Consider the following 144179-nt stretch of genomic DNA (forward strand, 5'->3'; position numbering starts at 1 on the left):
ATTATTTTCTGTGTTTCTGTTTGAAATCTGTGATATTGTGAATTGACTCTAAATCTAAATAGTTAATGTGAACATCTGTGTTTGCAGACAAAAACAGATTGTAGGTAATTATTACCTTAACCTGGTCAAATTACAGACTGACTCAGTCTTACTGCCCTTTTATGTTAGTTGATCTAACCGACAGTGAGTGGTTGCACACCTGCTCCCCATCTTTAAAGCAACCAATTCAAAGCCCACAAGATTACAAGTTCATTGCACATGCTAACAATAATTTTGCTCTATAGCCACTGTTTTTATTTTATTTTATTGTGACTATAGTATCAAACAGAGTATGAACTGATGGGCAGCAAAAGTTCCCAAACAAGATAAAAAAGGATTATTTTGATCCGTGAATTAGGTAAAGCTAGTCTGTGGAGCTGGATTTGAAAATAAAAATTATGAGCAAATGGCAAAAATTGTGTATGCATGACCAGATACAGCCGATCGATCCTTCCACCCCATTGGCCCATATTTATCATCTGTGTGACAATTTTCAAGATTATCTCAACCTGTTCAAAATATTTTGATATTAATGATGATTCAGTTTTAGTCACTTCAGTGTTTCTCACAATTCACTCATTTTTTTAAAGGCTCAGAAATTGAAGTCTTTAAGTTTAAGCTTGGACCACTTTTTTTTTAGTGATTTTTGATGGCCCCCAGTGGCAAAATGAAACAGCAAATTTCTTTCAGAAGCAGCCCTTTTTTCTTATTTTTGAAAATGTTGCCAAAATAAGTGGCAGAATGCCCCCAGCCCTTTACCTGATTTCAGTCACCTTTAGAGGTAGATGGTAGTTTGACCTCTGACCTCAGTTGTCAGCCTTTAAAATTACAACTTCACTCGCCTCTGTGATGCCTTGTGATCCACACGTAGCGACCATTGGGAACACGCTACACCAGCAGCTTTAAAGTTTTGTTACAAGATAAAATTTCTATTTTTTTCTGGATAAATATAAAAACTACTTTAATCTTTCTGTCAGTGCTGTTGTAGTTTCTATGTGTTTAGGGCAGAGCCTTTACTCGCTTTCAGATAGCTAACAAGCATTCAGACAGAGAAGCCATCTGATAAAAATCTGATATAGTCGGTTTAATCTTTCTAATGTTTTTCTCCTACAGGACGAATCAGAGTAAATCCAGTCATCAATATAACAGCAGAAAATATGACAACTGGCAGGAGAGAAGAAGAATAATTTAAAAAACAAAACAAAACACTAATCTGTCTTTTCTTGGTGGTATAATTGTAAAGCTGTGCTTCTAAACTTATTTGATCATTGAGTGGTGGGATTTTTTCAGTAGGCCAACCATGCACTAACATGAACTTGTGTTAACTTTTAATTGATTGATAGAAGAACATTTTATGGGATAGGACAGTTTGGGTCACTCTGTCAGTGAAGAAGTCGATGAGAGTGACAGTGATGACCCCAAAATCTGATCTGAGCAGCAGTTAGGGGGTCAGGGGTCAGTTAAGGGTCAGACATATGTGCTGTGTGTGGAAAAGCAATAGCTGTTTATTGTTAATGTGAATGATAGCGTATATGTGCGTGTGTGTGTCAAGAGCTCGGAGAGGACTTCATGATAACCTCATGTAAAGTATCAGCATGCAAAGGTCCTTCGAGAATCAAATGACAGAAATGTAGCATCCACTTCTGATTCAATGTCAGACATACAGAGACATACAATCTCACACGCAGACTCACCTATGTATGTATGAGCACACACATTTGTTTGGTTGTTGGATTAAAAGCTTATATGAAGATTAAATTGGTGTTTTTTCCAATTAAAATAAAATGTTTCAAATAATTTGTTCGCCTAAATCTCCATGAGCATTCACACTGGAAAATGTTGTATTCCCTGACTGGTTGACAAGTGGTTGCTGATAGTTGCTGGCTGGAATTGGGCTAAACTGGTCATGAAGAAAATGCTACACCAACAATTCCATGTAATTGCTTTGATTACTAGCAGACTGCTGCGGTCAGCTCTCGTTTGCATGGATCATTGTGACTTGTCTGCAGACACTCGCTCTGTAGTTTTCACTCTGTAGTGAAACCTGAAGTGTTTGCAGACAGGTTACAGTCTTCCACACAAACGCCTGGCAACCTGCTAGCAATCCAAGCAATCAGGAGGACTTCAGTGCAATCAGAAGTGCTGGTCTGTTACCATTTTATACTACTAACTAACTGCCAGGAACTTGCCCCAACAAATTACCAAATGGTCTTGGAATACCAGTTGGAATTTTCCTAGCAAGTGGTCACTGACCAGGTGACTGGCTTTAGCAACTGATTTCACAGCAACTGGCACAAGATGAAATTGGTCACAAAATTACTATGCACCAAAAACATTCCTAGCACTGCTTTGATGGCTAGCAGATTTCTACAGCTGCCCAGAATTTGTGTGGAAGTCACCCACTTGTACCCAAATACTTACCTGCTTACCAAGTAGCAGTGAAACTTGCCGCAACCATACACAAAATACATATTTTTCCATGGCAAACGGCGAGTTTCTCGTACAAAAAGAAAAAGACCCTCAGAGATTGGGTGAAATTCTCTTAAATAAACATTAACAAAAGGAAAGATCAGACATGTTTCTGCTAAAAGCAAACTATGGCACAAAATTCTGCCCATAGCAAACCACCAGCTCTGAAACCAAAGGAAAGTTCACGACCCTGATCACAGATGTACTGAGTGTGCCCGTTCAGGCTGCTCAACAGTCTGTAAAGGAGCATCCACACAGTGAGCAATTCACTCATATCTTAGGCTCCAGTTGCCTAGGTAACCCTTTAACGTATTTGCCACCCAGTCATATGTCGATCAACTGTATCTATTTTTCTTATTGGTGAGTCAGGACCTGGTTATTTTGTGTCACCAGCAGTTATTCCAACCAAGGTAGCTGTTATAGTCCCTAGTTGACAAGTTGACAAACCACTTCCTTCTGGATGCCCCCTAAGTGTTCAGATGTACGTACATTAATACAGTTGTATAGCGGCCAAAAGACATTCCTGAGGCACCAATTATAGGCCACCTTTACACATGTTAATATGACAAAAACAGAGGAGGATTGCATGATGGAGGTTGATGACAAAGACAATAGTTTGATCCACAACCTCTGATTACAGGAAGCTCCTTACAACAGATGTTCGCCCTCTTGGTCAGCGTAGAGAAACAGATCTTTCTCCTCAATTTAAATTTAAAAGGTCGAACACACCATTTTCCATAAGCATTTACCACAGTAATAGTGCAAATAGTATAGTATATAAAGGATGAGCTAAATTGTATGTGTATGCGTATCGGCACTAAAATGTACAGATGAGGAGGAGGAGAAGAATAAAAGGTGTCTGGAGATGAAGTTAAAGATCAGAAGAGCGATATGAGAGATGTTAAGGAAAAGGGCAGAAAGAAAGAAATGAGGGAGCCAACAATAGACTATGTTTCATGCCTACATGGCATTGCTTTAAAAGACCAATCATTTTACATTTTATTGTACACAGGCCCATTGGAACACATGCTTTAATGATCATAGTCATAATTCAGTTTAATAAAAGCATGGAGTTACTGGCCTACAGTGATGATTGCACTCTCCTTACAGAAAATAATTAAATAAAACAAATAAATACATCCCACTCGAAAGAAACCACTAAATGTGACTTTTAAGAAAAGAAAGTGTTTAAATATAACAATCAAATGGTAAAAAAAAGGGGGAAAAAATCCCACTTCCACCCAAAAAAGGTAGTAAGTGTTGTGTTTTTTTTATGTACAAATTTCACATCGATGTACATGAAAGGGTGCAGGGTGTTCAGTGCCACACAGGATTGGGTGGACGGAGGGGTGAGATCATGCATGTCAGGTGAGAAATAGAAACACCCCCCCTCCGCACTCACGTGTCTGCTTTTCCTTTAAAAAGGCGGCAACAATAACAAAGTATTCACATTTTCACTGGTGACAAAAATGTTATGTTTTCCCAAATAAAGAAGGTCAATGCACATGATGGAAAGAGTTGCTCTAAATACAAGTTTCTATGGCCATTAGTCCATTTTGTCACTCAGACCTGTGAGCTTTGTTTACACTAGCACCTCAGCTGGGTCTGTCTACGGTGCAAACAGGCACATTTCTGAGATTTCGTTTGACAGATACCTAAACCATCACTGAGAAAACCTTTTAATTTATTATACTGGAAAATAACCAATACCTGAAACACAATCTCTCAATCAGCTCAGGTTAAATTAGGTTAAATTAAAAAAACAAACAAACAGCTATAATAACCCTGAAATATTATGTAAATGTTAAAGGAACATTAGAAAACAAAAAACCCTCAAATTTACTTATTAAATCTTTATCTGCTCTCTTTTCAAAAGTTGGTTACAGGGCAGATAAACTGTTATTTGAATCAAAAAGTCAATGCTAGCAAGCTAGGCTAATTTCCTTCCATAGTAAAGCAGGCTAACTAGTTTTTACTTAAAAAGTTGACATTAGTTAGCCTATCATGCTAACATCAATGATAATTCCCGCCATGTTTTTATTAGTGTCGTTATTTGTAATCGAGCTTTTACTTTCTTAACACTATTGTATCAGTAAATAATGACTACAGCTATGTGAGAACTGGAATAAACAAATTCTTTTTAAATTATTCATATTTAAGAAACTAAAAATGTAACATTGGCATTAATTTCTGCCACTCTTCAGTTATGTTACCTCCATTATCATACAGCTATTAAATGAAAATAAATGATTATTTTATCTGATAACATTAGTTTTCTTGATCCTGTTTCAATTATGGTAAATGAGTTGTCTAACAAATGAAATTTAATTTATGTTCACTTTTATGGCATAACAAACAAAAAAATTCAGCTATTCTGTCATTGACCATCCTCTGCCAAGTTCTACACAAAGGTAAATGGTAGAGTGAAAAAGAAATCTGTTTTACACGTGAAACTGATCTCTTAGAGAATAAGTTCAGGACACAAAATGAGCAAGATTTATATTTTCCAGCACTGAGAATCCGCAAAATCAGATCTTCTGAGGTGCCAGTGTAAATAAAACCACATTTATCCACACATCTGTGAAAACAACAAGCTCACCTCTAAAAAGTCTTTTAACCCTGCTTTTTGTAGCTCCCTGGCTACCACCCCTCACTGAATTTTTTTTTTTCCACTTTTAATGCAAGAAGAAGCCACTGGTGGGATATCTGCCAGTAACCGCTCTCCTGATGCTAAACTTTACAGTCCAAGGAGGGGCAAGGCACCCGTTTAAACAGATTCCCTGGCCTTCAGAGCAGTTGGCCGCTTGAAGTAGTGTGTCGTCCAGCACCAAGGGTGGCAAAGGGTTTTCCCCTCTTTAAATGTGACAGTTACGAAATCTTTCCTCATTTCAAAGAGGATGTATGTAGTCCGGATGGCACAGAGAGCAAATAGAGTATCTCAGTTTGCTGTGAAGGGTCATTACCTCCCCTTAAAGACAATGTTGACTGGACCTTTAATTCGACTTCCACTTGCTTCTGTAACATCAGTGGTAGAAACTATTAACAACGAATCTTCATTATTTTTGTTAGAACCTGAGGAGGGTTTGCACTGAAGCTCCAATCCCTGGTTTGAGTTGAGATGGTGGCAGACAGGTTGGGGATGAGTCCAGCAGGTTGTTTTGGGCTTCCACATCAATCTTTAAAATTGTAGCTGCGGTTTTTGTGATGTTAAGTACATGCATGCATTTGTGCGTTTGGACGATGAAAAGAGGTCAGCTAACCTCGGCACCACACTGGTGGCTCCAGCAAGAGGTTTATAATCCAAAATTTATTTAGGGAAACAGTCAAATGTGTTTGCATTTCAGGTAAATCCAGCCCTACATATTTTTTCCATCCTCTTAGGTGTGTAATGGTTTGTTCTAGCACAGGTGTGATTATAGAGACGTACATCTCTCTGGGTAAGTGGTATGTTCAGGCATCTGGGAGGTTCTGGAGTGGTTAGACCCGTAGCGAAGGTCCTGCTGCTCCAGTGAGTGGCGTTGTGGATCCACAGTCATAGCCCATCTCCACTACGGCATGGGAGCCCCCGACTAGCCGGCCTGGAAAGGGCTGTGCCTGTACCTGCCGATCTCTAAAACTCTGGATGTAGCTCTAGAAAGAACAAAAAGTTTATAAAGTTAGTCTGGTTCCTTCTTTTTATTGCCAGTCTTAGCAAATGGCAGGATAACTTCAAAATCACTACTTGCCCAATTGGTTGTCTCTAAGCTATTGAAATGTGTTGGAAATTTGATCATCTGGTTAAAACAATGTTTGACTGTGGTCACATAACCTACTGTTACCTATTTATTCTACACAATGCCTGGTTTCAGGGTCCTTGGCTGAAAAACAATCAAAATCATCTCCCTGCTTCACTATTGGTATGAGTTGTTTGCACTGATGGTGCTGTGCATTATGGCCAAAAATCTTCACTTTAGTCTGTCTAACGGACATAATACAGAAATCTTTTGGTTTGTTCAGATACTGGATCAGATTATTATTATCATGATATGTAAAGCCTCAGAATTCAAAGAGACTTTCTTTTCAGCAAAGGGTGAGCCGAGTGGAAATTCTAGTTTGCTAGCTTGCTATATTGGTTCACTAGGTAATACATGACACTTGTGTATATTTTAAAACAGAATAAATTTTAGCCATCAGTAAATCATGTAATGGACCAACAAAAAAATATATATACAACTGATGTTTACGTTTTTCAGTGACAGCTCACAAGGGGACAGTTCGCCAGCTAGCTATAAAGTAACTTAATTAAATGGTAGATATCTGACAATGGTACTTGATCAGTCTTGTTTTTAGGATATTGATAAGCATTTAGTATATATGAATTAGGACAGTCTTGTCTACATCTTATTATTGTATAATGACCTTGAGTATAGTTATATAAGGTTTCACACTGATTTCTATTTTTTTCTAGAATTCAGTGACAGACTATTTCCTTTAAATAACTGTGCTATTTGTTTCAAGGCCAAAAATTTTCATTCAACAGTATGATTACTGGTCCTCACAGGAGAGAGGACGTCGGTATCGTAGCGGCGGATAGGGTTGGGTTTGCGGCGGTAGGCGGGCTCCGTGTGCAGTTGTTTGGATTGGTGTTGATGGTGTGAAGAGGAGCCATGTTGCTGCTTCTTCTTCTTCTTGTTGCGGTAGCGGTCATCCCGCTGGCGAATGCGCATCACCTGCATCCTCCGCTGCTGGCGGCTGATGATTACTGAGGAGAACAAAGGGAGGCTAATAAGGAAAGATGATTTTTTGTTTTTCAAAGCTAAAAACAGAGGCAATGTTGATATCTATCTATATTCTATATACTTTTCTATGTGAAAATTAGGTTCATCTTATTAAAAACTTAGGGGACCTTTACGGGTGCTCTTGAGGAACTCAGATCAGATCAGATTTGAGTTTTGAAGAGATTCTCACTTAGATGTACGACAACTTAAAAATATTCAACCCTCAAATAATTTTTTTTAAATTAATGCATTTTGTCAGAAGTGAATATAACATATACTTCTGCTGAAAACTGCTGAAGTCTAGTCAGGACATTACAAGCTGATACAGGAGTTCCATTAAAGAGCAACAAAAATCAGGCTTTTATTGTATTTGTAAATGCTGCATTTAGAACCAAATCACTGCAGAAAAGCTCCAGAGCTGCTCTAATATTTTGTGTGTAACCAGCGGATATCCAGGTTAAGACTTCCTGTTGTGTTCACCTGTCTTGGTTTATCAATTTTAAAAAGCTAAGAAAAAGTGTAACCATCCTCAGATCATTGATGTTTAAATTTCAGCATGCGTTTTCCTTTTTCCCTCTTAATAAGAGAGTTTTTACAAGCAAACAAGCAAAGCCTGCTTAAACTTGATTGGTCAGTAATACTTGGCCAGGGTTAAAGTAAAATTTGACAGGTGGGGAAATCCCAAACTCTGGCATAGCTGTCATGGACCTCGAAATAACTTATTGTTGGTTTAGCTAATTAAATTCTATATTTTACATGTCCCAAACACATTTAGTTTAGACTTCAGATGTAATAAATGAACATTAAATCATTTGTTTTGGTGTGAGATAATTCTCACATTTTAGAGTTAGCTTTATCTAATGTACAGGGTGGGCCATTTATATGAATACACCGTAATAACATGGGAATGGTTGGTGATATTAAAGTCCTGTTTGTAGCACATTAGTATATGTGAGGGGGCAAACTCCTCAAGATGGGTGGTAGGGCTGGGCCATATCATACCGTTCACCGTAATACCGGTATAATGTTGGGCAACGACAAGAAAATGAAATATGGCGATAGAATATGGGTAAAACGCGCATGCACAGTGCCTTTGTTTTCATACACACATGGCGGAAAAAGCATGGCAGCGAATGAGAAGAGCGAAAGTGGATCGTTGAATGAAACGGATGAACCAGAACTGGTTTGTAAAAATGCTGCAACTTCAGTGGTGTGGAACTGGTTTAGCTTTCATCCGTCAGATACACAACAAAGCACTATTTTTGTTAGAGCATGCTAGCAGGCCGTCGTTATTACCGTGTTGTTTGGAAAAAAATACGGCACACTTAAAATCAATCCTTTGATTTTTCTGAAAATCGACAGTGCCCCTTATAATCCCATGTGTATATATATATATATATTAGGGGTGCAACGATATTCGTATCGATATTGAACCGTTCGATACAGTACTTTCGGTTCGGTACGCATATGTATCGAACAATACAACATTTGTAATTTATTTTATCAACTTTCCTTCTGACGATGCTGTCTGTGTTGAGCGCTCAGTGAATCTGCGTTCGACTACTCCGCCTAGGCTGCACTGTCGAGCGCAGATCCACTGAGCGCTCAACACAGACAGCATCGTCAGAAGGAAGAGCGCAGGGCACCGCCCCCACCCTCATTCAGATCTGGCGTTTGGAATTATTTTGGTTTTCATGTGACGTATGACCCTGAAGGTAAGCGAGTCATGGACTAAAGTAAAACAGTATGTTGGATGTGCCGTGCAATGCTCAATTACATTGGTGTGAACTAGTGTGTTAGCGCAGTTAGCTCGTTAACGTGTTGGCCGTCTAGCCCCATGCACGGGGCGATCGGCGGTAGCTCGTTAACGGAGATTTGCCGTGTTGTGGCGTTAAGGTCATTTCAACGAGATTAACCTGAAAGCACTAGTGGGAACACAACGAATATGACTGCACATTTACGCCGACATCATCCTAGTGCAAAGACAAAAACAACAAGCATGCTACTAACTTTAGCCGAGTCATTTAGACAGCTGTTAGCACATGATTCTCCTTATGCTGCTGAGAATATAGCCCAGAAGAAGCGGATAGTATAGCTTTTATTTTGGAAAGAGCCATTTCTCTGTAATAAACTCTCTTTTCCAAAGATGAGTGATTCCTCAATCAGATACAGGGCTTGCAATATCGCTAGCCCGACGTCCCGGAGCTAGCGATTTTTTCAGTCGGGCTACCAAAATCTATCTCTTCCCTGCCCGTCGGGCTATTGTAGGAAGGAAAAATATATGTCAATGCTTTTGCATTCTTTCAGAAATGTAGCTGGGTAATTATGTCATTGGCATCGGTGAGCCACTGTCAATATGTGACATATTGAAATCGCGTTTGAATTTGTGCTTGTTTTTTTGCTTTCACTTTGCAATCATGCGAACTGTGTATAGAGAGCGACAGCACTGATCTGTGAGTGATGATAATTTGTGCACCAATTCCTCTGACATCGTCTTATTAATCGTTAGCTTACTATGCAAACATGACAAGTGAAATCTCCCGCAGCTTAAACATATGAGAGGTTGATCGCGCAGAGAATCGCTGAGCTTATGTGAGTGCGTGTGTAAAAGCATTTCAGTTCTGCTGAGCCAAATAAGACAGGTCGGGGTGAAGAAGTGACAGCCAAAGAAAAGCTTACCACAAAACGGAGAAGTTATGACAAATCAGACTATAAGGCAAAAAGAAAGTGCAGCTTTATGGTTTCATGGACAAAATAATTTCTGTGGCTGCAATATGACGAGCTAAATAACCAGGGCTGCACATAAGTGGTCCGCAGGTGCGCATTCACTGTCAAAATAAAAAACACGCACAAGGGTTAGGGTTAAATTTAAAAACTGTACTTTTGAGTTAAAATATATATTTATAATTTTAATAAATGACAAATTAAAAAGGCATGAACATTTTTTTTGTATCGAAAAAATATCGAACCGTGACACCAAAGTATCAAACCGAACCGAACCGTGAATTTTGTGTATCGTTGCACCCCTAATATATATATATATATATATATATATATATATATAAAACACCCAGCACGCCCCTGCGGGCGGTTTATCCTTCAAGCTCGGGTCCTCTACCAGAGGCCTGGGAGCTTGAGGGTCCTGTGCAGTATCTTAGCTGTTCCCAGGACTGCGCTCTTCTGGACAGAGATCTCCGATGTTGTTCCCGGGATCTGCTGGAGCCACTCGCCTAGCTTGGGAGTCACCGCACCTAGTGCTCCGATTACCACGGGGACCACCGTTACCTTCACCCTCCACATCCTCTCGAGCTCTTCTCTGAGCCCTTGGTATTTCTCCAGCTTCTCGTGTTCCTTCTTCCTGATATTGCTGTCATTCGGAACCGCTACATCGATCACTACGGCCGTCTTCTTCTGTTTGTCTACCACCACTATGTCCGGTTGGTTAGCCACCACCATTTTGTCCGTCTGTATCTGGAAGTCCCACAGGATCTTAGCTCGGTCATTCTCCACCACCCTTGGGGGCATCTCCCATTTTGACCTCGGGACTTCCAGGTTATACTCGGCACAGATGTTCCTGTACACTATGCCGGCCACTTGGTTATGGCGTTCCATGTATGCCTTGCCTGCTAGCATCTTGCACCCTGCTGTTATGTGCTGGATTGTCTCTGGGGCATCTTTACACAGCCTGCACCTGGGGTCTTGCCTGGTGTGATAGACCCCAGCCTCTATGGATCTTGTGCTCAGAGCTTGTTCTTGTGCTGCCATGATTAGTGCTTCTGTGCTGTCTTTCAGTCCAGCTTTGTCCAGCCACTGGTAGGATTTCTGGATATCAGCCACCTCCCCTATCTGCCGGTGGTACATACCGTGCAGGGGCCTGTCCTTCCATGATGGTTCCTCGTCTCCCTCCTCTTTCTTGGGTTTCTGCTGCCTGAGGTATTCACTGAGCACTCGGTCAGTTGGGGCCATCTTCCCAATGTATTCTTGGATGTTCGTTGTCTCATCCTGGACTGTGGTGCTGACACTCACCAGTCCCCGGCCCCCTTCCTTCCGCTTAGCGTACAGCCTCAGGGTGCTGGATTTGGGGTGAAACCCTCCATGCATGGTAAGGAGCTTTCTTGTCTTTATGTCAGTGGCTTCTATCTCCTCCTTTGGCCAGCCTATTACCCCAGCAGGGTACCTGATCACGGCAGGGCGTACGTGTTGATGGCCCGGATCTTGTTCTTACCATTCAGCTGACTCCTCAGGACTTGCCTGACCCTCTGCAGGTACTTGGTGGTTGCAGCTTTTCTAGCGGCCTCTTCATGGTTCCCATTCGCCTGTGGGATCCCCAAGTACTTGTAACTGTCCTCTATGTCTGCAATGTTGCCTTCTGGTAGTTCAATCCCCTCAGTTCTGACTACCTTCCCTCTCTTTGTTACCATCCGACTACACTTCTTCCAGTCCGAACGACATTCCAATGTCATTGCTGTATAGCCTGGTAGTGTGGATCAGTGAATCGATGTCTCGTTCACTCTTGGCATACAGCTTGATGTCATCCATGTACAGGAGGTGGCTGACAACTGCTCCGTTCCGTAGTCGGTATCCGTAGCCAGTCTTGTTAATGATCTCACTGAGGGGGTTCAGGCCTATGCAGAACAGCAGTGGGGACAGAGCATCTCCTTGGTAGATCCCGCACTTGATGGTGACTTGTGCTATGGGCTTGGAGTTGGCCTCTAGTGTTGTACGCCACATCCCCATTGAGTTCCTGATGAAGGCTCTTAGGGTCCCATTGATCTTGTACAATTCTAGGCATTCCAGTATCCAGCTGTGGGGCATTGAGTCATAGGCCTTCTTGTAATCAATCCAGGCAGTGCACAGGTTGGTCAGTCTGGTCTTGCATATATATATATATATATATATATATATATATATATATATATATATATATATATATATATATAATGTATAATATACATTGCAAACCCACAACAAAAGATACATTATTGTATTTATTGCCACCATAATCTATAAGATTATATCATAATTTAAAGGTAAGATTTATATTTTGCTTTATAAATCTATATGTGCTAAATAATTAGTATATAAATCTTTTAAATAAATATACTGGAATGAACCCCCTGCTCTCCTTTAGACTCATTCCTACAGGTATGTCTTCTAGGAAGAAAAATGGTGAACTGCTACAGTCAGCAGCAAACCAGAGCCAAGCACCACAAATATACACTGGAACCAGCTTTCCTCACCCTTGGTATGGGAGTATCCTTCAGCGGTCACCTTCCACTGGACCACGACACCCAGCAGGGTGAGGGCAGGCCACACTCCGAGGACCACCCATGTCATCCAGCACACAGGCTTTCCAGACTCTGCTTTAATCCGTTCATACATGTACAGCACAAGGGCAAAGAGCTCCACGAAGTAGTCCAAAGCCACCGTGATGACGGCTGCCCCGAACACCGCTGTAGACAGCGTTGTAAACAGACGCTGCCACTGCAGGGTGAGCACAGCAAACAGCATGCCCAGGCCAAGCAGCACGCCCAGGGGCACCCAGACAGAGCGCGGCGGGCTGTCAGAAAGCTCCTCCATGCCGACCAGGGTAGCCACGGCCACCAGCAGGCCAAGCAGCAGGCCCACCATGAAGAGGCCCACGCTCCGAACCAGCATGGTGACCAGGCCGCAGAGCGTCCCGATGCCCAGGCCAATGCCCACTGAGGCCTCCACGCTCAGCTGGGTGTCCAGCACGCGCTCCTTGTAGCAGAGCATAAAGATAACGACGGAGCCGAACATCAGGCCCGTAAGGAACATAACCGCCTTGAAGCAGCGATATCCTGAAAAAAAAAGAGCCAGAAACACATGACCTCAACAACAGGTCTTAAATAGAACAAAGAACAACTGCTGCTGCTGCATTAACATCACCTGTTCAACTCACCAAAGAAACAGTAAATGATGCCAAAGAGACAACACATCGAGCAGACAACGGAGGGAACCACTTTGTAATGCCCACGAGCGGCCTCGCAGCCGTCCATCCGATCAGGGCCCAGCTCCAGGTCAGGCTGTGCCAGCATCGTCTCCAGTGTGGTTGTCATCGTGAACAGGTAGTAGAGAAAAGGAAGGGGAAGGAGGACAAATTGAGGAGGAGAAAAGGTGATCAGGAGGGAGGTGAGGGGCAAGCGAGGTTATGGAGCACTGTCCAGGTCCATGGTTTTACCTGCGGATAGAGAAGAAGAAAAGGGATAAGGCAACAATATAAGAGTTGAAGTTAAGCACTGTAGAGCCCACCAAATGGAGGTCTGCACTAGCTGTGAAACCACCCTTAAAGGTTTTAAAACTGATATGATGCATAAATGCATTATTGAAAACAGTAATACAAACCCAAGAGGGTATGAAGATGCACAATATGCTGTGAAACTTAGCCAACACGTTTTTTTAATGGTTGTTTTCCAGCGAGTCAGTCTCAAATAGTCCTATTTTTAACAGCGTGATTTCCCAGTCTGACATATAAGTTCCATTTCTAATAGGTGTTCAAAACCCACATTGTTCACCCGAATGTCTACAACTCTGTGCTCTGTGTTGATGGCCGCTAATTCTGCATGACCCAAATCTTTCATCTGTTGGTTTACGCGTTTTGTTACCTGGAATTTTGAGTATCCTTACTTGACTTCAATCCATTTGATGTTTGTTCTGTTTCCTTTTACGACAGCCTTTTACAATCTGCTGTAGCAGGCTGCCAACTTAACTGAACAAGCTATATTTATTTATTCATGCAGCACTCTTCAGAGGCACCACAGTCTCTAAGACAGACAAAAATGTAAGCAAAGAACAGGACAGGAGATCCCTTCAGTTGAGCAAGTAACGCTGTGAGCTTGTGTTTGACAAATTTGTCATTAACCTACTTCTCTTGCAATTTCTAGTAGCTGTTTAAAGAAACTGGTTCACTGGCATGGCAAGAATTAAAAAAAAAAAAAAAAAGCTGTGTGATATAAACACTCACCAGCTTCTTCACCGGGCAGACCTATTTAAATAGCTAATCAGCTTCCAGCTCAGATCATCTCAAACTCAAATGGCCTCCACGGTCACTAGATCTCAGTCCAAGACAGGATTTTAGGATGTGGGGGAGAGGGAGATTATCATCTTGAATGAGCACCAACTATATGATGCCATCATTTCAACATGGAGCAAAATCTCTGAGCAATGGTTCCAGCACCTTGTTGAATCCATCCGATGAAGAATTAGAGAATCTCTGAAGATAAAAGGGAGTCCAAACCCAGAACTACTGATGTTTTCTGCCCAAACTACTTGAATTGACTGAGCTGATACAATATACATGTGCTGCAAGCAGGCTGGATCTAAGCATTCTTATCCATTCAAGCGACCTCAGCTCTGCCTGTACAACCTCTATAAGCATCCTCATACATTATCGGTTTATATTTGTTTATCTGTAACAATGCAGTGATTCATTGCGTTTCATTAAGTGATCAATCTTCCCAAAGGCTTCACCAGCCACTGCTTTGTTTACTTTCCTCGTCTGCATTCCAGTGCAGGCCTCTGTTTGAAGCTCAGGTAAATAAATTCGCCTTGCCTTTGTCCTTCTTCGCACCCGTCCTCGTTTGTTCTTTATTGTTTTCCTCTGCGTCTGACTGTGCACACCTGTCAGCAACCACCAGCCTCGACTTCCTTCTAAATCACTCTCACCTCGTCTTTCACCTCATTTCCTGCTGCCTCCATTATTCAAATCTCTGTCTGTCCTTGCCTGCTCCCTCCACGTCCCGTCTAACCTTTCATTCATGTGTTTTAGTCAATATAACTCTCACGCTAATAAAATGCTTCATAGTAGTGTTGCTAATCTAAAAGCATGCACCTATGCACAAGTCACAAACTATTTAATTCACAATACACATACAGCTGCTGTAAAAGGATGTACACATCCGTTAAACAAATCCCCTCCTCTTTCACCTCCTTCCCACGCCTCCTCTCTCCTCCGGCTGTTTTCGTCCTCTCCATCTCAGGGCAAGTTCAGTCCGGTTGTGGAAGGTTTCTGGGTCAGAGGTGCTTATGTAACTCCTGTCTGGGGAACTTTACTCTCCTATTCATGAGCTCTCCTCTCCTTTTCCTCTTGCCTGCTTTGTTTCCCTTCTCGCCTTCAGTACCTCTAGCTCCCGTCCGCTCCCTCTCGATCACCTGGTTTGGGTGCCACTCCTTTTCCCAGCCTTCCCCCACTTGCGTCATTCACTTTCCTCCCTCAGGATTTGATTAATTACCTCCCTGAGGTTATGAAGGGGTTGATAAAAAAATAAAAATAAAAAAAACATAACTGGAAGTGAAAACTGCTTTGGCATGGAGCCAAGTACTAAAACATTATTATCTCTGGCTCCTGTTGCTCTGCATTTGACCTTTGATCTCTCTCCTCAAACGGCAAAGTAATTTTGTAAAGTGTCAGAACTTTTCTGCATAACGTGGAAGCACTTTCACATTTAAGGAAATTAACTCTTGTCCTAAAAGTTTTTGCTGCAGTGCTTGGATTAGAATAAAGTTAACAAGTACAAAAAGTACAACGTATTTACAATGCAAGATGGGGAAATTACCATGAAACTGAACAAGTTACTTCAAAGTACTCACATTATAATTTATGTTCCCATTCTTGTAAAATACAAGAAGTTGTGCAATACCTAAATTTAATTACACAGGTTGTTGATCAATGGTCATGACAATTTGCATATTAATGATCAAGGAACTGACCTCACAGCCCATTGTTCATTCAGTGGGCAAGGTTTAGTTATTGTGCAAATGTACTGTTTCTGAGGTCGGAGAAACCTGCAGTCAGCTGAGACTGAAGAAGTCACTTGGATGAGTGATGAAACGTTTCTCCCACTGAAAACGTTACGTCCAAATGAACAGAATCAACTTTTGGGGTTAATTACACAGTACTTTAATATATTTACAGTATAATTATTTCTTCGTTTCTTGTCAAATAAAACTGGATTTGTTATCATCATAATTTAGTGCGAGTCACCTACACAATATTTGTATGTAAATACAATTACATTGTGATTTTAAAATAAAGTTGAATTCTATTGAATTACAAGAAAATTATACCCTTAGCCTAATTATATAGTGTCACCTACAATTATTAATTATATACTACAGTATACCCCCGTGAAGTCGCGGTTCAAAGTTCACTGCCTCAGTCTCTTGTGGATTGTTCTTGTTTGTAGAAACGCTCGCAAATTTGCAGAAACCGCAAATATCCTCCATAAATTTTTTATGGCAATATCTATTTTTCCATGCATTTTAATGCTAAATTATTGAGAATTAATTTACTAAATAAATAATACATTTAAATCAAGTAAATTCGGTTAAATGTTCTGTTCTGTCAAAAACACAGCTTGGAAAAAATGCCTTTGAGAGGCGGTAGGTTTCAAAGTAGCCTATCCTATTGCATCAGATGCAGTCCACCATTCCCACATCATAAAAGTTTACCGCGTGTAGCTATCTTGAGTGTTTCGCTTTATGTTTTCATGTTTTTTATATGCATTTAAAGCCCTGAGATGCCACATATTTAGGGTTTAAACTATAACAATAGTTCACTCTGGGATTTTTTTACTCTTTGCTTTATTAAGATGTTTTATGTTTGAGATTTGGTTCTTCTAATGTTGTTGAGTTTAAGGTTTCCCCAGTTATGTCTGCATTTGCTTTCCCTCTGTGTGTCTTGCTCCCCCTCCCTCTGTGTCTTGTCTTAGCCGTGTGTTAGTTGTTTCCATGTTTTCCTCCTTGTGTCTCATCCTTGGCTCCCCTGTCTGTCATGTGCATCCATGTGTGTTCTCACCAGCCCGTGACGTCTCTCGTCCTCTCTGTGTCGCTTGCTATCACCCCAGTTTCTCCCCAGGTCCCAGTGTCAAGCCCATGTGTCTTAGTCTGCGTCTGAGTGTGTTTCCTGTTTTATTTTGACAGTCTCTCATCTCATCGGTTCAGTGTGTTCAGTTTCGCTTCACCTGTAATATCAATTCTATTTTCCCCATGTTCACAATTGCATGTGTTCAGTATCTTAGTTTTCCCAGTTTAATTCTAGGCTACGTCCATACGTACCCGGGTATTTTTGAAAATGCAGGTTTTTCTATGCGTTTGCGCTTTTCGTCCACACGTAAACGGCGTTTTCGATCACTGAAAAATGAGATTTTTAAAAACTCCTGCCAGGGTGAATATTTTCAAAAACTCAGTTTTTGCGTTTACGCGTGGACGAGGTAAACGGAGAAAACGCAGTGTCAAAGGTGTGCGCATTTTTTGACGTCACACTGTGCGCCACGTTACTGTTTCGGTGAAATGAATTTCTACAATGGCGAACTTAGACAAAATACTGTTAATTTTACTCTCTGCAGTGTTTAAATGCTTACATATACACACACAGTTACTGTCCCTCCACACATGCGACTCAGTTCTGCTTCTATGCGCCATCTTTGTTTACGCTTTCCCACCCAGACTTATTGACTTCTGATTGGCCAACATTTCTACACAGATAGTAATATAGCGCCACCTGCTGCTTTGGCATGTTCCTAGCAGCGTTTTCCTTCGTTTTTGGCTTTTATGTGTGGACGGGATTTTTTTTTCTAAACGAAAACGGAAAATCTTCGTTTTCAAAAATACCCGTGTACGTGTGGACGTAGCCCTAGTCAGTTTCCTCTGAGTTGCCTTCTGTTTTTCATTCTTCTTCGGCCTCAAATAAACTGCAAATTTTTCTTTAAGAATCCGGTTTGACTTCCTGCTTCTGCTTTGGTGTTCTCACTATTCCGAACTCCACTCCAATTTATAGGAACACATACATAAAAACCAACAACCAGAACTCCTCCTAGTCCATCACATTGCAGTGCTTTAAGTGATTCTGCCTTCAAACGCTGAGCAGGTAAACATGCTGTCCTACTCACTTTCCCGCAGGGAAGGTGTTTAAAAAAAAAAAAATGATAAAAGAAAAGGAATGGAAAGGCTGGACAAACACAGTCCACAACGCTCTCTCACCGAGCAGCTCACAGCAAAAAGCTGTAAATTAGGAGGCAGAAAAGGACAAAAAGCAAATTAGAAGAAGTAAAAAAAAACATGAGAACTGTTCCCACCTGACCACCTTATAGTCACCTGATTTTTTTATGCACAATAACTTTAGTAGGGGAGACCGGGGATAGTTGTAACGTGGATCAGTTGTAACACTTCCAATTTCTCCAATCAGGGCTAAGTTTAAAATGATGTGACTCATCCTGTGCATGCCCAATTCAGTTCTGCTATCAAATGTGAAAAATCAGCACATTTTGTCAAAAACAGACAATTTAACACCAAAAAAAGTCATTTGTATGCCAAAAAGTAAGTTTTTCTACTTTATTTCAATTTCTAATAGCGTTATTTGCTTTGCAGTTAAACTCATCAAACTTAAATTATGTTATTTGTATGTCTATGGGGATATATTCTGTGTAGGTCTTTAGTGCTAATGTTTTAGCCGTTGGCTGTAATGTTAGCTAGTTCATGGCTATAGGAGTCTGGGTCAGTTGTAACAGCAACAGTCTGGGTTAGTTGTAACAATAATGCAGATGTTACAACTTGCCACACTATTACTTTAACTTATATTAAACAAGTTGGGGCAATGACATCAGCAAAGAGAGGTTCACTGGTCACATTTGTATATGCGGTTAATGCCATTGGCAACACAATTCCTCCACTGTTTGTGTTCCCACACATACATTATGCAGACCTCTGTGTCAGAGATGGACCAGTAGGAAATACTGGTAGTGGAAATAAATCAGGATGGGTGCAAGAAACAGATTTCCTCATCTTTCTGAAGCACTTTGCAAACCACACCAAGGTAAGCCATGATAAAAAGTAATGGAATTGCGATGCTGGTGAACAACTACATTTTTTCAGCTTCATTGTTATGTTCAAAATTGGTGCAAGAGTTGTAGGTTCTAATGCCCACTGAGCCAATGAGGCCAAACTCAAGGAAGACCAACCAAAATTAATGAAATATTCAGTTGCAGAAAATTCCATAATTTGTCTTTTTTGGGGGGTTGGAATATGTTCAAAAGCTAGATTTCTGCATTCTGTCACACACACACAAAGCTACATAAATGGATGTAAGTGCATTCATGTGTTGAATAAACAAAGATTACATGTTAATATTTTGTTAGTACCCTTATTTCATTGTGTTACATTTCACCCCAGGATATGTTACAACTAACCCAGACTATGGGGTTAATTGTAACATTTCACTCTTTGTGTTTGAGGCCATACCATGCAATGGGTAATTGTGCTGCAGAGAAAATAGCTGCACTATTTAATAGCAGAGACATGTAAATACTTTGCATTACATTTTGAATCCACTACCTTAAAAGAGCTTCAATTTACAGACAGAAATGTCAAAAATGTTACAACTATCCCCGGTCTCCCCTACATTTAATGAAGCCATGCAAACTTTAACCTTCATACTATCAATATATTCAGACTTACTTCTTTCCTATCATTCTCAAGTCCTTATACCTTCATACGAAATTATCAGGGCAACCGCATCATCAATTTTACATCCAGTCCAAGCATCAAAACCTAAAGCCAAAATCTCATAAACTCTCAGAGCTCTTCATGTGGGAGAGGAGGCCATATCTGCCCCCCAGGCTGACCGTCTTTTCTCTCTCATTACTCACTAATATGAAAATATCGTATCAATTTTCAAAGCACAGTCTAAGGCCAGCAAACTGAGTAGCACTGCCTCATGACAGCATTAAACCCTTAATTTTATAGCAGGCATAATAATGACAGTATGTTTTCAGGTTAATGAATGATAGATGGCTAAATAAACAAGTTCAGCCTTGCTAAAAGCGAATGCTGTTTTATTTTTGTTTTTTTGGGGGGGGATTCCAGATGGGCATTTGCATTTTAATAGAACCGTAATGAAGCAGTTGCAAGGAAGAAGATGATGAATAAATGTGCAGTACAGTCCCACAAAAAAAGGGGGGAAAAAAAGGATTTCAGGCACTCATACACGCTCACGCACACACACTCCCTATGATTTTATTTTATCCCCTATTCATCCAAGCATGTCATATTAATAATAATCTTTTGGCAGAGGATTAGGGGGTCATTGCCCAGTGACCCTGCAGCCTGTGTGTGTGTGTGTGTGTGTGTGTGTGTGTGTGTGTGTGTGTGTGTGTGTGTGTGTGTGTGTGTGGAAACAGATAAAGAAAATGTTTCTTTTTTTTTTTTAATGTGCATCATTAAATGTGATCCTCCTCTAGGAAATGGAAGAAACAAAAGGCACAACAGACCACAGACAGAGGAATTCTTCTGCTTTTGCGGGATTCAACAAAAACAACAACAACCACACCGTTCTCCTCCTCCCACCCTGCTTCCTGTGTGTCGCTATGACAATGGTGGGATGCTGACAGACAGCCGACACGGGTCCTGGTCCGAAGCCTGACCAATAGAAGAGCAGCTTAAACTGCCATAGCAACAGCAAGAGAGCCAATCAATGGCCTAGTCTATTCCCCCGAATGTGTTGCTACACATTAGTGTGTGTGTGTGTCTCCTTGTTGTGAGGATATAAATCCATTCATGCAACTACTATGAGGATTGGACTTCTGTGCTCATAATGTAAATAATTAATAGCTCTCTTAATGAGATCTGAGTATAATCTGAGTATTCGGGATATAAGTGTGCATCAGTGTAACATCCTCTGAATTATAAATAATTATAAATACAATACTCCAGGATGAGCAGCCTCAGTGAACCCAAATGGATTTTTTTGTGTTTTGTCTGTGAAAAATACACAGACAGGTGAAATTGTAGGATTAAAAATGGATGCATCTCGCCAATCTTCAGATATTAGTTTACTTGGGCCCTTGGTGGACAACACAGCCTCAGTTGCCTCAGTTAAAGTCAGAGTTCATGATTCGGGTGCCAAAAAAAATAATGTAAAATAATAATAATAATAATAATAATTTATCAACAGTAAGAAGGAGACTGGGCAAAAGTGTCCTCCATGGGAGAGTTCAACGCTGTTGTTTCTGTCTTGGATGCAGGTTGCCCTCGTGCTCCTTTCCTTTCATGCAATGAAAGTAAAGGTGAGCCATCTCAGTAGGACATTACATTACCGTGTTACCAAAAAATGTAATGTGATTACACTAATATGTTACTCTGGAACACGTCACATCTAACACTGGTGCTAGGTGAAGAGTGAAGTGCTTTATAAACTCCAATGTATTTACCTTGGCCTAAAGTAGGAGAGGGTAGGAACAGCAGACTAACCTTAAACTTCATCGTGTAGTTTTGGTTAGTTGCATGAGTTACCCGGCATAACAAACATATTTTTAGATAATAAATGTGACTTACATGTAGTCAAAATCAAAACCTGAAAGAAAACTGCCGTTTCTTAAGATTAAAAAAAAATGAAAATTGTGAAATTTAGAGAGATCTAACAGTTACTGGGAGTAACAAATGTGCAAACGTTGGCGCTCGTATCCACTTTTAGAAAGACTGTTTCAGTTATCTGCTGCACTAAATATGCGCATAGGTGATGCCTACAGTCTCATAGTTCGTGATGTTTTCAAACCTAGATTTTTCTGGGTATGTGATGTGAGTGTGCATGTTTTTTTTTTGTTTTGTTTTTTAAACATAAGTAAAAATAATTATATAACACCCTCCACACTGCACCGGTCCCCGTGCTTCTCCATTGTTTTTTAAATGCGGCTCAAGTAGGGCTGATGTTATTCTCTCGCTCTCTGAAGCCTGATGTGAATTCACTGTTCACTTTTCAGTGAATTCACACTGAACATATGGCCTGCTCAGGCCCTACTCGTCTGCATTTAATGAAAAACTTCTGTAACCTTTTGTTGCGCAGCGAGCGGGTCGATCCATTAGCCGTGTTAGGAGGACAAAAAGAAACACGTAAAAGTCCCCAAACAGAGAAATCAATCCCTGCTTTAAACAAGCTGGGTTATTTTTTTTTTTAAAAACAACCAAACAAAAAAAATAACAAAGCTGTTTGTTAATCAGTGAGTTAGAGGCTCGATTCGTTCCCTACGCTGACATCATCAGTCTGAACTCGAAGCCTCCTCATGAATAAAGAAACCATGGCTATTAATAAACAGCCTGGCTGAGAAATGCTTGCTGCAAGCACTTATGCTACAGCTCAGCTTCTTTTCTTTCTACATTTAAAAGAAAGAAAAAAAAAAGATTCTGGGTCATTACCTGCCGCTTTTCCTGCAAGAATAATGTGACCAAACTGATGTTTTTCAGTGTTTTAGACACGGCACACTGACCGTTTCACAGCAGGCTTATGCAAAAGCCATCAGGTGAAATTCTATAAAGCGCGAGACATCGTTTTGGTCTTGGTGGAGGATGAATGCTTCTGGGTGCGCATACAGTCAGGTCTCAAGTATTTGGACGATGACACGTGTTTATAGTTTTACTTCTGATCACCACCACAGAGGATTTTAAACCAGACGATCAAGAACGATTGCTGGGACAGTTTCACTGCACTGAGAGCTCCTTAAATGAAAATAACTAAAAGGTAGCCATGATCTGCAAATATCTGAGCTTTGTTTGAGAGAATTATATTAATAACTACAAGTTTCTTCCCAGCACTTGGTACTGAGACTGAAATGCAAAAACTGGTTGTTTGTTGGTAACGCGCCTCCAAACTGTTTGCTGTAGAAAATAGGCCTGTACTACAAAGCAGGACTTTGGCTTATCCAGGTAAGTACAAGGTTAACTCTGGGCTTTCTGTACTACAAAGGTGCATCACTTCTCACTGCTGTACAAAGCCATGGTAATCTAACCTGCTCCTGAGCAGATCATGCTTGAGATTAGAGATCAGCAGGTATAAAATCACCACCTACTGACCAATCAGCTCTCTGGAAAATAATGGCACCATTCCTGAAAGGTCCCTCAGACTCCTGTGTTTGGATACTAGGAGGGTTTAAAGTTTTCGTCTTTCCTGGTCTCTCTGTTGCACCATCCTTTTTCCCTGCTGCTACTCCTTTGCTCATCTTTCTAACTGCTAGCTTAATTTCCTTCATGCTATTAACTTAAGAAGGGACGTTCTGTGTACTGTAGCCAATTGAGCTGCTAGCCTAGTCTCTTTCACATTTCTGGTGCTTTGTCTATTTTGTTTAAGTTTGTTTAGAATGAAGGTTAGCAACTTCAAACTCAGGTGTGGCATCCTCTTTAGATGTTGCAGTTATCAAGATTATCTATTGCCTGTTTAGGTAACTTCCTTGACCTCACCAATCCTTTAATATCCCAGCTGGAGAAGAAGAGTCAGATGAAGAGTCAAAGCTTTATTACCAATGCGCATTGAGAGATCTCATTACATGCAGCTACAGCAAGCATCAGGTGGCTCTATGTCAGCCTATGTTTGAAGGACATTGCAGCTGAGAATAAAGAATCAAAACTAAAACTGTCTTTTAAACATTAATTTAATTACATACTGAATTATAGACCATCAGACTCTCTCTAGTCTTAATGATGGAACTGTGATATTGATCGTCTGTCAACTCACGCAGATGGCAATTATTCCGGATTTCTTTCCTGACTACAAATCGGGTAAACTTTATTAACATAGCAACTCTTTCAGTCCTACTGAAAAAGCTCACACTTTTAATAATGCATTACTCTACAGTCCTTTTCCTCTCACACACAGGGCAGTGTTGCTTTCAGTCTATATAGCATGTTCAACATTTTTATATATTTTTCTCACATTATAATTTCACCTTCTTTTTCAGTTTAAAAAAAGGGGGGGGGGGGGGGGGGGTTGGTGAGGATCCTAAATGCAGGACGCAAAGGCAGAGTTCAAAAGCAACCACTAAAAGTTCACACATGAATACAAATCAGAGGAAAAACAGAGTCCAATATATCAAGAAACAAAATCCAGGCAGCACAGGAAAAATGGCTATGATGTAACAAGGAGCAACAAGAGACCGAGGAAATGCATATACAGCGAGACACGCAAGGCAATCAGGGGGAAGTGGAAACACCTGGGGAACCAGACACAGCTGAAGAAATCAAAGACACAGGAAGTAAAGCTCAAAGCAAGGACTCAAAAAAATAAGACAGAGAGACTCCTAACACAGAGGCCTCGACATAACCGCAAGATACGAGAAGACACCAGGGAGGCTAGGCCAAACCAAAGAATCAAATATTAATAACCAATTTACCATCCAGAATACCACGTAACAAGATCACCAGCTGAGGATCTTAAAGAGTAACAAGGAAACTCAAAGTAAAATTCAGAAAACTTCAAACATAACAAGACCCACAGACAGTAAAAGCGGCACGCCGAGATTAGATGCTACCGCACCAACGGGAGAAACGTCGCGCGCCTGGTCGGACCTGTTGTTATTGATGCCTGCTCTGTTCTGTGAGGGGATGTCCTGCGACAGAGCCTTCACAAATATAAACGTCTGCAGATGGAAATAAAAATGCTCTTGATTGGAACATTTAAGCAGGAGATGTTATTTATGACGCCAAAACCTCAACCTCAGATCCAGTTAGCAGGCTGCACGCTATTGTGACACTGACTAAAGTTAAACTAGCCTAACCTGGATTCACTGACCTAAGTTCAGCTGTTTACAGATTTTTCTTTTATTTTATTTTTAAAGGGAGTCTGTTGTCAGAAGATTAAAGAGGAGGAGACGGGATTCATGCTGTACTCATGCATCTTAATGAACTCTGAGACAGAAAAGTCTGCAGGGATGAACCTTAAGAAGAAATAAAGCTTTTTAGCTTTTAGCCGATTGATTCATTAGAACCATTTGGTTGTAAGTGGGGGGAAAAAAAACATCCAGTACTTTGTCTGACATTGAAGGATTTCAAAGAATCTAACACACTTGACATTGATTTTATGTGATTTTCTGTCTTCCTCGCCTCATTTTCCTGTCGGTTTTCTCTCACTACCTCAGTACACAGAGGGTTGTGTAGGTTTCATAACTCTGACTCATAAAATCTGCTCATGTTGTGCTGATTTAAAAATATTTCTGTTGTTTTCCCACCTCTGACTATCTGTGCCCGCTTCATTGTTACTGGTTCATACCTGGATGTCAGCAGCGCGTTCACGTACGTGTGTTTGTTTGCACTCATTGACACACTCGGCTTTGTTAATCCCCTCGGGCGAGGTCTCCAAGCCTGTCAGAAGGCTGGGCTTCACCCAATAAGAAACCAGAAACCCAGATGACCTCAGCAGTGCCTGCTTAGCCATATGTTTACAGCGTGCAGCTATAGTGGCCTTACTGCATTAATCCAGTGTTTTAAAGAGCTGGACTGCTGGAGTGAGAGATCACTATGCTTTCAGTGACAGTGAGATACAGATAAGTCCTGATAATGAGGCTTTTTCTTTTAAATCTCACATTATTAGCTGCGGTTTTCAGCTGGATGAACTAAGTATTTATTTGTTTATTTTAAACAGAAACTCACTTCATCACTTGATCCAGACTAGAAAGACTTAAGGGCCTAAAGTTTAATATATTAATGTTATCATTAAAAATTAGATGTTTTATTTTTTACTGAGGCTTCACACGTGACGCCATGCTAACAAATTATTTTGGTTGCCTGTAGTTTTCATGTTTGTCTGCAAATACTCACTAACTACTAGCCAAGTGGTGGCAAAACTCATTATAGTGCAATGAAAACTGAAAATGGAGATGGTTCACCTCCAAAATAAAAGTTGTGCCCCCGCACTGCGAGTTTCAAAAGGCGCAACTTTTATTCTGAAGGTGAACCGTCTCAATTTCCAGTTTGTTTTTCACAGTTTCACTACAGCTCAGAAAGTAGCTGGGCAGTATTTACAGTTAAGTCCACCACTTCTAGTCAAACTACAGCTACAAAATTATGCTAGCAACCAATGGAGTCGCCCTACAACTGCCATCAAGGCCCTAGAGTCTGGTCTGTAACCATCACTTCATCACCATGACCTCGCCTGATTCTATAGTGTCACATTAATTCAGTTCAATTCAGTTAAGTTCTACTTAAATAGCACCAAATCATAGCAACAGTCGCCTCAATAATACAGAGAAAACCGAAACTATAAGACAACCCTCTTATGGGGCAAGCACTTGGCAAGAGTGGGAAAGAAAAACTCAGTTTAAAAAGGAAGAAACCTCCTGTACAACCAGGCTCAGGGTAGGGAGGCCATCTGCTACGACTGGTTGGAGGGCAGAGAGACAGGAGGAAAAGACACGCTGTGGAAGGCAGTCAGAGATGATTAATAGCTAATGATTAACCGCAGATTGGTGTATAAACACTAAGTTAACATCATGTTTTCATCATCACCCTCTATGCACTTCCCGTGATTTGCTGCTAGAGGTCAGCATGTGGCTCAAACTATGTTTTGTTTTGTTTTTTTAATCCATTTACTAATATGGTTTGCCTATGATCCATAATTAGCAGCTGGAGAACATGAGATTGAACTGAGCTTATCGTTGCTTCCCTCGTGATCAGAGTCAGGGCTTTTCAGAGCAGACAGTTTAGTGCCCAGGGGGAGAGGGTCTGATATTTTCAACTTTAAAGTTTCTTAAAGAGATTTTCACTCGATATCCGAGAGTGTTCTGGCTCGCCGTGGGAGAAAAATGCAGAGTATTCAAGTTCTTCTAGGGACTAAATAAGTCCTTGAAATCTTGGAGAATCCAGATGGGGATGTTTTGGAAGTCATCTTTGTCCACAAGTATTTTTCCTGTGTGAAGTTGTAAAGACTAATCTCACTTCCCTGGTTTCATTTCAGTTGGAAATTACAACTAAAAGCAGCTCAAAGTGGTCTGTGCAACAAGACTAAAACGTCTAAAACAAAGATTTCATGTGTTTTTAACAACGTGCTTTAGTAGGAGAGGACGTTTAGAGGGTGTAAATGTCTACAAGCTCAAACAGCCGAGGTCAAACATCTAGCTTCTGTGATTTGTTTCTCAAACTTATGTCTAGAAATAGAAAGTTTCAAATGAATGTTACAAATTTTCCACTAATTTGGTGCAAAGTGGCATCAGCAGAAGAAAATGGCCTCGACATGCAAACCTTAAATGACTCCACTACATACAAATCGAATGCTTTCTTACCGCTTTATGACACAGTAAAAATCAAAGAAAAGGAACTTTTTTGTCATGTTTTCCTTCGCATTTAAGATTTTCCAATTTTCCTCCACTACTCAGATTGATCTTTAACTCCACGGGTTCATGATGACATGAGATCCTTTATTCTTTTAAATATTTTAACCTTAAATATCTGGATATGAGGGAGAGAAAATTGGAATATTTTGGTGATTAGGGTCACAATAAAGGGAAATATTTACAGAGAATATCCTGGAAGATTTTGAATAACAGCAGTGTTATGTACCCATGAGACTACTGTACCTACTGGACTTGAAAATTTTCATTGTAATTCACACTCAGGTGCTCTAATGTGGCTCCAGACAAGCTAAAGAAGCTAAAAATCATTGATTCTCTGGGATAACTCTAGTGAGATGTCGCTTACAGCACGAAGACTTTCCACTGTGAACATACGGCTGCGTTAAAGTGCGACAGCAATTTTCGCACTTGAGGAACTTTACACACAAACTGCGAAAAATGACAAAATAAAAAATCTGAGTTGTTGCTGTGTCACCCAACAGCTTCCACCAACACAAAAATGACAACACACAACGTGACCGCCTGTGTCACGGTCGTGACTGACGCCAAAGCTTCAGCAATGGTGAGAAATATCACAACAACTGTTCATAGATCTGCTGCACCGGCTGGGCTTAAAATACCACGATCCAACTTCCTGTTAGCAGGAAGTGAACACACTAATGTCCAAGACAAAAGATGTTAATGTTAAAGAGAAAAGATGTTAATGTTAAAGAGAAAAGATGGTTTCTATAGCCACCATTAACCATCGACATCATAGTTTCAATAAAAGTGTGCCAGCTGTGACGTAAAGGGATGGACACAGGTGTTAATGCTCTGGATGTTTGATCCATTTCCAGATTATTCAGTGAAGAAACCTTCAAAAAGGTAAATTTTGAAGTGTCATATCACCATGTGCGGTCAGTATCTGCTCAAAATAAGTTATAGCTTATGAAATGTCTCATTTTTACCTACATTTTGACACCAGGATCCTCATCAACCCATGGTTCCTTCTGGATCAAAAAACAATTGTCTATTACAGTCAGAATGTAGCTTACGGCTGTAAAAATGGAGAAACAACATTGGTATTTCACATGTTCTATTCAACAGTTGGGACCCAAGATTTTCGACCCACCACTCTCTACCTCAATGCCTTCAACTCTGAAAATATTTATAATATCAAGTGAAGTCATGTCCTCAACTTTTTGTTTCAGTGGGTGTTTGTGTTTGTTGGTGAAGAGGGCTCCGAGAAGAGTGAGGAACCATGTGCAGAAACAGACTGAACAAGTGGAATTGCATAACACTGAATAACTAATAAAATATAATGTTTAAAGACAGTTTAAAACCCTCTAAAAGTCCACAAAATAGCTTACAGAAGTTGAAGAAATTACTTTAAAGACGTCCATGTGTTGTGTGGGTGAGATATCAACTCATGTTGAACTAGATATAAGCTGTACCTTCATGCAGTATCAATTGCTACCACAAGATGGTGCAGTAAAGTTTTTCTAACCCATATTAACCCGGGCACTACAAATAATAATAATAATAATAATAATAATAAAGAAAACACTGAACCTGGAGGTGAACATTTAAATTTATAGAGGGAAATTACAAAAAGTATAGAAAACTATAAATATTGTTTGAAAAACATGGATTTTTATGGTAGCAATTTATTATGAATGCAACATCAAAATGTGATTGTTTTTGTCACATTTCAGACTTGAAAAGATTTATCACCTCTAGTTATTAATCAACAATTGACTTGGATAAGAGATTTTAAAGGTCTTGGATGTGGTGATTTGTTTAAGGTCTGAAAGGAAAACACTAAAATGGGAGAGTGAAAACAAAAAGAAAGGAGAAAGAGTATAAAAGGGGGGGAAGAAAAAAAAACACAGCCGTTGCCTTCCCACCATGCTGTGTTACATAAGAGCTTCATAATGTATTACTCACTGCACTCCAACTCGTTTTAAGATCTCTTTGCATTGGTAACCATTCCTATGATTCAAAACAAGAAAACACACACACACACGTACACACACACACACACACACGTACATACACATGTACATACATATATATATGTATGTACATGTGTATGTACGTGTGTGTGTGTGTGTGTACATGTGTGTGTCTTTTCTCCTTCATATTGCTTACCCTGTTTCCTGTTTCTTTTTTAGTCTATTTATATATTCATTCATAAATTTTGTTAGTTTTTTAATATTTAAAATATGGAAGACCAAAACAGATAAACTCAGACATAAAGAAATAAAGGACTCCATAGAAATTTTATATATCATGAAATACACCAAAACTGATATTAAAAATGTATATATTATAGGCATGAATCTGTTTCTAGTATTTTCTATTTATATTTCTCCTGTATTAATTTTCCTTTTTATTTAGTTTTCAATTCATTTAGTTTAGTTAGTTACTCAGTGGTGGACCAAAACACCCAACATTTTACACTCTCAGCCTTTTGTAATAAGCACATCATCACATGACAACAGAAATTAAAGCACTGTTCATATTCAATACATCCTAAGTTTAACAACATCACTGACCTGAGGAAAATTGTCCCATCTCACGCTCTCTAGAAAACTTCTCTTCCCTCTTCGTCTGAATGCCGGTGGTTTATTGAGAAAATGAGCCTATGAAGCAGACAGACCTCTCTCTGTCTCTCGGTGTTATTCATCAGCCATCCAAGGTAACAGGCTGATGGGTGAGCTGCCAAGAACAGGCCTGTTCATGATGAGCTCAGAACGAGCTGCCAGCTTCCCGCCGCTCACAGCGGAGGACCGAGTGTGTCACCGGTTTACATGTCAGCTTCCGGGAGAGACAGAAGAGACGGAAAAGAGAGGGCGCCACTGTCAATCGTCCCACTGATAACCTAGCACTGCAGCTGCCATCCCTCTGCACATGTTAATCAATACCGGCTGGGGTTTGCTGTGGAAATGTGACCGTGCGCAGAGGAGGATGTGGCCATGGGTGACAGGCAGGTCAGATTATTAGGACCAAACAGTGCCAAGAGCAGCAGGGTGGCAAAACTCTACTTTCCAAGGGATGCCAGTCATTCCTGAGAAAAAAGCTGGAATACTAAAAATTAAAAAAAAAACAAAAAACGAGAAAAATCTAAATTAAGTTTTAATCTGGGCTATCCCAAAATAGACAACATGGACAGGACTTATAACAACATTTTACTGTAACTCTCATAACTGTAAATACTGCTCATGGGAACCAATCTTACTTTTTGAGCATTCAATTTAAGATTGAAATGTTCTCAGGATGTAGTCTAACTCCATCTTCTACTCCAAAAGATCAAACCTAAAGAAGACAGGCCTAGATTAATTTCACCATGATAATAGTTCACCATAAGCTAACTGGCAAACTCTATTTACCAGTTACTCAACCTCTTTAAGCTTTTACTTGAGCCAGCATTCATGCCAGCATTTCAATGAGAGAATAGAAGCTAGCAAGCTAGGATAAACATCTTTTTTTAAAAAGATATGTTAGATAGCTTACACCAAGAATGAATGCGCTAGTTAGCCTAGCAAGCTAACATTAGAGCCGATTACCACCACTTTTAATTTTTGTTTCACCCGTTGTCATAAAGTCACTTTAACCCAGTTGAATAGATCAAGTGTCAGGTTCACAATATATCAATGTGTGCTCGACATACACTTATCCAATTTAAGATAGTTCATCGGGGGCATTGGTCCAGGGATAGACTGGCACACAAATCAAATCAAATCACTTTTATTGTCACATCACATGTGCAGGTACATTGGTACAGCACATGTGAGTGAAATTCTTGTGTGCGAGCTTCACAAGCAACAGAGTTGTGCAAAATACAATAATGTAAACAAGCAAAATACAAGAATGGCTACATCTGAAACTAATAAATATATGTACAATATATAATAGTATATGCATATATAATAGTATACATATACCCAGGGGTGGACCCAGCCTGTATAAGGTGTGGGGGTGCTCCTGGTACATTGTTTCATATGTACTGGTCCTGCCCTTCTCTGTACACCTTTTGGAAATCTCTTTACCATACCATGTCTGAAGTCCTGCGAACATTAAACTTTTCATTACTGCTGGCCAGGCGAGCTATACTGCTGAAGTGGAAAGACTCTCTTCCCCCCCCTCCTCCCTCACACACACAATGGCTAAAAGATATAATGTCTTGTATGGATTTAGAAAAAATTAGATATACAGTTCGTGGGTCTAAAAATACATTTTATAAACTGTGGACCCCCTTTCTGGACTTCTTTGAAAGGCCCAAAACTACTGTTTCTGAGTAGTCCATGGAACCCCCCCCCCCCTCTTGTTTTTTTCTTTTCTTTTATGAGTCTGTTTGTTGTTTTTTGCTTTTGTTTTTTGTTTATTTCTGTTTGTTTTTTGGTTTAGTTGGGAATCAGGCTGCCAATTATTTGTTGTTTTAAGGTTTAGGGTGGGAACAAGATTGAAATTTTGGAATATTCTGAAGCATTTTGTGTTATTGTATACATTGTATTAGAACCTTTGTCTAATAAAAAGACCTTTGAAAGAAAATGAATAGATCAAGTGTTTGAGATCAGGTTGTGAAATACAAAAACAAAAAATTGTCTTTTGGTAAAAAAAGGAGGAAAAAGGGAAGAAGAAAGCTATTACTCTCTCAGACTTAAAGACATGCAGGTAATGGTGTTAGGTTAATGGGTCATTCTGAATTGCCCATAGGTGTGAATCTGAGTGTGAACGGTTGTTGTTTCTATGTGTTAGCCCTACGACAGACTGGCAACCTGGTATGGTAGCTAGGATAGGCTCCAGCCCCCCTGAAAAGAATAAGCAGAGGAGAATGGATAGATTTAAAAAACAAAACAAAAAACTACTTGATAATCAAGGTTTTAGACAACTAAATATACTTTGAACTACTAGATACAAATTGGCATTTTCCTTCTGATCTTCACTTTGAACTGTTTTTACATCCAGAGTGCCACCTTTAAAGTGGCATTGTATCGTTATCTCAGCAGGTTAAAATCAAAATTCAAAAATGCCCATCTAATGTCTGCTGTGCTCTGAATGATACTGAGACAGGACATAAAGCTCACTTAAACTTCACTGGTGGAGGTGACTCACATTCCACATGACAACATTACGTGACTCGGTCAGATGAATATTATTTTCAGATTGCACATCGGCTCTCGCCCACAAACACCGGCACGACTCTGCGAGGATGAGGCACGACCGACGGCGCCAAGAGGCCGAGGCGTTCTCACACCTCCTCAGACACACACTGAGCGGGTTACATAAGGCTGAGACTGAATGGGCTGATCCACTTATAAAAAGCACGTGTCGCTCCTGTCATTTCCTCTGATTGGGCAAAATGGGGAGAATCTGCTGATAAGGGATCAGTAAAGAAGGAGGAGTTTTTTCCTAACACACTGCTGAGAGTCATTTTAGTCATAGATAGACAGACAAATAGATGTTGTTCATAAATAAAATGAAAAAAAAAACAATAATAATAATAATAATAATAATGAGAAGGATTAAGAATGGTCCAAATTACCATCTTTAATTCAGGTTCAACATGTTGCGCCTTCAGTGATGCTTGTCTGCATACCTCGTTGTAACAAGTGTTTATTTGCATTAGCAGTTCCTTCCTAGCAGGTCAAAACAGTCCGGTCATTCTCCATTAACATTAACAAGATGTTTTCTCCCAGCGCACTGCTGCTCACTGGATATATTCTAATTTTTTGGACCAGTCTCTATAAACCCCAGAGATGGATGGAAAATCCCAGTGTAAAAGAACCACGGCAGACCTAACAACATGTACAGGCTTTTCAGCATATTGTTTTCAACACTGTTCTCTGTTGCCGTACACACACAGGCGGCTGCAAAAAAATGTGTATATGTTTATCTCAAGATGACTAAACCTCTTTTTTTTTTTCAAATTAAAGATTAAAAATCTTGTCAAACACCAGATTAATGTCAGTTGTTAGACTGGTCCCACGGTGAGTGATCAATTAGTCTGAAAATTGTTTTCAGCTGCAATTGATGAGAAATAACAAGTTCAAGTGAGGTGAGGAATATGAAAAACTTGTTTTTAACATCTTTAAACTTTTAAAGCGATTTACACTGAACTAAAGCCTGTCACTAATTTAATCCTGTAAAATAATCTAAAGCAAGTTCAGTTTTACATCGAAAAACTCAAATTACTGGAGAAACTGGCAGCATAAAACCTAAAGACATTTGGGATTAAGACGCCTCTCAGGTACTCTCAGATCTACAGCAGCACGTGTTGAAGAAATACCCCCGTTATCTTTCTTATGCAAGTGCCACCCTCCCACAACAAAGGCTTCCTCTCTTTTTCACACTGTCCTAATCCTGCTGCACAGCATGTCTGAACACCCCCCTCCCCAGCTGATCCAGTTGCCTCACTGTTTCGCATCCAACAGTGCACTGAGGGAGACGACCAGAAACACCACTGATCTGTTCCCAAGGAGGAGAAACTAAACATAGAGGCACAGCCACACTGGGGATACTAGTATCAGCAGATCAACAGAGAAAGAAGAAAAAGCGCTGGAACAAATAACTTTTGTTATGAGGGTGTAACGTCAACAAATCTGTGAAGTATAACACAAAACTTACAATAGAGGAAGGCTGACAGTAGTTGTGAACATGGCTGTATGTTCCATGAGTGGAAAGTAAACCTGTGAGGGAGCTGTTCTTCAACTCGAGTTGTCATTATTAAATTTTAAGTTGTTGGCTGCATGAACACAACTTTGAGATAACCTTTGGTCAATTAAAAGTTTCTCATTTCAATTTGATTTAGCTGGACGGAAACTTTGCTGTTATCTTAGAAAATATTTATGATAATATTTATTCGGTTCTTAAATATGTCCTGTATGTTCATATACTTATAATTAAAATGTTGGTATTCAGTTTAATCAATACCTCATGTAAAACAATAAAGAAAAATACTATAAATGATCACGGTAATCACATGGACATTTCCTTTAAAAATAAGCAAAAAATAAAAAATATTCAAATAAAAAAAGTTTATTATCCTACGTAAACGAAATGCTCACGTATTACTCCTCACATCTGGTGTGAGCGTTAAGCTGTCACTGACGGCTGTGACTGGACACAAACACTCGTCTGATATAATTACAGTGAAATCAAATTTGACATTTGTAAGAGTGCCATCTGTTGGCCAGAAAGTGGCATTGCAGATAAGCTAGCTGTTAGCCAGCTAGCTGTTACGCTGGGTATCAAGCAATTCTCCACATTAGACAAAAAATTTAACTTCAGATTACCCAGAAAAAAAGACAGTTTCATCTCATGAAGCCTGCTTGATCAAACTGTGAATTAACCTTCAGGGTAAAACTACAGTCAACAGGACATTTCTTGGAAGGATAGTTGTGTGTTTAGGATCAATCCTGACACACACACGCGCACATTCACAATATAGCATAAGCATAGCATTTGTCATGACATGTCAAGGTTATGCAAAGATTCTTTAAACCTTAGGAAAATCAACTAATCTACTATGAAAACCATAAATTACCTACAAGGATCCAACACTGTTCTGATAATCGCTTTGTATGTACAATGATTGTAGCTCTGACTTTGGATGCCCATGTAAAATCTTTGGTTCACTCCTGTTTTTATCATTTGAGAAACATTGCTAAGCTGAGTCCCATTGTATCGCGCTCCGAATTAGAAATTGTCATTCATGCATTTGTTTCATCTCGTCTGGACTACTGTAATTCTTTGTTTACTTGTTTATGTAAAGCCTCTTTGGATCGTCTGCAAGTTGTTCAGAACGCCGCTGCAAAGCTTCTGACCAAGTCCTCCAAGTTTTCCCATGTCACACCCCTGCTGATTCAGCTGCACTGGCTCCCCGTTAAATTCAGAATCCAGTTTAAGGTTTTGACCTTGACTTTCAGGGCTCTGCATGGACAAGCACCAACATATATAAGTGAACTTTTGCATCCATACATTCCCAGCAGGTCCCTGAGGTCATGTGACCAGGGCTTGCTTGCTGTCCAGCACACGAGGCTGAAAACAAAAGGCGACAAAGCTTTTGGAACTGTGGCCCCCAGATTGTGGAACTCTCTCCCTTTGAGCCTGAGATCTGTGGACTCAGTGGTCGCTTTTAAAAAACAGCTAAAAACCCATCTTTTTAAACTTGCTTTTAGTTGATTTTTATTTTTAGGTTTTAGCTTCTGTGAAGCACTTTGTGATTTTTATCTTGAAAGGTGCTATATAAATAAAGTTTTACTTACTTACTTACTTACTCGAGTCAGTGTCTCCAACAACTTTAATTAGACATAGAATAACTAAATAAGAACTTGGCGTACTTGCTATTTAGCAACAGCCACGTTCTTGTTCACGTGCAGAAATAGTCCATGCTCTTCTTTGCTCACCCGAGCTTCAATAACACTGGGATCGTGGCACAGATCAATAGGAGGGTTGATTGCGTTTTGCAGGGTTTGAAACGAGATGGACCGTGGCCATCAGCTATGATCAACGCAATTATTCCAGCTCCACTGCTTCACATAGTGGGATGAATCAGAACTGTGTTGTTCATTTTTCCAGTTAAAGCTGTGTTTTCCCAACCTGCTGATGCTGTAAGGAGAACTAGAGCGCCATTAACAAGCTTGCATAATTTCGGAAACCTGATGGACCGATACTGAAACACAGTCAGTTCGTCACAAGTATTGATCTCTAAGAGCCAAGGTTGTTTAGATGATGGAGCGCGTTCCAGCAGCTGAACAATCCTGACTGGAGGGACGAGACAGATTTGAAAATGCTGTTTCGGTCATCGATAACAAGGTCGACATCGGCTTGGAGTCTCACATATGTAGGATTGATGATTGTGTTTGACTTTGGCTACACAGAGTAAAGGATTATGGGTATCTGTCCTCTACATAGGATCAAGGCACTACCATACTGGAAACCTTAACTGCCTTACAAAAACTAGAGGACTATGTTGCATTAATTATTTGTTATTCGAATGGGTTTAAACAATCACCTAGACTGAAGGGCAGCAGTGAATTATTATTATTCCATATTCTGAACAATTAAAGTTAAATCAAGTTAATTTTTACAAATTAATTTTAATTAAATAATTGTTTGATTAATGAAAGACTCCTCCTCCAGATGTCATCCAACCCAGTGGGAAGTTTTTTTTTAATTCTTTGTGAATGTTAGGACTATCAAGATCATCTTCTTCATCCTCATCTAGCTTCCACATGCACTGTGCTTTCTGTGGACTTCAAACTTACAGAGAGCAAACATCCTTTTTCAAAGTTACCCGAATGCCATGTGGAGGATATTCGCTGGTGATCAGAGCTGGTACTCCGGCTACAAATTAGCAGTTTAATCAGTTGAGGAGTCCAAAGGCAAAGCGTCAAGTGAGGACGCTCTGGGTTGCACAGCTTGAAATCGTTCCTGAGCAGAAGAGAGTCAACGTGGACTCCTGCTTTAACCTTCTGAAACATCCAATGAAGAATTGTTGTGCCAAATGAAAACACAGTTCAAGTTCAAAACCAGCTGGACTATCACTCCCTATGACATCCCACTTTGTAAAAATGAAAGTCGAGTTGAAGGATGACTGTTTTACCTTTGCCTTTAATCCACATAAACATCAGTGTAAATGTGCTTTGCTTGGTTTACCCAACAGTCAAAAATAATTATTACAAAAAATATTCACATTAACAGCAACAAGACAGAGGTTTCATGTTGCTGTTTGCTAGTTTTGCTTGATTATGATTTAGATTACAGCTGACTGACTTGGGCACGAATCTCAGGTTTGAGTGCAAGCAGGGGGCTTTTCTCTACATATTTCTTGTCTTTAACCTTAAACAATAAGGCAGTAAAAACAAATAGTACTTTTTTTTTTTTTTAAATGTTCAGTTGAATTAATTCCCAGTTGAGAGTTGCTTGTTTTAAGCTCAAAGGAGCAGGAACGAGCTGTAGCCTTTACTCAGACTGCCCAGCCGCACCTGTCAGCTCCAACAACAAGCCGCAGCCTTCTGAACAAACATCTGGCTCTCAGCACCCCGCAGGTCTCAGCTCTCTGTTTGAGTCTGTACACTAATTAGTTTGACTTGGTGCGCTTATCATCTCTGCTGGACCCTGAAACACTGCACAGGAAGCTCTGACACAAACACCACAATTCCCACAGCTCCTTGGACGTCTGCTCCTCGAGCAGGTACAAAAAGCAGCAAATAGAACAGGAGAGCTCAACATGATGAACCTGTTTGTGAAGAGAACCCAATGACCTCCAAACAACACCAAACTAAGACTACAGTGGACCTTAAAGAGATGAACATGGCCTAAAACCCTGAAGTTACTATGAAGAGAGTCAAAATGTGTAAATTTTCCTAGTTTTTTGTTTTGTTTTTTAAAGATAAAACTGTAGGATTAAAGTGCATCCTATAACGAATAATAACCCTTTCCTGTAGGGACTGTTTTCCAGGTCTGCACAAAAGATGCTTAACTTGCATCTCCTCAACTAGTAGGCACATAGATGTCTCTATAAAGTCTCACGCTCACAGAGAGATGACGAGATTTAAATTACTCATATCTAAGCTGTGCTGCAAATAATTGCAGAAAAACAGCAGGAAGTACTTGAGCACTTGTAGATTTTTTTTCTCTTGATACAGATTTGTAGTATGGTGGCCCTGAGGTCCAAAACACACCAACAACAAGCACTGACTTGACTTTGAATGAAGTTCTGAACCTGATAAAGAAAAGACACGCATAGAGATATCACTCAGATCAACCACAGACAAAGGCAGCTGTAGACGGCAGTTAAAAGTTCTTCCAAAAGCGCACCTACAGAAACCTCGAGAGATTGACTTGTTCTGGTCTTCTCCTTTAGTCGTCCTGACCCGAGGTGAACTACACACAGAGTGAATTTACATTTTAGGGAAGGGAGAAAACATGTCAGTGTAGGACAAAGGGGTGCAACTAAGAAAAGGTCATTGTTTGATCCTGGTGATGTTGCTTCTTTGATCAAACTCGACTGTGTATCACTATGCACATAATGCTTCTTTCACTGCTTGTGCTGCCACTTCTAAAGCATTTTTGTTCTTTCAAAGTACCAATGTTTTCTTAATGTCCTTGTGTTTATCAGTTTAGGTTTTCTTCCAGGACCTGCATCGCTGCTTGTGACTCGATGCTCCAGACAAGAACAAACTCAGCTACATCAGACAGACAGGAGGGGAGGGTGGGGGCCAGGAGGACGTGAGCAGCACCATGCCGGAGACGTTGACCCACTAGTGAATCTGTAGTGACGTGTTGTGGCATTTTCATTCCCCTGGCGGGCTGCAGAGCTCGAGTCGTGCCGCCTGACTGCACCGATAAGACGGCGGCCTGACACACAGTGAATACACAAAGAGCCGGCTCGAGGTCTGCAGGGTTTTTATCAGGCAGCTGCTCTGAGTGGCTCGCATCCTCACACTGTTTCATAACTCAAGTCTGGAAAACTCAAAACATATCAGGAGTTATTTTCATCACAAAATGCTGCCTTTTACTTTCTGTTAACCTGCTTCAGTTAGAAAAAACCTTCACTGCCCAGAATGGCTTTCAAAGGACCCTAAAGGTTTCACGAGCCAATTGTAAGTGAAGGTGAACTGAGCTTTTCAGTCAGGTATGATGATGAAGGATGAGCTCCACTCATTAAAACCCAACTTGACTTGGAGCCTGCAATGCATTCTGGGTCATTCTTTGCTCCTGTGGGTGCAGAAAAGGCTCATTTTGCTCTCCTCTGGTGGATTTATCTCTGTACCAATGCTGAGAGCAATTTCCAAATGGCTTCTCGTGAAAGAAAGCAGGTCTGTCTGAGGGGCTAATGCTACCTTTAAAACGAGCAAGCAAAACTTGATTGATATGGTAGATTTAATTTTTCTTTAATGGCAAAGACAAAACATAAAAAGAAGACAACAGCTAAGGTTAAATCCATAAAATAAACAGAAATTCAATATGATAATAATAGAACCCAACAACAGACCAGTAACCTGAAATTGATAAAGCAGCTAGAAATGAGGTAACATGATTACTGGGACCAGGAAGTAGACTACTGAAAGGCTACTGTTTTTATTTTTAAACACTAATAATATTGCAGCAAATGAAAAATTGTTGGTAGACACAGGCCGCAGACAGCATGTCACAGAGGTACTAAGGTACCAAACCCTTCAAGGTCTTAAATCAACTCCCAAGCTAACCACAAACCAATGCAATGACTTCAGTAACTAAACCTTTTGATATTTCTGTGAGCAGATGACTAGATATAAAAAGCATGGGCAACTTTTCCAACTTCCTCCTGGGATTAATGGCTATGTAAATTCTCAGTCATCCAGATAGTCTTAAGAGCTTGAAAAAGAAAAGTGACTGGAAGATGTTTCATTTCTCAAGTGGCTTCTACAATTCTTAAACCAAGAGGTGGAAAGTTTCATGTTTTTAAACTCTAGTGAAGACTGACCGTCAGGGGGACAATCAGATGTCAACCACCAACAATGGAGGGCTGAGTAAAAAAAGTACTTGCCCCATTGGTAAATCATGAACAAACTGTCAGCTGAGGGACTGACAAGGTGAATCACGTTAAAAGCTTTCAAAAAGCAACACAACAAAAAAATTCTTGATGATCCCAAAGACTTTTGGGGAAATATTCTGTGGCCTGATGAGACAAAAATGGAACTTTATGGAAGGTTTGAGTCCCGTTACATCTCACATAGAAAAAACACAGTACTTCATAAAAAGAACATCACACCATGGTGGTGGCAGTGTGACGGCCTGGGGCTGCTTTGCTGCTTTAGGATGACTTGCTGTAACTGATGGAACCATGAATTCTGCTTTCTACAAGAGCCTGATATCCACTTACGAGGATATTATGCTGCCACTGGATCTCATTTTTCTCAGAAACAGAAATCAGGTTTAAAAGAAAATCATGTAATTCTTTGTTTTTACATTCATCAGGTCCCAATCAGCCCAAATAGCAAAGAGAAATGAAAAATGCATGCCGTGAAAGAGTTCTTAGGAGGTTAAAGCAATTCTACAAAGAAGAATGTCCCAAAATTCAGAGATGTGAAAGACTCATCGCCAGTTATCACAAATACTTGATTGCAGTTCTTGGTGCGAAGCCTTTCATCTCCACTGCTGCAATAAATGGTTAAAGTTTGATACATGAAAAGGCAGAATTATCCAGAGTTTCAGCTTGATGTGTGGGGAGGACAGCTGGGTGTCTCCAGCTTCTGCAGCTTCTTACACAGCTACACGAGCCTAAAATAGAAACACATTAAAAGCCTTCAACGCTCACCCACTGCCTCCAGTAACGAGTGCAGCTACAGACTAGGTGCCTTCTTGATTAATGTTTGTTTAATATTTTAGACTTAAAGTGTTCATTAAGTGCTGAAAATTATCTAGCAGCCAGCTTGAGCTGATTGTTTTTAGCTGCAGCAATTAGTTAGGCAACTATTATGTTGCTTGAATAACCACTTCGTTTTTCCCCCAAACAAAACTGGCAAACATGTGCTTGTTACAGATTCTCTAAGGTGAGAACTTGCTGCTTTACTTTATCATATTCTGACAATATGAATATTTTAAACACATCCTTTAAAGATAACACCTTTGTTGTAGGCAATATATGTGTTATGAAGTAAGTTATGGAATAAAAATAGATGTAGCAGCTATGTTTGCCTTGCAATTGTCAAATTGTTAGTACACAAGTACACCCTGGGAAGCCCTATTTTCTGATTCATCATCATCATCATCATCATCATCATCACCTTTATTTATAAAGCATTTTAAAACAACCACAGCTGACACAAAGTGCTGTACATTGGAACTGTAAAATAAAATTACCTGAGATATAAATAAAAACCAAATAAAAGAAGAGTGAAATCATTAATTAACTACTTCATTAAAAGAGAAACTAAGTCTCACTGAGGTCATTCTAATAGTGACCAAAATCTACAAAAATAACTACATGTTTTGTTTTTTCAGTGAGACTTGAGAATAGTGATGGGGCCATAAACACACCAGGGGCGATCGTGGCTCAAGAGTTGGGAGTTTGCCTTGTAATCGGAAGGTTGCCGGTTCGAGCCCCGGCTTGGACAGTCTCGGTCGTTGTGTCCTTGGGCAAGACACTTCACCCGTTGCCTACTGGTGGTGGTCAGAGGGCCCGGTGGCGCCAGTGTCCGGCAGCCTCGCCTCTGTCAGTGCGCCCCAGGGTGGCTGTGGCTACAATGTAGCTGCCATCACCAGTGTGTGAATGGGTGGATGACTGGATATGTAAAGCGCTTTGGGGTCCTTAGGGACTAGTAAGGCGCTATATAAATACAGGCCATTTACCAGAAAGCCATCTGCTGAGCTCATAGAGAACCAGTTTCTCCATAGACTTCTATTAAACCAGAGGAGCCGCCCCCTGCTGGCCATTAAAAAGAACACACATCGACATTAGGTTCATTTTTATGACCTGGAAGCTACATCCATCTTTTCTACAGTCTATGGTTTCACCTATGTGTATGAGGTTTGTCAGCTTCATGTAACATGCCAAGATGTACAAAAAAAAAAAAAAAAAAAGCTTCTTGGAGCCATACCCTAAACCCAACAGGAAGTCCGCCATTTTAACATCAGTATGAAATGTTTGACACAGCTAGCCATTTCCAGGTTTTATGCAGTGGTGTACTCCACCAAGACAATTAGTCAAATCTGCTTCACCCTTGGTTAGTTCAATCTAAAGATGTTTGCAGTGCTAATTTATAAAGCATTTGGATTTTCGTGCAACATCTTGGCGAATTTCGATGTTTCGCCACAGCACAAGAAGCAGCTAAACTCATAAATTGTTCAATCTTCCCCAAACTTTGTGGTGTTTGAAGCTTGTGGCAGAAAACATCTATAACCTAATATTAAGTCACGGTCATTGTACAAAAGGCCAGCCAGTTCGCAGAACTCACGAACGGAGCCACATCTGCTGAGTAAGATATCATTTGTTGATACTGCCTTATTTGGTTGAATGATCCACTATCCAGTATTGTTTGTATTGTTGTATTACACATTTAATACACTCTGTTCACATAATTATAGAAGACTTTTATGTTCTTTCCACCAGAAACCACACCATCACTCACCACACGGCATATAGCATTTTACAGCCTGTTAAATCCCCTCACTCACATTATGGATGTGTGCTTCGGATTCTTGTTAATTAAATGAGTGAACAACAGATACCTGAGTGGCAGTGGATTTTGTGGATACGCCATCTGTTCTTATCGGACAACCCTGTTGAGATTGTGGATTCATAGAGTCAGCACCTTATCATCTACATCATTCATAGTCAGGAGGTCAAGTCCATCCCTCTTAAAGTGACCTCCTCCATTACAGTCATAGCACACAGTGTGCCACAGTCATAGCAGCAACAGGAAGTCTAAATTACTGTGTGATTAAAAAAAATGTTTAAAAATCATACGTAAGTGATATTTGTAAGGTTCGTTCTGAAGGTTCGTTCTGAAAAATATTGACTTCAGAGATCAATCAGTTGTTTGTGTCACACTTCTCTGCAACCCATGCTTTGCACTGCAGTACTGACGTGTAGCCTGGATTTAATTTCCGATTGTCTACACCTGACCAGGTGTGTATAAATTATAAAACTTTCCCCTCAGAACTTGGATGTCAGAGCTCAGAGTGACAACACAGCCACGTTTCCATTGGCAGTCGCCAGAAAAACAGGCTTTGTTTTGCTCTCTAGCGAGGTAGGGCCACTCAATGATCAACAGCAATACCTGAGCCCTGTACTAAAAAACGGAACTTTATCTTATCCAGGTATCTTTAAGGTTGGCTCTGAGTTTACTGTACTCCTAAGGTCTTTCACTTCCAACGAAAGATTTATTGAACCTCTGCAGGGAGAACAGTTTTTCAGTGTCTTTGTGTTTCTCTGATGGGGATCAGTAATAAATATAATTCTTAAATGCAACTTTATTCCTTTTTTGTGTTGGCAGAAAATAATTTTGCACAGTTTTATGGGTACATGTCTTAAGTTCTTTATTAATTTTTATTTGGCAACCATTTGATAATGTCTCAAAAAAATATTATGTTAATAAAAGCACTCCTAAAGTAGGTGATGCTCATAGGTATAATTTTCTGTGGAATAAAAGTCAAATGCTCTGCAAAACGCCCCTTTTAGATTGGTCAGATGCTGGAAACACCGCGTATTTCATGTGAATAATCAGCATAAATGCTGCGTTAACTTAGCAAGTTTATAACTAGCTTTGTGTGACCATTTATCCTGATTGCAAGCATTTGGGTAAGTGAAACCAGATACGTGAAAGATACACTACGCTGAACCCTTTATAGTATATAGTATTTGTTTTTTGGGGGGAGGGGCTTATATCTACAAAAATGTTCATGTGCACAGTCTGGTCTGTATACAGCTTAGTTAGCAAAACACAAATACTCAAAAACGGTGGTTCAGATTACAGGTTCTACGGTTTACAACACTCTGCTGCCATCTTGAATCACAAAGTCTGACTTTACGGAGGTCGTCACAGCTGAAAACTCCAACTGAGAACTTTGGATTTACTGCTTCCCACTGCAGACATAGGCATGCCTGAGGTTGGATTGGGAGAGACAAGACTTCTTTCTCTCTTGACTGCAGTTGTGAACTCTGTTAAATTTAACTTGGATTACTTAGTGCTACTTTCAACTTCTTCTGTAGGTATTTCTTCATATCTAATTTGACAGATTTTTGACAGATTTTTATGCTGGACGCCCTTCCTGATCCAACTCTAAGGGATTTATGTATCCTCCTGTTCTCAAATCAATGGACCTCTACACTATGGAACCACAACTGATAAAACCCATTGTCCTAAAAAAAATGACAGAAAATTAATCACTCTATATGACAAATTGATCACCTAAATCTTTTTTTAAAGCTGAATTTCAACCTTTCTCTGCTTCCAGCCTCTCAAACACAATGATACTTGGGTTTCTCTTAATGCCATGATTGTACACCAAAGATCTGGACTAAAAATAGTATTTAGGAGGATTTCCAGGATAGTGTGATGCAGTTTTTCCAACATTTCCCAACATTTTACGGACTAGATGATTACTCTTCTAATTGCAAACGTAATTCTGGGATGGTGTTAAACCTTTAAATAACTGTTATTGGCAAAGATCTACGTTAAACACCTGAGAGGTGGAACCAAAACATGCTGCTAGTTAGCTTTATATATCAATGAATCCACTCACGTTTCAGTACCAAAGAATCTGAATGCCAATTTTAGCTCCAATTTCCCAAATTTAACCCCAGCTTATGAGTGAAACTAGCGACTGCTTTAACTATGATGTTTATTTTCTAAAATTAATCATCCTAGTCCTAAAATTCTAAATCAGGAGGTTAAACCAGGCTTAAAACCAATCCGGAGTTTGTTTCAGATCACTTCAGGGACCTCTGGGAATGCTCAAACTCAGACAGACATGCTCTCAGCCCTCTCTAAAAATACTCCATCCATCCATTATCCATCCATCCATCTGCTATAATGAGAAGCAACTGACTCCAACCAAAGATCGACCCCGATGCGGCCATCCGGGTCAGACATCACCGGAGCTCAGCATCCATCACAGGAAGCCAGCTGGCCTCAGTTAAATCCCAAAGAGTCTGCATTTTAGTGCGTAAAAACACGTCCTCTCCAGCTAAAAGCATCAGTTAAAATAAAGATGCGCTCCTTCCTGATGTTTGACAGCAAGTGTTTGAGACAAATAAAGCGCGCCGTGCGCGTTAATCTGCCACTCACCATCATCCCCGACAGGTTGACGCGCCTCGTCCGCGTTCGCATCACAGCCAAAGGAGCCTCCCGAGCCCGAAACACCGACCATTTCCACCGTTTTGACCCCGGACGGCGTGCTCAGTGTTCCCCGGCAGCCTGCAGGGCGGTGGATCCCCGGCCGCTCGGACTAGTCATCCATCGGGGAGAAAGTCTTACAGCAAACGATTAGTAAAATAACCGTTACATGCCGGATATAAAGCAGAGCTGTGTGTGAGCAAACAAAAAGAGCTGCTGGATGATCCGGGTTGTGGGCTGGTTGGATGGCCGGCTGGATGGATAGTTGGAGGATACTGAGCCGCTCGCATTAAGCGGGTAGAGGATGGCCTCTGCAAAAAATAAAAAATAAAAAATAAATGACGAGGGCTCACTTGTCAGAGCCTGCACGGCTTTACTGATTATGAAGGAGGGACATTTAAATTCTAGCAGCGGCTCCTAGAGGCTGAGCTCTTAAATGCAACCACAGGATGAAGCTTCCTTTTATACTGTTTATTTAATATTAATTCAGTATTGCTCTGATATCGAAGGCTACAGGCACTACCTGCTGGTAAAGGCCTTGGAGCACACTCCCCGAGTATTTCAAATGGAATTACAAGTCATGGGGTCCCTTAAATAGAGGGATCTTCTAAATACCAGTTAAACAGAACCAGAAGGAACTTTTAGCATTTGACAACAAGAGTGAAGAAGTCACAGAAGTACAGCAGCAGCGTTTAAAGGCCGAGAGGTCATATTTACACCTGTCACTAATTATAGGAGTATTTTACTGACTGATTTCTGCCTCCAGTCTTATGTACCTGCTGAGATTTCTCCTCCCACATTTAATCAGAAATAAACCCCAATGACCTTCAGTAACACTTGGTCTGTCATCGGTTGGCCAGAACATTGACCACATGATCATACCCCCCCCCCCCCCCCATTTGTGTCTGTGTGTGTCTTTGTAGCTTTATCTAAACTACACAGAAAAATCTCCCCCACATGTCATAAAACTCAGATCATCTCAAACTGGAATGTTGCCATCACATTTTTCAAGGAAAAAGGTGGTCCAACCTGGTACTAGCAAGGTGTACCTAATAAAGGGGCCAAAGAGTGTAGGTAATTGTTCAATATGTTATGAAAGTTTCTCTCTTATTGCATGTCAGATTCAGTTACTTGTGATATTTGATTGTGCGTACTGTCACTCGTAAAAAAAAAAAAAAAAAAAGATAAAATTGCTCTGGAAAAACTCATCTCAAATCTCACTTATCTGTCCTTAGAAAGAGACTTTGTCCTCCTGTCTCCTTAAATAAAAATCAGACTGTTGTGTGTAATCTCTTTAATATCACATCAGTGCATCGTTCAAACTGAGAAACCTCACAGGACTCACGCAACACTGTGTAGATGTCCCTGATTTTTCCTCGTGCATGTACAGTCATGCTTTCTCTTTGTATTCTTTAACAATGGCTTAAAGAGCCAAAACTGATGTTTGGATAGAGACATCTTGTTTTGTTTTGAGTTTATAAACACACTCTCAAATACCAGCGGCATAAACAAAAACATACCTGAATTTAAAAAACAAACAAACACACACAACACAGTGGAGCACTATTACTCATGGATCGGCCTCCCCAGAGCTCGGACCTCAGCATTACTGAAGCAGTGTGGGATCATGTGGACAGAGAACAGAACAAAAGGCAGAAACATCCAAAGAAGAGCTTTGAATGTCCTTCAAGAAGCCTGGAAAACTATTCCTGAAGACGACTTAAAGACATGACAAGAAAGCTGCCTAAGAGAGTTCAGACTGTGGTGAAGAATAAAGGTGGTCACAACAAATATTGACTTTCAAGCTTGTTAGAGTTGTGCAAAACACTGTTTTTTACCTTATGTATCTTATTTTCATGCATGCTTCATGTTTCAGTAGCTGCACCTATTTCTCATTTTAATAGGAAGATATAAAGAACTGAGGGGTGACTTAAGACTTTTGCACAATACTGTACACTTACCTACATCTGTTAAGCTACCTGTTAACACAAATATCCAGTGAGTCAAGCCAAAGCCTTGTGATGTCAGAGGTTAAAGGGGAATGGCCAGACTGCAGTGAATGTGAATTAAAAAGTCAAAAATAAAGAAAATACTTGATTTATTTAGAAAAAAACACAAACATTTCATCTTTACTGGGATCACAATCACCACGTCTACATGTGATATTGTAATTGTTCAAAAATTCCTTTTCCTTCAGTAAATTCACACACTCTCTCCAACTTTATTCCTCTGTGTGGTTGATGCTGAGCTTACAGCAAAACAAACAGCGATCGGTGTAAAATATTTTATTAACCTCAACTTTAAATATGTATACAGCCTGCCGTTCCTCCTTATTGTCACAAGGGGGCAGTGTGCACTACCCATCTGCATAAGTATTTTCACACTTCCAACATCTGAGCTTTGAGCCCCACCTGCTCCAGCTTTACATGCACCAAAGAGATTAATAAAAACAGGTATGCAAAGCAAAGTGCTTGGAGTTAGACTGGCATTTTCTAACACACACACACACACACACACACACACACACACACACACACACACACACACTGTGATATTAGGACTCATTGTTATACAATTACAGTGATTATATAATGCAGAAGGCAAGATTTGGGCATTAGGTTCAATTTTGTGTGAACATCTAAACTCTGCAGAGAAGTCCTTTTTCTCTCTTTCTGGCTTCTCTGAAAGAGGAAGAAAAATATGAAATTACTTCCTGCACAAATATGTTTATGAAAGATAAAACAGCTCTTTTGTGTGTAAATACATGCACAAATAAAATCTTTAAAAACTTTAAAGGGAGAATTTCACTTCACTGGTTCATCATCAAAGACTTCAGAGATTCACTTTAGCCAAAGTCAATGTCAAACTCAAAGTCAGTGTAAAAGTTAATGAAAGTAAATAAAGTAATGTGTTTAAACGGCTTTAACAGCCAGTGTACTCTCAGATCTGACAGTGCAAAGAAGTTATACTTGAGTAGTAACTAAAAACTAATAACATCTGTTTTGCAAATTCTGTTATGGGTTAATAAATTGAGGAGCCACATGCACAAACCTAAAGGAGGTTTAAAAAACAAAAAACATGCCTTTACTTGCTGAAAAATCCAGAACTATACCAGAGGGCTAAAACTAAACAGAATGACAACAACTATGAAATAATAAAGGAAGACCATAACAGACGTTAGCTAAGGAAATATAAAGAAATACATATAAAGATAAATGTGTAGATAAATTATGAGCTTATTTCTTTAAAATGATAAATGTGCCCATTAAATGTGTTCCTAAAGAGAAATCCCTGCATGTGTCAACCTGGCTTGAGGATTTACTCACTACCATCATTGCTGAAATTTGTTAAATGCAGCTGCTGACAGGAATCTGCACCATTAAGGCTCAGATGCGTAACTGCACCACACCCAGACTGGCAAACACCAGAAATGGCCTTAAATTTTTATCTAATTACTCATTTGTACCTCTGTGCAGTTTTAGCCTGTTGCTCAAACTAAAGTTACACTGAGAAAGAAACTTCTGGGAGCACTTTTATTGTGAATGTACGAGCTGCTTGCCATCACTGGCACCATCTTCAGACTCTGGGGAGGAAGCGCAGATTGATGGGCTTAGCGGGAATGAGCAGCGTCCGAGTTTTGGCCTCCACTGTCGGTGCACCATCTTCAGGCTGGATCTCGTAATGCTGCATCAGCTGCAGAGCAATAGCAGGACTGTGTTAAAAAAATTTACCCATAAATCGGCTGCTTCCGATTGTAGCTAAATGTTTGATTACCTAAGTTATTTACTCTGTTGATTTGCAGAACATAACATATATACTAAAAGTGCATTAAACTGCACTTCTCCTTTCTTTATAAATTCACTTTGTAAACAATTGAACCTATTGGGTTAAAACTGTTTTTAACATGAAAACAGAACAACGCTGACCACAGCCACCAAGACTGATGTTTGCATTAAAACGCTAATTAGGCAACCTGGCTTTTGAAAATGTCAAAACACACAAACCACAGGGAGACTCATCTCTGAAAGCAGCCCAAACATTCTTCAGCATATCTGTTTTCATATGCTCATATCTATGACATGACTTGAATACAGATATAACAGGTCATAGTTGTAGAAATTCCAACAAGCTGAGACAGATTATTTAAGATTAGGCAATCTGTCGATGAAAAGAATAATGCCCTAAAACGCAACAAGGTTGCATCAGTGTGTAGAAAGGAAGGAAGAACTCCCTTTTAAAAGGAAGAAACATCCAGCAGAACCCAGCTCAGGGAGGGGCAGCCATCTGCCGTGACCGTCCGCCATTTAAATATGAACGAAAAGGTTAAAAATATAAAATCTGTGGCGCTCTAAAGGCGCTGACCTTTAACAGCAGCCTGAAATGCCACTTTAAGCCAGCCGGCTTCTTCAGAAGTATTCAACAGCCTGTACACGTCCTTAGTGATAAAGATGAGACAGAGGAAGTGATACATGTCTCAGTGCATTCAAGTGCTGGAGCGCCAAAAGAAGGAGCTTTTCTATTTTGTTTGGCATTTTTGCAGAAATTCCTTCTTTCTTCTGTTTATTTCCCTCTAAGGACTCGCTAATCATTTTATTACTGTTTTTATTTCCAGTTTATCAGTTTCTTGCTGCTCAGCCAGCATCTGTAGACTGCAGGAAGATAAAGTACTGCAGCTGTCTTCACTTGGAGAGAACATCTAGTGTCATTTTCAGCATTTAGTCCTGGGTTTAAAAATATTTATAAATATTTCAGTTCAATTCAATTCAGATGCTTTATATTGTAAGTTAAAACCTACAATAATGAGTGAGTATAGGGGTGGGATTTAATAAGTTTTCTTCGTCCCACTCCTTTTTCAGGCAAGTTTTGTTTTTTGTTTTGTGTATTTTATGTTCAATATAGGTATTTGTTGTGCCTGAAAATGAATAAATAAATGAAATGAAATAAATGAAATAATACAAAAAAAACCCAGAGAAAAAGCCAACAATCTTTCAAAATTACCTAATACTATCAACAGAAAGTGAAGAAACTACAACAGTGTTCTGGGTTAAAGGGATGTTAACTCAAGTCAAACTAGCTGGGCTGTACTTTCATGCAATGCCAGTTTCTACCACATGGTGCTTTCTATAAGCAGGCGAGGGAGGCTGGAAAAGGGCAATCCTCACAAGGAACGCAGCTGCCCCCCCGTGTGCACAGATTGTGCAGAGGGTACAAAAGGTACCCTTAAAAAAGCACTAGCTCTGCATCACTCACCCTGGACAGAGCAAAGTGCATCTCCATCTCTGCCACCCTCTTCCCCACACAGGCTCGCACCCCGACGCCGAACGGGATGAAGCTGTAAGGGTTATGCTGGTAGAAGCCGGGCCTGGCTCTGTCACTGCGGCTATTCGGCGTGTCACTGCGAAACCACCGCTCTGGGAGGAAGTGCTCAGCATTTGTGAACTCGGACTCATCGTGGCAGGCTTCATAATGGCACAGATGGAACTGAGTCTGGAAAAAGACGGCTTATTTTAGAGAGATGCTTAAAGACATACGAGTGTATGTGTGTAACCGTGTCTTCCTACCTTCTTCGGGAACCAGTAGTTATCCAGAATCACCTCGTTCTCCGAAACAAAGCGTCCGTTTCCAGGAACCACTGGATACAGGCTGGTTGAGGAAGAAAGAAACAAATCAGCCTCCAATAAGACATGAGAGATGTTTCCAGCTTTGTAATCGATCGCAGCTGACATGTTGGTTTTTGCGTAAACTGCATCAGAAGACAGAGAAAATACGTGAGGCCAAAAAGGGCAGATGTTTACTGAAAGACGGCTGATTCAGCTCACTTCCAACTAGGTGTTTTCATTCTTGCTCTACTATAGGAGCTTTGCATGACTTTGATTCTTCTGATTGGCTGCCCCTCATGGTTGGGGGTTCTGCTTCTTCTTCTGCTCTTTATTGTTAAATAGAGACAGTCTTAGAAACCATTAACTATTTCAGAATTCACAAAAACCTGGAAGAAACATTCAACTGAGGAAGTTCTTTAGACCATCACGGTGTATTCAGAGCAGTGACAGCATCCCTTTAAAAAAAGAATTCCCCCAGAACCAAACAATCAGTGTTTCTTATGTACAAGAGCTCTAAAAAATGAGACTTGGCAGTTAAATTCTAACATATGTGGTAATTTAAGTGTACTCCACAGACCCTGGACAGACCCTGGACAGACCCTCGGTACACTTTGCTCTGCTATGGAGCGTCATCAAAGTCTAATCAGACTCAAACTCTTTATTTCAGTAAATGAATTAATCAGGAAGTCACTTCCTTGAAATGATCTCTTCTTATTGCTTTCTTTTAACTGAAATAACTTTTTTTATAAAGCACCTTCTAAAGTGCTTTGACCGACAAAAAAAATATAAAATAAATTCAAACAGAAGGCAAGAGAGAAATAAGGAGGAACCAAATGCAAGGAGAGTGGAAAAAATACTGTGTAGACCAGTCTGAATGCATTTACCCTGACCTGAGAGTACAACTGTTTAATGCTAGGGCCAAATGTATTAGTGTTCCAAGGACATAAATATGAAGAACCCACATGAATAACAAATTACAAACAACTCTGACACCAACTGACGATCAGTTCAGGATGTACCCCAGCTCTCACCCCGTGCCAACTTGAATGGGCTCCAACATGCCTGCAACCCTAAAATGGATACGTGTAAGAGGACAGATGGATAAATTATAAGCATCTCAGAGAAAAGCATGGACACAGGAGTCATATGATCCATTTTGTTTGTAACAGTTAGAAGTGTAGGAGCTGTAAATAGAAAGTGTGGAAGTGGAAAACTATTCTCATAATCACATGCAGTCCAGCATTACTGCTTCCACTGGGACCTGTTTCCACAGAAGAGGGGCCTGAAAGCTGAAGGCTCTGCCTCCCATTCTACTTTTAAATGCTCTATAAACCACAAGTGAATATTAAAATATTAATAGTAACAACAACAATATTGATACCTTTTGCTTGTGACCATAGGTGAGAGTGAAAATGGAGATATACTCAGCTCTTTCTGCTGCACTCTATTATTGAATTTTCTACAGTCGTCAGACTTTTTTCTTCCTCTTACAACGTTGTCACTGCTTTCTCCATACATGGCACAATACGTGGAGGTACATGGTTCATTATATAGCCTTTTATCAGGTACCAGAATGTATGATCATTTTACTCTTTTACTCACTTATAAAATTTTAAATAATACGGCACCTAGCTGTTTAATAGGACTTCTCCATTTGTATAACCCCCCCCCAAAAAAAGCACTAAGATCTTCTAACCAGATGCTCTCAATGCAGCCCAGGTCTAGGCTTAAAACCAGAGGCGCTCGTGCCTTTGCCATCGCAGCACCTAGAGTATGGAACAATCTCCCTATTACCATTCACACTTCCGAGTCTATTCAGTCTTTTAAATCTCGCTTAAAGACTCACCTTTTTACTTTGGCTTTGACTTAAGTTAGTTGACTAAATTTTGGCTGGTTTCTATAGGTTGTTTTGTGTTGCTGTTGGTAATTATTATTTTCACAGCACGATGGTGGAGGGGTGATGATTTAGGTTTGTTTTACAGTAAATGAGTCAACCATGAAGTCCTCTGTATACCAAAATATTCTAGAGTCAAACCTGAGGAAATCTGTCTGACACTTCAAGCTTGGCTGAAACTGGGTCACGCAACAGGACAATGATCCCAAGCACAGCAGTGGTCCTGTCAAACTCCAGACCCGAATCTGACTGATGCTGTTGACCTTAAGAGAACTGTGCATAAGCAAATGACCTCAAATCTCAATGAACTAAAGAAGACTGGGCCTCCACAACGATGTGAGAGACTGATAAAGTCATAAAGAAAACCATTAATGCAAGTTATTGCTCCTAAAAGCTACTGAATGATGGCAGGTACTTCGCTTTCCACATGGCTGCACAGAGTCCTGTGAAAACATTGCGTATGCATGGAGGTATTGTGTTACAGATGGGAGAACTGGATGGGTCAGAGCAGACTACTGGAACAGTTTGTCCTTTACAGATAAAACCAGCTTTAATTTACCGATGGTTCTCACTGAGCCTGTCCTTCATAACACTACCAATCTGGCTGGAACAGCTTAACTATAAACACAGAAAATAAAGAAAACACCACCACCACCACACAACTGCTTTTAAACTAGAAGGGCAGTCAGACTGAGCTCCACCGAGGCCAAAAAAAACTGTATGCAACTAAGTACACAGGTAGCTTTCCGGGCAGATTTGGACTCGTTTTTTTCTGAACGCTCGAGCCACGGCTGCTTCTCCACAGAGCAGTTCATCAAGTGTGGAACATGAAGTTGTTGGGGATGGGTCACAAGAGGTCATTCGCAATAAATCAATTAGTACAAGACCTTCAAAGTGCAAAAACACTGAAATATGTAACTTTAACCTTGTGAACCTTTACCCCTCCTAGTGATACAGGCTGAATCAAATCACCGCCCCTGTGGGATAAAACCTGTTGGGATGGGTGCAAAATGCAAATAATCCCGAAGGATTTTTTGACTCTGGCATTGTCACTGTCATGATTGATTTAAATTTTTAAAAAAGGAAAGAAATAATGACACAGGTATGTGGCTTAAGAATTGCTTACTTAGTATTATTCTTCATTTTCTGACCCATGTTTGACCCTGAACTCACTGTTAGTTAGAAAGAACTTAATCCACTGATTGAGAATAAAGTTCAACTTAAGGACAAAGTTAATCAGTGAAAACTCAAAAGAAAAGCTTCATTTTCCTGTTGTGTCATGATCAGAGTCGCCAGTAAATGTTTGAGGTCACAGTTTGACCAAATCGTGTTGAAAATGCACCCTTACTCCACCACAGATTACTATTACTGCCACAGAGGATGTGAGGATTTCTCAGGAACTCGAGCACACATTTTCTTGTAATATGCTACCAGAGGTGGACTTGGTCCAAGTTAGAAGTGACTGGAGAAACTGGATCCGTCACCAGGGGTTTGTGGCAGAAGTCTTGCAAGGCAGAACAGAATTAAATGTGCTGTGTCGTGGCTCAAGAGTTAGGAGTTCGCCTTGTAATCGGAAGGTTGCCGATTCGAGCCCTGGCTTGGACAGTCTCGGTTGTTGTGTCCTTGGGCAAGACACTTCACCCGTTGCCTACTGGTGGTGGTCAGAGGGCCCGGTGGCACCAGTGTCCGGCAGCCTCGCCTCTGTCAGTGCGCCCCAGGGTGGCTGTGGCTACACTGTAGCTGCCATCACCAGTGTGTGAATGTGTGTGTGAATGGGTGGATGACTGGACGTGTAAAGCGCTTTGGGGTCCTTAGGGACTAGAAAAGCACTATACAAATACAGGCCATCTTTAAAAGTACATACCAAAATGTATTTATTTATTTTTTAAGGATGGTATTGCCTTTAATTGCTCAAGAAAATGCCACCAGTATTCTGAGTTTGGCATGGAGGGAGTTTTCAGCCTTGGCAGAGGTGTATTTTGCTCTTATTCTTACTGTGATGTGATTTGCTGACTGAGGGTTTTTGAGAGGTGTCTGTCACAGAGACGACAGAGACGCGGGAACACAGCAAACGCCATCAGTAATCCTCGAGATTGTTACGTTTTTTTTCCTTCATAAAAACACACCTCTCTGAAATTTAGTCATCTAAGGTGGCAGTGTGAGAACAACACAGCAATTTTTGAGTTTCAAAGGTGATGACACACACTGAGCAAACCATTTTGTACACAAGCAGCCACTTGAATATTTGCAAATACCACACAGGTTTCCATTCTGCACCCACAGAAGCAGGAAACCGTCCAAAACAACATATTCAGCATGAGAACTTCCTGTGTGTGCTTCATTTAATCAGATTTTCAAAGAAAGCCAGCATGCATATGTAGCTGAAGGTTTTCACAGACTTGAACTTTTACCTCTAAATATCTTGACGCTTTTAAACTGTGGAATTGAGGCATAGGGCTGCAAAAGCACGATTTTATTAAGACTAAAACTTGATTTAACCACATGTTGCTTTTAATGCAGCTCTGACTTGTCTAAGTAAGTGATCTTAAAACAGTTTGACATTGCTGGGTTGGGCCGTTCTCATAAAATACTCTATCAAAGTCCTGAGCCAACCCTCATTTCTCTATAATTTGCTTCCAAAGGGCTTTTAAAGTGCTGGAAAGCATCGGATTAAGAACAGCTTTATTTTCAAGCATGTGAATGATCCCAAACACACTGCCAATGCAGTAAAATCATACCTGGATAGAAAAACAAACAGTGGAACACCATCAGTCATGGATCGGCCTCCCCAGAGCTCGGACGTCAACATTATTAAAGCAGTGTGGGATCATGTTGACAGAGAACAGAACAAAAGGCAGAAACATCCAAAGAAGAGCTTTGAATGTCCTTCAAGAAGCCTGCAGAACTATTCCTTCTATCATGTCCAAATTCAACTCTGCTGTCTAGCAGAAGGTTTCAGAGCACTTTATCATTCTGTTGGCAACCTTCATGAAGTTGCCAGTTCAGTCTTCCAGCAGGATTTAGCACCTGTGTGTGAAAACCTACATGAGGAGCTTTGGCACTCACTGGAATTTCTCATCCGAGAAGTAAACGAGAGGCATCCAAAAAAATCCCAGCTTTCACAAAATCTTGTTACTGCTTGTCTCAAACTCAAACTGTTCCCTGTCACGAATGACTTCACATCACTAACTTGTGTAGTTTGGATGAGTGGACAGCAAAGTTTTGAAAAGATTCAGTGCAAAACACCAACTTGATGATTTCCAGCATGCAGATGCAAAATACATCACGTGTTTGTAGATCATTTATGAATTACAGACTTGTTTTTAAAACCATCAGGTCTTCGGTTAAAATGCTTACGGTTAAGAAAAACTTGACTCCTTTGAGAGACAGACGCAAATAGCTGTCAGCTCACCGTAATGTCTCCTTTATGACGGCCTTCAGGAAGGGCATCCTGCTCAGGTCATCCATGGTTGGCTCCCGCTTGTCTGGGCAAACCGAATTCACCTCGCTGTAAAGTCGATCCTGAGCCCTGCTGTCTCTCGCTAAGTGATACAAAGCCCACGACAAGGTGTTGGACGTCTGGAGTCAGGTGGGAGAAAAATGGAAGAGGTTGAGTAGATACGTAGGTAAAAATTAGAGGTAAAAACATCACAAAAAACTTAAAACGATTATTACCGTGCAAGTTATTGATGTACATCAATGCTTACAACACAAAAAACACTATAGTGTCTCTTTGTGATGTTTACTCAGCATTTGCAGGGATCATTTTTCTTTCCCATCCTGCTAAAATAATTCCTTTTGACTCTGTGTGCACCTCCTTCACACTCCTGAGCTCAGCAGCTGGGTGGCACAAACTATCTGAACTGAACTAAAAAGAAAACTCCAGTCTAAACACACAGCATGAGGTTAGCTTCTAATACCCGAAAGTGTAAACAGGGAGGCATTATGAGAAACTACTGCACTATAAGACCTGAAATCTGTGAATGTTTGTGTAGGTTCTCAGTTCACAGTAGTCTTAAGGGCCTGAAATATACACAGGAGAAACCAAAAAACCAAACCACATACCCACGGCACAACACAGCACGAGACTTGGCCATACATCTGCACTTACAGGAGAAAGGATATTCCGGTCTTCAGATCCCTTCTCAGGCGATTTAAACGCCACTCATGCCTTAACCCGTGTAACCTAATAGCTCACATAATGACGGGATAGGGCAATTTTCACAGAGGATCCACACCTTGACCCCTGTGATGGTAATGTCCCATGTCATGGACCACACCTTGGCTCATGTGACCCAAAGTAACTCTCTTGACTTGAAGGCTCAACTCTCAGTACCACCTACATTAAATTACTCTCCATAAGATTTTATTACCCTCTTAGGTGAGGGGTGAAACATTTGTGTTCTGAGAAAGGACACGCAGAGGCTTTTCTGCTATTGGCAGGTTTTCTTATGGCCTGATCTCTTTAGAAATGTTACTAAAACAATGAATAAGCTCACTATAAATGTAATATTCTAACATCCTTGTATTGAGACTCTCCCCTCTATGCACTGCTTTGCATTAGCTTCAGTTCAATAAACATCTGCTCTGTTACATTCAAATAATAGTATACTTTAAATATTTCTGGCTTGCCTTTGTTACATTCACATACATGCTGGGTCAGACTACATCTCTCTCAAATTCAACTCAGTATGACATAAGATTAATGGGATTCAACACGACACTCCCCAATAATCATTGTCTGGCACATTCATACACCCTAAAGGCACGTCCTTGCAACACACACTCACACACCCCAATAAACAGGCTCCCTCCCTTATCATTGTTGTTACCATTGTAGACACTATACTGAAGCCAACTCAAACTCAACTCAAAGGACTTTTTGGCCTCTATTGGTGCACTCCTGAATAAGTCTGAAGTTGGAATTGTCAAATTCCCAGTAATCATTTGAATCAGCAGTCTGCTCAACTCCGATTTCCCACTCACAAAGTTGGACCACCCAAGAAACTGCATTCTAAAAAGTACTCATGTTTTGGGGGGCTCTTTAGCCTTTACTTCACTAGAACGGTGAAGATAAGAAAGAAGTGCAAACAGAGAAAGGCACACAGTAAAAACCAGAAAAACAATTATTTCTAGTCTTCTGGAATTTTCTTTCCCATCTGTGAGCACACACAATCAATGTTTCAGGAACAGACACATCTTATCTGAAAACCCAAAGTCACTATCTCCTCACCACATTTTCATCTCGTTCACCATCCCTTTTATCTTAAAAAGAAGATGGCTTGATTGAAAGCTATCTTCTTCACTTGATTTAAAAATAGAAAAGACTATTTTAAAGGATGAATCATGAAATTTGCTGTATGTGAAAAGGAAACTTCTTAAAATAATGGACCCTATCTTCCTTCCTTTTAAGTTAACCTTAAGCCTGTTACTTTTCCTCTATCACGAGCACAGCGTACAAATACTGACTAAACATTGTGAGCTTTATCTTTGCCCACCTTGGATAACCAAGATGTCCAGATTACGCAAACTTCCAACTTGTAGCTTGTGGCAAAGGATGGGGACAAGCCTGAACCTCACCAGGGAATGCCGCCAAACGGGCTCTGTGACAGCTTGCTGTACGTGCCGTACCAGATGTGATCCCTACTGGGCTTGTGTTTGTGTTGAATACCAGAGGTTTTGATTCCCTCAGGCAAAACTGAAACAATTTTGCTGTAAGTAATGTGTGTTCGCTTCTCACATAAAAACATTGCTGGGTAAAACAAAAACAAATCACTGCTGCTGGTTTTCTCACCATTAAATCTAACTGACTGATTGCAGTCAGTCCAGGCCGCCGGTTTCTGTCGACCCGTGTCAAGAGGACACAGAGATGGAAATCTAGTGTTTTTGCTATTGTGAATCAAAGCTTACATGGTTGTGGTGAAGGTGGAGGTTGAGTGAGAGGCTGAAAAGCTTGAGTCAGACTGAAGCCAAGACAAACAAGTCCACACCTTGAATTTTGTGTGCTAAATGAGCTATGGCAGTCTTTTAGGTTCTCTACATGAGCAACACAGAGCTTATCTGTAACTTCTTTGTTGTTCGTTGCACATAAGATGCCAACATGTTTGGAAAAGGTTTGTTTATTTTGCAACGTAACGTAATATGGATGAATAACCGCTTTCCTCACTCAACTGCCTAGAGACAGTTTAACAATGAGTCCACACAGGAAAATAAAATAAAGGTTCAGCTAGCAGATTCAGTGTCGAATAAGGCACAAATAATTGTGTTGCTGAGGTTTGTAGGTCACATGTCGCAGACCCTGTTTCTTAAAGAGTTTGCACACTGGCAACAAACACCTCTTAGAGCTAATGACGTTAAAAGTGGTCAGTAACATGATCTTTTAAAAAAGGAGAATCAGAGGGGCCGAGTCATTTTAGAAGTAAAGGTAGGAAGAGGATTATCACTCTAAGAAACCTTCCACAGCATAAGAGTGTTAAAAAAGGATGGAATTTATCATCTAAGTCCATAATCTTATTAAAAAATGAATAAAATCCAGACACATTTGTTTATTAATAATAATAACAACTTAAGGTTTGTACTGGACAAGATGAGCTTTGAATATCTTTGCCATCATTGCCTGTCAAGGAGTAAAATTCCAGTCTTCTAGAATACAGCCTTGGGGGGGGGGGGGTCGCAATTAGGAGATCTATTTCATTACTTTGAGCTTGAGTAAATTAGATAACATCCTTGTTTAAATTTCAGACAGCTGACAAGTGACTATGGAGTGTGATAGGTTTGGTACTGATAAAGTTTAGGGTCATCAGCATAGGAACAGAAACAGAGACCACGGTGACAAATGATCTAGCCAAAGGGGATCATGTAAATGAAGAGAAATGGTCCAAGCACAGAACCTTGAGGCACACCTTGGTTAACCAGGGCAGCGGCAGAGCAAGGGCCTTCCATTGTGTTTGGTGAGCCAGTATGAACCTTCCAGATCCCTCAGGTCATCTGGATCCGGTTTTTTCTCAGTTCCCAGAGTCAGAACCAGACACGGAGAAGCTGCATTCAGCTTTTATGCTCCTTATATCTGGAACAAACTCCCAGAAAGCCTCAGATCAGCTGAAACACTCAGTTTATTTAAATCCAGGTTGAAGACTCACCTGTTCTCAGCTGCATTTGAATAAAACACCAAATCCACACTTTTAAGCTTAAATTTCAAAACTTACATTTAACTACTGATTTTATCTACTGTTCTGATTTTATCTGTTTTGATTTTATATACTGTTTTGTTTGTTTGTTTGTTTGTTAATTAGTTAGTTTGTTTGTTTGCTTGTTTTAATCAATTTTAAATCATGCTTTTTATTTGTTTTTGTTTCTAATGTCTCTGTAAAGCACTTTGAATCACCTTGTTGTTGAATTGTGCTATACAAATTAACTTGCCTTGCCTTGCCTAGTAGCAGAGGTCAGGGGCACCTGAAGGATGAGGTAGATCAAGGGGGTGAAGTAGCCAGTCCAGCAGTCTGGAATGGCTTTGCTGATGACAAATGAGGGAAGAGTAATAATAAGTCTTGGCCTGAGAGAGAGAGAGTTTCTTTACAGGACCTCACATGATGTCTATAAGGCTATAGATCCTCTAAAATCAGCAGGAGGTGGTCTTTAGGGCACGGACGTCCATAGTGAACCATAGGCCACAGCAGGTAAAAGAGACTGTTTTGAGCGGGTCAAGGGAGTTGAGGCTGCTGGATATGCTGTTATAAAGTTGGACTACTCAGCTCAACTAGACCACTCAGTTTTTAGGGTTTTCCATTAGATAGTAGTACTTGGTACCAGGTGCTTTTTTAGGACTTCCAAGTCAGTTGAGTTGAGCCAGAAATGTGACATCAAAAGACTGCATGCCACTGATTGGTGGGGGAGTGAAGTCACTGGATGAGTCATGAGAATAAATCCTTCACAAGAAGCAAATTCACCATATTTAAACCCGGCAACAGGGAAATGGCTGCAAACACACAAGTCCACTGTTTCTGTCAATAATTGTATTTCAGATAAGTGGTGCTTTATTGTTGAGTTACCGGGCATTCAACAGCATGCACTGCTGATGTTGGGACAGGTCTAGAGGGAGTGGTGCTGTCAGTACAAGCCAGTGGTCTTGGATTGCTCAGAGCACTACCAGAGGGATACTCTGTGAAAAAATTACGTATTTGCAATCAACGAATCTGGTTAAAAAGTAAAACGCATTTCATGGATGAGAGCCAATAAACCAAACTGCATTTTCATGACTGTCAAACTGATATTTAGAACTTTTATGCTTTTTGGAGTCTTTTTTCATTTACAGAGTGCAAAATCTTGGGAGGATAATATTTAAATGAATCACATAAATGTTTTTGGCACAATTTGCTGCAAACTGTACTAAGTCTAAGCCTGAAAAACATGTCCCATGTGTCTGTGTCTGTGATGACTGTCATTAAGAGTGTTTATTTTAGAACTGGAAGGTGAGACATTATGAGATTGGGTGTGCAAGAGCAGATGGCTTAAAACTGAGCACGGTGTCGAAACTTTGCTTCCATCCTCTGACTCTTCAGAGTCCTCACCCTGCATGTTTAGAGAACGTCCCACACATTCTGGCCTTTACTTATACTGGTGTCTTGATTAAGCTTACCCAAGGTCCATACCAAGCATTGGAGGGAAAAGGGGGGCCAGTATGGGGTTATTTTTGTGCCACTATTCTGAGCGCATGTAAAAAAAAATTGCAGGTGCAAGTATTGTATTTTGAGGAGAAATTTATTTTGAGCAAAGAAAAGCTAAATTTGAGTGAACAAAATTCATTGCTGTGTGCAAAAAATGTATTTCAGTGTTTGCTATTATCCACACACACACACACACACACACACACACACACACACACACACTAGCAGCCCTTCTCGCTCAGTTTTTGCACTTGCGCTCGCAATGTGTTGCTCGCGCTCTCAACATTTCTGCCCGTGCGCGTTCAACTCTTTCTGTACACAGTTATATTTGTGCCACAAAACCGGCCAATCACAGACTTGGATGCAAAAAAATCTGATTGGCTGTTCTGGTCTCCAATCAGCTCGAAATGACGAAATGCAATATCCCAGAATCCATTTCGTCCAAAACTCAAACGAGGCAGTGGCGGAGTTTGAAATATTTCTCTTTCTGGGTCACAAAATAAACTTTTAAGATATTTTCATGCGAGAATGTAGCTGTGTAAACTTCTAATATCTGCTCGATTCATCAAGACATCACATATTTGCAAAAGTGCTCTAACGTTTTCAGAGGTGTGTGTGTGTGTGTGTGTGTGTGTGGATAATAGCAAACACTGAAATACATTTTTTGCACGCAGCAATGAATTTTGTTCACTCAAATTTAGCTTTTCTTCGCTCAAAATAAATTTCTTCTTAAAATGCGACACTTGCACCTGCAATTTTTTTTTTTGCATGCGTTCAGAATAGTGGCACAAAAATAACGCCATAGGGCCAGCACAAGTCATGTAAGATAGTCATTTCAGGCAACCAAGTTCATTTTTATAGCAAGCTCATGATCTCTACTCAGAGATTAGTCCACAGTGTAAACTAAATCTCTGGCTTCTCTGGATGAATGAGCTCCACCTGTCTCACTGCTGTCTGCCAGCACCACCACACAGCCCTCATCAATTTCTAACAGAGAAGATCACTCAATCAAAATATATTGATTCTCCATTCGATACCTCTCAAACAAGTTTAATCACGTGCTTATTAATTTATGTTAGCAGACACACACTCCCCAATTCTGCTCATTTTTTGACCCACTAATCTTAAAAGATGTCAGTAACTGCTGGTTTACAGAATAAAAAGGAAAAATAAAAGGCATTTTGGAGCAGCTCAAACTGTGACAGTTAACCAAAATTTTCTTTCTACCAATAGTGAACAAATGGATGAAGAACAGACGCATGATGCTACAGCATTTTGTTTCCTCACCGTGTCGACTCCTCCCAGAATCAGCTCTGTAACGCTTATGTAGACTTCCGCTTTGGTCAGTTTGCCAGAAGACAGCAGGTAGGTCAGGTACATGGCCTCTATAGGCTCACCCCTGCTCACCTGAGCTTCAACTTCAGCCATTCTTCTGTCGATGAGCATCTGAGCTGCCGTGCAAACACATAAAAGATACAAATGAACTTAAAGCAAACCCAAAACAGCAGAAATCTTCCCTTTTGTGTTTTTTTCTGTTACATACCTACTTCATAGAGGTCATCCCAGGCCTGAACAAAGCGTTTCCAGAAGGGGAGGATGTTGCGGGTCCATCGTGGGAAGAGAAGCACCATGTCAGCAAATGTCATCATGTCGTTAAGAGCCTTGATGAAGCGAAGAGTCTCATGGGGAATCTCCTCCTGCAGGCACCCCAGTCTGGTCTCAAACAGGATGGAGGATATACCTGTAAATAAAATATTAATAAATACATAAATAAAAGAGTTGCAAACCCTAACCTACACCCCCTTTAGGATTAGTTGCTGTCCCTCTCACCTTCAAAGCCAAACTTGTAGAGCTCAGCTGCCACGTCCAAAACTGTGGCTTGGTCCTGACTGCGAGCTCGTAAGAGCTCAATGCGTTGCAGCAGATCTCCAGTCACCTGCTGGATGGTGGAGGCATAAACCGATACCTCCTGTAGCTTCAGCATCTTGGGGTTCAGGGCACTGCGGATGCGATACCACTCTGGTCCTGTTCTGTAAAATTAAAAGGGAAAAAACTTAAAAGGACAAGTAACAAAACTCTGAGGAACTCCAGTAGCAGGTTTTGCCAAAATCAAAGGACAATTTATAATTTTTGGCTTTATAAACTCTATGTTATAGTCAGTATCAATCAGCAGAGACGAGAAAGGATAATAACAACAACCAGAAGAAGAACAAAAAAAGTCGATGGATGAAGTTTATTAGAGAATTATGGCTGTTAAAAAAAACTTTTGGCCAGTTTCTGTTTCAGTTTCAGCACTCCTTTACTACTCCGCAGAAGATATTTGTACATTTTCTCTTGCTAAATGTTCTTATATACATACCTGTACTATGAAAGACCCCTGAGGAACGCCAGTATTCTTTTATGAAATCAGATTTTTTTTTTAGCTTAAAGAGATTCTTCACAAGCACCCAATGGATGCCTCCACAATCCACCAGGTTGTTACATGGGCTTAACTTTACCAATTTTCTTTTCCAAAAATTTAAGAATTACTTATAGCTTATAAGATAAGATAAGCCTTTATTAGTCCCACACATGGGACAGCAGAAAGTGGACAGTGCAAAATTACAGCAGCAAAACTGGAACAGGATAAGGTAATAATAATAAGATACTATATATAATAGAATGAAATACTATATACAAATACTATGTTGTCAGAGAAAAATGTATATTTGAAATTATCATTTGATTATTATAAGTCAGAGGATCTCCTCTGGGTTCCTTTCTGGGTCCCTGGCTGTTTGTAAGGAATTTCGGACACATGAATAAAAGTTTTTTTGACATCATCTACACTCACTCTACGTGGAGTCCGTAGGCCTGGCCCCTCAGCTCCCTGTACTCCTTCCAGTGGGGCATCTCAACTCGGACTGGGTAGCGGCCTTCCTGCTGGATCACCTGACCAATGAGGTCAGGAGTCGCCACATTGACGATGTCAAAAGGGCCAAACTTGGAGCGCCAGATGGGCCCATACTGACGCTTCTGTAAGCCCTACAAAATTGAATTATTTAAAAGTCTATTTTACAATAACAAAGACAATGAGGACATGAATATCTGTTTAATTACAATCACTAATTTCATTACTTTTTAGATTTTGGTTTTTATTCACACTACTTTTAAATAGATTGATCTAAATAATAATTAATATGATTAACACTTTGAAAAGCTTTTTTAGGAGTTTGGGAAGCTGTTTTCAGATTATACTGTATAATTACTATTCTATAGCTAAAAACTTAATACCAAACCTGTTTAATTTTAGGTCATACATCTAAACTAATTAAAATGTTTAAATGAAACCACTTAAAAGTCATTCTCTCTGTCCCACATTTAGTTCACATTTCATTCTGGCTGGACTTCATACAAAATCGAGCCAATAGAAATAAAAGTGAACAAAAAAGCCAAAATGTTTGTTCAAAAGTTTGAAAGAAAGTAACATCCCTGAATGCGTTTTCTCGAAACACTAGCAGCAGCCGTGGAAACAGTTTTTGTTGTCGGCTGAAGGTCATCTCATACTTGTTCTACTCTTTAGCGCAAATGTACAAACAGTTAAAAAGTTGCTGTTGTTGTTTTAAGCCACTAAATTCTCTTCCAGTACCTGCAGTAAGTGCATCTTTTCCGCGTATCCTTTGACCAACAACCAGTACATACTGGTGGACCGGCTGGGCCCCGGTAAGTCATCAATGCTCTTCAGCCTAACCGCCTCAGTTGCTGTCTGCACGTTCAGGTTTCTTCTGCCCGGGATGGAAGCGAAGGGTGCGGGTCTGAGCACCGGAGCGACCCGAAGCGCTGTCCCGGAGCAGAGCGCTGGGAGGCAGCGGTACCAGGTTGCAGCAGCCCGGAAGCCCATAGTGAAAGCGCTGTGTGAAAGAGTCGATTGTGTGTGTGCAACAGAGCATGTGCGTATTTATATGCTTGGAGCGTAGTTTGATTACAAACCTTTCATTGTACAGATCCACCCCTTCAGGCAATGCAGGTCAGGTTTCATGAACCATGGCTGTGACGCCTGTGGGGTTCACATGTCACAACGTTTTTCATCAACACAACTTATCAGAGCCTCTGGCATTAAAGAAATAACACATACCCAAGAAAATGATGAACTTGTAATTACGTATCATCACTGTAATACTTGCACATAAAAGGCGCAAAAGTAAAGCTGTACCTGTGGTGTAACATTGACATCTAGTGGGCCCTACAGAGGTTGCACATCAATACATGCCATTGCCAGAAAACAAACCAACATACTGGTCTAAAGAGCTTGGAAAGAAAAGCGTCTGGACTTCTTTAAGTTACTTCAAGACGTTTCACCTCTCATCCGAGAAGCTTCTTCAATTCTAAGGTCAAATGGTGGAGTGGAGTATCCCAAAGACAAAAACTCCTAAACACAAATTTAGCAACGTAGTATATACTGTACAGTGTAGCGAGGAATGCTCAGACCTCTACATTGGAGAGACCAAACAGCCACTTCATAAACACATGGCACAACACAGAAGAGCCACCTCGATGGGACAAGACTCAACGGTCCATCTGCATTAAAAGGACAAAGGTCATTCTTTTGAGGATGCCAATGTTCACATTTTGGACAGAGAAGACAGATGGTTTGAAAGAGGAGTGAAAGAAGCCATCTATGTCCACTGTGAGTGACGATCTTTGAACAGAGGCGGGGGTTTACGACACCAACTGTCTGCCATCTATAATCCAGTTTTGAGATCCCTTCCCAGACGCCTTAACGCCCACTCACATCCTGGGCCATCTGATCTCAGGAAATCACATAAGGTGGGGCCAGGTTTCACAATAAGCTCCCCCGAAACCTTGGCTGATTGTGACCTACATCTGTTTTCACACCTTGGCTCATGTGATTAGGTCGGGGATTATTAGGTGGTCCATTGTCCCTCTTTGGGGGGGAAACTCCCACTGGGTTTAAATCTGGGACTCTCTGCCATTTGACCTTAGAACTGAAGAAGCTTCTCAGATGAGAGGTGAAACGTCTTCAAGCAACTTAAAGAAATCCAGACGCTTTTTTCCCCCCCAAGCTCCTTAGACTACAATGACCTGGAGGACTGAGAACCTTCACAGACAAACCAACATGATAAATATTATCTATTTTTTAATCAGTCTTACACCATTAAAGTGATTCTAAAACAATACTACTTGAAAACTCATGATGTGCAGTGTGTCCTTAATTGGAAGAAACAAATCCAAACACACTGCCAAAGCAATAAAATCATACCTGGATAGAAAACACACAGTGGAGCACTATCAGTCATGGATTGGCCTCCCAACAGCCCGGACCTCAACATTATTGAAGCAGTGTGGGATCATGTTGACAAAGAACAGAACAAAAGGCAGAAACATCCAAAGAAGAGCTTTGAATGTCCTTCAAGAAGCCTGGAGAACTATTCCTGAAGACGACTTGAAGAAATGACAAGAAAGCTGCCTATGAGAGTTCAGACTTGCTGAAGAATAAAAGCGGTCACACCAAATGTTGACTTTCAAGCTCGCTAGAATTGTACTTTCGATGCTGTATTTACATGTATGTTGCCACATTTCAGTAAGTAACTTTTCCTATTTTACGTTTTCCTAACATATAAAGGAATTAAGGATGACTCGAGAGTTTTGCGCAGTGCCAACTAACAAAAAACTCCAGCAAAGCCCCGATGTGAAATAAATATCTTTTATTGGTGTCATCGTCATAATTGTTGTAATTATGAACACCGAGCTGTTGCAATACTCCAGAAATTTTGCCAAAAAACAGCAACCATTCAACGGCACCGCTGCGTCTCTCAGGACCCAACTATGCATACAATCTCCCATTTAGAAGAAAAAAAAAAGGAAAAATAAAAAATATATTAAAAAATTATGCGTACCACTGATATACAGATCTGATACAAACAGGCATATTGGTCACAAACCAATTAGAATTATAAACATGGCTTCTTTTACAATACACAGACCAAACATGTGGGATACAAGTTTCTTTTAAAAAAAAAAAAACAAAAAAAAAAAAAAAAAAAAGTAGTACAATTTCATTTTTATACATTTGTACATGATTTTCATTTTTTTTTTTTTTTTTTTTTTTTTTTTAAACGCTCTCACCCCCTACAGTCAGAATGCTCAAGGCATTTCAGGTGCAGTGTCCAATGAGCAACATCTGCAGTAAATGCACATTAACACACACACTCACACATTTATTCATTCACTCATTCATTCAGGAGTGGCAGCAGTGGCTTTAAACGAGAACTACAGGTGTATCTTGGCGCTCCACAGGTGACAAATACTGGTACCGAAGAGTTAATCCACTGTGGTGAACGAGGCCAAGAATGAGACGTTACATTCATGTCAAGGTTAACTGAACCACCATCATAAATCTCTCGCACTCATACACAAAGTGATTTAAAAAAAATGAAAAGAAAGAAAAACAGTCTTTAAAAATGTGCAAAGAAAAAGTCGCTGAGCCGAGCTGCACGAGCGCAAGGAACCGTTAAGGGGGAGTGGGAGGGCATCAGTGAAGAACCAATAGTGCATAATGGTAGTGCGTATCTATGACGACCAGTGTTGGCGATCTCCATCAGTACCAGACGGCTTGCCGTGAGCCACCTGAAGAGCCAAAGGAACGTACCACTGAGAAGATGCATAATGTGAGTGTAAAACTGAGTTTCCACAGAGCAAGAAAGGCGTAAAAGTGTCTTCAGAGGAAGTCGGGGCAACAGAGGTCAAAGAAACTGTTCCCTGTCTTTTTTTACAAAGGTGCAGTCAGAAAAATCAGACTCTGTAGTAATACCTAAACGAGACATTAGAAGTGCATAATTATTTGTTTGTTTGTTTTTTTAAACTACTCTGATAAAAATCAATCTTCTGCAGGGGTTCAGGGTCGGGCCTAAGAAGCTGATCTGAGTCTTTGAAGCTTCAGCAAGAATTATTTGTAATTATTTAGAGCTTTTCTTTAGCTACGGTGTTTAAAAGAGCCATCATACTGCATAAATGAGAAGGCCAAGTAAACAATGTGATATTAGTTAACTTCACCAATCAGATTTAAAGAAATGCGAGTGGCCACACACAGGCAGCTGTAAGCTAAACATCTCAACTGCTGTTTGTGCTGTTGGAGCATTTTTAATGTGGTTATTTAATAAATAAAACAATCTGAGCTACAGCTCGTCTGAGAAGTTTACAGTTCATTCTAATTAGCATTCTGCAACAACAAGTCACGAACGCAGCTTGCTAACATGTTGCCACCCGTAATCGTGCTACACGATACCACGTCACAGAGACTATTTAACGTCCCAATTTATGAACAGCTATTAATATTGGGTGTAATCAAAACAAGTGGAAAACCATTTAACAGTTTTTGGATTTGCATATATAACAGAAAATATGAACTTCACAATCAAATATTTGGACAACGAAGCTTCAAAGGCCTCCAAGTGCTACAAACAATGTTTGGATCATTTAATTCATTAACAAGTGCCAGAAACACACAAGTGTGACTCTCTAAGCTAAAATCTAAGTTTATTTACCATCACAGACCCAATAATCTATCCACCACAAAAAGCTTGTCCTGGTAATGGCTCATTCAGCAGCAAAGACGATGAGGAGAGGTGCTGTAGATGTGTGTAGGAGAGCCAAAGGTGGGGATCTGAGCAGGAGTTTAATTTTAGAGAGTCACCATTACTTTCCTCTGCTGGTCAAATGTTGCTGATTGCACCAGAAACACTTCCTCCCTTGCTTTGCAGAAACCGGCTCTGATGATAATATAAGTTTTGCATATCGTCTCTTTGAACCTAGAAACATTTCAATCTTAGCAGCACAACAGTAACTCCCACCAGGTCTCTGATTCACGTTATTGTTTAAACATTTAGAAGCTTTCTACATGGGCTGTTTGATAATCCACCTGCTGCAAACAGCCAAAATTTAAGGCATAATTTGAGCCCTAAATAACCATTTGATTGGCTGCTGGCAGAGCTGCTCAGAAACCTCACCATTACTAACCAAAAAGTGAATTAGAAGAAGAAGAAGAAGAAGAAGTGATCAGCACAAGCTGAGGTGTCACCTGCTATCTGGTGTGTGCATAGTAAATGCTTCCAAATCAGATGAGCGTTTGTGTATAAAGTGACGAGTCCGCTTTGATGCATTTGATTCGGTGGTGACAGTGACTGCAGTACCAAGCAATAAACACGAGAATGAAGCTCTGCGAGTCTGTCTGAAAACGGTGATGAACGTACCAACTCCAGCAGCGGAGCTCCAGGAGAGGCTGCGTGTACCCTTCAGTTAAATGATGAGCAGCTAAAAACGTTTAGTTTGAAATGAAACGGACAACAGAGCAAGATCTTCAAGTTTCCCCCCACTGCTTCTCCGATCTGATGGCAGAGACTCACTGTGAACACATGAAAGCACCAAATTAGCAGCTTCTGTCTCATCCAAATACTCAGGCTGGCTTCATCTGAACATTTAAAAGGTGCAAATTTAGATGTTAGATGAGAGTTAAACTGCTCTCCATGGAAGTTCATGCTGAGGAAGAAGAGACCAGAAATGTAAAAACTTCTACGATCCATCCACAACACGAGGTTAGTCCTGAATATACTGCACGGTTTGAAACCCTTGCCATGAGATAGTTGGAAGCTTAAAACAAGCTGGAAAAGCCAGCTGCATTTTTGGGGGGCTTTAAGACAAAGCACTGCAGCACAGCACAAACATGGTTGAGTCATCATTAAACTAGTTCTTTCCCTCTCTCTGACACGGACGTGTTAACCAGAAAAGATGAACTGCTGGTGAAGCTACACGACCGCGGCTCCCTGCGAGGACCTGACCTGTCCATGGGATGGTGTAAGCTCTGTCAGCAAAACAAACCCTGTCCGGCCACCTTTCGCTTACCAACAGCTTCAGTTTCATTTATCGACTTGCTCTCCTTAAACTAGACATCCAAATCACCTTCCAGAATTAGCTATGGTGGTCTGAAGAGGATACGAGTGTGTTTTAGTTGACTTTTTAAATGTTTTAAATCAACAATTCTGCACGCTGCACCTTTCAAGTCTGGTCATGAGAGTGCTCCCTATTGCTTTCTGTGGCTGAACAGACCGAGTTTCTAAAAGCCAATGTTTACCAGCAGTAAATTCATGAATCTGCCATGCTAAGAGACATCCAATCAGATCAGAGAATCAGAGGAGGAAAGAGAGCACAGGTACCGATGTGGCGCTTCACTTCTACACCAGCATGACGACTTTTCTAAACAGAGGGTATTTGGTTTCCAGCCGGCGGTGCTGGTACAGCAGGCGAACGAACAAACCGAAATGATCAGCACAGCGAGTCCCCGTCGCAGAAAGGCAGAAACGACTGAACTGGGATCAGCTGGTGTGAAGGCAGTTTATCCAGGAGGCAAAAATCAAAACAAACAAACAAAAAAACAAAAAAAACTGAGAACAAAAAGCTGAGACTCATTCTCAAACATAAAAAGGCACAGAGACGGGGACGACGAATCAGAACGTTTCATCTGCACTTTGTTCAGAAAACGGAGCGGACTTCGGCGAGGGATGAGGGCAGGTGGGTGGAAAATTCTCGGGGGAGTGTTCTCTGGATCTGGGATTCAGGTTTGTCTATAGCAGCGCGCCCGTCACTCTGGGTTTTGGCAGGAGACTACATTCTGGGGTCGGGTCAGCGAGACATTGGAGGAGGATGAGAAGGAGGCAGGGCGGGGTTTACTCCAGAGTCAGGCATCAGCTCCTGTTAGGGCAACAACACCGACACCATCCCGCTTCAAAACGCTCAGAGCGAGAAACCGTACAAACATTTAAAAAAAACAAAACAGTTTTTTTTTAGAGAGGAGGAAGTGCTCAACCTCCTCCGCGTTGGAGACGTTAAGGTGCAACTTGCGGAGAAAAATAAAATAAGAATTTGTGTCCTTTATGGCAGTCTCATACAAACAGAGACAGGAGGAGCGCCCCCACCTTCTCCCAGCCAGTCTTTACTGGTCCAACGTGGTCTCAGCGTAAAGGTGGAGGGGGCGGGATCAGATAAGGCCGTATTTGGCAGTTCGGCAGGCAGGCAGGGGTTCAAGATTCGAGGAGGGGGCGGGAGGGGTTAATGTACAAAGATGTGCCTGAGCAGCTCTTCTGCAGACGGCCGCTGCTTGGTCTCCACGAAGATCCGTTTGAGGAACTCCCGGCAGTGGTCCGACACGTGGGCGGGCAGGACGGGGTTAGTGGGCTGCGTGGCGATCTTAAAGATGGCCGCCATGGCCTCGAACTCTGCCCACGGAGGTCGCTGAGTCAGCATCTCCACAACGGTGCAGCCGACACTCCTGAAGACGACAAAACAAACATTAAGCCCATAAAAGAAAGGAAGGTCAATTTATTAGCTTTATTTGGTTTTCACTAGATCCAACATGGCCTCACAGCACAGGAAATGCTCTCAGCTACAGCTTCCACCTTTCTGTGGCACAATAACATCAAAAGGCAACCCAGTCTTTACTTTCCTACCCGTTTCATTCGACAGTTAAAGTCATGATTTTATAAAAAGCCATCCAACAACATCGTCTTTAATCTTTGAAGCCACGTGTGGCCAAAGCTTCCTGTTAGTGGCTACAACGAAGCGTCTTCAGAGGTTTGCGCTGGTTACATACGTGACCAACATGGTCTTGTTTGCAGATTCTCTAACAAACAGAACATTTCACACAGAATAGAAGGAGCTCTAGATAACCAACACTGAACTCCCTAAATTATTAAATCGTATTAAGAGGGGTAAGCATGTGTGAACTTCATCCTACTCCTTTAGGAGCATCTAAACTAATGGTATAGAGAGATATTCGTGACAACTTTTTCTCTTCACAATGCGTTCTGTTATTTTATTTAAATTTACCCATTGGACTGATTGATGGTTGATTTCAGTCTTAAAAAACAAAATAAAAGACACCACCATTGTTCATGTTTTATCATTTAAACTCAATGGAAAGACCCACTTCAGACTCATTGTGTGTTACCACCATAAAAACTACCAAAAGACCCTCAATGTCTTTTCTTTTTTGCCAGTCATATCTGTTAGACCTGTGGATGTTCAGTGTTATTTTGTAACATGAAGAAAAAAAAACAAAAACTGAGGTGATTTGTTGAGGACATCCCCAACTTTTCTGTTAGGAAGTGCTGCTATTTTTGACAGTGTTAGCTACTATTAGCCTCTGTTAGCTGGTGTTAGTGATACTTTCAGGTCATACTTGAAGTGCATCTAACATTGCTGGACTGAGTCTTTAGCAAACAAACTCTTGTACAAAGTGAGCATGTAATCAGAATGTTTGAGTCCAGCATTACTCAGCATAACTAACAGCTGTTGCTGTTTAGCTGGCTTGTGGCCAGTTGTCCCGAGATGGGAGGGTCACATGTCTAATCTGCTGACAATATTAAAGTGTCTCCTGATCTGAGCCCCGACTGCAGATCAGGAGATGAGGCTTAAGATGAAGCGGAGGACATTTTATTAAGATGTCATCTCTCATTATCCCTTTCCTTCACATTTTCCTTTCTTTGGTGACGGCGACCAACGAGTTCTCTTCTCCTCCACCTTTGGTGCACGGTGCATGTGGCCGGTCTCACAAACCAGTATCATTCCCATGAACTTTTAAAGGTTTATTTTTAAGTTCATGAAAACCTTTTAATTTCTCTGAAGACGTAATTAAACACTGATGTACATATATGAGCAGAATATTCCTTTATATTAAATAACCTCACAAGGTTACATTTTTACAACCTTGGGTGTCCACATTGCCCGCCCAACCGGCCGCCCACGTACTTGGCGGGTAACGACAATACCTCAATCAAGAATGCATACCAGAAGCAACTCAATAGAAAGAAGAAGAAGAAAAAAAAAAAAAAAAAAAAAAAAAAATCACAGATTTTCCTTAGTTAAATGAGGCTTTTGAGGTTAAATGCACACATAAGCAGGATTGGTCTAAAGACTTAAAGGAAAAGAGTTAGTGTTACCTGACTTTTCCTGATATTTCTGACCCTTTAACCCTCTGGAGTCCAGGGTATAATTGGCCGTTTTTGACTACTTTTGATTTTACCTCTATATTTCACCTTTTTAAAAAAAACTGTTTATCTTGCCTTGTTTGGTATCATTATTTTCAGCACAACCTCAAATATCTGAAATTTGAGTTATTTTTTCATTTTGGTATACTATATTAGCACAGTTGATCTAAATCCAGACCAAAAAAAAAAAAATTCAAAATCCGAGTAGAAAAACGTTCCATTTTTTACTGTAAAACCCACAAACAATGAAATGCAAATAGAAATTGTACATTTCTAAAAATTATGCACAAGTTTTGCAAACAACAAAGTTATATGGTACTGTTTACCTAAAAATGCAATCAAGGCCTCAGGCATTTTTTATATAACCATTTAAATCTATTTACAGAACAATCAGGTGTGCTGCATCAAATAAGAAGGTACACAAATTATTTGTGCCAGTCCAAAAAAAATAGTTTGTGTCCAGTATAAGACAGAGGAGAACACCACAGGCCTAAACCCTGCAGGTCTGACAGCAGGAGGTGCATCAGTCCTGTTTTCCATGTGGGAACAGCGTTTACACTGGAATCTGAATTTGGTGGCTTTTTTGGAGCAACTGTGAAATTCAGCAGTATAACTGACACACAAAACAAAACAATGACTACAGTACACACTAACTACAGCCTCCAAACACGCTAAACGTCTCTAATGTCTCACATATGAAAACTCGCTCTCTCTTTCTTTCGCTTACCTGCTTTCTCTCGCCAGTGTTGCTCCTAAAACGTCCCCCTCTCCCTAAACAACCAAGTGCCACATCATTTTTTGATTGGCTGACATGGTAAACTTTAACACCAATAGGAAAGGGGTGTTTTTCTTTTTTCTTTTTTCACTCGCAAGCGGAGAGTGTTTGCTAGCGCTGTCCATAGAAAGCGCCGTTTTTACCGTTCTTCCCGCTCTAGACACCGCGGTTTTAGTCAGAAAAATACATCGCGTGTATTTTCTAATCATAACTCTGGTTTTACGTGGCCCATCGACACAATTCAAAAACTGGTATGTAGTTTGAAGTCCTCACTTTCGACCCAAGTTGAAACTGAGACTCTGAGTCGCTGCATCTTGTAGCTGTGTTGTGATTTTGACGCGCCGGTGCGTCCGACGACCCCAGAGGGTTAATAAATAAAAGTGCGTTTTATATTTGGCCAAAACATCTTTGGTTGGTGTCCTGGTTTTTGGGACTAAAACCCCTAAACTGGAAGCAACACTAATGGATGTTTGTGTTGATGAAGGAAGCTGTTGGGATGTGGAAGTTCACTGCTGCATCACTTTCTAAAGTCAGTTTGTAAAAATTCATCTACATTGGTACCACTTAAATTACTTTTTACATCACTTTCATGCTGCATCCTCTGAATAATGTAGTAAAGACTTTTGAGGTTGGTCTTACCAGATGTCTGCCTTCCTGCCGTAACCCTCTCCGCTGATCACCTCTGGGCTCATCCAGTACGGGGTACCGGTCACCGACTTCATGCCTGTTCCTGACAGACAGATGGTCTGCAGCCGCCTGCTGGCCCCGAAGTCTCCCAGCTTCACGTTACCCACCGAGTCTCTGAGGATGTTTGCACCTGAAAGACGATTGCACAGTTTCATGCTCTACTTTTCAAAGACGACGTTTGGTCCCAAGTATTTCCCCAGCAGGAGCGAAAACATCAGCTCACCTTTGATGTCCCTGTGGACGATCATGTTGCTATGCAGATAAGAAACCCCCTCCAGGATCTGCCTGGTGTAGCGGCGCGTCACATTTTCCGTGAGCGCCCCGTACGACTTCAGCTGGTCTTTAATGGATCCCTGAGGGTCACCAGAAAGGAAGGAATCATCAGAAATATCCCTGCTGTTCCTCACATTAAAATTTAGCGTCTCTTAAGAGAAACAGCTGTCATTTCCACTCGAACAAAAGGAACTTTGTTTGCAAGTGTTGATGGATTTCCACTCGAATAGAGCATGAGATTTTTAGCTTCACACACACATAACTGGAAACGGTGAACAGTTTGTGTGCACTCACTCCAGGCATGTACTCCATAAAGATGGAGAGCGTTCGCTCCATCGTGTCTCGCAGACAGCCATAATATTGGACGATCCGCTCATGGCACAAGTTCTTCAGGAGCTGGATTTCACATTCCAGTGCGCTCACCTCCTGCAGCAGAAACAGAAGGGCACATATTCAAGCAGAACATATTTAAACCGATTTCACCTATACATACAACAAATTAGAGGCTCTAACAGCAGATACACGAGAGGACTGGAAAGATCTTTCTCAAGTGGGAGCGAAGTGTCTCTAGTTTGAATTTACTGAGTTGTATCCTTATTTACAGCCCTGTTTTTCAAATTAACATTGTATGATTTTCCTTTTTTTCCCCTCCCTGGCTTTTTTATAAATCAACAAGGCATTTTAAAAATAAAACTAGAAAAATTTGCATTTCCTGCGAAAATGCTGTGTGGATGCCTTAACGCTGAAGATGTATGCTGAAAAAAGCTGAAAAAGGTGAGAGAGAAAAAAACAAAAACAAAAAAACATTGCCCTGAGCAGGATCGAACCTGGCCCTTCTGGTCTCAAGGCAGCTACTCATCTCACTGCGCCAAAGTAATTCTCACAAAATAAAAGAGGTGGAGAGACGGACAATTTTGCTGAAATGAGCAGAAACAGCTGAGAATTGTGCTGATAAGAGGTGAAAAGGCTGAAAACTTTGCAGAAAAGAGGTGAATCAGCAGAATTTCTGCAGAAAAGAGATGAATCAGCAGAATTTCTGCAGAAAAGAGATGAATCAGCAGAATTTCTGCAGAAAAGAGATGAATCAGCAGAATTTCTGCAGAAAAGAGATGAATCAGCAGAATTTCTGCAGAAAAGAGATGAATCAGCAGAATTTCTGCAGAAAAGAGATGAATCAGCAGAATTTCTGCAGAAAAGAGATGAATCAGCAGAATTTCTGCTGAAAAGAGTTCAATCAGCAGAATTTCTGCTGAAAAGAGTTTTTTCTGAAAAAGCTGGTATTTGTGTTGAAAAGAGTTAAAAAAAGTTTAACTGTTGACTGAAAGAAATGTTGCCATAAGCGGGATTTGAACCCGGGCCTCCCAGTCCGGCACAAAAGTTAGGCGCACTCAAATTTTTCAACCACAGCACTTTCTTCTTCTTTTTTTCGGGGGGGGTAAGTCCATACAGACAATATTCATTTCTAAATTATTAACTAACAAACTTGTGCTTAAAGTGCTTTGTCAATATTGTAGAAAATGTTAAACTTAATCATCATCTCGGCCTCCTCTGACGACCTGTTTGCTGCTGAAAGGCAGCGGGGAGAGGGGTCACTTGGGCAGTGCATTTATTGCAGCATATAATGTGTTTCCTGGATACACTGTGCTTTTTCAGCATTCAAAGATTGATGGCACCGTGTCAGAGCACTGGCTATGGATTTCAGACTGATCAGGCCTTAACTTTTCATCTTTTCTTATTACCCACAGCTACATCCACTTCTCACAGGCCTAGGCTGCTCACTAGGGCTGGGTATCATCACTGATTTCCATAATCCATTCGATTCTGGTTCTCAAAGTCCTGATTCGATTCAATTTAGCCTCAGACAGTCAGAAATATTATAATTCTAATCATTTATCAGTACTGATACACATGAGACTTCATCAGAATTGTGAACATCACAGCAGATGCCTTTGTGTGAAAGTAACTGAGAATAAAACACAGAAAAACATGGAGATTTTCCTGGTCTGGCTTTTTATAGCAGATAACCTTAAAAATATTCTACAATGTTCTGCATATAAAGTTTAAATTTCTTCAGTATTGAACAGAAAAAAAATAGGCTTTCTTGTCCGAGGTCATTTAAGTGAAAAAAGAAAAAGACAGTTAGACTCTTTTTTTTTTTTGTTACCCGAACAGTTGGTCGCACAGGTGCGACCAAATTTTTTTTTTTTTTTTTTAAAGTCGCACCACTGACAAATTTGGTCGCATTTGCGACCAAATTGGTCGCACTCTAGAGCCCTGATAAGCTTCATAAAACAATGACATAGCATCTAGATCTACACTTCCACCCAAAGCAATGATTCAGGGAATTATTTAAGGTCTTTTTTTTTTTCCTTTTTGCCTTGTCTTTCCATTTTCCTACCACTATATTTAATATATTCTATGCTGCTGTGTACGTACCTTGCTCGTCTCGGGACTCTCTGGATCAAACTGAACTTGTTTAACTGCCAGTTCCCGTCCAGTATCAGCATCATAACACAGGAAGACCCGCCCGAAAGCTCCCTGACCTAGAAGCTTCCCCAGCCGCCAGTTGGTTGGCGCTCGCGGGGCTGTGCACAAAGACACATCAGGTTTGCTAAAAACGCAGAAAAACAAACATCTGGAGGACGTGTCGTGTTGCGAGGACTCACAGCGGCTGGGTGGACTGACGTCCATGACGGAGAGCGTCGGAGCCACGGCTGGATTGGGGTTTGGCTCGATGTCACTCCCCCTCCGCGGCCTCCTGGCGGGGCCGGGGACCTCCTCCAGGTCAGGCGTGAAGACGCTGCTGCCACTGCTGGTGCTGGGCGACTGCTCGGTTGAGCTGAAGCTGATTGGAGAGCGGAAACCGTGAACTTGCGTCCGCCGAGCCCGAGGGAAAGTCTTCCTCCCTGTTCAGAGGATGAAGGAGAGCGATCATTTTTAAATCCCTGTTTAAAGTCAATTTGCTTTCAGCATCAGTAGGAATAAATAAATGAATTACCCACCATCACTGTAATCCTGAAGGCCAAAAGGAATGCCGTACCGGCGAGGATACGTCCCTCCTTTCCCTGACTTCTCAAACACCGGAATATCGTACTCTGCAGAGGAAGGAGGATACAAAAGATGAAATTTACAGGCCATGGCCTCAAAACAGCTTTCAAAGATGGCAACCTCGACATGAGAATGTTTTGGGCCTTTTAACTGTAATCTGTAAATCGTGAGTGCTCGCTTTCCTTGAAAAATCCCATTTTTACCATTTCTTCCTGCCCTCAACGTGACAAGCAAAGCATGGTGTAGGTTAGTGATCATAAGTCTAGTTCTACTTGGTCCAGCAATACGATTTAATACCTGATATATAGTTTAAAGTCTTAACTTTCAACACAAGTAGAAACAGAGATTCAGCAAGGCTGCGTCTTGCAGTTACATCATCTTAAAATCAGTCGTGTGATTTGGACATGCTAGTACATCAACTATAGAGGGTTAAAGGTTTGGCTCTTAGTCTGGTTTAAGTTTTAGCCTGTTAAACTCTTCACTGCCTGGTAGATCAGGTTGTTGTTGTTTTTATTTTTTAAACCCTTAAACAGTCTAACACCCGTGAACTAGGGCTGGGCTATATCATACCGTTCACGGTAATACCGGTGTAATTTTGGGCAACAATAGGAAAATGAAATATCGTGATAGAATATGGGTAAAACGCACATGCGCAGTGCCTTTGTTTACATACGCACATGGCGGCGACGCAGAATGAGAAGTGCGAAAGTGGATCGTTAAATGAAACTGATGAACCAGAATTGGTTTGTAAAAATGCTGCAACTTCAGTGGTGTGGAACTGGTTTAGCTTTCGTCCGTCAGATACACAACAAAGCACTATTTTAGGTAGCGCATGCTAGCGGGCCGTCGTTATTACCGTGTTGTTTGGAAAATACGGCACACTTAAAATCAATCCTTTGATTTTTCTGAAAATCGACAGTGCCCCTTATAATCCCGTGTGCCTTATATATATGAACTCTGGTTGTGTTTACTGACCTCGAAACGATTTTATGGCGTACACGGCGCTCGAAAATCTGTCAAATGTTTCAGTACAACTTTGCTAAGCTACAAAACCGCACGATGGATTGTCGGAGCATTACGGCTATCGTAGGCAGGCGCCTCACGGAGTGATACCTACTGTGCTTCAACATAATATTACCGCGTTGTGTGTGTATAAGCTCTTTTTAAGTTTTGTGGATATTATACATGGTTATGCTGAAGATATGTCGGCCAATTTCCACTGGAAATGCCTTTTGGTTAAACTGTCAGCAAGGAATTTGCATTTGTACTGTTACATTTGTTATATAACTTTAATGCACATAAAAAACAGCTGCTTGTTTAAGTGAAAATACATTGATGGGGTTTTATAAAGTTGTGGAGTTGTAAAGTATTTTGTCTAGTGTCAATTATATCGTCAGTTATATCGTTATCGCAAATTTTCAAATGTATATCGTGATAAATATTTTTGGTCATATTGCCCTGCTCTACCGTGAACTAAGATCTGCTCTCACCTGGAAAGTCCTGGTGGTTGTCTGGGTAGCTCTGAGCCCTGGGCATCCTGGACTTTGGGTAATCACTGCACAACACAAAGACAACAGCAACAAATCAGAGGGATTTCTTCCACGGCAGTTTTTTGTGGTTTCCTGTTTTATTCTGTGACGCACACCTGTCCAGTGGGCTGTCTAGGGAGGGACAACTTCCAGAAGCCGAGTTCTCCGGACTGCTCATGGACAATGGATCCAACATCTGAAGTAAAACAAGAGAAATGAGAGAGAGACAAACTCACATCCTCTCAAAACCAATCAAATTGTATCTCATTAATTTGACATAAAATGATGCTAAGAGCAACTTCAGAAAACTCAATAATAAATACATTACATTTAAGCTTTTTACAACCTCCAAAACAGAAAAATAAATCCTTCCCTCATCTCTCCAGACCTGCAGTAGTCACAAGTTATGCCACTTACACTGAATCACGTGACACTTTAACGAAGGCTGTTTGTGACGTAACACAAACTGCCCATGCCTGCGAAGGAGCCTGCTGACCTCCACTATTCACGTCTGTACGACCTCACCTACAAGTGTGCAAAACACGTCTATGTACCCAGACACTCAATGTGCTATGAAAAGAACCCAGATACGCATCCACCATCTTCCCTGCTGTGTGCGCCCAGGTCCGTTTGGGAGTATATCAGGGACTTAACCCGTCCTCCACAGTGGCAGGTACACCACAGAACTCAGTAGTCACAGCAGGGAGAAGAGGAAGAAAAGATCAACTTTAATAAAATACTAAAAGGCCAGAAGGTTTTGCTTTAATGGCTACTGTAAAGTCCAGCATGGCAACTTTAAAAAGAACTCTTTAAATATCGGCTTTATGATAAAGAAGCTGGTGAAAATTAATTTTACATTTAAAATGTCCTAGAGTTTACACTTAAATACTAGATTTGCGCTCCGCTTTGTTACATCAGAGCAGCTCCTTTTCAAGTAGCAAACACTAAAGTGGACTCTCCTGAGCATCAGCACCTGGTCCATGCTCTCAGGGATGAACTCCCCCTCGCTGTTGATGCTGGTGAAGGAGCCGTTCCTCGCCACCTGCTGCAGAGCGTCGGGAATGTATCCTGGAGGAGGAGAGCTGCGGTCCGTTGAGTGGGAACCTGACAGGACGGCGGTTATAGAGAGTGAGAAAATTGTCCTGTGTGCGCCACAGTCACAGCTAAACCATGTGATGCTTATTTTCGCACAAAAGAGTCCGAGTTTCATGCATTCATGTATTTTTCTTAACACTGGAACCACTGAGACAGTCAATTTAAAATTTCCACACACACACACACACACACACGCGCGCTCCTGACCCTTACCCACTACCAGGCTGTGGTGGGCACTAGTGCCCGTCCCTGCAAGCTTTGAGTCTGCATCACTGTTTAGCAAACATTTACCTATCAACGCCAGCATGCTCTTCTTGTCTGTGACCCGGAACCCCGTGTTGTCCAGTTCCTCGTGGGACGGCAGAAGGTCCATGTTGGATGACGAGTTCTGCAGACACAAAACAAACTAAACATTAAAAAGAAACTCTGGACAAGTTTAACATCTCCTTTGTTTTCCAGCTAACCCTTCTATGTTAACACTGCTATAACATAAAGATTGCACATGTCTCACTCTGTATATTTTATTTTATATATTTTATTTATTGTTTACTCTATTTAATTTGTAAAATATGTGTACACACACACACACACACACACACACACACACACACATTTAGTATACACATCCAGAAATGCATATACTATTATATATTGTACATATATTTATTAGTTTCAGATGTAGCCATTCTTGTATTTTGCTTGTTTACATTTATTGTATTTTGTACAACTCTGTTGCTTGTGAAGCTCGCACACAAGAATTTCACTCACATGTGCTGTACCAATGTACCTGCACATGTGATGTGACAATAAAAGTGATTTGATTTGATTTGAAGATTAAAAATACCAACGCTGGTATAAAAAAAAACACCCCAATCAGCCTTTTACAGCTGAGAGGTAAAAACTGTCGAGGGGTTACAGCACAGAAAAAGCAGCAGGTGTGTCGGCCGCCACACAACGTACATACTGTGCACAAGTATCAGAAACTACCATTAAAGTCATTGCAGTATGGCCCACCTCAGAGGAGACCTGCAGCACAAGGAGAATCTTCAGACTCTTCATGTGAACACTGCGATCCAGCAGCTCTACAGCTTTGTCCAGGTCGTCCTGAGTGGTCAATGGAATCACCAACTGCAAGGGGGGGGGGGGGGAAGAAGAGAAAAAAAATTTGAAATACAGTGACTTGAATAACCTTTTAAAAATTGGGTGATTCTTTTTGATCATTTGTGGAAGTGCACACAACAACAAAAACATAATCCACACACAGGTGCTTCATTGATCCAATCAGCTGTTCACAGCACTTCCTACACTCCAGTGTCTGTCATGCTGTACATTCACGGGGTTTCATGATTCCACTAGATGCAACAGGAAGTGACATCATTTTCTCAGGAACACAGCTCCACTGGTGCTATTAGAAAGTGATGTTTCACTTTGTGCCTTTCTGTATAAGTTCCTGAGACACGTAAAACTGTGACTGCACCATTTCAAACACTTCATGATTTTCAATTCAATTGTGGTTCATCATTTATCTATTACGTATAGGAAGAAAAAGCTAAAGCATGCAAACCTGTAGAGCTAAGCCCTGGTGGGCCTGTTCTACGGTAGATAAAACAGAGTTACAGGTTGCTGTCATGCACAGCTCTGCAGCTAACACTGCGTACACAGTGTCATGTTAGTTTGCAGAGTGTGTCCAACCTTGTGGAGCAGCTGCAGCAGGTTAACATCCACACGCCTGTGCAGGATGTGGTCACACGCTCACACCTTCACTCCGTTACTTCTGGGGTTTTTTTTCCTAATGCAGCTTTCGTACAATCGTTCATTTTCTACATCAAAGGCTGGCAGGATGGCACTGGTAGCACAACTGTGGTCTGCTTTCTTGAAACAGGCCGCAGACCACGATCCCACTCGCCCCTGCCAACAGTCATCTTAGAGCCAACAGGTAGCTGGTGGTGTACATTACTAAAATATTCATTTAACCTACTAGTACTTCTGTTGCAGACTAGCGAGGCAGCAACTAAACATCTAGCTGATGAATCACAATGATGCAGATCCACCACCAGACCCAGAGGTGGATTTTTGCGTCAAAATGACCAAAGAAAACAGCAGAAAAAAGTTGTGTCAGTCTGCAAAGAGTGAGACACACTGCCGCTGAAACACACTGGGTGTTCTTAAAAACTGCACAGAGGGAAGAACAACATCAGAGGGGCACCGAGGGCAGTTGAAAGGACAGGTTTAGGATGACAGGAGGGGGATCATAGCACAGCTAGATTCTCCACATGAAAGGGATCTAGTCTGTGTGGTTTGTGAAACTGACCGAATCTGATGTGACGTGCTTTACATCGAAACAGGAGACGCTGCAGAGATTTTGTCTCTTGGCTCAGAACACCTCAGCCCCCCCACCCATGCATCCATGACTGTGTGTGAATGTTAGATAGGAAGCACTTCAGCATAGGGCTGCTCAATTAATCGAATTTTAATCACGATTACGATCTGGGCTTTCAGCGATCATTAAAAATGACTCAGCCCATTATTAGCCCCTCCCTCGTGCTTTACTCTCGCGCTGCTCCGTGTGGCAAATCGAGCGCACCTCGCTGCATTTCGAACGCATGTCACAACAATTGAGAGCAGCGGTCTCCAACCTTTTTTGCGCCACGGACCGGTTTATGCCCGACAATATCTTCAACTCTCGCGGCCCGGTACCAAACGACTCACGGACCGGTACCGGTCCGAGGCCTGGGGGTTGGGGACCGTTGATTAAGAGGACCCGAGGGAAGCTCGGAAAGCTAAGCAGAAGTTATTTGGAGAGGAGAGTGACTGCTGTTGGTTGAAAAGAGAGGTAAAAAAAACGTCAGTGGTGTGGAAACATTATGGGTTCGCGGAGTCAGACGTGGATCAAGTAGACATAGTGCGTAAACTTTGCTACAGTGTCGTAGCTGCACCACAGAGCAACACTGCAACGTTCACTAAACATAGATGTTTACATTTTTCATTTATTTTTTATATTGCAAACATTTGCACTGTTATCAGTATTTGCACACTATTTTATATTATTTTTTGACAATTTTTAAAGTCATTATTCAACACATTGTTATTGTTAAATAAATATCGTCAAATAATCAAGATCTCAATTTCAGTGAAAATAATCGTGATTAGCATTTTTGCCATAATCGAGCAGCCCTACTTCAGCATAGAAAAAAGTCCCTGTATGAGTGTGTGTGAATGGATGACTGAGGCATGTTGTAAAGTGCTTTCTACTCAGGTAGAGTAGAAAGGTGCTATATAAGAACCAGTCCATTTACTACAGGAAGCAGAGGAAAATTACATTTCAAGTTTCGTACCTCGTTGTTTGTGTAGTGGAGGCCCATCGTCTGACCAAAAGCCACTTTAGCTTTGGACCTCAGATCCTCCAGCTTGATAGGTCGAGGGAACTGCAGAATCCTGCAAAGAAGAAGACAGGTGAGAGGTCAGAGACGGGCACTGCTGCTGGTCTGCACTGACAGCACCGGAGGGAGAAACACAGCAGTGGAAACCTCACCTCTTCTCCCCTTTGAACTCAAACTTCACTCTCACATCGTTCTGTTGGAGACAGAGCACAGAGTTAAAGACAGCCAGAGCAAAGATGAGCCAGACTGAGCCTTCGTGCTTTCACTTGGGTTACCTGGTTCTTGGGCGACGAGGCTTTGGGTTTGCACAGGTCTGACAGGAACGCGGCAGGACGGCTGGAGCGGTGCAGTTCGGCCAAGTCCTGCATGATGGAGTTCAGCGCCTCCTGCTCATCTGTGAGACAGCATGACTTCTGCTTATTCAACAGGTTTTATCATTGAAAAACTCAACTTGCTAAAGACTCCTCTAACAACCTGTCTTGCGGTATGAACATATGAACACAAAAAATGAAGTTGCCTTGCTGCATTTATCTCTTCAGATAAGCCGCTTCCACTTAGCCGCACAACACAAGGGACTTATTGTCAGGCAAAGATGTCAAAGAGCCATTGTTCGGGGAGGAAAAAAAATTCCTCAAATTATAGGTCTGTCAAAAGATGAAGCTGACTCGCTGCCAAGCAGTAACACCATCTCACAGCATGTACGTACCCATCTTAATGGCACGGCGATTGACCCAGGAGGCCAGGAAAGAGGATTCTCCCATCAAAGGGATTCCTTTCTCCTGAAACACAAAAACATCATCATAAATCCTTACATGCAATTAAAAGGGATCATTAAACATAATGTGCGAATAAAAACAATCTGTTAAACTGAAATTGTCTCATATATACACATTTACATTTAATTTGTGATGTATACTGTACATTTTTCTTCTATTGTTTTTGTGCAGTATTATTGTTATAACATTGTGCTGCATCTATTCATTTTTGTTCTGGCCATTCTGCTGTTGTAATAATGCAAATTTGTAGTAACTCGTCTTTATTTATTTTTTTATGTCAAAACGAGCATCTGGAGGCTTTATACATATTTTAAGAGTGTTATGTCTACATGATAGTTCTATTGTTGTATTTCCCGAAGCACCAATCCAGCATTTGGATCAGATATAAGTCATCTATGCTGTTCTATGTCTACTATGTTACGTATTAGCAGCAGTTGCTCCAACATAGCCTGGAGGACACCAGCAGCAATGAGGGTCAGGGGTTTGGGCCTGAGCACTGCTACACCAGCAGCTTTTCTCTGTACGTTTGCAGACATTTTTGACTTAACTGTGAGCTTCCCCGTCAGCTTCTCACTCTCGGTATGTGTAAGGTGTAAAACTTGTTAGGAAGCATTTATTGCATTTTTATGGTAACATAATGTGGCGTCATCAATATTTCTTCACTTCACACCCCACACGACGTGCATGTGTGAGTCAGGAGCACTCACAGAGAGCTGAAAGGAGAATAGTGCCAATAAACTAGGTGAGGAATTCAGACACATTAGATTCATTTTACTTGTGCTGGACAATAAGTTTATATTCTTGGATGTATTCATCACGTTTCTTAAAATAAGTAAAATAATGTTTGAGTCAAGCATGATGTTTTGATCATCATCCAAAAAAAAAAAAAAAAAAAGAAGATTCACAGTATCTTCCTTCCAGTGAGGAGCACATACGATTAAATTAACACTGAAACCCAAACCCGGTACTTGGTATCAATATACAGTGCTGTGCAAAAGTCTTGAGTCACCCCTTGTTTCTTTACATTTTGCTTCCAAGAAGCCACACTGTCATTTTTAAAAGTGGCCTTGAGTAAAGAACCGATTTGTTAATAGGAGCCTGTCACAAATCATTTGTTTTTGTATTTCAGCCGGTGGTGTCGGAGATTAAAATCAATGAATAATGAACTCAGAAAAGTACCATGTAATCCACCATGCAATACCATCTGGAAGACATCTAATTACCAACGCCTTATTTTTTTCAGCATGACAATAATCCCAAACACACTGCCAATGCAATTAAAAACAATTATTCTTTTTGTGCTGATTACTCTGCACACTACAGACTTAAACCATAAGAATATCGAGCTCAACTGTGAGGTTGCTGAAGTAAAACTCCCACAAGTATTCTGAATATCAGCCATAATGTAAACACCTTAAGCAGGCTTACTAAATACTATTTACATATAACCCTGGTTTAACAAAAACCCGTTTTACTTATGACACTGCTTACAAGAACTACTCTACCCACAATCCTGAACCGAAACAGCAATGCCTCCAATCGGTGGAGGTCGCTGTTACTGTTGAAATTCTGTAAATGTAGGAACATCAGCACAAAACAAGAGAGCAATGATTGCAGCGAGGCAACACTACAACAATGCAAAGGATTACATTGAAGGAGGCTGGAAGTCATTCACTGTGAAATCTAGGATTTGCAGTGCATTATGGGGATGAGCAGTTCCTGTACACAGCCTCGTACCTTTGCCGCCGCCTTCTTTTTTTTTTTTATCCAAATCAAATCTTTTTAATAGCCATGATTCACCTCGTAGCTGGTTGGTTTGGTCTGAGGATTAAAACTCTTTATATAAGGATTTTTTGAAACATCAATGGAGAGAATGAACAAGGAACTCACTTCTGGAATGGGAGCCCTTAAATTGCTGCGTTCCCTAGCAAAGATAAATAGTATATTTGTGATTTGATAACATAAAAAACAGAAAACAGCTGCAACAAAATCTTTAATACAAGTGTAGTGGAGTAAATGCTGACCCTACTTTAAGAGCCCTTTTCTTCACATTTAAACTACCCACACTGATGGATATTTTATTGCCATTTTAATGTGACAATGTTTGTTAATGTGGGTCTATTCAGATGAGTCAGTTTCCAGACCATACCTTTCTACTGATCACTGATTATGTTTAACTGGGCTCCGGATGCCCACACTATAGGAGGTCAAGCATTCAGCTTTTTAATTTGTCACTAAGCTGTATATTATACTATTGCATTGTCATGTATAGTGAAATATGCAATGACTGTAGCTATGAGTGTCCAATAAAGGGGCTTTAAAGGTTGCAGCACAAGCTTTTGTGTGGAATCAAAGTAGTTTATTGCTCAGCTATCAATTAATACTATTGAACATAACCTCCAGAATGTAATCTGTACAAACATAATTAGCCTTCATGTTATTGTTGTTGCAAAAGAGTGGAAATTTAAGTCAAGATGGCCTCTGCTGACGAGGAGTTGATTGGAAATTGTTGATGATAGTCTGTGATCATCACTGATTGATGAGAGAGCTGCAGCATTGGTGCTAGCCTTAGCTTAGCGTTTATTCTTCTCTCTTTTATCCTTACATACATCATCCTCCTCATGAACATCATCTTCTGTACCGACTCTTGCTCAGTGCTCACAACAAAGTTGATATCAACAGCAAAATTATGGCCTCCTTTGGTAGATAATTAGCTCGCTTTAGATTCTCCTGCTAGCGTTAGCCGAGTAGCAACATAGCAACTGTTGCTAGCACATTTTTAGCAATTACAGCCGTTTTTATGAATAATTATAAGACACTATTGACACTTACGCCCAAAATACTATTTGTTATCTAAACAGAGAGCCGATATGTGAAGCTAAGCTAGACGTGTGCAACTAGCTGTCAGGCCAGGGAAGTTGTCAAGCTGAGCTAATGCTAACAGCCAGCCGCACAGCTAAACAGCGTTCACCTGCGCTGCATGACTATAAGAAAAACAAACAGCCCTTAAAGGAATAAATAAACCCTTCAAATGGATCAAATACTTCTTTAGTACCGTACCTGGGCGCTAATTAGATGTGTAGTCACTTCCTCATCCACAGGGCCGGTGACAGGAGCCCCGGGCCCCGCGGAGAGCCGCTGGAGGAAGCAGAAGTTTGGCAGTCCGCTCCCAACTTCACTCGAGTGCTGCCGGACCACGACGACGACGAGGCCTGACGGCTGTCAAAGGGACCAGCTGAAGCTTTTCGACCACAAGACGACAAAACGGCGGCTCATCCAACTAAGTAGCTCCTTGTCTGTGCAGTGGTTAAAAGGCTAACTTCATCAGAGGCGCTCTTTTAGCTGTACTTTACACCCTGGTTAACGGTAGCTCCGCTCGCTGCTGACCCCACGACGCCATCAAGCTATCACGTATTAAAAATAATTTAACCGGAAGTAGACACAGAAAATAAAAGAAGATACATTCAAGTAACTATTATGTGTTTTATTTTGATAACCAGTGCCAGGATATTATATTTCATTTACGGAAACTTGAAAGGTGTTGACCCCAACCTTGTCGGAAGAGTCCAATAAAAACACGACCTGTCACATCAGAGAAACTTATGAGTTTCCTGTCAAAGAATAAATACATTTGATTGGTGTTTAATCACTTTATTGTAGTTTTTTTAATAGTTTTATAGATTTTTATTATAATTTAATATAATTGTTCTACATATTTAGAGATTTAAGAGTGTCTTTTGATTAAATTAATTATTATTAATTATGCAAGCACAAAATTATAGCTACACTCTCTCAGGGGGTGCATAAAATTAAAATATGCATATATATGTATATACATACACACAGTCATGCCTACAAATGCATAAAAAATATATCAACATATGTAGTTTTGAGGGAAGTAAATAATGAGACTCGACATAAAAATTTTGCACATTAGAATTGAACTTGAATGAATTGAGTTATTTACAGCTGGTATATATCTATATACACTTTGTAAGGTAATGGTGGTATTTACTGCTATTATTACAATTAACACCTGAGGCTGACGTGTTGATGAAACTGGACTAAACTGAAAAAGAGTCAATTTAAAGTGATTTCCTTAATATTTTAATTCTGTTTAAGTTAGTTTTGCAAATGCATAATATGATTTGTATTATTTTTTGTTTCTTTCCTATATAGCCCCATGTTGTTTAATTTTTTGAAATACAATTTAACAAAATGTTTAATGTATTATAAAAGTATTTTGTTATATATCCACATCACCAGCATTTAAAAGGCCAATAACTTGATGTCACTATTGGACTGATCAATATGTATTATATTGATCTGTATTTTTAATTAAAAATGTGTATTTTTAATTTTAATTAAAGGCCAAACTCTTTAATCAACTTGTCTGGGCGCTTAAAAATAATGTGACATATATGGGGACAGTTTAGACCAAGCACAAATGGAAATTCTGATATCACTCAGGTGAGACAAAACTGATTTTAAAAACTCAAGCTCCAAATAAGCCAATGTTTATCTAGTTTATATTCTTATTAGCCAGACAAAATTAATTTGTTAATTTAAAAATAAAGTCACTATGTCACAATTTAGAATGAAATGAATCAGTGGTTACTGTTGGGTCGACATTATTATATATTTAACAGCTTTAAAATGATCCTGAAATAACACACAGCGAGTCATTGTGTGTGTGTGTGTGTGTGTGTGTGTGTGTGTGTGTGTGTGTGTGTGTGTGTGTGTCACATCCTGACATTACCAAAATGTAAAAAACAAAAACAGCCCTATGTTTTCTGCAATGTGCCTACAACTAGTATGATATGGAAAAGACCCTTTACAATACATTTCTCCATCTAACAGTTTCTAAATTATATTTTAGTGTCAGTTTTGTTCATGTTGTCTAAGTTTATTATTGCATTTAGACCCAGTGTTATCTAGATTGTGGTTTATGGTTTTGGTCTTTGGATTGTTACACCCAAAGTCAAATACAGAGACTGCAAGCATTCATTCAATAAAAATATAAACATTGTTCTTTAAAAAACATAAAACATCTGTACGCTGTGCTGCGTATTCACCATGTTATTAGCCAGTTTAAAAAAAAAAAGGTTTTCTGTGCTATAACAGTACACTGGAAAGGGGTCCATAAAATACACTACCAATAAAGGAATGTTCCATTTAAATGTTTTATAAATATTTTTCCATACTTTTTAAATAAATATTGGGTTTAATTGTTTACTGTGCCCATAAACTTGCATTTACTATCCAGCAAAGATTTATATCACACCCTAATGGTCAAACATTAGATTATGCATATATTATATCGTAAAATAGTCTGCCTTGGTGACCAGTCGGGGCAGATGGCCGACCCTCCCTCATTCTGCGTGTGTTGGAAGTTCATTTCCTATTAAAAGGGAGTTCTTCTTCCTCACTGTCACCGAGTGCTTGCTCATAGGGGGCTGTCTGATATTGGGGGTTTCACTCAGTGTTGTAACAATTTGTAGATTTAGAATAATCAAAAGATTTTTGAAACAACACTTTTGGCTGTGCCCAAGCGTGTGCCACAGCCGATAGATGTGCAAAAGTTGTTGCCATGGCACAGAGTTCACACCAGATGTCTTTACTGACACAACCCTCCCATTTTTCCAGGCTTGGGACCAGCACATATCCTGAGTACACTGACTGGAGACTGAGTTTGTGTTTCCACCCTCTCAAATTTTTTAACCACTACACCACGGAGCCACTTGTTGTAAAAATAACCTGTTATGGGGAAATTCACATTTATGAAGTTACATACATTTATATAGTTCTTCGTGTGATATGTTATAATACAGCTGTCCAATATGTGGACCTTTGCTGTTTTTATCTTGGTCAGCCTTCTTGGACAGACAAACCGTAGCCTGGCCTCATAACAACAGGCCACAGTTTCAGGGTCACAAATCTGCGCTACATGTGGCTTTTTTTTTTTTTTTTTTTACCCATCTCCAATGGCTTCCTCTTCCTTTAAAAACACTATATAAATGTGATCAGTTATTCAGTTTATTTGGTAATAAAGAAGATAGGAATACATTTTAATCATTTACACCTATTAGTAACATGGATACAGGGTAATTTATATGTAATAGGCTTTATTATAGGGCTCAAGTGTGTTTTTGTTGTTGTTTTGTTTTTGGGTTTGTTTGTTTTTTACAAACAAAATAGGGTAAAATTTGCTCTTTTGAGAGTAAAGCTTATCGACCCCAACTATATTTTTCAAAATTAAACGATCATGTCTGTGCTTCACTTTGGAGAGACTCTTATTTTTGAAAGAAGCAACCCCATGCGTCAATTCCGGCTGTCGAATAACATCAACCAGGAGCTGCGCCTGTGAGCTAACGCTTCATCTATTGTCAGTGTATTTTCCTGGGCACACACAGAGAAAAAGCATGTCAGATACGGTAAGAAATGCGCTCCGAAGGCTCTGTGTTGTTTTGTCACCAGCAGAAAACGGGGAAAGGCTGCTTGGTCTTTATTTATGCCCGCTGGCTCGTATCGACTTATCTAATATGCTAGCTCTTAGCTCGTGTAGCTTCGGGCCTGAATTCACAGCTTTTTTAGCAGCTAGCAGCTAGCGGCTAGCTCTGGTTTCTTATTTAAAGTTCTGCTGTGGAGCAACGGTTGTTGGCAGTAATACGAAACAGAAACTGTTACAAAACAGAGTGACATGGTTTTCCAAAGCAGTGACACTCGGGTGTCGAGTCGCGCTGGAATTAAATAAATATTTATATATATGAGTGTGTGTGTGTCGTGCTTGGAGGTGTTTTGTTTATTTACGGTTTGTTTGTTTATTTTTAGGAGACAAAACCATCCAGCCAAGACGGAGGGGATAAAAAAGACGGAGAGTACATCAAATTAAAAGTGATTGGTCAGGTGTGTATATGTTAGATGATATTAATGATGCTTTCTTACATATTTTTTAGCGTTATTTTGTTACATTTTCTTTTTGTAACAGTGTCATTGTAGAGTTAGCTCCAGGGAAGAGTTAGAGACTGTTAGAGTAAAGGCTGTCACTTTACACTGTCTTATCAGACATAACCAGTTTGTTTTGTTATGAAAAACATTGACCAAACATTTGCATATTTGCATTTGTAGGATTCTTGGGGTGTATATTTATACTTTAATAGTAAATAAAGTGTACATAAACTGAAACTACAGATCCACAACCATAAATCTACTCAGTGGCTCTTTTAACAAAAATATAATATTTGGCTTTATCTTGATTGATGCTGCAATATCTCAAAGGTGGTGGTCCTTTAAGTTGGTTCCTTTACTACGAAGCAAGTTTGACACGCATGACTTTCTGTTTTATTCACTTACACTTAGAGCCTGACTGATTTATCAGCAAATTGAGGTTATCGGCTATTATTGGCTATTTATTATCTTTTGGCATTGGCGTGTTTAACGAGTGACTCACATTAATATTAGTGTTTATTCTGAATAGTAAACCGCTTCCACCTAACGTTAGGTAGTTAATCTGTGGTTTTGACCATATCAGTAATTAATTATGTATATAGTCAAACAGTTTAACATTGAGCACGTATAGAAGAGCTTTTTTATATGAACTAGGGCTGCCACGATTAGTCGACTAGTCACGATTACGTCGACTATCAAAATCGTTGACGACTAATTTAATAGTCGACGCGTCGTTTGAAGCTTTGTAAGATCCCGAAAGACGCAAGAATAAGTAGTAGAATTTAAAAGTGTAATAAGGGACTGAAACAGAAGATGACAGCACAGCATGTACAAGGATGCCAGCTGCCGTTAAACCCCGAAGAAGAAGAAGCAGTGTCCGGTATCGTAGCTGTGTCCAAATTCAGGAACCGCATCCTCCTGAGGCTGCATTTGTAGGCCGATTACGTTACAGCGACACAAATTCGAAGACTCCGACATATGCGGCCGATAAATGCGCCCTGCTTTTCCTCAGATTTGAAGGATGGGTCGCTTCGTGGCCCAGCCTATCCCAGAATTCATAGCGCGGCCCTGCTCAGTTTCCAAAAATGGCGGCAGCTAGTTAGTTTTAATCTTACTCTTATTATTCTTTCTGGGTCACAAAATAAACGTTTAACATATTTTCAGGCGAGAATGTAGCTGTGTAAACCTCAAATATCTGCTCAGTTTATCAAGACACCACATATTTTTAAAAGCACTCCAACGTTTTCGGAGACGTCTGTTACCCACTAGCTCGATAGCTAGCCGGGGTTCAAGGCTCACTAGAGCCGTGAGAACACCGGACTCTCGGCAAATCGTTTTCAAACCCACCGCCGTCTTTCGCTACTCGGGTTAAACATATATAAGTGACTTAGATAACTTAAAAATGTTATTGTTTGGCTTTTTTAGTATTTTATTTATTCCTGAGTGAATCGGTTTGGCTCAGATTAAAGTTATTGTTTTCACACAGCTGAATAAGCGTCAAGCAGAAAACTGATTATCGGAAGTGTGAGATGCTCGAGAATTTACTCCGGTGTCCTGTTATATTTTAGATAGCAAGGAGCAGACGGCTGAGTTTATTAAACTTCACCTAAACAATCTGCAAATTTCATTAAAATGTAATAAACTATCATCTTGTCTTTATTTTTAGTTAGCACATACCTTAAACACTTAAAGCTGTAAGCTAATGATAGTTATATAAGAGCAGATGCTGCTGGTGCAATAAGCTGTATGTTTTACGTCCAGTGGATGCAGAATCTGAGTAGTCGACTAATCGCAAAAATAATCGGTGACTAGTCAACTATCAAAATAATCTTTTGTGGCAGCCCTAATATGAACAAATATTTCCTGGGTCATTATTTTAATTTGCTGTGGGACAAGACAGCAGGGTGATATTCACAGGTGGGCAGGCTTGAGCAGGTGAAGTACTGGAGCCTAGAACAGGAGGTTTGCCCAAGTTATTAAAATAGCCGTTGACCAACTGACTAATCAAAGAAAAATTTGTAGATTAGTCATCTACCAAAATAGTCCTTTAGTTGCAGCCCTACGATATACAACTGTATGTCACAAACGTCAGGGAAATCTGTTTATTTGTTGTGTTTCTGAAGGGGAAAACAGACTTTGAGTTGATAAAACCAGAGCTGTGATAAATAATTGAAGCTATGCTTTTTCTTAGATAGTCAGCGCTTGCACACAGAAAGTGCTTGAGATGAGAACAAAACAAAACGTGACTTTCCTGAAAAAGTTATATGGTAACACATGGCATTTGGTTGCTGAGGAAGTTGTGGGAGTGATGGTGCTGAAAAAGAAAACGGCAAGTTGAGAGATTTGAGACATTTAGCGTGTGTGTAGTGAACCGTTAGTGTGTAGTGTCGTCGTTTTTGTTTGTTTTGCTTTGTGTGGCATTAACAAAACAAAACAGACCACTGAATGTCACAGATGCTGGCCACAAAGCCACCAAAGACGGTCTGCCATGCACCTTCAGATATGACCCCTCACAGTAACCCCTCCCCTGCTCCATATATGCATGAGGCAAACTTCTGAAATTGACCATATATGTAGGACAGTCCAGTATGTCTGGAATAGTGAGTGTGCGCTGCTTTGTTTGGCTGCTGTATTGCTGTGCAGTATATTTTTAAGATCCTATTCAGTTTGGGTTTTTTTTTACTGTGAATGTTTATATAGACAGATTTTTCCTCTATTCTTACATGTAAATATCCTTCTTTTTTAAATGCTTTATACCTTACAGTCTCATGGTGAGTAAATGCCCCTAAATTTCATTCTGATGTGTGCAAACTGGTCTATGTTCTGAATGACAAGAAAGTAGCTATTCTGTTCTGTGAAGCCTTCATAAAAGGTTACAGCCGTGCAAACTGTGCGTCGCTTTAATTCTGAAATTTAAAGGAATTCAGTCGGAGACGCAGAGAATCTGTAGATGTCTTTGTTAGGTCGTAATGCTGCTAAATCTGCTCTACACTGGTGGATTTGCAGTTAATGGCATGGATTAGAAAACTGAGCGGTTATATTGGGAGGTTGCTGCTCACCAAGTTCTGTTCAATCAGTACAGATAATTTAACTTTGGCCTGGCAACAAAGCAGAGATTTCCTCCTTTATTATGTTACTGGAGACAGTCAGATGTGAACATACTCAGTAGTCTTGAGTATCAGAGCTCTAATGTGTAGCTAATAAGCTGACTTAAAGCACACTGGGTGGGAAAATGGATATATTTATTCATAAAGTAACTCATGAACTCACTAATTAAAGAAAAGATCTCAGTGATAAAGTCTCTGATTGGAGTGGACGGTGCTCAGTTGATCCATTTTGTGAGGAGGAAGCGTGAAATGACACAATGAACAGTCCCTTTCATGTTAACATGCGAGGAGGGTGAAGCAGAAAGCCTGAGTTAATGGAGAAAGATGATAAGTGCCTTGACACCCATTATCTCTGGAAGAGCTTTTAGGCTTTGTCAAGCTGGCTAACACAAAGAAAGCTTGGATATGTATCCTCGTAATTTCACTTCATTGGATTCGCATCTCTGCTGTCAACCGTGATGTTTTCTGGGTGGAAAGAGCCGCACGTATAGGTGCGTTTAACTCGCCCTGAGGAAGGTCATCCTCTTCTCTTTCACAGTGGATTTTAATAACCACACAGTTTCCTACAGCAGCTAATCATCTGTTTGTTTTAGCTCAGATTTTTTCCAGGCTTGATAAATCCCATGAATCCTCCTCACAAAAATGTTTAGCCACTCAGTGAGCACATCATTTTCCACATTTGTATTTTTTGCTTTGAAATTAGTTTCAATTGGTTTCCATAGTGTGTTTTATTTTTTGCTGCTTAGTTTTGTCTGACAATGTTCAGTTATTTTAGGATTTTTTTAAGTTTCACTACTAGCTCTAACAACTATAAAGTAGGAATGATTGGCACTTAATGGATTACAACATAAACAACCACAGTGAGTCATCTTTCCTTCTCAGTCCTTTGACCCTAATGGCTAAAGACATTTCCTCTATATTTTTACACTCTGTCTCTGTTTGTAAAAGTGTGTTTTTTTTAGCTTTCAGCATATTGAAAACTTTGTGTTCAGGCTGCTGAGATCTGATCAGTCTATTTAAGGGCTAGGCTTGATGCTGTACACCATAATGACAGTAACTGTGAAATCGAACATCTTAAATAATGATGGAATTATTCTTTTTCTATAGTTTTAAACTTCCTCCACCTTGCCTTTAATGTATTATGAGTATAATGTATTTGCCAAAATGAGACAAAATGCACAATAAGACAAAGTGGGGTTTTTTTCCCAACAGTGTCTTTATTTATTTTCGAACATAACACCTGTACACAACCACTAAAACATAACAAAACAAGTAGCTAAACCAGGGCTCGCAAAATCGCTAGCCCGACGTCCCGGGGCTAGCGATTTTTCCAGTCGGGCTACCAAAATCTAACTCAGCCCTGCTCGTCGGGCTATCATAGGAAGGAAAATAAATGTCTATGCTTTTGCATTCTTTCGCCAATGTAGCTGAGTAATTATGTCATTGGCATCGATGAGCCACTGTCAATATGTGACATATTGAAATTGCGTCTGAATTTGCGCTTGTTTTTTGCTTTCAATTTCATTTTGCAATCGCGCGAACGGTGTGTAGAGAGCAGCAGCACTGATTGGTGAGTGGCGATTAATTGTGCACCAATTCCTCTGACATCGTCTTATCACTCATTAGCTTACTATTCAAACATGACAAGTGAAATCTCCCGCAGCAAGCTTAAACATGTGAGAGGTTGAGTGCGCAAAGAATCGCTGATCGTTATGTAAGTACGTGTGTAAAAGCAGCAGGATTTACGCTTTTATTTTAGTTCTGCTCAGCCAAATAAGACAGGTCAGGGTGAAGAAGGGGCAGCCAAAGAAAAGCCTACCGCAAAACGGAAAAGTTATGACAAATCAGACTGAGGCAAAAAGAAAGCGCAGCTTTTTTGGTTTCATGGACAAAAGAATTTCTGTGGCTGGAATATGACAAGCTAAATAACATGATGTTCTGCCAGGTGTGTTGTGAGTTTCATTTGATTTCTGAGTCGACAAGCGCCTTTGTTACTGGGACCAGTAATTTTAAGAAAGACCTCATCAGAACCCATGAGAAATGCAAGAAATGCATTATTTCCCAGTCTGCAGTATCTTTCCCAGAACAAACAGCAATTGTAAAAAACATACTAAAAATAAACCAAGCACAACAAGAACTCCTGAAAAAGCTGTTTAGAACAGCGTGCTATGTTGCAAAGAGTGAACTACCACTGGCAAAATTTAGCAGTCTTTGCAGACTTCAAAAAGCAAATGGCCTAGATCTTGGTTCCACTTGTCTCTTACCCGTGACTTCAGTGGAAATTTCAAATTCAGGATCTGACACAGACTGATTCATGTTCTACACAGTTCTTACAAGTTCATAGAAATTTCTGTTCAATTTGAACCAAGTATTTGAGTTGATGGTTGTAATTTTTATACAGTTGTTGTGATTTGTATTTTAACAATTTTTTTGATTAATTTTTGTTTCCGTTTCAATATTATACATTAAAGTATAATATTGTAACGGAAACAAAACATAAAAAAATTGCTGTCTTTTTTTTTCGAGCTACTTAAATTTATTTTGGGCTACCAAAAACTGAAGAATGCCTGCCCGAAGGGCTACCAGAGATTTTGAAATTTTGCGAGCCTTGTAAACTTACATACACAACTTACATATACTGCAATGGTACATATAACACCATGAAAGGGAAAAAAAAGGTGGGGGGGATAACTGTGTGGGACTCCCACCATACATTACTCACACTCGCAGGTATACGTTACACGTAAATTACAAAGTAGTCGTTCAATGCCAAGCAGTAAACATAATCCCAAATGGACTGCAGAGGGCCACTTATGAGTCATCCCCAAAGGCTCCCACCAAACGGGAAAGTCTTTATTTGCAAGAAAGTTTTTTTTGAAGATGCTGTCAAAGCTTCGTTGTTTACCCCTGATTGCGTAGGTGATCTTTTCTAAGGGCAGAGTTGATGTTAATTCTGAAATCCATTTACCCATCCTTGGTCTATCCACCTCTTTCCAAGCAATTGCAGGCATTCTCTTGGCCATCAGCAGCCTTATGTCTAAAAATAGCTGATGCTTCCTTGTTATGTTACAATTAGCTGGGTAAATACCCAGCAGAAAAAGTTTTGGTTCTAAATGTATTTTTATTTCTAATATTTCTTCAGTGCATTGTTTTACTTCTTCACAGAATTTTTCAAATTTCAGGACACTGCCACAAACATGGGAAAATCGTTCACTTTTCCTTGTCACATTTTATGCAAACATCTGGGATGGTACTGTAGAAAGCGTAAAGTATGCTTTAACCAGTTGTACTGCAAGAAATTTAAATGAGTGTTCACTGTTTGTGATTGTGCCTTGGCACAAGTCCTCTCACACTCTTCAATAGAGATGTTCTCCTGTAGGTCCTCTCTCCAGGACTCAAGCTTCTTTACTGACGTTTCTGGCGAGTTCATTATACACTTTAGAAGTCAAGCCCCTTCACCATCATTTCTTCGAGTGTTGATACGCCTGGAATGGACAAGGACTGGTTTGCTGTGTTCTAATAAAATCAGTTGTGAATATCTAAAGAACTGGCTGTGGGCTAAGTCATGCTCGGCAACAATTTCATCAAAGGACACAATAGACAAAGTTAAAGATAAATATTACTGTCACTGTCATGACCCAGGTCCTACGCCACACCAAAAACGGAAAGGACAATAGCGGGTGATTAATATGCGTGTTTAATTAAACCAGTTTCCAGACAAACGAATACAAGCTGATGCTTGTAAGAATAGTATGACTGCAAGGGGCTTAGAAGCTAGAAGCTAACTACACGAGTGGTTCAGGGAAACTCGGATAGTTTTTATTCCTATCTCTCCACAGACTCTGTTTGGCAGCGTTGGCACATCACCTTTCAAGTGAGCGAGTGCTGTACATTTCTATGTGATGTTGTGATATTTTTAGTCATAAAAATGTTTCCTGCCACGAATAGTTCAAATATGCCTCCCCTACTGCTGCCCAATGGATGGAAAAATGTATGTAAGTCTGTGTTTTTAAACTTTGACTTGAGGCGTTGACTTGTGATTTCTGATGTTTCAGTATTCTAAATAGGTTGGGTGTCTTTGCACAAAATTAAAATAAGTCAAATATGTTACGAACCAGATTTTTCTTCAGATTGAATTTGTTCCTTCCTGTTAAAAGGGAGTTTTTCCTTCCCACTGTCGCCAAGTGCTTGTTGATTGTTGAGGTTTTTCTCTGTATTATTGTAGGGTGTTTACCTTACAATATAAAATGCCTTGAGACGACTGTTGTTGTGATTTGGTGCTACATAAATATGAATTGTAACAGAAACATCTGCTTTTAGGATTATTTGGGTAATTTTGGAATATCTGTCTTAGATAAAAGACACGACATCTTTCCAAACTGTTGCAACGTGACTCTCTGAGCTTCTGTACTGATATAATGAGGTTATCAGTGGTAAAAACTAACACGACTGCACAATTGTGGCTTCAACCCGGCTGTGGTGGAAACAGCACAACATCAAGAGGTGTGTGCCTGGCCCAAAGGAGCCCGGGGAGATGTTCCAGTCATGTCCTACCAGGAGGAGGCCCAAACCCAGGAGTCGCTGAAACGATTCTATCTCTCGACTGACCTGGTAACACCTCGGTGTTCCCTCTGATAAACTGGAGAAGGTGGCTGGGGAGAGGGACGGCTGTGGAATATTTTAAACTGTTTCAGACTCTCAAAACATTTTGATTTCTGAAATAACTGAAAAAAGAGATGAAAAATTTAACCCCATATTAATTAGAAGTGGGAAATATTAATAAAGTCTCTTATCTTTGACACACCAGTGAACCAAGTCCTCTAAAACCTTTGAGACATTGTAGCAGAATTCATGCTAGGAAACGCTTTTACAATGAACAACACAAAGAAGTGTATGACACGGAGTCAAGTTATTAAGTGTTACAGTCCGCCTGCGCTGTGGAATCTGACTTGACACAATATAAAGTGAAGGTTATTGTCAGGCAAGCGGCGGTTCATAAACACAATAAAGTTCCTGGGATTGTGTTTCTTATCACTGCCTTGCTTGCCTCCACAGGACAGCAGTGAAATCCACTTTAAGGTGAAAATGACAACACATCTAAAGAAGCTGAAGGAGTCATACAGCCAGAGACAGGTAAATCAGTCACTCCCAGTTACTCAGTGACACAAGTTTGACTGCAGGCCACACACAGAGAGGGCTGAGAGCTCAGGAGTAAGTCACTTTAAAAAAAGAAACAAACATAAAAACCAACCTCTGTATGTTTGTGTTTTCCCTCCAGGGCGTCCCAGCGAGCACGCTAAGGTTTCTGTTTGAAGGACAGAGAATCGCAGACAACCAGACTCCTAAAGAGGTAACCTTTCATCTTCAGGCTTTACTGTCCTCTTAAGCTCTTCCCCACATTTATCCAGAGTCCCTCCTTTCTTTTTCTTTCTTTCTTTTTTTTACTAGTCAGTCTTGAGTGGCCATAAGAGAAACTGCAGTTTTTATCAATATGTGTTGCACTGATTATCTCGTCCTTATTTCCTTTTTGTTATTTCGTGCTTTTGTTTTGTATTGGGTCAAGAAGGGCATCCAACATAACGTTCTGCCAAATCAAACAAGCGGGGGTACCCAGTGTGATGACACCTTCTGGAAAGGGAGTAGTAACTATTTATAAAGTGCTGTTAATCTCAAACGACCAAGATATTTCAGCAAATAAAATACAGTTTGTCGCTGTGAGTGCATGGCCCTCATATCATCCTCATGAAGTCTGTTTCTGATTGTTGGTCAGAAACAAGGCTGGACTGGGTCAAAAAATCGGCCCGGGCATTTTGACTAGAGACCGGCCCACCAGGATAAAGATTGAAAATGTGACGTCATTCAGGGGTAAAACCGCAAAGGATTCTGGGAACTTGTGGCAAGAGGTACTAGCGCACGCAGGCTTTCAATTGAACTCAGTTACACAGCGATAAAAAGAAACACAAAAAATGGCAAGAAGCTGTTGTATTATTAACTGCAATAGCCGGTCGCATGACAGCCACGGGAAGCCGACGGGTAAAGAGATCGTTTTTTTTTTGTTTTGTTTTTTTTGTTTGTTTTTTTATCGGATTACGTCGTTGAAGAGAAATTTTTTTTTTAAGCCATGTTTCCGAAGTAAGAGCCGACGGATGGTCTGGATATACCAAATATAACGTCTCAGAACACTCGAGCTCACATGTTAGTCTGCTCCAAGCATTCCCACAAAGGTCAGAGTTTTGTAGTAGTTAATACGTCATTTTTCTTAACATAATTGGTGATATAGGTTACAAGCAAGTCTGGCGCTGAACAGAAATCGTCGCGCTATGCTCCTTTATTTATTGTGCATAAATAGTGAATTGTCCTGACACAATATTGTGTTTCGCTTCTGTTATTATGGTACATTGACAAAAACATATACTTTTATTCACAGGATAAAACAGGTTTTTTGTATCACTAATTGCCCAGTACGATTACAGCATACAGTATTATTGTCACTGCTACATTTCTGTGATGCTACCAGAAATTATTTCCACTAATTAATTACCGTTGAGCTCAAAGGTTATATTAATAAACGGTTTGCGATTGTGTATTTATGAAGACGATTTGTGAGACTGGTAAACTTACCTTTGTTCGTACGATGGTCTTTCGTTCTACACGGTGCGTTTCAAGGTCCTGCACCCATCCGTCGGTAAACTGTACCTGGGCTTGTTGCAGTGACCTGAAGTTACTGAACTTCATGAGTGTATGCACTCACTCCAAGAACCGTATGATTATAAATCTGAGCGTGGTGAAAGTTGGGCAGCACGCTAACGTCTTTTGTCCACTCTGTGTGCTCGTAAGGGTCTGACCCTTTCACACCTTTGATTTTTTTCCTCGTATCTTTTCTTTGTCTTTCTTAGTCGAGTCTGTCTTTGTCCTTGTTCTCCTTTTCTTTTGTACATTCCTTTTTTGTGCGGCAAAGAAAAAACAAGAAGGTATTGGAACCGGAGAATGAACGTTTTGCGTTGCTGCAAATGCTTGCATTTGATGCGGTACTTGGATTGTTTTGCCACGAGTTCCCGGCATGCAATGCGCAAAAATCACGTGATTGCTAAACAAGGGGGAGGCCCGATGGCCAGTCCAGCTATGGTCAGAAACATGCTCACTAACAGCTCGCTGGAGGTTGTCTTGCTGCTGGACCTTTGCTTGTGTGACAGCCCATCCCCTGATTATCTCCTCTACTCTTGAAAATGTGCTGTAAGGCATAACAAGCTGTTTTGTCTTGTCCTGGAAGAGCTGGATTACCTGATCATTCTGAATGGTCTGCAGGGCTCCAGCACTGCAGCAGTGACAAGGACACTAACACAAAGCTAAACTAGAGAGAAATCGGTCTGCTAAACAGTTCAATTAAATTAAAGCGGCTGAAATGGATTCTGGGTGGTTTCTGCTTCCTAACTGGACACACTGATATCCCTGAAGTTTAACTGACTTTGTGTTACACTGTGGAAAGTGTTTAAATTTGCAACCCTGTGAACGCTCCAGTTTTTTCCAGGTTCCTCTCATATCTTAAATCCATCTCATTATTTCCTATTTTTGTTTTTATTTGTTTTTTCCCTTGGAAACTTGTATAAAACTTGTTTGCATGGCCCTTAAACTTTATTATGAATACTTTAAGCACCTGTATGAATGATTTTTTTTTTTTTTATGTTAGTCAAACATTCTGATGTATTAATGCAGCTATGCATTTATCCACTGCACTAACAGATTACATCAAGTAGAATAACATCAGGCATTAGCTCTGATAACCATGTTTGTAGGGTTGATGGACGTGTTGACAGATGAGGTCAGTTTGTTTGCAAATGACACTGTGACCTGTAGTGAGAGTAGGGAGCAGGTGGAAGAGAGCCCAGACAGGTGGAGGTGTGCTCTGGAAAGATGAGGGATTAAAATCAGTACAAGCAAGATAGAATATGTGTGTGTGAATTAGAGAAAGGGCCAAGTGGAAAAGTGAAGGTAGATGAGTTTAAATACCTGGGGTCTATCATCTAAATCAAAGGAGTGGGTGGGGCGAGTCTCAGGGAGAGGGTTCATGGACGTAGTGACGAAGGGGTTGGGGTTGGATGTGAGGCAGGATTTGGTGAGCTGCAAATAACAGGAAGTGAATTACTGTTGTACTAAAACGTGTCTCTGTGCTGTGTGTTAATGCCAGCTGGGAATGGAGGACGAGGACGTCATCGAGGTGTATCAAGAACAGACTGGCGGACTTTGGAACAATTAAACCTCCCACATTTCTAAAGCCTTTTATTTCTTCCTCCTCTTTTACTTATTTTGTATTTTATTTTGTATGTATGTACGTATTTTTGTTCAGTTTCAAACCATCTGGATCAAAACGGACTCAATTAGGGCTTACATGTGTGTGTGGGCAGGCAGGCGAACAGGCCGAGGACATGGACCACCGGTTCTCTGAAGTGCTGGGATGAATTCAGCCCACATTTACCAAGAAAAACGTTCTTTTTCCTGCCTGTTTTTAATCATCCATGTAGTTATTTCAGAAGAAATAAATGATCCTATAATAAGCAGCTGCAGTAAAAGGATTAGTTCACCCAGAATAAAAAGGTTTGCTCTGTTTCAGTTCAACCCTCGAGTTTCAGGTTTCCTTGTTAATCTCTATTTTCAGTACCCGCTGTTTTTTGTTCTGGGCCGATGACTGTATGGGATTTGATAGTTTGAAAGTTTGAGTTGATCTTCTTCTTTTGAATGTGCCCCACCTCTTTACCAAGATAGATTAAATATAACTCCTCCTGACAATAAAAGGTTGGAGCAAGCTGTCAAGTTTAGCAGGTCGGTTTGTTTCTGATCGTGCTAAAAATGCCCAATTTGAGGTCTTCTGCTATTTGCCTTCTATAACCCTGTAAACATGGATCTTTGGAGTAAAAAATTTGCCTATATCCTTTATATTTGTACACTACACAGTACATACACAAGCAGTTTATTTGGGTTATATTGGAAAGGAAACTAAATATTAGGGTTGTAGCCACCATGGGATCACCTGTTTTTTGGAGTTTCAACATTTCATCTGCTGTTATGTTTTTCTTTTTGAGCCAGAAGTGGCCGTATTTGGTTGATGGGGTGGAGTACCATATCCTCAGTTTGGTTAGGAAGCTGAAACAGATATGCTGTATTAACACCTGGCATTAACATGCGACCCACATCTGGTTGCTGTCACTCACAACAGCTCAAGTTATGATTGAACTATAATCATGATCATTTAATACAGTATCTCATCTATTTGTTTAACCTTTAAGACAAATCTTACCGGTATCTATTTTTTTGTTAAAACAGTCAAATTCAAAAAATGCAGAATTTGGTTTTCATCAGCAGGGGGCAGCGTTTTATTTCTTTTTAGTCCTATCACCATTTCCTCAGGGGCTTTCTCTGTTAAGAAAAATGTTTTCTTAATAATTTGTCTGACTAAACAAAGGCCACACTGACTCACTGCACCCATATTGTGGTAGAAACTGGTATAACGTCAAAGTACAGCTCAGCCCTAGTTCAGCCTGAGTTGACATCTCATAAACACAACACGTAGGACTTGTTTCTTTACATTCTGAGGGAGCTTGTGGGTAATTTTAAACACAATAATTTCACTTAACCACCTTTAAAGGGAAATTATGAGGCTTATGACGCAGGCCACATGTTTTGGGGATCTTTCACTGTATGGAAAACAGACATGATGTTCAGCATCTGTTGGATGATTCTGTACGTGTGAAGCACCTGAGAAACCCACAAAAACCCTATTTTGGAGAAACAGGTGGTTGCTTAAAAAGAATTTCTTTTACATTCTTTTGATCCTGGTCGTCATGTTTATTAGAAGCCATAATTCTGGATTAATTTGACAGCTGTACAGACCTCCCATTTGTAGCACCCCTTGTATTAAAATGATTTATATTTTATGTCCAGTACATACAAATTAATGAGGCTGGGACAGCCATCTTTTCGTCAGCTTGCTTGAGCTGCGGTAGAGCCATTAAATATTTGTCCTTTTCGATTGTAGCTGAGATTAAAAGTGAGCTCACCTGTCGATGCCCGGTGTAAGCGTGGTGATAGTCAGGGATTTCTGGATGAACTCTTCCTTTTAAGCTTTCATTTTCATGTTTGGGGAGAAAAGAAACAGGTTAGACGTTTCATTCCACCTGTTTTGTGTGACATTCAGGGCTCATAAACAGCTGGATTAGTGGACAGTCCATCATAAGAAGTGGACAACATAAGAGTTTATGTTGATCATCCTCCGTGTGCCATGTTTCTTAAACTGCACCATATTGTAAGATGATAATAACCAACCTGAAATGAAACTACTTCAGATTTGAACCCATTTTTAAAGGACTTGCTCTTTACGTGTATATGTTGTATTCAGTATTAGTGTGTGTGAATGATATGCCATGTATATCTCCAGTGTCTTTATTTTAATATGTTTGAGGGTTTCATTCTGTAATTATGTATGAAAATATAAACCTGTTATAGACACGTTTCAATCGCTGACAGTCACAGAGATTTTTGAAGTCCTCTGGCAGTTTTGTGCAAAGAAAGGTCTTCTGCTGTGGTGTTGGCGCGTGTTTTTAAAGCTTTGCTTTCCTGGTTTTGGAGTGAAACTCTTAATCTGTGTACTGTATGAAGTTCCTCCAGAAGGTAAACGCAGCCCCAGAGCTCTGACTCACATTTAAATCAGGTTAAAGCAGCACCTCAGAGTTCATAGCAGGAAAAACAACGTTAAATAAAGTAATGATCAGTGGCTGTCATTTCCCAGAGGTGTGTGCATAAAAAAAAAAAAAAAAAAAAATAGGTAGATAAGATTTTCTCAACCTGGCCGGCTGTTTGAAATTTGTCCTTTTTGTGCATTGGTGATATATCTGCTCCACCCAAACTCCACCCAGACGTACAGGGCTGTTATTTGAGCCATAACGCCGATCTCGGTGAGGTGAAGGGACTGTCCGCCACTCGAGGAACATTGATACAGATGGTTTGAAATTCTGGAGATGAGCTTTTGGCTTTTTTTGAATAAAATATTTAAAAACAAAACTTAGGTGTGTTGCATGTTTTTGTGTGTGTGTGTGCGTGCGTGCCTGCTTTATGCACTTGTTGTAGTCCAATAATTTAAAGTGGTCCTGTTATGCTTTTCGTATAATATTTGTCCTGTTCCAGATGTTCATACTGAGCAGTGGATCACTGAACTCACTACATCCTTTAAGAGCCAGACACAAATTGAGCGAGCCCATTAGGAAACCCATTATGTCACAAATAGGCTGTGTGACTGGGTGCTTGATTTTATGGCAACGGTTCTTAATAACAAATAGGTGAATCTCAATACTTTTGTCCAGAAAACACATTTGTTTTCATCAGTTTGTGCAGCTACACTATCAAATTAAATGTAAAACTTACCACAATTAATAAGTCATTTTGCATTTTTCTTAATTTTATATTTCATTGTAATAATGAGGTTAAAATTTAATATTTTTATTTATACGCTTGAATTTTATTTTTATACTTTTACATTTTATAATTAAAAGATATAGTTTTTAGTTTAGAATTTTTGGTTGTATGAATATCTTTTTTAAAATAATTGAGTTTTGTAAACTTGGATTTTTTTTTTTTTTAATTTTCTTTTATATTTATAATTTACACTTTTAAAATAGTTTGCATTTTACATCATGCTTACATGATATTTGTATTTATTGTAATTTAGCATTTTGTTTTTAGACTTTTTAATTTTAGGAATTTTTAAATTTTATTTTCTGCTTTAAATTTTTATAATTGCCATTTTCTTTATATCTTTAGTAAAAATATCTAAAATAGTATGCCATATTTTTTTTATATTCTTGCATTTCATTTTTTTTTTATAGTTTTCTATTTTAGTTTTTTACTTATTTATTATTTATAAAAAAAATATTGCATTTTATCATGTACTTTATCATTTCCCAATTTTTTAAAAACATTTTATATTGTTTATTGTTGTAATTTACCATGTACTGTACCAATGTTCTTTGTTTTAAGAATAAAATTAGGAACAAAAGCTTACATGACGAAAGCATGAAGGGAAGTAGAAAAGGTCAGATACTGACTGAGCAGAAGGAAACCAGTAAAAATCATTTGTATTTACAGTCAAGAATAAAATATTAAGAGGGTTAAATAGCAAACAGTTTTAGACCTTTGAAGAGCAGTGGTGGGAATTTTCCCGTTTGAGACAAAACAACCACATTCATCCACAGCACAGCTTACAGATGGGACACTTAGTGCCTTTCTTGTGACTCATGTTTGTGTTTAATTTATTGAGCTGTTTTCAGAAATCTGCAGATTAAAGGTATCGCTGTACACACAGACCCCCGTCACAGTATTCTCACTTTCACATTTACTTCAGTCGAGGTGCAATAAAACATTGAAAATGTGACGTAATCTGAAAAGGAAGTGTAATAAAATAATTTCAGCACACAATAATTTATTCAGTACACTGTGTAACATTTACATTCAGCTATTTAGCAGATGAGCGTTATTAACGCATCAATGCAGTTTTTAAAGTAGCTTAACAGCTTTTGTCTATAAGGGGGATTTTTTGGCTCCAATTTTAAACCATAAGTTAAAGAGTTGTCTGTTTTGTAAGAAACATGTTATCTTCATTTTCCTGCTTCTCAGGCATATGAAGGTGAGGGTGTTATGGGTGTTTGCTGTCAGCAGATGAGTCATCCTCCTTGAGATTATAAAACTAGATGAGTCACTGTAAACATTTGAGGAGTTAAAAGGAAGAAACGAGTGTAAAGTCTGTGCAAAAACCTTTTTTTTTTTGTCCATTTTATCACACACAAACTCCTCACAAGTGTTCCTGAAACTCAAATGTGGGGTTATCTTCCCCCCGGGTGTCATTTTCCTGGTGCACCTGCTCTCTCAAAGGCCTCTTTGGTAATCGGTATGTGCAGAAAATAATCCCAGAGACAATCATCAGGACCGATCCTGCCATCCCGACACCAATGCCGCCTCCCACGTGCTGAGATTCAGGTGCTGGGGGGAGTTTAAACTCGGGCGGGAACTCGATGGTCTGATTGGTCACCACAGCGCTCAGATTCCAGAGGAGAGGCACGAGCGATATCGCAGCAGCGAGGAGGCACAGCACTCCCGTGAGGATGAAGCCGCGGCGGACCGTAGAGTTCTTACCTATCCCAAAGTAGACGATCCTCATGGAGTAAACACCACTAGCGTTCCCACAAACCCCCACCAGCAGAGACAGGAGCATGAGGACCTGACCTGCAGCAATCTCAGGTGGCGTGAAGGAATCGGTGAGCATGATGTACCTGCAGTACATAACCTTGAAGCCCTCGCTCACCACGGTGTGGCTGGCGAAGCAGACCCTCCAGAGTCCGACCCATGCCACACCGGAGGTGATCACCGCCCTGTCCGATACCTGCCACACCCTCCACTGGATCAGTCCAAGAGCCACGCCGGTGAGCATCCATCCCAAACAGGCCAGCCCGAGAGCACCAAACTGGGCGTGGCCTGTGTGAGCCAGGTAGGTCATAGCAGTGGATTTCCTGATCCTACTGAAGGTGTCAACAGGAGACCGAACACAGGTGGAAGGTGGGCGATGTCACCTCTGTCATGTTTTACTCTTCGGTGCTCCAGCACAGTCTTGCTGTTGTTCTGTTCTCGTCTCACAAGTTGTCAGTTTTTTCCCTCCTTCGTCTCCTGGGTTACCTCCTAAACAAGCACCTGCAGCTCCCTCTGAGAGGAAAGAAACACAGACACAGCTGTTAGTGAGCAGCAACAAAGCACCATCAACAAAGACTACAGGGCAGCATTTCAATTGGACTGTCTTCCTCTTCACCATCTCAGTGCAGACATACTTCCTATAAATACCATATGTACTTCCTTTTTAAGTAGCCTGTAGGTATTTTTATTTAGTATCTCTGTGAAAATTCTTCAAAGTTCTTAATATATTAGACTGTTAGTTTTGTATCCTTCACTTTTATTTTAAGAAAGATTTCCTGAAGTGTTAAATTGCCTGGACATATGTTGTTAGAAAAATGGGAAATGGACACAGAGATTTACCGAAACGTGCCCATGAATGCTTGTAAATACAGTATATAAGTTAAAAACAGAGTTTGTACAATTCTAACAAGCTTAAAAGTCATTATTTGGTGTGACCACCTTTATTCTTCAGCACAGTCTGTCTCTCTTAGGCAGCTTTCTTGCTATTTCTTTAAGTCGTCTTCAGGAATAGTTCTCCAGGCTTCTTGAAGGACATTCAAAGCTCTTCTTTGGATGTTTCTGCCTTTTGTTCTGTTCTCTGTCAACATGATGCCACACTGCTTCAATAATGTTGAGGTCCGGGAGGCCGATCCATGACTGATGGTGCTCCACTCTGTTTTTTGTCTATCCAGGTATGATTTTACTGCATTAGCAGTGTGTTTGCGATCATTGTCGCGTCATGAACAAGATCTCCAACACCACTGAAATGCAGCTCAAACCATGAAAGAGCCTCCACCATTTTTTGTAGATGCCATTGTAATTTTAATTTGGCATAGCTCAGCCTTTTCTGTTTCTCTTCTCTTTCTAAGAATGGCTTCTTGACAGCCATTGATCCACTAGGACTGTTTCCTGTTTCTAAAGACGTCACTTTCAGATACTGTCCATCTGCTGTAGATACATAAAATCATAGCTGTTCTTTTGGTAACTTTAGTTAATTTATAAACTACAGACACCGATAAGTACCTTTGAATTTCACTGGGCCCCATTTAAGCCCACTGTTAACGTATGCAAATATGCAGTCTTATGAGCATACATGGTGAGAAACAGCTTTACAGTGTCCAGGTGCTGTTTTATGATTATTCACAGAGTTGTTTGACTTCCATAAATGAATTTGACAATGAAGCTAAACACACAGTTAAATGTACATAATGACCTATGTCATCTCTGTCTGGTTTCTGACACCAACTAAACTGCTATAATTTCTTTGTTTAGCTTCCACTTTTTAAAGGAATTAACTGTGTTTCTGTTTCTCCTCTAACAACTAAACGAGTTTTAGATAATGCTTAAAGGCTTTAAATACAACACCACAGACATTATGTGTATCTCGCTTTTTGTAATATTAAACTAAAACTAAAGGAACTTTCTACATGCTGGAAAAGAAAGAAAACACACACCATTTTCTCTCAGTATTGATGAAATGAACATTCAGCCCTGCAGATTACCCTCACTCATGTTACCGACACTTGTTCCTCATATCTATTATACACAGCATGTGATGAAAGCAAGTTTTGAAGACATCAGGTCATTGAAATCCATTAAAAAACTGCAGCGTTTAAAGAGAAACTCTTGGTTTTGTTACGCACCTGAGTGGTGCTTTCGTGGAACACCTCCCAAGTCGCCTTCAGAGAAAGAAAACCAGACTAAAACTGCCAAACAGGAAGGCTTTTTTCATTCACAGGTACCCTGCAGCACTTCCTCATCGTGCACCGGTAACCTGGATACAGCTTCTGGTCATGATTGCGAAGCTGTAAATGATTGACAGAATAAAAGTTTAGATGTAGCCGCTGTTACTGGTCAAGTCGTTTTAGTCTTTATGTCCTTTCAGATCACTTCACAGCTCTTTGTTGGGGCTTTTTTGTTATTTTTGAAATGTCCTGTCTTATTTAGGATGACTTGCAGATTTATACATACAGGGAAATTCATAAAGGTTTGTGCTGAAGTGTTTCAGTTCAGCTGTTTAAATGAGAACAATTCAGAGTAAAAATGTTTGCTAAATGAGTCTTTTAGAAGTTTAAATATGCAGCAAAGGTCTTGAGTCACAACAGTGAGTGTCTACAGCCATCTGTAAAACAAGGTGGAGGCTCTGTCATGGTTTGAGCTGCATTTCAGTCAGTGGTGTTGGAGATCTTTTCCAAAACGGATGAATTATGACTCAGAAAAGTCCCATTAGAATTTGACCCACCATGAAAAACCATCTGGACAGAATCTGATTGGTCACAGCTTCATTTTCCAGCATGACAATGTGTCACAGTTCTTGTCATTTGCCTAGTGTTTTTAAATTATAGACTTTAATATTTTCTGTTGATTCCAAGTTTATGTTGTTATTTGCTTTATGTTTTGGGGTTATTTTTTTGTTTTTGTTTTTTGCTTCCTGCTTATAGTTGTGATTATATTTTCATGTAGTTTCCATTCTCTTGTGTCACTTTCTTTGTATTAAGTTCATTTGTATCTGCATTTCCCCGTTTTACTCTCTCTTCTCACTTCCTGCTTTGTAAGATAAGATAAGATAAGATAAGATAAGATACCTTTATTAGTCCCACGAGTGGGAAATTTCTTTATTTTGATAGTTACTTCATGTTAGCTTCAGTTTGAACTTATTCTTTGTCAGCACGTTTGGTTTTCCTCCCCATGATATTCTTAGCTATTTTTGTATCTGGTTCCCACTCTTGTGGTTTTTCTTGACTCCTTGGATTTTGCCACTTTTTCATACATGTTTTTCTTTTGGACTGTTTCCTCGGTTGTTTATCAAAGGTATGCTTAAAGTTTTTCATTTGACCTACCAGTAATTTCAGTCTGCATTTAGGTGTCCTCTACTCACACACATCAAGAGACTTGGATTGGCCTCCCCAGAGCCCGGACCTCAACATCATTGAAGCAGTGTGGGATCATGTTGACAGAGAACAGAACAAAAAGCAGAAACATCCAAAGAAGAGCTTTGAAGCTCAGACTTTGCTGAAAAATAAAGGTCAGCATACCAAATATTGACTTTCAAGCTCAGTAGAATTGTACAAACTTTTTTTTTTTACCCATATACTGTATTTACATGTATGTTTGCACATTTCAATAAATCCTGCACTTATTTCCCATTTTCCTTGCAACATATAAAGAAATGAGGGATGGTTCAAGAATTTTGCGCATTACTGTATCTCCTAAGCATAACACTTGAACATTATTATTCTCTTCTCTTCCCTTTAAATATATTTTAATGACACGGAAACGTGATGAAGACGATGATTTTTTCTGTTTACTGGAGGGGAGGTTTAATCCAGAGCCTTTCTCTTTCTTATCTCTTTCCCAATAAGAAGAGAGAGATCAGAGCAACAGCAGGGAGGACTTACAGTAAAGTCGAATCTCTGGGCTTGGCTATAGCAGTGACTCATTCACAGCAACATTACTGACCTTGAACCATCCCCTGGCTGTGCTGTCTTACACTCAGGCTGACTTCCCATGATGCACTGAGATATTTTCCTCCACTCCTTTACTGCAGGTCGTTAACTCTAGCCGACTCTCTCCTGAGTGCTTTGTTTTTTGTTGGTGATCTCTCAGATGGCCGTCCCTCCCTGTGACTGCTTCTGTTCTGTTAAAAAGGAGTTCTTACTCCCTGCTGTCACCAGGTGCTGCTGATTATTGAGGTTTCTTTCTCATATGTACCTTACAATATGAAGCTTGTGCAATGTGCTATAAATAAAAGTGAACTAAGGTGAAGGGTTCTGGGAAGGAGAAAAAAGCTCTGATCCCTTAGAGACAATAAAAGACAGGAGTGGCTGTGAAACGTCACGGTGCAAAGTTATAAAAATGGATAATATATAATATTTGAAACACTGAGTAAACAACAGATAAAGACACCTTCTTTTTTTGCCTGGTTATGGTTTCTGAATGACAAACTTCTCTTCACCTCTGCTTTACCTCAGCCCAACCAAAACAAACAGAAACAACATGTGACTGTTTCAAAGGTCAAAACCAAATATCTTTGTTATTTAAATATTATCGGTGCCTTACTAATCTTTTTATTCACAGGTAATCTGACACAGCTATCAGATGCTGCTTTAAAACCTGTAACAGGAGCCCAAAATGCTGCTTTAAGTGAGTCACTTGTTTTTTTCCTGTACGCAGGAGTGTGCAGACATCATTACTCATGCACACAGCCGATGATAAAACATGCCTTTCCTCTAGTGCCACCAAACAAGTTCAGTTTAAGGTATGTTTAAGTACAAGGTGTAATTGTCAATTGATTGCTACAGTAATAGTTAAATCCAGTTATTTTAATTTACATTTTTCCCTATTTTCATGCCCATCGATCTTCTAAGTGCTTACATTTAATGATTATGTTCATATTTGTGCACATATGTGATGAGTGTTCAGATCTTTACATAGGAAAGGCTGAACAACCATTCTTAACATGCTGTGCTGTGAAAAAGTTTCCCATTCCTCATTTCTGATTTCCTCCTGTTTTTTGTGCATATTTGTCACAATTACATGTTTCAGATCATCAGACAAATGTAATATTAAACAAAGGTACCCCAAGTAAACACAAAATGCAGCTGTCAAATGATGTTTTCTTAAGGGAAAAAAATGTATTTAAATCTGGCCCTGTGGGAAAATCTTGAATTTAATGGTGATTAACCAAAACTGAGTTCAGTCTCACTAAACACACTCAGGCCTGATTACTGTCAAACCTGCTTAAGTTAGAAATCACTTAAACAGAACCTGTCTGACCCACCGACCACAATTTAAAGAAACAAAGTCAGTGGCATCTATCACTCTGGAACAGGTTACAAAACCATTTCTAAGGTTTTGGGTCTCCAGTGAAACACAGTGAGAAACATTATCCACACATGGAGAAGACTTGGAACAGTGGTGAATCTTCCCAGCAGTGACCGACCTTCCAAAATTACTTAAGGAGGTCACATAAGAACCAGAACAACATTGAAAGAACTGCAGGCCTCACTTGTGTCACACATTCAACAATAAGACAGAGACTGGACAAAAATGGGGGAGAGTTCAAGGAGAAAACCACTGCTGACTAAAAAGATCACAAAGGCTCGTCTCACATTTACCAAAAACATCTTGATGATTCTGGAACAATTGAGTTCTGTTACATCTGACATAAAACCAACAGCGTTTCAAACAAAGATCATCACAGCAACAGTCAAACATGGTGGTGGTAGTGTGATGGGGCTGCTTTGCTGCTTCAGGACGACTTGCTGTAACTGATGGAATAATGAATTCTGCTCTGAAGGAGGATGTCTGACCATCAGTTCAAGACATGAAGGTTTTTGGAGTGACCGAGTCAAACTCTGGACTTAAATCAGATTAAGATGCTTTGGTATGGTGTTAAAAAGGCCGTTCAGATGGAAAACCCTCCGATGTGAGTGAAGAGGACAGGGCCAAAATTCCTCTGCAGTGATGTCAAAGGTTTATTGACAGGGATCACAAACACTGGATTGCAGTTCTTGCTGCCAATGTGGCACAACCAGTTATTAGGTTTATGACACACTTACTTTTCCCACACAAGTAGGTTAGGCTTTTTCCCCCTTATTAATAAATGAAATGATCATTTAAAAAGTGCATTTTTCATTTATTCTGGTTATCTTTGTCTGATATTAAAATTTGAGAGAGGCATTAAGGAGGCCATCTGCAAATAGCAAACATGAAGTGTGGGCTGTACATGAGGCTACCGCAGGCACATCTTCACATGCTTACTTCTTACATCGGCCTCCACAGAAACACCAGCAGTGTCTCAGTCCTTTTACTCGGGAGAGCAGAAAATCAGTCACTATTTACGCACTGCTGTATCGAAAACAAGCAGGAGGAACATTAGCACTGTGTCATGAGAAGATAGTCCAGTTTTTATCAAATTCACCCTTTATTCTGGCATAAATAAAATAGCTTCACTCTAAAATGAGACGTGCATCACATGTAAAAATAACATCTGGACAGCAACAGTTTGTAATAAAAGAATATTTTCCTCAACAGATCGTAACTCTTTTTACCATTTTGGATTCAAACATGTTCTTTCTAGTCTTATTAGACAACAAAAAACTATGTCATGAAAATTTTTTTTAATTAAACAACTTGCCTTCTTTCTTTTTTTTAAGAAATGATTTTCACTGGGTAATCCAAGTTGAAATGTTTGCTGAGCAGTTATGTGTTTCTTTACATACATTTCCAGACAAAGCTTTACAATAAATTACTACGAAATATTACCTTAAAAACATAAAACATACGTGACCCAGTCACTTTCAGCAAGTTAAATAAAAAGAACATTAGAGGGGACTGGAAACACTGCAGGGTGAGCAAAGTAACAGCGTAATTCGGTTTTATGAGCTTTGGTTTTACGAGGTGCAAAAGAAACGCAGCTTTCATACGGGGAATGAGGAAAATATCATAATTCACGTGTGGTAGCGGTTCTATGTATTAAACTTCACAAGGGTCTAGATAAAGGCTCAGTTTCATAGCTTAGAAAGGCTTCACACAGCGAGCAGCACTATCAGCATTTAACACTCAGTGTAGAAATATGTATGTATTAAAACTCACCCTTACTGTGATATTACTTGATAAATATATTGACCTTGGCTAATAGGTGTTTAAATAGTGTGATAAAATCATAGAGTTGGTTCACTTTGTGCTGGTTTGCTTTACTCCACAAAACAGACAGGGGGCGCAGCTCTTCCACAAAAAGCTGTACTTTGAGTTCCTTGCATAGACTGTATATAAAAGTTGGAACAGGAAGCCGTCACTGCAGTACCTTAAACTTGCATTTTTTTTTTAAATAAAGGCCACCAGGGGGCGATACCTTTAGTTTAAAAAGACTTCCAGTTGTATAGGGGGCTAATAGTAAAGAGATCTTTGTGACCAAAGTAAACACTTACTTAATTATTCAGTTACTGTTTTCAAGTCTTTTTGAATGAAACGTGACACACATGGCAACCAATCAGATCAATCACCAAAGACCTATTCACATGAAGCCGCAAAGTTTTCTGTGCAGCTTGATAAAAATATTCCACGATATCAGTATTTCACTCTGGGTCACAAAGCCTGTCTATTAAGAGGACAGTCTACTGACACCAATGACAATCAGAAGAAGACATGCTTGCGGTCACCATTTTGTGGGCCACTGGGGCTCCTATTTTAATATAAAGAAGTGTGGGCTTAATATAAAGACAGAAAAAAAGGGAGGGCTGGGGAAAAACTGAAATCATACAAATTCATGTTAAATTCTGCAACCATGTCTCTGTAACTTGGGCCCAGTTATTGATTGCACTCCTCTTCCTCTCTGTAGTCACATGAGTTTAGTGTGAGCATACCATTGGCTAACAACTTGTCAATCATGAGTCATTAGCCAATGGGTGTACAGTGTCTTTGATTTCTCTGTCAAGTCCAACCCTCTGTCAACACGTCTGCTTTTGAAGCACAAAGACTATGGGCTCAAAATGTGGTCATAAATATTTTGTACTTGTAAATCAGGATTTGTATGTGTAAAAAGAATTTGCGTGTGTAAAAAAGATTTGTGTGTGTAAAAAAGATTTGTATGTGTAAAAAAGATTTGTGTGTGGACTTAGCCAAAAAAACCTGCAAGTTACAACTACGAATTTTGACCCTATTTTTCTTCCTTTCATCTGATTGGTCAATGTCATGTCAATCACAAATGTAACAATCCAATCAGAGAACAGATGGGTTTGGCTGTCGGAGGGGCGCTTTTTTGAACTGCAGGTCTTTGAAGGGAATAAATGCCCTTTAACATGCCAACCCAGCGTTTTCCTTCATCACCACGAAGGAAAACAGTCTGTGGTCGTCCGAGTTTGGTGATTTTTGTGTCACAGGACTACGTGTTTAATACAGGGACTTCCACAGCCTTTTCAACAGCGCTGCGGACGCAGGGGGGGCAGTGTTTTGGAAATGACAGTCTTCATTACAAAGCTTTCTTCGTTATGAATTAGCATACATGTTTTTATTGAACATTTGAAGAACTAGCAAAAAAACCCCACAAACTCTTGTAGTTCACATAAAGTCAGAGATAAAAACAACAAGGAGCAGGTGCATCTAGTACAGGTAGAACTGCTGCAAAAACCCACAGAGCCCAGCAGCCAGCAACAAATTCTGGATCCTTTGCTTTTAGTTAGCAATTAGCATTAGCAGCACATCCTGTGTCTGATGTGAAAGGACTTTTATGCTGCGCACTGTGACTCACAGCAATGGTCCCGGGTCAGCCCTGACGTTGTGTTAAACTAATCCTAAAGTAATAATGTTATTTCTAACCACTGATATACCACAACTTTATCCTTTCAACAGCTGCTGAAAGTAAGGGGACCTAGCTGCTATCAGATATTTATATAGAGATTACCCTTCAAGGACCTGCAGTTCAAAAAAGCGCCCCTCCGACAGCCAAACCCATCTGTTCTCTGATTGGATTGTTTAATTTGTGATTGACATGACATTGACCAATCAGCTTAAAGGAAGAAAACTAGGGTCAAAATTCGTAGTTGTAACTTGCAGGGGTTTTTTGGGCTAAGTCCACGCACAAATCTTTTTTACGCATACAAATCTTTTTTACGCATACAAATCTTTTTTACAAGTACAAAACCGATTTACAAGTACAAAATATTTATGACCACATTTTGAGCCCATAAAAGACACCAAAAAATCTCAAGCTAAGGCTTCATAAGCGAAATTCGCTAACCAAATGGTGACGTTGTGGTCCCCCATCTTTTATATACAGTCTATGGTTTCTGGTTTCATCTGTATTTGTCAGCCTCTGCTTGGGTAACGAGTAATGTTCTGACACTCTGAGCCCATTTTGCCAAAAGGGGAGTTCTGATACAGCACCTGCACGCAATAATGGTTTTATCTATTACTGACTTTAATTAAGTCTGTTAAGCAGCAAAATAATGTGAGAAATAGACCAAAGCAGAGAGGTATCTTGCCGCCCTGTATGTCCAAGACAAACATGCCTGGCATGATTCCACTAATCAAATGACAACACATTTGTGTTCTTGTCGAATCCTTCTGAGTAAAAACTGACCATCAAAAACACCCCACAGTTTTAAAGTGGACCTGTTATATGTGCTCTATGTTTATGTTCATACTACGTATGGCCATCCCTGTGGCCCAAAAGATCCAAACACTCGGTTTTGGACAGTTTTTTTCTAGTCTTTGCTTTAAATTATGTCGTGGAGAAGTCCCACCCACTGTTTACGAGGGGCAACCAGTCAGACATATAGAAGGTAAAACAGCTGTTGTCGTGCTGCACCAGGGCCCAGAAAAAAGGAACAATTTTAACCTGTGAGTCATGTGAAGCTACTCTATTAGAGTCCAAGAATCACAATTTGAGCTGGAAATGAGCAGTGGTGGTCCACTCTAAGCTGTTTAAGGTGTAACTGACTAATCCTGGTGTCTGATTTGGTTTCTGAGGCTCCTCAGTTTGGTTTTAACAAACAACAGCAACTCCACCAGCATCAAATCTAGGCTGAGGTCATAAACTCACACGCAATTCAAAGATGTTCATATAAAACTGCTACATGGTTCATCCTCTTGTCTGATTCAGAGCAGTGGCCTCTGCTCTAGTGGCAGACTGTCCATCAGGCACTTCAGCTGCTCCTCGCCCAGCTTGATCTTATCTTCCAGCTTGCGTTGCTCGATGATGAGCGCAGACTTCATCTTCACGAAGTGCCTGTAGTCGTCCAGGCTCTCCATGTCCAGGTGGGCCTCCATGATGCTGGACACCAGTCGTTCCCGACGGTCCAGGTTCTCCTTCAGCTCCTTGGCGTCTTCGTGCTGCCGCATCAGCAGCTTTCGCTTCTCAGTCAGGGTTTGCTGATGGAGGACAGATATGAGTTATTAATCTAGAACATCATCTATGGATCATGTAACCACATTAAACCTGCTTAGTGCAGCAAAAACAGTAAAACAGAAAACTTCTTAGGAAGCAGTTACGTATTCACACAATCCAGCATTCATTAAGCTAGATTATTCTTCATTTAGAGTCCTAGAGGTAAATTGGTGGAGACAAACACAGTTAAAGCCAGCTCCTGAGGGAACTATGTGCCATATCTGCTGCACTGTAGATTCATTACCTGAATTTAATTCCAGTTATGATTTAAGCTGCCAACAACAATAATGTCATATGATTATTCTTTTGCATTTGTTTTTTACTGCAGAGAGCTCATTTCATAACAGCAGAGAGGTACAGTACTGTGCAATTTCTTTACATTTGTTAGAAAAATAGGAAATATATGCAGTGATTTATTGAAACATGCAAACATACATGTAAATACAGCAGATAAGGCAAAAACAGAGTCTTTGTGCAATACTAAGAGCTTGAAAGTCAATATTTGGTGTGACCACCTTTATTCTTCAGCACAGTCTACTTTCTTGTCATTTCTTTAAGTAGTCTTAAGTAATCTTCAGGAATAGTTCTCCAGGCTTCTTGAAGGATTCAAAGCTTAGGATGTTTCTGCCTTTTGTTCTGTTTTTTTTTTGTTTTTGTTTTAGTTTTTTTTTTTTTTTACGTCAGGTCAGGTACAAGGACTAAAGTAAAGGACTAAGTAAAAATGAATGAAGCCAATATCCAGAATGACCTTCAGAAAGCCTGCTAAACCCTTCAGAGAAAGTCTGGATCCATGGAAACAAAATGTAAAGAAATGTGGGTTGGCTCAAGACTTTTGCACAGTACTGTGAACTAAAATGTTCATACATTATTAAGGTACACATACATACATTATTAAACTACACGTTTGGCATCCATGGACAAATACAGTGTTTTGTATGTTAAGTGAATTCAATTAGCATTTTTTATGAACATAAACAGAAGGTAAAGATTGTTTTACTGTACTGTTGTTATTGCAGCTGCTGTTCTGTCACTGGGCTTCAGGAGGGATGATTAAATAGATTAGCTCAAAGCTTTTCATCTTTTTCAGACGTGTTCATATTTGTAAACTACAAACAATAAATGTGCTGTGAAATACACATAAACAAAACTATAAAATTAAGAGCTAAACAAAGTCCTAAAACTTAGTGTAAACTTCCATAAAGCTGAGGGAAGCAGTCGATTTGGTGGACAGTGTCTGGGGTTACCTTCTCTTCTGGTGGTGCTTCATCCTCCAGGCTGTTGAGGGCGTTCTCCACCCGGGCAAGCCGGCCCGACAGTGACAGCAGCAGGCTCACCACCTTGTCCAGGTCTCCCACGAACATGCGGAACTTGTCGAGCTGGTTGGGCTGACAGACGCGCTGCACGATGGCCTCCACCTCACGGCCCAGAGCCTCATTGTCCTCCACATCCTCCTGCAGGCTCTGCCTTGCCTCCCGGAGCACCTCCAGCTTTTTCGCAAGGCTGGAGATCAGCTCTTGCTGAAGTTGATGAAGTAGACACATAAAAACAATCCATTTACTACTTTAGGATGGCAGAATGGCATGCATAATAAAACATAAAGTGGGCATATTTTACCTTTTTATTGACCAGATCAACATCCAGCTCATCCTCTGAGTCTTGCTCCTCCAGCTGCTCCTGCATGTCCTTCATCTTGATGAGGAGCTCAGCTTTAGGAGCGGACGTGTTATAGTAGGAGGAGCTGGGGACTAGTGAGGCGGCTGCTGACACAGACACTTCCTCCTCCTCCCTTCTGAAATGCACAAGGACAAACACAAACACTCTGACACAACTTTTACTGACACTGCACGTCTGCACCCAAAATCTTCGAAGTCCTCAACTGGAACTCTTCTGGTCATGACACCAAAATATAAAAACATTCGGTATGTTCAAGCGATCATCAGTTCAAACAATTGAACTTAAGAAAAGTTATTTAGATATGTCACAACTTTGTAAAAGTGTGGATAAAGACACAAGCTGTCATCCTCAGATGAGAGGAAATCGGTTAGGATATTCAGGAACAACCCAGAAACCACCAAGGCTCAATCCTACCATGAACTGGAAACTGATGAAACACCAGCATTACTGTCCACAATACAGCCAGTTTTACATCGTCATGGATTGAGATTCAAGATTCAAGAGGGTGCTGACCAGGAAATCTGACAAATTAACACCTTTAAGCTCGAATGAAATCTTCCCAACCCAAATGTCTTCTAGAGAAATGTTTTGTAGTCAAACAAGACAAAGTTTGAGCTGTTTGTCCACAAATACAAAAGGTATGTTTGGAGGAATAAAGCTGAGGCTTTCAAACCTAAGAGCACTGTACCAGCTGTCAAGCATGGTGGTGGTAGCATCATGCTCTGGTGCTGTGTTGGTGCTGTGTTGGTGCCAGTGGTGCGTTGCACAGAGTGGATGGAATAATGAAGGAGGAGGAGGACTACCTCCACATTCTTCGACTTTATCTCAGATCAACAGCTAGATGGTTGAAACTTGGACACAGTTGTTTCAACAGGACAATGATCCCAAACACATCAAAACTGGTTTTGGATGGATAAAGTAGGCTAACATTAAGCTACTGGAACAGCCTTCACAAAGCCCCGACCCCAAACCAATTTCTGGACTACATTTAAAAGCTTGATCTGTGCTGGAAATAAACCAATTTAAATTAACTCTACAAATTCTGACAAGAAGAGTGATCGAATATCAGCCAGAATTATACTAGAACCTTACTGATGGCTACCTAAAGCATTTGATCCAGGGACAACTTGTTAAGGGATATTTTACCAAAAATGATTGGAAGTGTAGGTTTATGTTTGAGCTTTAATGTATTTTTTGTTGAGTTGTTGTTTTTAAAGTCATTAAAGATATATGCTGTACAATGATTCCATCCCTGAAAGGAACAGTTCAAAGAAATCCTTTAAAGCACCAAATTACCATGACATTCACACCCATGATGAGTGGATAGAAACTCCTGACCATAACTGCATTTTATTAGTATAGGAAAGGCCTTTTGCCACAAATAGCTTTAAAAAGTAGCCAGCAACAGTCTAGACAAATATGTTTTTGTTTACTAAATGTGATTTTGTACAACATCCTTCAATAATGTTGGCTGACTCTGTTATTTGTTTTAAGTGAATGCTAAAAACTCATTTTTATAGGTTAGTGTTTTCTTAATCTGTTCTCCTTCATTTGTTGTTATAGTTTGAAACATGCATGTACAGTGGGGCAAAAAAGTATTTAGTCAGCCACCGATTGTGCAAGTTCCCCCACTTAAAATGATGACAGAGGTCAGTAATTTGCACCAGAGGTACACTTCAACTGTGAGAGACAGAATGTGAAAAAAAAAAATCCATGAATCCACATGGTAGGATTTGTAAAGAATTTATTCGTAAATCAGGGTGGAAAATAAGTATTTGGTCAATAACAAAAATACAACTCAATACGTTGTAACATAACCTTTGTTGGCAATAACAGAGGTCAAACGTTTACTATAGGTCTTTACCAGGTTTGCACACACAGTAGCTGGTATTTTGGCCCATTCCTCCATGCAGATCTTCTCGAGAGCAGTGATGTTTTGGGGCTGTCGCCGAGCAACACGGACTTTCAACTCCCGCCACAGATTTTCTATGGGGTTGAGGTCTGGAGACTGGCTAGGCCACTCCAGGACTTTCAAATGCTTCTTACGGAGCCACTCCTTTGTTGCCCGGGCGGTGTGTTTTGGATCATTGTCATGTTGGAAGACCCAGCCTCGTTTCATCTTCAAAGTTCTCACTGATGGAAGGAGGTTTTGGCTCAAAATCTCACGATACATGGCCCCATTCATTCTGTCCTTAACACGGATCAGTCGTCCTGTCCCCTTGGCAGAAAAACAGCCCCATAGCATGATGTTTCCACCCCCATGCTTCACAGTAGGTATGGTGTTCTTGGGATGCAACTCAGTATTCTTCTTCCTCCAAACACGACGAGTTGAGTTTATACCAAAAAGTTCTACTTTGGTTTCATCTGACCACATGACATTCTCCCAATCCTCTGCTGTATCATCCATGTGCTCTCTGGCAAACTTCAGACGGGCCTGGACATGCACTGGCTTCAGCAGCGGAACACGTCTGGCACTGCGGGATTTGATTCCCTGCCGTTGTAGTGTGTTACTGATGGTGACCTTTGTTACTTTGGTCCCAGCTCTCTGCAGGTCATTCACCAGGTCCCCCCGTGTGGTTCTGGGATCTTTGCTCACCGTTCTCATGATCATTTTGACCCCACGGGATGAGATCTTGCGTGGAGCCCCAGATCGAGGGAGATTATCAGTGGTCTTGTATGTCTTCCATTTTCTGATGATTGCTCCCACAGTTGATTTTTTCACACCAAGCTGCTTGCCTATTGTAGATTCACTCTTCCCAGTCTGGTGCAGGTCTACAATACTTTTCCTGCTGTCCTTCGAAAGCTCTTTGGTCTTGGCCATGGCGGAGTTTGGAGTCTGACTGTTTGAGGCTGTGGACAGGTGTCTTTTATACAGATGATGAGTTCAAACAGGTGCCATTCATACAGGTAACGAGTGGGGGACAGAAAAGCTTCTTACAGAAGACGTTACAGGTCTGTGAGAGCCAGAGATTTTCCTTGTTTGAGGTGACCAAATACTTATTTTCCACCCTGATTTACGAATAAATTCTTTACAAATCCTACCATGTGGATTCATGGATTTTTTTTTCACATTCTGTCTCTCACAGTTGAAGTGTACCTCTGGTGCAAATTACTGACCTCTGTCATCATTTTAAGTGGGGGAACTTGCACAATCGGTGGCTGACTAAATACTTTTTTGCCCCACTGTATAGGGCTGTTCGATATAACGATATATATCGGATAACGATATAAAAACGTCTATCGTTTCATTTTATGCTATCGTTTGTTTCGTGGTGTCGCAAAATAAGCTGTTTACGGCAATATTTTTTCGTTTTGATGGTTTGATTCGTTTGATTAGTGGCTATGTTAATTTCTTAAACTTCTCTCTTTTTCTTATATTTAATATAACCACACTACTGACGGACAAGCGCCTGTCTTTATGCTTTGTGGTTACAGCATCGCGTGTCCGCTTGTTTATGTTCCACATAAACCTTTCACAATAAAGCCCAAGATCCTGTTTAGACTTTTCAAAATAAACTGAATCACTTGAAAGAGTATGCAGAGTATTTACGGATGAGAAGCAAAAAAGAGCCGCCAGGTGTTAAAAAATAAACCTTAGACTCAAACGTTAGAACAGACTTTTCCCCGCAGCACGCCGTGTAATAAATACTCACAAAGAAAACAGCGGCCGTTACAACTTGTGTCTAAAAATGTATAGTTTCATGCATCGGTTAAAACACTCGACTGCAGGTACACGACGCGCAGCTGGAAACACTTCACGAAAGTCCAGCTGCCCGAGATTCACAGAATTTACAGAAAATGTTACATTTTTGTGATTTATATCGTTATCGGGATGATAGAATTCTTATATCGGGGTATGAGATTTTGGCCATATCGCACAGCCCTATGCATGTATGTATGCATGTGTCTGTATGTTTTAACATGTACACTTATCTACAATGTCCAGCTTTTATTTTAACTGTGAAGCTCTTTGTAACTCTGTTTTGAAGAGTGCTGTAATAATAAAGTTATTATTATTATGATTTCGAGGAAAGTGGAGAAATCGAAATTGCAACACTTGTCCAACAGAGGGCAGGCTAGTCTGGCAAATGGAAAATCAGCCTTGCAGTGGCCGCTTCATTCTCCAGCAGTTCACTTTTATACCTGGACTCTACTAGGGTAGCTTTGCATGATTACAGTTAGGAATAATTGTAATTTATCTCAAAGTTGGACTCAGATTATCCTCTGTCTGAAACACACTGTTTAATCTCCTCAATAAGCTTGTTGAAACAGCTGTTATCTTGTGTGTAAAATCAGCCTTTCTAGATCCACTTACTGTTACTCCAATCACAAAATGCACATTTTGAATAGAAAGGTTTCATTTTAAATGTTTCCTGCTGCAGTGTCCCACCTGTCTGTGCTCCTGGGGGACGATGTGAGCAGTCTGGATCCAGTTGAGGCCTTCCTGCGCTGCTGGGCCCCCTCCAGGATCTCCTCCTCTGGTGGGAAGAGCCCCTCCATCAGGTCCATGGTGGTCTTCCTGCCACTCTGGTCCAGTATGTCCACCAGAGACTTGTCTTTACCCATAATGTCCCTCACCAGCTCCTCTCTCTTGGCGTCCTCCTCTGAATGTTGGGGCCCAGGTGAACTGGTCTCGGGGGCTGACTCCTGTGCCGCCTGGCGGTTGTAGGTGCTGAACCGAGATGAGGACAAGCGCTCCGCGGCGCCCAGGGAAGGGGTGCGTGGTGGCAGCTCGGACAGGCTGCAGGACCCGCTGTTCTGAGGCAGGTAGGCTCGACCCTCGCGTCCTGTGCTGGTCTCAGCGTGAATGATCCTCACGGGGACTTTCCTCACCTGACCGCTAACGTCCATCACTGCGGGGCGCTTTGATTCGCTATCTGACCTGAAAAAGAATCACAATAGGATCAACGCTGGAAAATGTACGTCTCCTCATCCTTTTTTAAATTTTTAGTTTGATAATGTTTTAAGCACTAAATCACCCACATCATTCACCCACCAGTCTTAATATTAACATTAGAATACCTGTAATTATTAAAATTGACTGTCACGACCTTTATTTAGAGATTCTTGTGTGACAGTGTGGTATGTAGTTTTCTTTATCGTTCCTGTCACTTATACTTCATCCCTTTGCTCTGTTCCTCCTCTTGAACCTGTGCCCAAGTGGCCAGTAACCAAATTTACATGCACAGATCAGGTCAGTCTGGAGGGGCCTTAAAACTGCATGTTTTCTAACAGCCAGCAGGTGGCGACTTTATTTTGTAAACCATTATTACTGTTGTGATAAAATAGAGCATGCTCAGTCGTTAGCTGGTGACAGTCAAATGGTCAAGCGCTGAGCTCAAGGCCTGTACAGACAAAAGGGTTTGGGTGGCTACTTCCATCTTTCACATACAGTCCTTGTATCTGTTTCCCCTGTGTGCCCCCCCCCCCCCCACCCCCAATTACTGGATCCTTTATTACGCTTCTTTATATTTAGCTTTCCAGGCATTTTACTACCAAATTCGAAATTGTTTACTGACTCTACCTTTTTGTTTGGTTTCCTCTCTGGCACCTTTAAATTAGTTTGACTTTCATTCTCAAAGACTAAAAAGAAATCTGATGTTACAAATCTTCCATGTGAGAAGACATGGCTCCAGGGTAGACTGAAACAATATTTCAGGCCAGAAATTTGATTCCATCCCAGGCCTCAGAGACTGATTTCCTGGTGGCCTGGTGGTGGTTTTGGTCTGCAGTGAATGCTCGACTATAGCAAACACGAGCGAGCTGACAGACCTCTGAGAAACCATACATCGAGTATGAGTGTCAAACAGTGGTGAAGGAGACCAAACGAAATCTCCTGTGGAAAGAAGCAGAGCAGCCATCTACGAGCAGGACTGGGATGAGGAAGAAAAAGGTGGTGCCTGGTGTTTCTTCTTTTTCCACCTCCTTTGATCAGCTTAAATGTGTCTGATCTGCGAGATTACTTTTAAGTATTTCAAAATAAAGTTCACAGAGGCGGAGATACAAACTTAAAACACCAGGTGAGGCGAACAAACCAAAAGACAGAGCCCGTAAACAAAACAGAAAGTCATACACGAGGTGGTCAACCATCAAGAAACTAACACAACAACAACACACACAGAAGTTCAAGTCTGAAGGTACAGCACTGTGCAAACCTCAATATTTGGTGTGACCACCTTTATTCTTCAGCACAGTCTGAACTCATTTCTTTAAGTTGTCTTCAGGAATAGTTCTCCAGGCTTCCTGAAGGTTCCAGGCCTTTGCTTGATTTTTTCCTGTTTCTTACAGACACGACTTTCAGATACTGTTCATCTGCTGTAGATAGTTTTTAGGCCTGACGCTTCTTAATTTTGTCCTCCATTTGTCCAGTTTCCTCATTTTGTTCAAGGACTCACTGCACATCATGCTGAGACATGCCAATTTTGTGCTAATATTTCTTTGGGAATCAAATAAAATACTATTTTAAATCTGTCAAACTGTCTTATGTTTAAAATTTTTCATAAATTGAATAAAGAAATTATTTTTAGGTCCGCTTTAAATAGCTTGACCAATATAACTCTGAAAATGGTCAGGTACAAGAACCAGACTGAAAATGAGTGAAAAAAACAGCCAATTACTTTCAGAAAGCCTTGAGAACTATTACTCAAAACCACTTTAAAAAAATAACAGGAAAGTCTGGCTGTTTGGAAGCAAAATATAAAGAAATGAGGGGGCGCAGTGCTTTATAACAAGAAAGTGTGAGTCTGTTTATGAGTCTGTTGTGGTCAGTGCCGTCCTCTATGCTGCTGCATGTTGTGGCAGCAGGTTGAGGGTCGCAGATGCAAGGCCAGTAATGTTGTGGGGATGGAGCTCGGTTCCCTTAAGATGGTGTTGGAGAGGCGGATGTTGTCCAAGATAAGGACAATACCTCTCAACCCCTCCATGACATGCTGGCCAGTCACATGCTCACGCTCAGTACAAGACTGAGATTACCCATAATTCACCACTGAACGACACAGGATCTCTTTAATATTCTGGATATTTATAACTGAGCTATTTGTATATATATTAGAGCTATTTCTTATATTTTGTAAACTTTGTAATATATTTATTTATTTAATTTAGTTCAGTCTGTTAATGTTGTTGTCTTGGAGCAACTGTAGCCACATAATTTTCTTTAAGGATTAATAAAGTATTCGGATTCAGATTGATCGCCTGCAAAGCTAAAAACAAATTACAAAGACAATCTGGAAATATCTATTCAGACGAAGACCAGCTGTAAAAGCAAAATGGCAAAAGGTTTGATCTGCTGAATAATACGCATAATAATTGTTTTTTTCCCACTATTTTCAGGTTCCTGTTTCAAAAGTGCATCCTCAGTCCTACAATTATTATGGGACATGTAGTTCAATAATTACAGCTCTCAGAGCAGTTTCTGGTATTAATCCTAAGACTGGTCTTTAACAGCATCATTTAAAGAGAACAAATGATGTGGGGGACACAGCCCTTAAACCATTATGAGGGTAATAAACAAAGGTACAGGTAACTACATCATGACACAATTTGCAACAACATGATGACATTTGTCATTACAAGGTAAATTTTCTAGATAAGATGGATGACAACAAATAATATTAAACTTCAACTGATTAAAAGAAGCTGAAACATGAGGGAGAGATTTATATAAAGCGAGTTTCTAACTGGAGGAAGAATCGCTCAGCTGAACTTGAGTGGAAATCAAAGGTCAGAGCTTTCATGTGGCATTGAGAAAATTACAGCCTCCGGTCTGATTCTGTGAGCACTTTTTTGCATCCACAGCTGCTGGCAGAGCGGCTACGTCACCGCTTCGGTCGTTATTTATCTTTTGTTTGTGCGCTGTTGTCATGTTTTCAATCTCACGTTCCCTCCTGGACTTGTTTACCTAAAGCTGCTCCTCAAAGCCTCTTCCTCTGGGAACAGGGAAGGAGGAACTTTACGTAACAAGGAGGCAGAGAGGTTAAGCTGCTTACCTGAGCAGTGAGTCATTCTGCACAGACGCGGCGGGCGGTCTGTCGGTCAGCCTCAGTGGCGCAAAATGTGGCGAGGGGGACCGTGCTCCATCGGGCACGGGAAGAGGCAGAGGGGCCGTGCAGGAGGTGGAGGAGGAGAGAGGGGATGAGGAAGGAGAAGGTGAAGCCGGCTGTTCCTTCACTTCATGTCCTTGAGCTGCTTTGCTCTCGTCTGCACAGGACATCTCTCTGAGGCGAGGGGAGCTGGCCGAGGCGGGGCCAGCAGAGGAGACCTGATCAGCAGCGGCAGTGGAGGTGGCAGCATGGTGCTGGGTGTCAGAGGCAGCGCTGGACAGAGGCTGGACTCCAGCCGGGTCTGCCTGGGCGCCAGCGAGGAATTCCTGGGAGGAGGATGTGGTTTCTAGGCCTAAATGGGGCCTGGGTGGCGGCAGGAGGCACTGGGTTTGTGGCGGCTGGGCTGGGTGCTTGGAACCAGGGCTGGGGCTGAGGCTGCGAGGGCCGGAGGACAGTGTGGTGTGGGCGGGAATGGCAGCGGGATTTGTCCTTTGGTCAGGGAACCCTGGGGAGGGGCCCTCGACCAGCTGTGGGCTGTTGTCAGGCTCATAACTCCGACTCTCCGACTTCACTCTAGGGGTCAAAATAAAGACAAACCTCATCATAAGCACCTGAGGAATATCAAACATCACATGGCTTAAAAATACATCAATTCATTTCATCTCCAACACGATGATTCAGACATTTTCAGTTCACATCTCTCAGGAATGTTAAAATATGTGCTGCCTCCTTTTGGTCAGTTCTGGGAAGAAACTGGGCATCAATATGAGGTTTATCAGGATGATTGAACCACATGTCTGAGCAAAAAAACAACTCTGCAACAATATTAAAAAAAAATAGAGTTAATACAGTTTATTCTCCTATTTTTAGTTGGACAGATAGATAAATGCCTAAAACAGCTCATTTTCTAAATTAATAATCATGAAGGTCTCCCCCCTGTCTTGTTATGAGCAGACACCTCTCCCACATGGTGATATGAGCCTTGAAAGTTTAACCAAAACACACCTTCTGAAGTTTTCTCCACTGAATTATGAGAAAACAAGTAAAAAAGGGGAACAAACGCTTCACAGACATTAAACTGCTGCAGTTGTGCTGATGAAACTATATATGGAGCTATGGAAAAAACAGATTTTATCTTTAGATTGTGACACTTGGAGTGGGTGTAAAATTGCCTTCACAATTTCATATGGATTTCTCCTGTACTTATGAAAGTATGCAGGAAAACATCATGTCAATTTTGTATGTAAAGGGCTGATCACTGGGAAAGTATTCACAATATTTCTTAATTAAATATTCTAAAGTTCTCAGCTGGTTAAACAATTCATCAGATCTTATATGGAGCAACTTGTGCAAAATTCATCCCTCTTGGGTGAGGTGTTTCTGGCATATCTGACTGGGACGAGACCCTGGGGCAGGTTTACATCAGGTTACATGGATACAAAGTTCAGAAGAACCTGTTCACCTGGTGCATTTGAGTAATATTACTGATGACTTTGAGGTTCACAGGTGTGGTTTGAGTGAGTCTATTACAGTTCACGACACCCGAACCACGAGTGTGAAAACCAAACACAGAGCTTGGATTACAAGGGAGCTAGTCCACAGTTAGGGGCAGGGAATAATTACAATAACCACTGAAATGTTTCCAGGGCTCCAGCACCAAATCTTAAAGCTTTTATAGGACTCGGACCCTCCAAAACCTGTTCTTCCCATCTTTCACGTATCAAAAACCAGCATCCTGCAGCTCATCACTGAGCTTAAAAAGAGCTCTGATGCATATGCTGTTAGATTGCAGTGCATGCTTTTTATATTTGCAGATATATTTTCAGGGATTGACAGTTTTAAGGAACATTATTCACATAACAGGCTAAAATATCTAAACATGTTTAGAAGAATATGGTATTATTAGATATCTAACACGTTAATTTTAAAAATGTAGGATGTTTTGTTGCTTTTTCCATTTAATATACACAGTTCGATGGGATAAATAAAAGAGTAAATGTGGAAAAATCCAATACAACAAAAGAAAAAAGTGCATATTGTAACACTAGAAAGAAAGAATTTGAGCATCACTTTGGCTTACACCTCTGAGTCAATATTACGCTGAAAGATGAGTTTGAATTTCCCTTTTTTCTTAAAGGTGTTTATATCCCACCTTGCATACCAGGCAGCACATCAACAAAAGGAGTGAATGCGGAGGATTACTGATCATGTATGCAGCAGATAAGTGTTCTTTGTCAGCAGCAGCTTACGGATAAACTGATACCCTCTCCACCCACTGTAAATCCACAGTAGCTTCAGACACGTTTTGTAAATAAGGGTGTAGTTGACGACTGGAGTCTGAGGAGAATCTATTCACCCAAACCTGAGCTTCAATAGCAAAAGATAAAGTTAAAAAAAAAAGGTTCTAGTTTGACTGAAAGTGATCACTTCAGCTCAGGAAGCCTGAGAGGAGAAACTGAGAGCAGTTCTTTCTGCACTGAAATGTCACAGACTGGATAAATTCCACATTTATATGAAACTAAACAGATATTTCTTCCTGTCAAATGTCCCACTGCAAAGTAATGAGTATTCCTCTAAACACATTATAGGAGTTGGTGAACATAGAAGAAATGTTTAGAAAAGTCTGCAGCCACCCCTTATTCATTTGCATTTGGATTTAAATAAGCCAGGCTTTTTGTAATTTTTAAAAGTGGTCTTCTTGTGGTCTGAAGGTCAGTCAAAGTTTTTCTTTGGACATTGGCTTTCAAGAAGCCATTCTCAAAGAAACGAAACAGGGAGAAAAAGCTGAGGTATGCACAATTGCTCAAGAACTGCACTGAAAATCAGTCGGAACAGGTCTAATGGAGTGATGAATCCAAATTGGACATGTTTTGGTCCAAATGTCGTCAGTGTGACACAACAGTGTCTACTCACTATTGTTGGAGAACTTGGCAAAATTGATGAATTATGAACACAGAAAAGTATCATCAGATTTTGATCCACCATGCAATACCATCTGGAAAACATCTGATTAACAACAGCTTTATTTTCAAGCATGTGAATGATCCCAAACACACTGCTAATGCAGTAAAAGCATACGTGGATAGAAAAACACACAGTGGAACACCATCAGTCATGGATCGGCCTCCCCAGAGCCCGGACCTCAGCATTACTGAAGCAGTGTGAGATCATGTTGACAGAGAACAGAACAAAAGGCAGAAACATCCAAAGAAGAGCTTTGAATGTCCTTCAAGAAGCCTGGAGAACTATTCCTGAAGACGACTTAAAGACATGAAAATAATATTTTGTTTTGGCTTAATATACTGCAGTTCACACATGCTTCACTAAATTGCTGTACATAGCTTCCATTTTTCTAGCAAAATATAAAGAAATGAGAGGTGTCTCAAGACCTGCACAGTACTCTAACTGTAGACGCAGTGAATGATTCGTGAATCAAAACCCAGTGCTGTTTTTTGTATATTAGTGGTACATTAGTATATTAATCTGTAAATTAGTAGTCCAATCAAAAGTTAATCTTACCTGGTAGCTAAACTGCCCTTTTGGGCCTGAGTGTCTCTCCAAGAAGAAGGAATTTTCTGCAATAAGAAGGTGAAGTTTAGTGTGCCATTCATTGAAAACATCAGCATCAGTTTGCTCATTTAAATACTTAGTACACTTTAGGGTATTTGTTGTGCATATTTTTACTTCTCAAGAGTAGTGTCATAAAGGCTTCTTATAACTGTGACTCCATTTTTCCCTTATCTTAAATAGGACTTTTTAGTTGCCCAAACCTAACCAACAACCAAATATGCTTTACAACTTAAGGTTATCTTCCAACCTACTTTTATACTTTTTTGTTGTTTGGTGGTCTAGAATATAAAAACCATCCTAATCTTGTTCACCTGTGTATAGAAGTCTGCAGAAGGCGAAGATCTGGATCTCTCATGGATGCAGATGGCCTTCTCTTCTGCACCTGCATCTAAGATATTCTCCGCTGAGTGATACCGCCCTTGCGTCTTGCCTTCCGATGACTTCTTCTGCTTGTTCCATGTGGCCTGATACTCAGCAAATGTTCCGAGCCTCTGCTGCTCTAGTAAGACTTCGTTATGTCCAGGGTTGAGGTGGTTGGGGTCTGTGGATGGAGGAGGCTCAACAGACCCTATAGAAGGTGCTCTCTCTTGGGGTTTGCCCGACTCATCCAGGTCTGTGTTCGAGTTTGCACTCTGACTTGACTTCAGTACAGGCCTGGAAAAGGCTGGTTTCGCCTCAAAGAACTTCCTCCGCTCACCAAATGAGCCTGCTTGGGATTCTCCTTCCACTCCCACTTTGTCTATTTTGTCAGGCTCTGAAAACGAGTGCGTCCTCTTTGCCAGTTGACATCGCTTACGTCCTCTAGTGCGCCCATTTGAGGTTTTAAGCACAGAGGCCTCTGGTCCCTGGGGTTCTAGGTCTCGTCTCTGGAAGGAAGTGGCCTGGAGGACCCTGGCCTGCGCCTCTTTCAGGTGGTCCTTGTAAGTATTTGAATAGGAAGCAGCAGAAGATGCAGAAGCTTCCATAGATCTCCATTCCTCTGCATCCTCATCCTCTGCATCACAAGTCAGAGTTGCAGCACTGCGGCTCTTTTGCAGCTGGGCTCGCTTCTGCTGGATCTCTTTCCGAAGGGTGGTGGCATAACGGTCACTGCGGCGATTTGCTTTTCCACTGCTAGCAGCCATGGTGTCACTGGTGTCCTGGGTGGACAAGACAGTTGTGGTTGTTGCTGCCAGAGTCTTGTTTTCCAGAGTCAGGGAGTGGAGGAGTGGAGTTTTCAGGGCGGTTATTCGTTGGTCTTCTTGAGGGACCCATGGGTCTTGATGTCTTGGAAGATTAGCCTTGTGATCTTTGACTTGATGTACTGGAAACTGTATTTTCATGTCATTAGTGTGACCTTCACCTCTCTTTGCAGTATCCTCTGGACTACGTCTTTGAACAGAAATTTCAGAGGTCTGGTGGTTGTAGTGAAGTCCATTCCCAAAGTGGGAATGGGTATGGCATTCCTTATTTTCAATATAAGGTATTTGGGACTGAGGCAGTGAGTACTTTGCCTTAGTGTTAGTCTTCAGAGAACTTGGGTACCCTGTTTCATTGCTGTTCACCCAGTGGTGTTTCTCTGTTTCTGTCATCCGGCTTTCAGTTTTGCCCTGCCTAGCCTTGTACTGCGCAGTCTTACTTGCAAGACCGTAGTATCTCTTATGCCCTCCACTCTCCAGGTTTGGGTTTGTAGCAGTGCTTACCATGGATGCTGCAGAGTGCGGCATCTGCCTGCGGCTGAAAGCATTTGTGGGCAGATCCTGGAGGCTGCGGTAGTAGCTTCCTACACTTTGAGTCTTGGTGGGAGGAGCCTTTCCAGTCTGCAGGAAGTAGAAGGGACTTTCATCACTGAACTGCCTCTGGTGGGCAGGTGGTTGGGTGTAATGAAACTGTCTGACATCACTGCTGGACAAAGAGAAGTGTTTGTTGGGGTTGAGCTGGTTGTGGTTGTAATCAGCCGGCATGTTTGGATGGAGGAAGTCTTTGGCAGGTATTGGGTTGAAGCTACGTCTGGTTTCTGAGGATTTCTCCTGATGGGATCTGATGCCATTGTGGTGGTTACTTTCTGGCAGTTTTTCAAATGATGTGCCGTGGCTTTTTGCTGGACCTTCAGAGTATGGAAACACCTTTGTAGCTGCAAAACTGTCACTACGCAGGGGAGGAGGTGGCGGAGGAGGAGACTGAGACTTTTTCCTGTCTGGTACCTGCCACACTGGGCCTACGTTGGGTCTCCCTGCAATGGAAACACGAGATGCTGGCTGCTCCTTCCAGCCTCCGTTCCCCAGTGTTGGCTGCAGATATCTGGGCCGCTCATTCTGCTGAGGTCCTTCATTGTGAACACCCTTGAAGAAAATGCTTTCAGTGCTTGTTCCCTTTCTACCAGATGCATTAAGGTCATGAACAGGGGGGCTGGAGCCACTTGAGAAGCAGCTAAACCCAGAGTCCCTCTTGCCTGGTCCCAGTCCACAGATTGGCTCAGCACTGCTGGTGTATTTATTTGGGGAAAGACGACCTGCTGGGTAGGGATGTGAGGGACGCTCAAGTTTCTCCATGTTTTTCACTGAACTGATCTGACTGGTTTGCTGATGCTGAATGTTCTGATCTCCTTGAGTGGACGACTCTTTGGGCCTGGAGGGGATGATAAGAAAAAAATATTGTGATCTGTCTACTAAAGACAAGGTAAACCACCAAAAAAGCTCACCTTGCTTCATGCTTTGGCTGCCAGACTGGGGCTTGGGTAGCCTCTCTCTCAGGAGGCTCCTCCTCTGTCAGCTTCGAGGCATACCAGGAATGAGGACGTGAGCCTGGGTCATTCTTCCTGCAAAGCAGAAGCACAGCAAACAATTTCTCAATACTCTTTCTCAAATTCTTTCATAGAAGACAAGAGTTCACTGAGTTCTACAGGTTAACATTTCTTCATGGGCTTTGCAGGCCACCATCATCCAAATCCTTCCCCCTGATACCACTGTGTATTCAATCGTTTCAGGACAATAGAGTATTTTAAACAGTGTAAATAGTCTTATTACTCCAATCCACAGAAATGCAAGGAAAAACAAACAAAACAACCCATGATCATTAGATAAAATTTATGGCACCATTACACAAATATTTACAAAGAACTGGTAAGAATTATATAGCTACACTGTCCAAAAACACTAAAATTAATAACTGTAGTTGTAGCAGACTTGTGACCTGGCAGCGTTTGCTCTGCACCCACGTTTTAATCATTTTTTTGAATGAGTTCCTCTTTCAGTGACACTTTTTGACAGCTAAAATCGTCAGCAGAATCTAATCTCACAGCACCATATATGATTTAGCGGTCGGATGCCTGATAGCGAGTAGTGGGATGTTATTCAATGATGGCTGGCAACCAGTTTTGTTGGTTGTAGTTGCACTCTCTGGAAGTACTAGCATTTTACATCTTAACAGGCGATAGCAAAACCAGGGGAAAATATATATTTCTAGAGAAAATATACTTACATATTGTTTAATATTTGCTATAACTTAACACTGAAGTGACCAAGCTATTGTGTTGACTATAATGACTGAGTGGGGTCTTAATATTTTAATAGCTCTGTTGTCTTTCTCATATCTCTATGAGAGATATTCAAAAATGTAATGTTATTAACTATACTTTTAAATGAAAACTGGCAGCTTGCACATCTGGAAAGCCACCAGCAGTGCTAAAAGGTATCTACAAGTTTTAGAGCAACATATGCCTGACGTCTTTTTCAGGGAAGGCCTTGCATATCAAGGACAAAAGTCCAGAAGTAGGTCTCCTCAATTCCCAGATGTTTGTAGACTTGTTAAAAAAAGAGAGGATGCTACACAGTGGTAAACATGACCCCGTCCTATGTTTGTTGAAACGTGTCGCTGCCATCAGATTCAGTACGAGCTAATATTTTTCTTAAAATACATTTTCTACAATAAAATAAAAAAAACCTGCTATGTTTCATTTCTATTGTCCATACTAATTAATAGGAAAAGCTATGAAAAGTAGAAGCAGATTGACAAACACATGATAGGAAACATTTTCATAGTTAACAATATCACAACAACACCTAGAATGACAGGGCACTCAGTGACTTGAAGTTTAATGAATATTTGAATAATTAAAAATCATGATCATTCCTAATATTCAGATATGCTGTTTGTTTAAACTGCAAAGAGCAACTTTTGCAGATGAAATTTTTTTTTATTTTTTAGTAACACATTTGTGATCTCGAATAACAACTAATTATTTGTTGGGGGGGGGGGGGGGGGGGGGGGGGTGCTCACTGTGTGCCTCAGGCCTGCAAACCCTATTTTAAACATCATCAGTACCTTGATAGGTAAGACTCCACAAAGGTAAATCGACAGCTTCACAGTGTAATTTTGCTCACATCAAACATGCACGTACCCCTTGAAGCGGTTCTTCCTGGAGAGCATGTTGAAAAAGGATCATAGACATTAATTTTTCCACAACATATCAAACCACAAGAAAACCATGCAAGCAAGTCATGTTAATGCGCTGTACGTGTAAAATCTGGTAATTCCCACATCACAGAACTGATGACAGACACAAATGTGCAAGTAAACTAAAGATACTTGGACAGCTAGCACCATACACATTAAACTACTACAAAAGAACACAAAGCACAATGATCTGACGCCATGTAGGTCCACCAAGAAACTACCAGTAAACACAGCCAGACACAAGCTAACTGGATGGTACCTCATAGAGCTTCGCAAAATCTTGGTGAGAAAGCTCCTCGCCACATGCACCTCAGTTTCTGATGGCATTGTACTTGGTGACACAACATCTACCATTTTAACCCTGATGGGCAGTGGGCGAAGAAGAGAAGCAGGAAGAAGAAAAGGTGGAGGAAAAGTCAAGCGTTAGAATAAAAGATGTCAATCAAATGTAGTTTTTTACTTATTAATTTCCAGATGCTCTGGTTTTTCCCCACAGGGACACGTACACCTCCTTTCCTTTTTCAGTCTACACGTGACCTTGATTTACAAAATAAGCCTCACTTTTCCCCCCAGAATGATCTGATATTAGCAGTTGAGCTCATGAAGTCATCTGGAAAGTGTTTACTGAGGTGACAGAGTGAGGCTGCTGAGGACGGTTTTCCCATAAACCTCTAAATGGTTCTGGATAGTTATGCTTAAATCTATTTCCTGTTTTATTTGGTAATCATTGGTTCTCATGGATTCCTTTTATTTCTTCACTGTGACTACCCTGCTCTCATCAGTTTCTAGCCGGCTAATAACTAAGCTCAGCATATAAGGATAATATTAGTTATACAGCAGCTTTTAACCAGAATGTCAGTGACTCTGATCCGGCACACGATTCTTCATAATTCACAGGTTATGTGCAACTTCCACCAACATCTGAACAATACTCTAGGACAGCGGTCCCCAACCCCCGGCCACAGACCAGTACCGGTCCGTGAGTCGTTTGGTACCGGGCTGCGAGAGTTGAGGCTCGGGTGTGAAATTTATGTTTTTCAGGGATTTTATTGTTAACTCTGTTTCCCTGGGTGTTTTCCCGTGTTGTAGTTGTGTGTCTTATTTTGAAAGAAATATTTACGCGTTACCATAGCGACCAGAGAGAGCATTAAGGGGCAGAGAGGAGGATGTTACTCTCAATGTTGTTGGCAGATTTCAGGAGGACGCTGCTAATAAAGTTACACAATTACACAGTGAATTCATGTTTATTATTATTATATTTACAAAATACCATAGTTTTTGTCTTGGTCGTATCATTTTATTTTGTTGTATTTATCCACGACACCTTAAAGGCCAGTCCGTGAAAATATTGTCTGACATTAAACCGGTCCGTGGCGCAGTAGAGGTTGGGGACCGCTGCTCTAGGACACAGGTGTCAAATATGATGCCTGGAGGCCAGAATTGGCCTGGCAGAGACTCCAATCTTCTACAACTTTGGAAAATGTGAAGGACAGCATAAACGGTATTTTCATAACTTTTACAGAGTGAAACCTGACTCGCAGTCATTCATGCTACACCTGGTGAAAAAAGTTTTTTCTGCTATCTGCTTTAGATATTTGTTTTGTTTTTTTAAATTGGTTCATACCAATTTACACAAAATACACAAAAGGATTAAGAAAATTTGGGGGTTTTTGGGCACTTTTATATTTTACTTGTCTAGCTCGCAGTTGGCCCCTGCTGGTCCTTAAAAATAATGCAAGTTTAAAGCTACAGTTGTCGTTTAATTGCAGTCTTTGTGAGAAACAAGTTGGACCGTGATGTGTGACATTTAACTGAGCCGTCTTGTCATTGTTTTCAAGTGTAAGCTGTTAACTTGTGAGGAACATTTAATCCAGAATGATGTCTAAAGGTCAAGCGAGCAGGTTTACTGGCTCCTGGACTTGATCCGTCTCTTACTGTGAAGGACTTTCAAATTAAAAGACGGATCTGTCAGACATATGGTCCCGATGGAGCTTAGCAGCTTAGAAAAATTAGATCTGAGTTGGACACCCCCAAACCTCTCTTTGATACCACTCCTTGATATCAAACTAGCTTTCTTTTTCATCTTAGCTGGTGCTTTAAAACACACACTGCTGTTTATTAGTCCAGGAACGAAATATCTGGACCAGATGAGACTTTTACCTGCCCTGAGCCAAACATTAATCCTGCCAGGCCGCGATGGCGACGCCACATTCTTTCAGCAAAGGAATGCAGGGAGGTATTTTCCCTCGCTTCAAGCGGGACAGCGATACTGGCCGCCTTCCATGATTCGCTGTGATGGAACAAATTTTCAAGCATTATCTAAATATTTATACTTATTATTTTCTCAGAAGTTTAGTAAGTCAAACTTTTTCAGATAATAATGAGATTTTTTTTTCAAATTGTATTTTTTTTTTAAAATTGTATGTATTTATAAGCATCCAAAGGTTTGATTGATTCAATAAATGTTTTGGTTTTTGGTCTTTGGTGCCCTTTGCTGTGTTGTTTTGTGATCTGGAGGTTCAAAACTCTTTCCTACTACAAATCTGGTAAACTTTATTTATTGTACAGTTTGGTAAAAATGGAGCGTTTGGAGTTTATAAGCAGCTTTCTTAATTTGGGATCTGAGGAGTGCACTATGAAGCCAAATTAATGGGATAGCGAGGTATTTTGTTGCCTGGCTATATTAACATTATAACTTGTTTTAAGTCTTGCTCTCTGTCTTAACTTCACTGGTATCTAATCAACATTCGACACTTTCCCTGTTTGCTTCACATCATTTCCTGAAGATCAGCATCAAACATTTTGGGTCTGGCAACACTAAGTGCGATATTCTCTGCACAAGGTTTCATACTTTCAACCTGAGCTGAGCCTGTAGTGCAGTAAAGTAGAGCCATGGAGCACCGTGATGGGAATGCAGAAAGTCTGCTTTTACACTGTAACAGAACATACATTAGAAAACAGAGGATCAAAACAAATACAGCTGAGATATGAGTGACTAGTGTTGGGCCTGGGTGAATTTATTTTAACATTAGCCTCCCATATTTCTTTACGTTTTTCCACATCTGCACAATCATTTGCTGTTTCTACAGAGTCGATATCTGTATTTAATCACCAACACTGCCTCCCCTCCATGCGACACAAAAAGTGAGAGCTCCAAACAAGCTGCAGCACAAAGAAAATGCAAATGTCCCCTCTTTCTAAAGCGCTGAGGGTCTATTGTCAGGGGGGCGCAGCTGTGCTGTCACAGATATTGCTTCCAGGAAATACGAGCCGCACCGCGTTCATTCAGGAAGAACTGAACCTGAAACTGAAACGTGGCTGACCCACATGGCTGTGAGAGCGATACAGTCAGCTTCCAGTTGGGCCTATTGCTGAAGCAGAACAGAAGCAGCAGGCTCCCAGTCACTTGCAGTGGATGGCTGATATTAAGCATTTTTGTAAAAGGGTGTAGCTCAGGAGGAACAGCAGGTGTTCTACTGCTCGGGAGGTTGGTGGGACGATCCCTGGCTGCTCCAGTCTGCATGCTAAAGTGTTCTTGGGCAAGATACTGGACTTGAAGTTGCTTCCCATGCATTCATGTTCATCAGAGGGCAAATGCTAAAAAAAAATGCTTGCCTTAAATGAGGCATGTTGTGTAAAGTAAAGCTGTAAAGCTCCAAGAGGACAATTAGAATGGAAAAGTAAATACAGTAAGAACCAGCCCGATTACCAAACGATTAATAATAAAATGATTTGGCTCTCCGACCCAGCTACAGTCCAGATGTACCCTGGGATGCAAGCAAGCATTATCGCTTGAACCACGTGAAAAGTAACAAATGATCTTTAGAAGCTACTCGTCTTGATTTCTTAGTGAATATTTGACTACTGTAAATAAAATCTGGATCTGAAAAAAACAGCGAGAGCTTTGTTGGACCGTGTGAAACAGATGGAGGTTACAGTCAAAGGAAGAACTGATAATATTCCCACCTGATTGGTTACTGAGTTAAAGCCAATCCGTGCCAATCATGGAGCAGAATCTTCTAATGTAAATCTTTGGTAAAAAAATAAATAAATAAGAAAATGCAGAGTTTGCGTAGTGTTTGAGTATTGAGGCTACACTATCTGCAAAAGTTAGCAGAAACAGAACAGCTGATGCTTTAAGATAAGATTTTTACAGGGTGCAATAAAGGTGCTACAACAGTTACACAAACAAAGAGTTCAGTCCCTTAGTAACCAGCTGTGACGCTCTGATACTGTCACTTCTATTGCAAATAATAGAGTCCCGACGATAACCACGAGTCCACATTATGACCACATGTTAATCATTAGAGACCGTGCCGTGCATATGTCTCGAACCAGCCTTCATTTCTTTATATTTGCTAGGAAAAGCAAGATCCATGAATGCTAGTGTTCCACTGTGTGTTTTTCTATCCGAGCATTGACGCGTGTCTGTGATCATTGTCGTGTTGATTCATAGGTCAGAGTTAAGTGGCTTTACAAACAAAAAATATTCCTATGAAAATGGTCAGGTGTGAGGACTGGACTGAAAATGAGTGAAAAAGCAGCCAATGTCCCAAGAAACACTCCTCAAGGGAACTTTAAAAAAAAGAAGAAAGTCTGGCTCCTTGGAAGCAAAATATAAAGAAAAGATGAGTGGCTCAAGACTTTTGCACAGCACTGTGTAATAGATCGTTAGGAATGAAGTGGGATAGTTCTGAATGAAAGCTTTCCTGTAATAACATGTTGTTAATTAATTAAAAATGACTGAAACAGATTCAGCAATTTATTTCTGATCTCTTCAATTATTAATAACGTGTATCTGCTGTTAACTCTGAACTTTACCATTACCTTTATCCTAGTATGGAGCACGCTTCAGCTGATCTCAGTGCCAGTACTTGTCATCTTCTTTATATTCAGTTGGTATATCTCATAGTTTTAAGTTGCTTCAGTGTGAAAACCATTTCTGCTGCCCCTGCCAGCTGCTTTGCAACCCACTATGGTCATAATTTATACCCTTTCTCTGATTGCTCAAAATTGTCCCCACCACTAATTCAGTGCTAATTCTACTACTCTGCTTACACTTGTAACCCGTATTTGAATCCTCTCTCCAGCACCTTTCAGAGCCGAGCGGCATTTCATCGAGTTTCAGTAATAATCTCTGCATCATCACATGATGTTCAGAGGAAGCAGAGGGTTGGTTGCTTAGTTGGAGCCAGGGGAGGACACCGTGTGACGACATCAGGAAGCAAGCGCAGGTATCTCTGTCACTGTTTCCAAAAGTCTGTGTACCCTGGAGGGATTTTATTTGCGTTTTTTTTTTTTTTGCAGGCGGTCAGTTTTCAATGACCTAAAAGAGAGCTTGCATCTGAAAGAAATGCTCAAACTTACAATAAAATCCCCAAGTATCTGTCGAAAAAGGCTTAGAAGGTCAAAAACGTATAAATATCTAAAACACACCTGCTCTAGACAGCAGCAAGTCTTCAGATCTATCTGACACCGTGCAGAAATCAGGACTATTATTTTAACTAAACAATGATATTAATGAAGGACTAAACATTAACTTACCAGCTACATGAAACAAGTTGTTTCATGTGTACGTGTAAGCTGATAGTTTTGGTTCACAGTGCACACTTTCCCTCCATTTCTCCACACCCGCTTCTTTTTAAAAAACACTTGAGGACAAAAAAAGACGCACTTAAACATGAGTACTCCCACCAGCCTGATGGAGACGAGCACCCAGAGGAATCTGACAACCCCATGACTCAAGAGCTACTGCCTCCTCCTCCTCCTCCTCCTTCTCCTGCTGCTCCCAGTCTGAACACACACACACAAACACACTCCTCCTCAGGGGAGGAGATTTCCTTGAGGAAGTGGGGGATTTGAGAAAATGGAGGGGAGGAAGAGTTATTGTCCTGTCCAGCGTCCTTGCTGTAATCTAGTGTTTGGTCTGGGAGTTGCTGCCTCTGCAGAGAGCCACTGAGGCTGCTGGGAAAGTAAATGAAGACAGAGCAAGCACGATCATGGGAATGTGGGATTAAGCCATTCATGTCATAAAATGTGACACTACCTGGATGATGTGCTTTGAAAACATGCCACTAAATTTTAGCTGAGAGTAAAAACTTCAGAGGGCCAAAATCCGCAGTTCCTCTAGTGGCCACTTGAGGCCGTCTTTAAAAAGGACTCAATCCCTGTAGTATCTGAAGCTAAAATGCCCAACTGGACAGGAGCCAGTGATCATTCAAAAATGTACACTTCTGGCTCAGAAAAATCAAACACGGTGGTCAAAAAGTCTAGAAATTAGTGGCTCATGTCAACCTCTCAAAAACATTCTTGGTTTTAACCTCTAAAACTAACACATTTTTCTATGAAAGGTTTTTCTCACACAACCCTTGTTTTTTCCCACTGCTGACATCTCCTTCTGTGTCCTTCCCAGGAACTGCTGCACAGACAGGAATGTTTGGCCCAGGTCCACGTCTGTTTTCAGAGATACCAGCAAATGTCAGACTGAGGGGGCAGAGGCTGAGTGACTGCCTCACCCTGAGATAACTCCTCCAAAGAGGGGGAGGAGACGGTGACAGCTCTGCAGCAGTTTAAAAACTGTGTGTGAAGGCATGTTACTGTTCAAATCCCCCACCTTATCACGTTCACTTAAATATGCGGCTGCTCTAAAAATGAGACAAATAAGCTTCTTTACTGTGTTGTAAACATTCACACAAGTCAACAGTTTTGATACGCCAACTTTAAAACACCACAGGAACCACACAAAGGTCTGAGGCTGCTTCGCTATAGCCATACAGTGAGTACATGCTTTTATTCCAAGAGCCAATCTTTCCTCCAATTCTTGCTGTTTTAGGCCAACAAGGCAAAACAGTAAAGATGGGTTTCAGGTTTTTATGGGAGCTTTTGATGAATGCACCATTAATTTAATTTGCTAGGTTGACCAATACTGATGTATGTGTCCAGTTAGTTTAACTTTAAACAATTTCACAGCTAATTCAGACCCAGACGATCTACTATTGTCCAACTTGTGATTTAAAAAGTCAGAAAAGCAGAGCCACGTCTGATCTTTATATTTGATTCACAACATGTGTTATACTGCATTGCATGTAAAACTGGCAAAAGCACATGTGAGCCTTCAATTATAGCAGTGTTTGAACCCACAAATACCAGACATGCATGGATGTTGTTTGGAGGTAAATCCGAGGTGCACATTAGGAAGATCAGCCAGGCTGTTTTGGCAAATCCTAAAACCACAGTTGGAGATAACAGGTATCATGAAGGTGGTTATCAACTTTTTCTGTTAAGCCACACTTTCTACGTCAGGCTCTGTGCACGCTCACATAACAACGGGGATTTCACGTGTCATGTGACTCTTCTTCTGCATAAATGATCCCTATGAGCACCACCTACTCCAATCAGAGACATTATTATGTAAAATGGTGATAAAACTCTATAAAGAACGTAAAAATACAACACTGTTGCAAAGGTAAGATTAATGCTCCAGAAAATCATGAGTCTTGGGATTTAGTGCACAGAGTGGTAAAATAAACATTTAAATTCCACTTAATTATTTTATGGGCGAGTGTGCTCTCAGTACTGTTGTTAATTAATTAGTTATAATAAAATTCACCTTGCTCAGAGATTTTATGAAAGGGGAAACTTAGAGATTAAAATCTTTTTTGTAGTAGGATGGAAACACGTTTACTTTTGCTGTAAAGATGGACGTCTCAACTATGGGGACTCTAGCGGCCACTTGAGTCTTGAATCAAGCCCCAAGTGGCCACTAGAGGAACTGCAGTTTCTTCTATTTTCGAAACGTCAGTTTCTGCTTTTTAGCACTGTTTCATAATAATCTTGTCCTCAGGGAATA

The 144179-nt window shown here is 40.5% G+C and overlaps 7 protein-coding genes across 9 annotated transcripts in view; 2 read left to right on the forward strand and 5 right to left on the reverse strand.

Annotated features, from left to right (window-relative positions):
* The window catches only part of LOC146608200 (low molecular weight neuronal intermediate filament-like), a 5661-nt gene extending 4494 nt beyond the window's left edge, over positions 1 to 1167 (forward strand). The window contains exon 8 of the mRNA XM_085348653.1: positions 1153 to 1167. Within this exon, the coding sequence (XP_085204779.1) occupies positions 1153 to 1167 (15 nt within the window). The remainder of the gene's footprint in view (positions 1 to 1152) is intronic.
* Positions 1168 to 5985: 4818 nt separating this feature from the next.
* On the reverse strand, positions 5986 to 13439 carry tmem198ab (transmembrane protein 198ab). Its single transcript, XM_085348161.1, has 4 exons — positions 13189 to 13439; positions 12506 to 13087; positions 7047 to 7249; positions 5986 to 6138 (listed from the first exon to the last, which is right to left on the reverse strand). Exons 1-4 carry the CDS (start codon positions 13343 to 13345, stop codon positions 5986 to 5988), a joined length of 1095 nt encoding a protein of 364 aa, XP_085204287.1. The 5' UTR covers positions 13346 to 13439.
* A 35249-nt stretch (positions 13440 to 48688) lies between these two features.
* cyp27a2 (cytochrome P450 family 27 subfamily A member 2) lies at positions 48689 to 65238 on the reverse strand. Of its 2 annotated transcripts, none has more exons than XM_085347499.1 (9): positions 64987 to 65238; positions 64192 to 64382; positions 63189 to 63388; positions 62902 to 63099; positions 62646 to 62809; positions 56108 to 56274; positions 50763 to 50844; positions 50452 to 50688; positions 48689 to 48894 (listed from the first exon to the last, which is right to left on the reverse strand). In XM_085347499.1, exons 1-9 carry the CDS (start codon positions 65236 to 65238, stop codon positions 48778 to 48780), a joined length of 1608 nt encoding a protein of 535 aa, XP_085203625.1. In that variant the 3' UTR covers positions 48689 to 48777. The 2 variants fall into 2 exon arrangements, with proteins under 2 accessions (XP_085203625.1, XP_085203626.1); XM_085347500.1 differs by having other exon boundaries at positions 65040 to 65117.
* Positions 65239 to 70850: 5612 nt separating this feature from the next.
* map3k2 (mitogen-activated protein kinase kinase kinase 2) lies at positions 70851 to 88357 on the reverse strand. The gene is made up of 17 exons (XM_085347144.1): positions 88020 to 88357; positions 84890 to 84962; positions 84459 to 84577; positions 84336 to 84376; positions 84139 to 84238; positions 81818 to 81931; positions 81095 to 81191; positions 80682 to 80812; positions 79825 to 79904; positions 79670 to 79734; positions 78134 to 78226; positions 77798 to 78037; positions 77568 to 77716; positions 75426 to 75557; positions 75082 to 75211; positions 74811 to 74988; positions 70851 to 71679 (listed from the first exon to the last, which is right to left on the reverse strand). The coding sequence occupies exons 2-17, from the start codon at positions 84942 to 84944 to the stop codon at positions 71460 to 71462; spliced, it is 1944 nt and encodes a 647-aa protein (XP_085203270.1). The 5' UTR covers positions 84945 to 84962; positions 88020 to 88357; the 3' UTR covers positions 70851 to 71459.
* Positions 88358 to 91300: 2943 nt separating this feature from the next.
* sumo1 (small ubiquitin like modifier 1) lies at positions 91301 to 104907 on the forward strand. The gene is made up of 5 exons (XM_085347573.1): positions 91301 to 91393; positions 91791 to 91865; positions 100070 to 100147; positions 100293 to 100364; positions 103200 to 104907. Exons 1-5 carry the CDS (start codon positions 91382 to 91384, stop codon positions 103266 to 103268), a joined length of 306 nt encoding a protein of 101 aa, XP_085203699.1. The 5' UTR covers positions 91301 to 91381; the 3' UTR covers positions 103269 to 104907.
* A 2942-nt stretch (positions 104908 to 107849) lies between these two features.
* Positions 107850 to 108551, reverse strand: LOC146608205 (claudin-34-like). Its single transcript, XM_085348788.1, has one exon. The coding sequence runs from the start codon at positions 108549 to 108551 to the stop codon at positions 107850 to 107852; it is 702 nt and encodes a 233-aa protein (XP_085204914.1).
* A 9770-nt stretch (positions 108552 to 118321) lies between these two features.
* Positions 118322 to 136693, reverse strand: LOC146608206 (protein Shroom2-like). Of its 2 annotated transcripts, XM_085347876.1 has the most exons (12): positions 136590 to 136684; positions 136275 to 136292; positions 134577 to 134693; positions 133938 to 134503; positions 132208 to 133856; positions 131846 to 131901; positions 128273 to 128899; positions 124963 to 125166; positions 124696 to 124911; positions 120225 to 120399; positions 119855 to 120127; positions 118322 to 118594 (listed from the first exon to the last, which is right to left on the reverse strand). In XM_085347876.1, the coding sequence occupies exons 1-12, from the start codon at positions 136682 to 136684 to the stop codon at positions 118322 to 118324; spliced, it is 4269 nt and encodes a 1422-aa protein (XP_085204002.1). The 2 variants fall into 2 exon arrangements, with proteins under 2 accessions (XP_085204002.1, XP_085204003.1); XM_085347877.1 differs by having other exon boundaries at positions 124675 to 125166; positions 132208 to 134503; positions 136590 to 136693.
* Between the last annotated feature and the right edge of the window lie 7486 nt (positions 136694 to 144179).

This window comes from Diplotaxodon limnothrissa, linkage group LG23 (genome assembly GCF_057381915.1).
Source record: "Diplotaxodon limnothrissa isolate DT_005_m linkage group LG23, D_limnothrissa_male_GT1.1, whole genome shotgun sequence".
NCBI classification, from domain to species: domain Eukaryota; kingdom Metazoa; phylum Chordata; class Actinopteri; order Cichliformes; family Cichlidae; genus Diplotaxodon; species Diplotaxodon limnothrissa.

Excerpts from the sequence above, each read along its gene's own strand:
- tmem198ab (XM_085348161.1), bottom strand. The coding sequence starts at position 13,345 with ATGACAACCACACTGGAGACGATGCTGGCACAGCCTGACCTGGAGCTG. Across the intron at positions 13,088-13,188 it reads CATCATTTACTGTTTCTTTG|GATATCGCTGCTTCAAGGCG; the intron begins GTGAGTTGAACA and ends TTTTTTTTTCAG. Across the intron at positions 6,139-7,046 it reads ATACCGACGTCCTCTCTCCT|AGCTACATCCAGAGTTTTAG; the intron begins GTGAGGACCAGT and ends TGTTCTTTCTAG.
- cyp27a2 (XM_085347499.1), bottom strand. The coding sequence starts at position 65,238 with ATGGGCTTCCGGGCTGCTGCAACCTGGTACCGCTGCCTCCCAGCGCTC. Across the intron at positions 63,100-63,188 it reads CTACAAGTTTGGCTTTGAAG|GTATATCCTCCATCCTGTTT; the intron begins GTGAGAGGGACA and ends TTTTATTTACAG. Across the intron at positions 50,845-56,107 it reads GTCATAAAGGAGACATTACG|CCTGTATCCAGTGGTTCCTG; the intron begins GTGAGCTGACAG and ends TTCCTCAACCAG.
- map3k2 (XM_085347144.1), bottom strand. The coding sequence starts at position 84,944 with ATGGGAGAATCCTCTTTCCTGGCCTCCTGGGTCAATCGCCGTGCCATT. Across the intron at positions 81,192-81,817 it reads TGCTGCAGGTCTCCTCTGAG|AACTCGTCATCCAACATGGA; the intron begins GTGGGCCATACT and ends TTGTGTCTGCAG. Across the intron at positions 80,813-81,094 it reads GAGCATGCTGGCGTTGATAG|GTTCCCACTCAACGGACCGC; the intron begins GTAAATGTTTGC and ends CCGTCCTGTCAG.
- sumo1 (XM_085347573.1), top strand. Across the intron at positions 91,866-100,069 it reads AATTAAAAGTGATTGGTCAG|GACAGCAGTGAAATCCACTT; the intron begins GTGTGTATATGT and ends TTGCCTCCACAG. Across the intron at positions 100,365-103,199 it reads ACAACCAGACTCCTAAAGAG|CTGGGAATGGAGGACGAGGA; the intron begins GTAACCTTTCAT and ends TGTTAATGCCAG.
- LOC146608205 (XM_085348788.1), bottom strand. The coding sequence starts at position 108,551 with ATGACCTACCTGGCTCACACAGGCCACGCCCAGTTTGGTGCTCTCGGG.
- LOC146608206 (XM_085347877.1), bottom strand. The coding sequence starts at position 136,684 with ATGGTAGATGTTGTGTCACCAAGTACAATGCCATCAGAAACTGAGGTG. Across the intron at positions 134,504-134,576 it reads CAGCCAAAGCATGAAGCAAG|GCCCAAAGAGTCGTCCACTC; the intron begins GTGAGCTTTTTT and ends CATCCCCTCCAG. Across the intron at positions 120,128-120,224 it reads TTGATCTGGTCAATAAAAAG|CAAGAGCTGATCTCCAGCCT; the intron begins GTAAAATATGCC and ends CATCAACTTCAG.